Source organism: Mus caroli, unplaced genomic scaffold, assembly GCF_978045245.1.
Source record: "Mus caroli unplaced genomic scaffold, Mus_caroli_1 scaffold_7, whole genome shotgun sequence".
Lineage (NCBI taxonomy): Eukaryota > Metazoa > Chordata > Mammalia > Rodentia > Muridae > Mus > Mus caroli.
Window position 1 is genome coordinate 78,332,572 of NW_028227262.1, and position 135,217 is coordinate 78,467,788.

At 44.1% G+C, this 135,217-nt stretch overlaps 2 protein-coding genes and 1 non-coding gene across 4 annotated transcripts; 1 reads left to right on the plus strand and 2 right to left on the minus strand.

The window, feature by feature from the left end:
• Positions 1 to 20,871: 20,871 nt before the first annotated feature.
• Spmip9 (sperm microtubule inner protein 9) lies at positions 20,872 to 26,892 on the plus strand. Its single transcript, XM_021165649.2, has 4 exons — positions 20,872 to 20,957; positions 22,086 to 22,122; positions 23,994 to 24,086; positions 26,273 to 26,892. The coding sequence occupies exons 2-4, from the start codon at positions 22,096 to 22,098 to the stop codon at positions 26,693 to 26,695; spliced, it is 543 nt and encodes a 180-aa protein (XP_021021308.1). The 5' UTR covers positions 20,872 to 20,957; positions 22,086 to 22,095; the 3' UTR covers positions 26,696 to 26,892.
• Positions 26,893 to 34,888: 7,996 nt separating this feature from the next.
• On the minus strand, positions 34,889 to 94,471 carry Eif2ak3 (eukaryotic translation initiation factor 2 alpha kinase 3). 2 transcript variants are annotated; one of them, XM_021164678.3, is made up of 17 exons: positions 93,969 to 94,471; positions 80,119 to 80,248; positions 61,917 to 62,111; positions 59,819 to 59,952; positions 57,182 to 57,416; positions 56,419 to 56,581; positions 55,227 to 55,367; positions 54,105 to 54,227; positions 53,586 to 53,806; positions 51,013 to 51,122; positions 49,388 to 49,510; positions 48,780 to 48,929; positions 46,600 to 47,383; positions 42,117 to 42,284; positions 39,055 to 39,156; positions 37,901 to 37,963; positions 34,889 to 36,034 (listed from the first exon to the last, which is right to left on the minus strand). In XM_021164678.3, the coding sequence occupies exons 1-17, from the start codon at positions 94,262 to 94,264 to the stop codon at positions 35,834 to 35,836; spliced, it is 3,339 nt and encodes a 1,112-aa protein (XP_021020337.2). In that variant the 5' UTR covers positions 94,265 to 94,471; the 3' UTR covers positions 34,889 to 35,833. The 2 variants fall into 2 exon arrangements, with proteins under 2 accessions (XP_021020337.2, XP_021020336.1); XM_021164677.3 differs by having other exon boundaries at positions 51,013 to 51,125.
• LOC115031372 (small nucleolar RNA SNORA5) lies at positions 82,906 to 83,041 on the minus strand. The gene has a single exon (XR_003837013.1). It is a non-coding gene; the product is annotated as a small nucleolar RNA SNORA5 (small nucleolar RNA).
• Positions 94,472 to 135,217: the final 40,746 nt, after the last annotated feature.

Genomic DNA, 135,217 nt, shown 5'->3' on the forward strand with positions numbered 1-135,217 from the left:
CAAGCCAGTAAGCATTATCTCTTCTTGGCCTCTGTGTCAGCTCCTGCCTCCAGGTTCCTGCCCTGGTTGAGTTCCTGTCCTGACTTCCTTTGATGATGAACTGTGATATGGAAGCATAAGCCAAATAAACCCTCTACTCCCCAAATTGCTTTGGTCATGGTTATGTCAGAGCTGCCATCTGCTTTGCCCAAGGTCACTGAATGAGCGGGCAGCTTGTCAGTAATCCTTCAGATGAGAAAACTGAGATCAGAGAACTAAGAATTCCACATGTTCAGTGTGTGTGTGTGTCTGTTTCTGTGTGTGTGTGTCTGTGTGTCTGTGTATCTGTCCTGGAACTCACTCTTTAGACCAGGCTGTCCTTAAAGTCACAGAGATTCTGCCTCCCGAGTGCCTTTGCCATCACACTCAGGTGAGCTTGACATTTTCAACATTGTCCTATAATTGGTGTTAATATAGTATTTGACAATTGAAATATATTACACACACACACACACACAGAGAATTGAAGAGATGGCACTGCAGGAAAAAGACTTTTGCCTCACAAGCCTAAGGACCTGAGTTTGATTCCTGGGATCCACACAGAGGTAGAAGGAGAGCGAGAACTCACCAGGGAAAAGTTGTCCTCTGCCCTCCACCTGCATGCCATGGCATATGCATTCACCCCTTCCCATACACTGTACGTGTAGATACACATATAATAATAAGTAAATAATTTAAAATAAAATGAATTTTTAAAAATTAATTTTGAAACAAGAGCTAAGCATGCATCAGGAAACTGCAGGCTTGGAAGGGAGACAAGGGGTCTGAAACAAGTTTGGGGCTGGCCTGGTATACACAGTGAGTTCAAGGCAACAGGGCTTCATAGAGAGATCCTATGCAAAATCCAAACAAAACAACAGAAGCACCTTCACTATTCAGTTAACATGAGATTCTAATGTGAAAAATATTAGATCCACCCACCTACACTTGTTCTTATTAAGAATCATTTCAGCTTTCAATAATTCACTCTGACTTTTCTCCATCAACCTTTTTGTGCTTTTAGGTAACACAAAGCCACCCAGAAAACTAAAAGCCACAGCTCTGAACAGCTGCCTGCTTAAACTGTCACACCAGCAGGGTAAGGGTCCGCTTTTTCCCTAGAGAGATAATTAAACAACTGGGCTGTTTCGGTTTGTGTCAAAAGTCACCTGTCCCCCTTGATCTGTACTTCAGCTAAGGTGCATGGTGGACCTCAGAGGTCATGGGAGAAGAGGGCCAGGGCAAGGGAGAAATTTCAGTCCACCTTGAAGTGCAAAGTGTTTGTTTTCCCCCAGTGCCTCATCTCACTTCCTCTCCAGTGAAAATCTACCCTCCGTATTCCTTCATGAAAGTACCTCGGGCATTCTTCAGCTGCCTGTCCCCAAACTTCAAGGACGAAGGTGCAGGACCATTGCTTTCCAAAAGCTTTTGGAGGTAAATATCCTGAAGTCTCTTGAGTTCTGAAACACAATGTAGAGGATTTTGTTGTTGTTTTGTTTTCCCCCTCAAGACTCCTGTTGTCTTATTGTTTCAATGTGGCAACATGTATTTTCTACCAAGGGGCAGGATCTTAATATGTTTTACCTTCACGGGGGAATCCTACCCCTGTGCTTCATCCCCAGAGCTGACACCCTGTTCTAAATACAGCATCTTTACAAGATGAGGACATTATCATCATAATCACACTCACTAAAAGTCAGAGGGTTTCTTTAACCCTTCAGCCACAACTTCCCTTTTTTGTTCCTCACCCTGTGGATAACATCAGGGATGGAAGATCTAGAAGATTCCGTGAATGCACCAGAGGCCTTTATCTGATTTAGAAGGCCTGTAGAAATTCCTATTAGTTTTAAATCCTCCCTCTCGTTTTTTAGTTTTGCTCCCCTCCATACCATTGGAAATGCAGTAAAATCAGAAATTCTCTTCATGCAGCTTTGGTGCCCCATCTAAAGGCCACAATATGATTGGACTAGAGATAAGCCTCAGGGAGCAAAGACACTGTCTTAAGAATTCTAACCGTATACTTATTGATATACATCAAAAGATTTCTATCCTGATTAATAAGTCAGAAATCCTGGAAATTGGCAAGGCTTTCCATACAAAAGAGCTGTAGATGCTTTGTTGATCCTATGGGACTCTAGGCTTCTGTTCCTCGGCTAGCATAACTGTGGACCAAATAAAACAGCTGCCTTTGCTATTTTATATTTTGTTTTATTCCTGTTATTGCTAGAGACAGGGTTTCTCTGTGTATCCCTGGCTATCCTGGATCTCACTCTGTAGACCAAGCTGACTTTGAACTCAGAGATCCTGCCTCTGCCCCAAATGCTCAGATTAAAAGCATCACTTGCTGTTACAATTTGATGATGGTACTGAGGCAAGCAGGAAGCTATTCTAGTTAGACCTCGCCGACTGAAACAAGGAGGCACAGCATTTGATTCACAGATGCACCGGCTCAGGCATGGAAGGTGGACTTCTCAAGCCCTGCAGATGGTAAAATAGCTCTTTCCACAGAGTTGAGGGCAGAAGAGATGCTTCACCCTGGCCTCCACAGACTCTGGCCAGTGCCGACAGCAAAAGCCTCCAGGCTTCTGTGGACTCCACTGGTTGTCAGTTTATGAAGACAGTTCAATCTCTTTCAGCGTAGCTATAGAATAATAGATTGAGTAGAGATGGTGGGCTGGTGAGATGGCTCAATGGTTAGAGCACTTGTCACAGAGGCATGAAGACTGGAGTTCTGGTCCCCAGAACACATTCATCAAGTAAATGCCAGTTGGGCGTGGCCATCTGCCTGAAATTCTAGCTTTATAAGGCAGAGACAGGATTTCCAGCACTAGCTAGCTAGCTAGACTAGTCATATTGGGGAGCTCTGGTTGAGAGACCCTGCCTTCAATGAGTAAAGTGGAGGAACAAGAGGGGATGCCGTTCTCACATCAGCCTTAGGCCTACATATGCCCATACACATATATGTGCATCATATGCATATATGCCTGCACATATGTAAACCACATGTAAATGGAAAAAAGAAAAAAATAGAAGATGGGTTTGGTCTCATTCAAGGTCTCATTTTCTCAGAGGCAACTCATGTCTTGAGTGTTAATAAAGGATCTTTCCAGCCAGGCATGGTGGCACCTGCCTTTAATCCTAGAACTCAGGAGGCAGGGGCAGGTGGGTCTCTATGAGTCTGAAGGCAGCCTGGTCTACTATATAAAGAGTTCCAGACCAGCCAGAGCAACCAACTAAGAGCCTGTCTCAAATTTTAATGATGATGATGAGGAGGAGGAGGAAGAGGAAGGAGAAGGGGGAGGAGGAAGAAGAAAAAGAAGAAGAATCGACCTTCCCAACTTCACTCTCAACTCTAGTACCAGAAGATCTAACCCAGGTCCTGACCAAAGAGAACTTTTTCTCTAGACTGAAGAGAAGGGTTGGGAGATTGAATCAACACAGGAGGAAAAACTAATAAATGTCTCCTGAGCAGCATATATATTGATTAAAAGAGAACAACTAAGAGGCATGTGTTTAAAGAGATCACAGCGAAGGTAAAGTGGGACCTCACTGCCCTGCAGCTTCTGCTGCATCCCTCCTGGTGTAGGGATGATCATGACCAAGAGTTGAAATAGGCCAAATCACAGGGCTCTTGGGTGCTCATGCTGTCACACGGCAGTGAGACCCATGGACTAGGAGAAGCTGGGCAGTGTGGATGTGAACCCTTAGGCAGCGTGTGCTCTCTGATGCATTTCTCTATTGCTCTGGCACTTTCTTTCTTTCGTTCTTTCTTTCTTTCTTTCTTTCTTTCTTTCTTTCTTTCTTTCTTTTTCTTTTTGGAACGGAGGATCTTTTCCTGGACTTGTTACAAGTAATTTATAAAGACTCTGTGGTTGAATGTCTAGAAATGACTGCGTTGTGCTTTGATTTGACCTGAACAAGCTTCAGTATGTCTCCAGTACTCCCATGCTTTGGAAGACTCGAGTGTGAGCAAGGCTGTGGAGAGACTCAGTTAGTGTGAACGACGATACATTAGGATGTCTGGTTTTCTTTTTCTTCTTAAATTTTTTGTTTATTTGGTCTTTTTGGCTGTTCTGGAACTCTTTCTGTAGACCAGGCTGGCCTCAAACTCAGAGATCCTCCTTCCTCTGCCTCCTGAGAGCTGAGATTAAAGGTATGTGCCACCACTGCACCGGACTTCTTAAAAATTGTTTTTACATGTTTTTCATTTTATTTTTTCCAAGTGTGTGTGTGTGTGTGCATGTGTGTGTGCGAGCATGAGTGCACGTGTGTGCCACCATGTGCTAGAGGGAGTCAGAATACAGCTTCTGAGAGAGCAGTTCTTTCCTGCCACTGGGTGGGTTGCAGGGACAGAACTCAGACCAGTTTGGCAGCAAGTATCTTTTTCAGACATCTTGCCAGCTCAGATTTTCTGGTTTTTCAAAAATCTGCAATGAAAGGAAATCTTGATGTGTTATTTCATTATTTCATTTTTAGTAGTAAATAAGTATATATAGGAGAAGAGAGAGAGAGAGAGAGAGAGAGAGAGAGAGCGCCTCTGTCTTTCTCTTTCATTACACCTACATTCATTATCCTTTCTTGTTTCCCTTAGTAGGGATCTTAATATTTTTATTTCCATGTTAACTTTCTTTCCTTAGGATCTATTATGGTCAGACTTAGAAAATAACATCAAAGAAAGGGACAAAGTCTCCTTGTCCTTTAGAATTTTGTGTCATAAAGGAACTAGGGCCCAGCTATTTATGAGTGCCAGTGCACCCACACACCCTGTTTCTTCCTACTGCATGATTAAAGGAACTGCCCCCAAGAGACACAGTTACTTAGTTGCAAGCAGGCGGGGCCAAGAAAGGAGTGCCCAGCTAAGGGCAGACTGGCCCTCCTGCCAAAGCCACCCTCCTAGATAATCAGGTTCTGGAATCCAGCCCAGAAGACCCCACAACCTTTGCTTATCAGTTAAAACCTGGTCCAATTGAATATCAAAGGCAGCCTTCGGGGGGAAGGGAGTGATTCAGCAGAAAGGCCTGCCTGCTGGGAAGAGGCCCCTCTCTACAGCAGCGCCCTGGATTTCCCCAGGCAGGTATCCACCCTTCAACCTTTCACTCACCTCACTACACCCTGCCTCCCTCCAAACCCTGCTTCGGTGTGAGTTCCTTTTCTGGGTGAGCCCCACACTCAGCCTCATTGCTCTGTACTGCTAGTACTTATTTCACTTTGGTTAAATTGTTATTTTTTTAGGCAGGGTCTCGTGTAGCACAGGGTACAGGAACACAGTGCTTCTCTTTTAGTAAAGCGCTTTCTATCATGGCTAGTGTTCTGCTAGCTTCCCCCTTACACACATACCAACAGCCCTATTTTCAAATCTCACTGCACCAGCCTTGAACTTGCTATGTCGAATTGAGGTGATCTTGAATTCTGAATCCTGCCTCCTCTTCTCCAGTGCTGGGGTCACAGGCCTGCAGCACCATGCAGGAACCATTGTTCTCTGATGCTACCCAGTGCTGCTTTCCTAGGTGGCTTCAGGAAGCACCTGGGACTGAATCATGTTTAGTCCAGCAGAGCTTGGTGGGCAGGGAGTATTTAGTGAAATTGCCCAGGGTAACAGGGCTATGTTTTCAGCAAGATCCCCATTTTAAGGAGGTGTGGTAGTATAAGCCACCCTGCCCCCATTCCAGCTCTTTAAGAGTAACTTTCTCTGGAAATGGGGCTTTTACAGAGCTATTTAGGTGAGAATCAAGCTGAGGTCGTACAAGCTGAGGGTAGGCCATAAATAAAACTGGAACATGATCACAAGAGGTGGGAAAGAACACAGGGACACACAGAGAGAACAGCCCTGTGAAGGCAGCTAGGTGGGCAGAGAAGGCAGCTCTGCCCTTACACACCAAGGAACACTTGAGGACACAAGACACCAGATGAGGCAAGTGGAGAAGAGGCTTGCTGCCACCTTGGATTTAGACTTCTGGACTGCAGGATTGTGACTGACTATATTTGCTGTGGTTTTAAACTACATGGATAGTAATAAGTCCTCGCAGCCCTAGACTGTGCTCTCTCAACCAGAGCAAAGCACACAAAGGGGAGGGTAGAAAGATGTGCTACTCTACATGAATGTGTGTGTGTGTGTGTGTGTGTGTTGCTGAGGGTTGAACCCAGAGTTGCAAACATGTTAGGCATCCTGCTTTACCAATTAATTTTATTTATTTAATTTAATTTAATTTATTTATAGAGACAGGGTTTCAATATGTAGACCAGGGTGTCCTCAGACTCAAGATCTACTGGCTTCAGCCTCCTGAGTGCTGGGGTTTGGCCCCTTTTACACCTTTTATTTTGATACAGGGTATGTCTAAGCTGTCCCTGCCTTTCTTGAATTCACTCGGGAGTCAAATGGGACTCAGATTTGTGATCTTCCTGCTTCGGTTTCTCAAGAACCTCATATTAAAGTCACATATTATCAAATCCATGTTTTGTTTTGTTTTCTTTCTTTTTTTTTTTTTTTTTTTTTTTTTTTTTTTTTTGAGACAGGGTTTCTCTGTGTAGCCCTGGCTGTCCTGGAACTCACTCTGTAGACCAGGCTGGCCTCGAACTCAGAAATCCACCTGCCTCTGCCTCCCAAGTGCTGGGATTAAAGGCATGAGCCACCACGCCCGGCCCATGTTTTGTTTTCTAATTTATGAAACAAGGCCTCCCTACTTAGCTCTGAATTCTTGACCTCCTCCCTCCTGGATCCACCTTGGGAATCACAGGTGTGCCCTGAGGGGCTTTTACTCCTGGAACCATTGCAAGTATACATGCATACATAGGCAGCTGGTTTTGGTAGAAGAAATAAACTTGATGGCTCTGAGAATCAAGTCCCCAGGGTAGCTGAGCGACATAGTACAGAGAATACACACAACTCACTGATTAATAGTGAAGCAGGCAGCCTCATTTTGTAAAGTGAAATGTTCAAGGAAGATCAGATGATCAAGATTCATTAGTACCCAGGTGTGGCGGCTTATGCCTGTAATCCTAACTTTGCAGAGTCTAAACAGGGGGAGATTACTTTCAAACTGGAGACCAGCCTGGTCTACATATTGAAATCCTGCTTCAAACTCAATTCATGAATGAATGAATTGAATAATCAATTCATAACTAGAAGAAAATCTACAGCAGTTGTGAGCTAGTAACCTAAGATGGCCACTGGCGGGTTAAACCAAGTTGGGCTCATTTCAGCCTAGAACACTAGGAAGCAGAAAGGGACCAGGCAAGAAGCAGATTTATCCAGATGCCCATGCCTGTGATGTCAGCATTTCACAGGCATAGGCAAGGGTAACTGCTATGAGTTCAAAGACAGTCATAGTGAGTCCGAGGTCAGCTGGGGGTACATATTGATAGACTGTGTCTTAAAAAAACAAACAAACAAAAACCCAAAACCAACCAACCAAACAAACAAACAAATCATGAGCCTGTTGCTGGTGGTACATGCTTTGAATTCATTTGGGAGGTAGAGGCAGGCAGATCTCTAAGTTTAAGGCCAGCCTGGTCTACAAGGGGAGTTCCAGGACAGTCAGGGCTACACAGAGAGACCCTGACTTGAAAAGCAAAAACCAAAAACAAAGAAAAAAGGAAAGAAAGAAAGTTGGAGAGATGCTCATGGGTTCAGGGCTCCTGTGCTTCCTGCTCTTCCAGAAGAGGGCAGTTGCCAGCTCCTGTGTTAGCAGTTCACAACTGCCTATAACTCCAGCTCCAGGGGCTTCACTGCCCTCTTCTGGTCTCCTGGGGCACACTCATGGCAGACACTCATGAAGATACACATATATACATAAACCAAAACCAAATAGAAGCAGGCCCAGGCTTGCTCTGAGCCTGGCTGAGGCAATCACTGGATCCTGTGAGAAGAAAGTAAGCAGGCATCCTTGCACCAATCGATGGGTATGTACTGAATATCCACTTTGTGGCATCCTCAGAGGCAGTGTGGAATATTGATGGCAAATGTGGCTCTTACTCTCTTAGGCATTTTTTGGTAGCAGGTAACAGAAGACTCAGCCTAAACTAACTTAACACATTAAAGGGAATGTACCCCAGTATCTAGCCAGGGAATTGGATCTCCCAGCACCTCCAGCCAGGACTGTATTCTTTGTAGTTCTCTTGGGCCTTTCTCCTTCCATGTATCCATTCTGGCTTAGGAAAGACTGATTTCTTTTTTGTTCGTGCTGCTGCTGGCTGCTAAGAAAATCTACAGCTGCTGGTCTAACGCATCGTCCTTCAGTTGTGGCGTTGTGTACCCACTCCTTACTTAGCATAAAGCAGAAGATGTAGATACCCCGTTTGCTGTGGACTAGCTCAGCACTGAGTGTAGGTGCAAGCAGCTGTTGCCAGAGCAGCCTCACTTGGGACTTGGCTAGAAGTCCACAGGATTGGTCCCTGAGCCCTCAGCTGAGGGGAGAGCATAGCAAACCATTCAACAGCCAGCTGGTGAGGCACAGTCATTTACTCTCAGATCAACTAACTCCCATCTGGTATGGAGACAGGGTGGTGGTGTTACCTGCACTACCTAAGTATAGAAACACTGTGCCATGGTGGAAAGATGGAGTGAATAGCTGGGCGTGGTGGCGCACTCAGGAGGCAGAGGCAGGCAGATTTCTGAGTTTGAGGCCAGCCTGGCCTACAAAGTGAGTTCCAGGACAGCCAGGGCTATACAGAGAAACCCTGTCTCAAAAAAAAGGAGTGAATAGTGAATAGTGAGAGATGACCATGGTGGACATTGCCCGTAGTGATTGGGATGGTTACCATCCCTGGAGAGATGGATGGATGGATGGATGGATGGATGGATGGATGGCTCAGTATTTAAAAGCACTAGATGATCTTGTAGAGGAGCTGGTTCAGATCCTAGCACCCATATGGTGGTTCATAACCATTTCTAATTCTAGTTCCAGGGGATCTGACACTCTCTTCAGACCTCTGTTGGCATGCACGTGGTATATGGGCACAGATACATCTGTGCAAGGCAAACACACACACACACAAAATAAATCTAAAAATAATTGTTTAAAGATGGCTACCATAATTGTGGGGGGGGGGCTGTTTTTCCTTAAATGTAGCAAGGAACATTTATTCAATGGAAAACAAAGTAGAAAAGGTAAAACAGATTTTCAAGAGTAATAGCCTAGGCCTTACTCCCAGCACTTGGGAGGCAGAGACATTCATGCCTTTGTGAGTTCAAGGCCAGCCTAGTCTACATACTGAGAACTTATCTTTAACTTTTTTATTTGCAGCCGGGCGTGGTGGCGCACGCCTTTAATCCCAGCACTCGGGAGGCAGAGGCAGGCGGATTTCTGAGTTCGAGGCCAGCCTGGTCTACAAAGTGAGTTCCAGGACAGCCAAGGCTACACAGAGAAACCCTGTCTCGAAAAACCAAAAAAAAAAAAAAAAAAAAAAAAAAAAACTTTTTTATTTGCTTTTATTTTTGTGTATGTGTGCACATGTATCATGTGTTCAGGTATTCATGGAAGCCAGAAAAGGGCATATGATGATTCAGAGCTGGAGTTACAGCTGTTTGTGAACCAGCCAGTGTGGGTGTTGGCAATGAATTTGGGTCCCCTGGAAGAGCAGCAAGTACTCTTAACCACTGACTTGTACCACTGGGCCACCTTTTTCTTTCTCTCTGTCTCTCTGTCTTTGTCTTTGTCTCTGTCTCTCTCTTTCTTTCTCTCTCTCTTTCTTCTTTAGCAGTTGAAGAAAGACATTTATTGAGGGTGAATAAACACACATACAGCAGACTCACAGAGAATAAAACCCTTGGCAAACTAGAGGTGGGACCACCTTTTCTAAGGATACCCATCATTGGATTCTGTGTTCACCCTGTAAAAGTGACAAATAGTGTCACTTTGAGATCCTTACCTCAATAATAGCTGCAAGGGCAATACTTTGAAATAAGTTGAGCAGAGGGCAGAGATGGCTCAATGGGTAAAGCAGGATGATGCAAATCATGGGCCCATGTTAAAGAGAAAAGAAAGAACTAAGCCTACAAGGCTTTCTTTTTCCTCTGGCTTTCACAAGTGTGTTGGGGCATGCTTGTCATCTCTCTTTCTCTCTTTCTCTCTCTCTTACACACACACACACACACACACCACCACCACCACCACCACCACCACCACCACCGTCATCCTCATTCTTCTCACAATACGTTATGACTGTGAAGGGGCTTTGTACAGGGAGTCTTTTCCTGAGCAGGCTGTTTGTTTCCGTGTCCATCTAGAGGTCCATTTGTACCAGTTATCTGTGTGCAAAAACTTTCCCCCAAACAATCATATATCATATAATAAACCATGAGCTTGTTTATTGTGTTTTAAATAATTTATTTTTTTAAAGAATTATTGATTTTATGTATATGAGTACACTGACACTGTCTTCAGACACACCAGAAGAGGGCATCAGATCCCATTCTAGAGGGTTGTGAGCCACCATGTGGTTGCTGGGAATTGAACTCAGGATCTCTGGAAGAGCAGTCAGTGCTCTTAGCCACCGAGCCATCTCTCCAGTCCTATATAATTTATTTTTATTTTATGTTTATTTGTGTTTTGCCTGCATTTATAACTGTGTGAGGGTATCAGAAGCCCTGGAACTGAAGTTACATAGGTGTAAGCTGTCTTGTGGGTGCCGGGAACTGAACCTGGGTCCACTGGAAGAACAGCCAGTGCTCCCAACCACTGGGCCATCTTTCCTGCCCGTTTATTGTTTTTGGTTTTAGTTTTTTGTTTGTTTTTTTTTTGTTGTTTTTTTGTTTGTTTGTTTCGTTTTTGAGACAAGGAATCTATGATGTAGTCCTGGATATCCTGAATCTCACTTTGTAGAACAGGCTGGCCTCAAACTCACAGATATCCTCCTGTCCCTCTACCTTTTGAGTACTGGGATTAAAGGTGTACATCACCAATGCTCAGCTAACTAGGTGTTTAAAGATAGCAAGGTTCAGACAGGAGTCAGGCCTAGAGGAATCTCGTATATTAGCTGATAAGGAGGTATCAGCTAATTTTAATTTCTCTCACTTTTACATGAGTCCATGATTTGCATTACCATCCAAGGGCAATAGGGACAATTGGCTAGTTCTAACCGTGGACCTGGGAGAGAGGGAGAATCAATCTTTCCTTTCTTTTTTTTCCTTTCTTTTCTTTTTTGGGAGGCTGTAGAGCCACTGGTAGGGTCACCCGTGCTCTAGTGGATGGCCCTACAGCCATCCATAAATAGTACTACAGGGACTTAATGTGGTTTTTGTTTGTTTGTTTGTTTTTAAGAAAAAAAGACATGAAGCTGGGAGGTAAGTACGCTGTGGGGGATGTGAGGGGAGTTTGAGAAGGAAAATAGGGGTTAGATATAATCATATTTCATTGTTTACCTGCATAAAATTCTCAAGAATAGAGAAAATTAAAAGGAGATCCTGGTGCTGAAGGCAAAGCTCAGTTAGTAGTGTGTTTGCTTAGCATACATGACACCTTGGATTCAATGGTCAGCATGATCTATATCAGGCATGGTGGTCTATGCCTCTCCCAGAACTCAAGAGGTGGAGGTAGGGGGATCAGGAATTCAAGACTATGCTTGGCCACCTAGCAGGTTGAGTATAGTCTGAGATACAGGAGACCTTGTCTCAAAATCAATCAATCAATCAATCAGTCAATCAATCAGTCAATCAATCAATCTGTTGGCAGCATAGAGAATTGAGAAGGCAGAGAAGTTCATTCAAAGCTCACAGCAGGGTCTGTCTCTTGGGAAAGGGACTGGGGAATGGCCTACATACCCAAGAGCATAGCTGACGGTCTTGAGGTTAATCACAGGGCTCTTGATTTTCTGCCTAGATTGTTTTTCAAACAAGAGGGAGAATAAGTTTCAGGGTAGAAGAGCTCAGTTTTTTTTAACTGATTGATTTAGAATTGGGTGAACTATATATGTGATTTTACACATATATGCACATGGCTTTGGATTTTGAGAGGGTAGACCTCTGTGTCTGTTCAATGTCAGACTTGGAGTCCTGTATGGATTTCTTCTTAGTCACGGACCTACCCATGAGACATTTGAATTTGCCTTTTCTTTTTCTGAAACTTTAACTATATTTATTTATTTAGCATGTGTTAGGGAGGATGTCACAGGGTGTGAAGGTCAGAGGGATACTTACTTTTACCATGTGGGACATGGGAATTGAACTCAGGTCATCAGGCTTTGCAACAAGTGCATTTACCCTTTGAGCTGGCTTACCCAACCTCCTTTAATTTTAAAGACAAGGTCTCTGTATGAAGCCCTGGCTACCCCAGAGCATGCTAGGTAGACCAGGCTGGCCTTCTAAATGCTGGGTCTCAAGGTGTGAGTCACCACCCCTTCTCCCAAAGCCTTTATTTGATTTTCCTGTAAGAAGACCGAAAACTAAAGGAGCCACCAAGAATCATATAAATAAGTATAAAAAACAATGAGCACTGTAAACCCAAGTCCAAAATCCCTGCATGAAATCAGGTTGCTCTCCCAAGCCACAACTTTTTATTCTGCTATATCTGTGTGACATACATATTACATATATGTATCCGATTATATACCTGTGTCTATATATCTATAGCTATATATTCCAAGAACACCAAGTTAACGCCTTATTTTTGTTCACTTATATTTCCTCAATGGCTAATGTATATATATATATACAGTCTTACTAGACACTGCAATGAAGGGAGGGAGGGAGTGATGCAAGGAAGGAGAGAGGAGGGAAAGAGGAGGGAGGGGATGGTGAAATCTTATATACGTAGGTAATTGACTTTAGCCAATGACACAATGGCTCTCAAGATTTTACTGAGAAGGGAAAACCCAAGTTTTACCTGTTTATTTGACAGGTTATAAATGAACACAAATAGAGAAGGAATCTCTGAGAGTGAATGACCAAATTTACACACATACATATATGATACATATATGTGCACACATATTTAAAATCTGAGGCACACAGTGGTGTTTGCTAATGAAGTGAATAAGTAAAGGACATGTGTGTGTTTCTGTGTTTTCTCTCTTCCTTCCTTCCTTCCTTCCTTCCTTCCTTCCTTCCTTCCTTCCTTCCTTCCTTCCTTCCTCTCTCTCTCTCTCTCTCTCTCTCTCTCTCTGTCTCTGTCTCTCTTTCCCCTTCTTTCTCTTCTTCTTCTTTCTCATCCTCCTCCTTCTTTGTTTGTTTTTTTGAAACAGGGGGTTTTTCTGTGTAGCCCTGGCCATCCTAGAACTTGTTCTGTAGCTCAGGCTGGCCTCCTCCATCCTCCATCCTCCTGCCTCCACCTCCCAAGTGATGAGATTAAAGGTGAGCCCCACCATACCCAGCTTATTTTCTTAATATTATTGTCACTTCTTTGACATTAGGTTTGATATTGGTGAAATAGAGAGAGGACACCATTTAAGGCCAACTTCAAACTATTTCCTACTCTCGTTCTTCCTCATCCTTGTTTATTTGTTTGTTTGGTTGGTTTTGGGATTTTTTGGTTTTGTTTGTTTGTTTGTTTGTTTGTTTTGTTTTTTTGTTTTGTAAGCCAGACTGTCCTAGAGTTTCCAAAGTGGCCCAGGATAGTCTTGAACTCATGGCAATCCCCCTACCTCTGATTCCCAAGCACTGGCATTATAGGTGTGTGTTAACACTCCTAGCTTAACACCCCTTGTCTTGATATAGTAGAGAGACCTAGAATTTCTTGGCTGCTTGTCCAATTACTTCATACAAAGATGTAATAAGACACAATGATATTCTGAAAGACAGAACCATGGCAGATACCACCCAAGTTGCTTTCTGCTGTATATAGACTTCGGTGTACAGAAGCATTCCTACAAAATCTCATTTAAAATGTTGATTCACCACAGAGCATGCTGATGCATGCCTTTAATCTCAGCACTTAGGAGACAGAGGCAGGCATATCTCTTAAGTTTGAGGCCAGCCTGGCCTGCAGGAGGAATTCCAGTACAGGGCTACACACAAAACCTCTTTCTCTGGGGAAAAAAAAATTAATATTCATGCTTTTCCCCAGCCTTCCCCATCAAATTTTGGTTTGGAGTATCTGGGATGGGGCAAGGCAGTCTCTATTCATCGTCACCACTTGAGGAGTACTGGCCACATGTTAAGATCCTCACTGCCAACATTTCTGTGACTTTTCCTCAGCCTCCCCTTGCCTGCTCTATGTTCTGAGGTGCGAGCAGGCTGAGCAGGCCGGCTGACCCTAAAGTGACTTGCTGGTCTGTCAACACCATTCCCAGGGAATGTGCTCTTCTCTCTACTTTATTCCAATGTGATGGCATAAAGGGAGATGCTCTCTTGAGATTACACATCCACAGCCAGGTCGAGCACGAAGAGAATGAAGGTGTGACTTACTGACCACCTTACCCTTTCAACATCTAAATGGCCTGACCCAGCACTGACCCTGGACACATGGCCCAAAAAGCATTTGAAAGAATTTAGGAAAGTTGACAGAGGAACCAGGAGGCAAAATAAGCTCAGGTAATATGCTGCAGTGATGGTTGGGCTAAATAGATTTCTCAGAAGCAGTGTGCTTTCAGCTCTTTGAGGCATCAACTCCTTTCCATTATCTCTGCCATCAGGAGTAGCAATGGGACCTTACTGACCACCCTCAGGACACTTATTATGGGGTAGAGATGCTGACAGCTGTCATTTCCATTTCGTTTCCAAGCTTTTTATTTTATTTATTTATTTGTTTGTTTTTTGTTTGTTTATTGTTTCTTATTACGGATGGTTGTGAGCCACCATATGGTTGCTAGGATTTGAACTTATGACCTCCAGAAGAGCAGTCAGTGCTCTTAACCACTGAGCCATCTCTCCAGCCCTCGTTTCCAAGATTTTAGGCAGGAAGACCTTATCTATTTATCCTCAAGGATATAAAGATTATATTTTACTATCTTCACGAAATGTTTTTTCTTCTTCTCATGGTCCTGGGCATCTTTCCATAGCAATCCTTCTCTGATGAATTATTTTATTTTCTTTAAATATCACTAATGTTTTATAATTTGCATGCATCTAAATTAGTGTTAGTTTCTGTAAAAGTAGATTTAGGTACATACAGATTTTTGTGATTTTGAGTCATAATGAACCATATCACGCCTCTCTTGGCATAGGGGATCAATTGTTGCTGTAAGACGACATATAGAGAGGCAAGTGCTAGATCAAAGACTAGAGCCTTGGCCTTTTGAGCAGATATCGCCAATCACCTTCAAAGGTTATGTCAGTCAAGACACCTAATAATATTGTATGAAGAAGCAACATGCAATTCTTCATTTCAATTCATTTCAGTACAGGAAACTATACATCAGGAAGCAGGTGTAACTCAGATTGGATCCTTTTTTTTAAAATAAATAAATAAATTTCATCTAGCTCAGATAGCTGACCTGGAACTCACTTTATAGCTGAGAATGTCATTGAACTCCTGATCCTCCTGCCTCTACCTCCCAAGTGCTGGTGTTGCAAGCATGCACTACCATACCTAGCTTCTATGATTGGATAAGTTTTAAATTTTTTATTTTATTAAGTAGAATATTGTTTCATATATTGATGTGTGTGTGTGTGTTGTTGAGTATTCATTCACATGTGTGGTCAGAGAACAACTTTCACAAGTCAGTTCTCCTATCATAGGAGTTCTGGGTATCAAACTCCGGTTGTCAGGCTTGGCAGCAAGCCTTGGCCAGAGATCTCACTGGCCCTGTAACTGGATATCTTAATAACGTAACTGTTAGGCAGGAGAAATAAGTTAAACCTAAAGACACAGCAGTCTCCGATAGTAGACTAGGAAGATAGTTGGTTCACTTGTGTGTCTTTCTTAAACAACGTCCGTGTTGGGTTAGGGAGATGGCTCAGTGGTTAGAGTGTTAGTTACACTTGCAAAGGACCCAGGCTTGAGTCACAGCACCCCACTTGGTGGCTCAAAACCATCTTTAACACTAGTTAAAGGGGAACCTCACACCCTTTTCTGGATTCTTCAGGTACCAGGCACATGATGCAATACACATATGTACACGCAGGCAAGATGCTCATACACATAAAATAAAATAAATGCATCGTTAAAAACTTTTAATGCTCGAAGGCTTTAGAAATGGCCCAGTGGTTAAGAGCACCAACTGCTCCTCTAGAGGACCCGGGTTCAATTCCCAGCATCCATGTGGCAGCTCACAGCTATCTGTAACTCCAGTTGCAGGGAATCCATGGCACTAGGCATGCACATGGTGCACATATATAAGCATGCAGGCAAATACTCATGCACATAAAATAAAATAAATTTATCTTTAAAAAAAAATTAAGGATCAGCCGGGTGGTGGTGGCACACGCCTTTAATCCCAGCACTTGGGAGGCAGAGGCAGGCAGATTTCTGAGTTCGAGGCCAGTCTGGTCTACAGAGTGAGTTCCAAGATAGCCAGAGCTAAAAAAATAAATAAATAAAATAAATTAATGATCATGTTCTCTCTATGTTGAGGCGTACTAGGGATGGAGTAGCTTTATTACTTTGCAATACTGAATATTGAATTGAAGGCCTCATGCACGCTAAGCAAGAACTCTACCACTGAATTATACCGCCAGCACTCTTTTCTTGTTATCTTTGCTTTTTCTTTTAAGACAGACTTGTCCTCATTATGTGGCCCAAACTGTCCTTGAACCTATGCTCCTCCTACCTCAGCCTCTAGTAGGCCTACCTTACCAGATGTGGTTCTGATACACATATTCTGTGAGGTTATTCTCAAGAAGAAAATACGTAGCTCAACTGTAGTTGTCAAGTGACCCTGAACTAGCCATCTATGGTAAATCCCATCTAACGAGGCTGAGGGATGACGCCCAGCTAGCTGGTAATACATCATTTGGGAGGTTGTCTCTGAACATGTACCAGATAGAGTAGCATTTCAGACTACAGTGAGACTACATTACTTCCCAGTGGGGGTAGCACCGTCCAATCCACTTAAGGGTCCACACAGAGCAAAAAAGAGAAAAGGCTGTCAGATCTCTTGAGTTTTTGTTTCTGTTTTGCCACAGTGTCTCACATAGACCAAGGTGGTTTCTAACTCACTATATAACTAAAGATGAACTTAAATTCCTCCTGCTTCCACCTCCTCTTTTTGTGCTAGGACAAAAAGCCAGTGTCACCATCCTGGACTGTATGGAAGAAAGTTCCCATAACAGAGTTTTGAGGCCAGTGAGGTGGCTTGGCCTTAACTGGCTGAGCTATCTTGCTATCTACCTATCTGTCTGTCTGTATCTATCATCTATCTATCATCTATCTATCTATCTATCTATCTATCTATCTATCTATCTATCGATCGATCGATCTATCTATCGAGACAGAGTCTCTCTACATAGCCCTGGCTGTCCTGGACTCACTATGTCACAGAGACCTGCTTCTCTCTGTGTGCCTCTTCAATGCCAGGGATAAAAGGCATGTACTAGCCACGCTTGGCTCCGTTTGTGAGCCTTAAATAAACTTTATTATAGTCAATTATTCTCACATTTCTATTTAATTGTGCTGTCTCTAACAATGCATGGTGCCTAACTTATAGATGACACTTTTGTCATAGTTCTGTCCACGTAAAAGGGGAACTGTATCTAGGGTGTGTTGCTCAGCAGTTCAGGGCTCCTTTGGGATGTACCTGCTAGATATTTTATTGAGCAACGAAGTGAGAGGCCTCAAGTTCTTAGGCCTCTTTAATAATTGCAGGGACTCTTGACAGTATTTTCTCCTACACAATGAGCCCCCACCTGCCTTGCGTTGTCCAAGCACCTGGAAAAACTCTGGACCACTGCTTTCTCCTATATGAACAGCAGGGGGCGACATTAACGACGCGGTTTCCCGTTTCAGTCCTAAGAATCCCGAGTTGCTAGAGTGGCTTCAGTGTAGATTACTCTAGGGTTGGCGACAAAGAAAGGAGAAGGCAGATAGCAGGCCAATAATCATGAATCCCAGGCAACTGAAACCCAGGCCACTCGGCTGCTCCTGGAGAAACCCAGACCTTCGGGGACCCTCAGGGCTGCATCAGGACTGGGAAAGGACAGAGCCTGTGTGCTCCCTGTGCAAACAGCATCGCATGTGCACAGATGCTCTGTCACTTGCACAGCAGTGTCCTTGAAAGCTAACGATCCACTGCTGTGAGAGAGTGCAGCATCCTCACTAGATAGCGCATCCTAAAGACATGGCAATCCCACCTGGATCTTAACCAGACCTCTTCCTCTTGCCCTGCTGTGCCCTGTATCTGCCTTACCTGGTTGTTTGTTCTTGAAGTGAAGGGGGCTTAATTTGTGCGGAGAGCCTGGGGACAAGGCCCTACTTTGGGAAATGCCTGTTTGGTACCACGCCCTCCAGGATCTAGGAGAGGGCATTGTGCTTTGTAATGTGGCCTGGTTGTTTGTGTTTCGGGCGCTTGGGGAAAGACTGTTCCTAATTAAAGGCATAAATGCTTTAATCTCTGGCCTGGAGGCTTCCCGTGGCGCATTAGCCCTTCTAGGGAGGAAGTGGATTGTAATCCCTTTAATAGAAGCCTGGAGGAACTAGGGCTTCTGAGTTGGAAGAATTTCCTCCTGACCTAATGATATTAACAGGCTGAATTTGCATAAACAGAAATTTGGGGACCTGACTCTCCCTCTGAGGTACAGGGGTTGAAGTGGGATTCACACTAAGAAAAGCGTTGGGGGCATTCTGCAGCTCCTACAACTTACTAGAGTCGGGAGTCAAGTAGTTAAACGCAGAGAACTTCTTTTGCTTGTCACAGCCAAATCCGTGAGTGTGCTTGGGCAAGTGTTTTTATCAATTTGGAGGTGACTATTCTCCCTGGGGGAAAGGGGAAGGGACGAGACTGAAGAACAAATGATGTTCTTGAGATCCTTGGTTGTTCCTGCTATCTGGGTCATTGGAGCCTGTCCACAAAGGCCACTCTTCAACCTTTTAAGTTTCCATTATGTTTTCAACCTTTCAAGTGTTGTTTAATTTAGCACAACCACGTTTCTACAGTCCTTTTGGTTACTACATGTTTACTTCATATGTCTTACCCTACACTACACAATGGGCCACACGTACACACCCAGGATGGAGTTTCTGGAAGCTGAGATGGAAAGACCCTTGAAGTGAGGATCAGCTTGCACAATGCAGGGAAAGCGATACAAAATGAACGAGACAAATTTTGCTTCCTGGAGTATTTTCCATCCCTTGCAAATGCGAATGTAGAAAACACACATTTGCATGTCAATAAAGTATATGATAATAAGCATTATGGGAAAAAACATGTTTCATACTTTTGTTCTTGAGAGGCATATAATCCTGGACAGTTGTACTACAGCCCTTTAATCCCAGCACTTGGGAGGCAGGGGCAGGTGGATTTCTGTGAGTTGGAGACCAGCCTGGTCTACAGAGTGAGTTCCATGACAGCCAAGGCTACCAAGAGAAACCTTGTTCAAAAACTTGAAAAAGAAACCAAGGGGGTTGGGGGAACTCAGTTAGGGGATACAGTGATTACCACACTAGCATGAGGGCCTGAGTTCAGATCCCCAACTCGGACATAAAAAAAAGCCTGGGCACGGCGGAACACATCTGTGCTCTCAATGCTGTGGATGCAGAGAGGCAGATCCCTCCAGCTCACTGGCTAACTGGCCTACCCAAATTACATTCAGTGAGAGATCCTGTCTCCAAAGCTATGGTGGGGAGTGGTGCTGACCTCTGGCTTCCACATGCATATAAGCATGCTCGTGCACGCACACAAATATATACCACATATACATGAGGGGCGTGCTGTATTGCATTGCTAAATTTAGTAGAGTGTGATCATTTGTGTTTTTGTCTGTGGTAAGAAAGACTGAAGAACACAGGATTTCAGTCCGCAGTGAAGGACTCTCTGGAATGAAGTAACCTGCCCAGGCTTCATGAACAGTACCCAGTTACTCGTGCAGGCTGCTCTCCTGTGCCAAATAAAAACCAATCATTTCTCACTCTGCCTCTGCATTTGGCAATCTCGTTTGTCTTTTTGTGACTAGTTTTTGAGCTCAGCGTGTTTTCAAGTTTCATTCCCTCTGTAGCACGGGTCAGAACTTTGTTCCTTGGTGGCACTGAGTGACACGCCATTCATTCCGTATGCTTGGACCATTTGGGTGACCCCTTCAGCGACTACTGGCCAATTAGGCACCGTGAATTCTGCTGCTATGCACAGTAGCACCCAGTACCTCTGCGCCTCTGCTTTTAATTCCTCATACTATAGGACTATAAGTGCATTTTCCAGACCACATGGCTCTTTTCCATGTGTTTTCAAAACAATTATTTATATCTGTATTTTCATGTGGAGGTCAGAGGGCAACTTTCAAGAGCTGGCTCTCTCCTTCCACCATGTAAATCCCAGGTTCAAACACAGGTAGGACCATTTAGGGGCAAGCATCTTGTGTGCCCCTGTGCTTATCTTTGAAGATACTATCCCCAACAGTGTATGAGATTCTCAACAACACTTGCTATTTTCTGCTTTGGGTTTTTTGTTTGTTTGTTTTTAAATAGCTTTGCTAATACAAGTAAAAGAGAAAAAGCTTTTGACAAATAGGTTGAGCCAGGTTCTAAGATGATGGAAACCTGCCAGGGCATGGGTTTGGTTAAACCTAATCTGACGTCATCAACCAAATGCCTCTCCTGGCAAAAGCCTGATGTGTAGAGTGTTGAAAGCATCTCCCCTCTGGTGTCATATAGTCAGCCAGGTTTATTTTGATCCAGTTGGTCCAGATGTCCTGACTCCCGGAGGGGTAAGACAGGGATAGGGCAACTGACATGAGGAGAGCTGACTAGCTACCAACATCACAATGACCAGACAAGATGAACAAAGCAGTTTCAATTGTGTAGGTCAGGGCTGGTCTCAGGGGGTGATAAGTCATCAAGGCAGTGCCAACAGGACTCTCCATATAGCTGGGACACCTGGGGTTGAAAGGGCAGGAACATCGTGTCTTGCCAAAAGAAAAGGTAGGTTTGGAACTAAAGTGAAATCCTGTCTGTATTCAGAAGAGGAAACATGGGATATCAGTTGAGGTCTGGCCGGTACCACAGCCAGCTGACCAGCATGGACCTCCAGACAGAGTAGTCCTGGGAATGAAATGAGGGAGCGATTGCTGGGGATATGGCTTAGTTGGTGGGATGCTTGCCTAGTATATGAGGCTCTGAATTAAATCCCTAGCTCAGCATAACCCAGACATGGTGGTGCAAGCTTACATTTTGGTTACATTTGTTTTTGTCTTTGAGACAAGGTCTCTCTATGTAGACCTGGCTAGCCTAGAACTCACTATGTAGACCAGGCCAGCATTGAACTTGCAGAGAGCCTCTGCCTCATATGGGCTGAGACTAAAGCTGTGTGGTACACGTTTCTAATCTTAGCACTCAGGAGGTTGAGATAGGAAAATCAGAAGTTTGAGGTAATTCTCAGCTACTTAGCAGCTTTGAAACCCGCCTGGGCTGTATGAAAACCTATCAGAGAGGAAAGGAGGGTAGGGGAGACAGACAGACAGACAGACAGATACCCACAACATGGTTTCCCTGAAGATTTCAGGGTTGATCATGAGAGACAGGATTGGCTCTTCATGTTTAACCTTATTTGAGAATGTGGCACAACGTTCTTTATCTTGGACATCCTGTTCTGAACTGTTGGAGCTCCAGATCTGGGCCTGCCTCCTCTAGACAGTGTGAGCCCTGATTCCCACTGGCTGAGAAGATCCCACTGTATGCACATCTCTGCAGCTCAGCATCAGCAAGCTTGAAATGGCTGTGCTGGGGATTTACACCACAGGGATTGGTGGATGCTGTAATGTCATGGCTTCTGTTCCTTGGTTGTTACACTTGCTTTGCTATTTGATGTAGCTTTTGAAGAAATGGATCTGATATTTTGAGTTCTGTTCTAGACCCTTTGTCTTAGGACCCCACACACATCCCAGTGCCTCCACTGGCCCCAGGGAATATGTAAGGTAGAGTCTTAGGGAAGGCGGAGAGGGCATGGACTAAGGGGACCAGAACTGCCCTGCTTGCTTTGCATAACTGTGCAAACAGTGGGATTTTGCCCCTGCTGGAGGCAGAGCAGGGCTAACTGACATGTCTTTCCAGGTCCTTGGCCATGGCACGTGTGGTGAGACCCCAAAAGGTGAGTGATGTAGGTTTCTGTCCCCCCTAGGTATCAGTGTTAGGTAAGTTTTCACTGAGCCGGGGATTTATTTATTCATTATGAATTTATTAGGCACCCATGGTGTAGTGTACAAAGCATTGGCACTGGACTTCTGAGACAAAGCTAAAACAAGTCTACTTCATTAAGTTTGTTGTTACAGTGGCTGCTTTTGTTTTTTAAAGTTTTTTGTTTTTGTTTTTGTTTAGATTTTTAGTTTTTTGAGACAGAGTCTCACTGTGCAGCCCTGAATGGCCTGGAACTTGCTATGTCTTGTAGCAGTAATTTTTTGCTACACCACATTTTGCTCCCAGTGGGTCACTCTTCCAGCCACCCACCCAGGGAATCTTTGTTTGGGTCCTCAAATGAAAGATACACACACATTAGCTTATTTTTATATGCCATCTAGCTCAGTGGCTGGGAACTTCTAATCCTCTGCCTGCTACCCTAGCCCAATCGGGGAAGTGGCCAATGGCCACTTACCCTAAATCTCACATGGCTGGTTGGCTTATCTCCTGAAGCTCCTATGTCCATCTGTATCCGTACCCTTCCCTTCATCACAATTTTCCTTCACCTCCTCCCTGTGTCCTAGCTTGCAAAACTCTAAGGTCCCACCTTGTCTCCCTTTGCCCAATCATTGGCCACTGTCATCTTTAGTAATCTATCAAAAACCAACTGGGGACAAGGACCTTTAGCATTTGGACACACAGATTCCCATATGGATCAAAGCATTAGAACCAATCTCCAACAATGTCTTGCTATGTAGACCAGACTGGTCTCAGCAGATCTTCCTGACTCTGTCTCCTCAGTACTGGAATTAAAGGTATAAACCACCATACCTGGCTAAATTATTTTTTTTTTGCTTTTTTTTTTTGAGATTGGCTTATTTTTAGTGTGTGTGTGTGTGTGTGTGTGTGTGTGTGTGTGTGTGAGTGTTTTGCCTGTACGCATGTGTGTATGTATGCCTGGTGCTCACGGAAGCCAGATGAGGGCATTGGATACCCTTAAAATGGAGTTATGGATAGCTGTGAGCCTCTATATGTGCTAAGAACTGAACCCAGGTCCTCTACAAGAGTAACGAGGGCTCTTAACTGCTGAGCCATCATCTTTCCTTCCCAGCTTGCTTCTTCTTTGATGATTTTTGTTCATTTGTCCTTTGGAGTCAGTATCATTTTGGACAAGGTATCTCTCCATAGACCTAGTTGTCCTGAAACTCACTATGTAGACCAGATCTACCTGCCTCTGTTCCCCAAGTACTGGGAATAAAAAGGAGAACCACCAGGTCTGACTAGGAGCCAGTGTCCACCTTGTGCACCACTACACACAGCTACTTAATTGAATTCCTTTGTAAAGATTTACTATTTTAAGGGTGTGTGTGTGTGTGTGCCCTTAGAGGTCAGAGGCTAGAGGTTAGATCTCCCTAGAACTACAGGTAATTCCAAGCTGCCTTATGTGGGTTCTGGGAATGGAACTGTGGTCTCTTGGAAGAACATATGCAAAGTGTATTACTGAAGCAGAGGGGAAAGGGAGAAGGTCTTCATTCCTGAAAGCTGGGGCATAAAGAGGTAGGAGACTGATTGGGGAAAGTGACATTCGACAGGGGTCTTAGAAGATGCATTGGAGTTTTTTGGTTGGCAAGGAGAAGTTTTGTTTTCATCAGGCAGTAGGCACATGTGCCAGGCTCCTGTGATGGTGGGAGGGTAAATGGGGCACAGAAGAATCGGGGAGGGTGGTAAGGGACAGAAGCCAGGTCCTACAAGCAAAGTCCTGGTGTCATAAGAAGTCCCGCAGCAGCTGCAACTGGAACAATGACAGGAACAGGCTCTTGTATTTTTTTCTCACTTGTCTTCTAGAACCACGTGGACCTAGATATATACCAAAGCTCATACATGGTGGACTATAAGCCCTTTGGGAAGTACAAATATTCTAGAGTCACGCCACAAGAGGTAGGTGTTATGGAGAATAATGCAGTGAGTGGGGGTACCTTTGGCAGGCCCATGCCAAGGTGTACCCTTAGGAATTACTCCATGCAGCAGATCTGGTGTAAAAGCTGTTTACTGGGGAGGGGAGAGGAGTGACAGCCCAGAGAAAGGATAGAGACAGACAAATGGGCATGTAGATAGACAGATAGACAGGGAAGAGAGAGAAAACCATGAGAGCAAGAGAGATGAGGCAGAGAGGTGGTACACACAGAGAATGAAGAGAGGGAACACACAGAGAGAGAGAGAGAGAGAGAGAGAGAGAGAGAGAGAGAGAGAGAGCACACACACACACACACACACACACAGAGAGAGAGAGAGAGAGAGAGAGAGAGAGAGAGAGAGAGTGAGATCGTGAGATCGAGAAGAGCGAACTGGGGTGGCAGGGGGTGCTATTATCTGTAGCATACTTCTGGTGCACCTGGAGGCAGTGTTAGGTGATGGCAGCAGGTGATGTAAGCTGTTGCATCCCTAAGAGCAAACCAGTGGGATTGCCTGTACATTAACAGGAAGAACACTTATAGGCCTGTTATCCATGCAACGATTCCCTGGAACCATCTTTATTTTAGACTATTTTATTTTATGTGTGTTTTGCCTGCATGTATGTTTGTGTACTATATACATGCAGGCCCACAGAAGTCACAAGAAGGTGTGGAATCCACTGGAACTTGAGTTACAGATGGTTGTGAGCCACCATGCAATTGCTGGTGACTGAACCTCAGTCCTTGGCAAGTACAGTGAATGATCTTAACCACTGAACCATCTCCCTAGCCCCATGATTTTTGTTTTAATTCAGATATTGTGGCTTTAAAGGTTTTGCATGTTTGTGTATGTGTGTGCACATGCACGCATGTGAGTGTTTGTGTGTGTACATGCATGCTTGTGATATGCCAAAATATACAGCACATTTAAAATTGTAAGTCATGTACACTTAAAATTTAAATAATACTAATACGGGTCATTGAGATGGCTCAGCAGGTAGAGTGGTTGTCACCATGACACACATGATAAAGAGAGTAAATTAACTCCCATAGTTGTTTTCTGATTTCCACATGTGTCATGTTAAGTCTGTGTGTATCTCCACATGTAACATGGTATATACACATTCATGCACAACAAATAATTAAGTGTAAGAAAACTTTAAGTCACACTGATAAAACCAACACTAATGTACCCATTATTAACTGGCTATGGCACTGCATGTGTGTTCCTTCTCTTACTCCCATATTCTGAAGGTTAGCTTAATGATTCCCATGTGTTTGTAGAATTCTATTAATTTTGTTGTTGTTTAAAGATAAGGGCTCACGTGGTCCAGCCTTAAGCTTGCTATATAGCCAAGAATGTCCTTGAACTTAAATTTCAGATACTCCTGCTTCCACTTCTTGAGTACTGGGAAGATAGGCTTGTGCAGCAGGCCCAGTTTATGTGGTGCTGGGGATTAAACTCAGAACTTGGCAAGCACTCTGTCTATTGGCTATATGCCCATACTGAGCCCTCCTCCTCCTCCTCTTCCTCCTCTCCCTCCTCCCCTCCTCCTCCTCTTCCTCTTCCTCCTCCTCCTCTTCCTCTTCCTCCTCCTCCTCTTCTCTTCTTCTTCTTCTTCTTCTTCTTCTTCTTCTTCTTCTTCTTCTTCTTCTTCTTCTTCTTCTTCTCTCTCTCTCTCTCTCTCAAAATAGAATCACTTGATCTGAGGAGATAATTCATTTAATAAAGTCATTGCATACACAAGCATGAGGACCTGAGTTTGATCCCTAAAACCCACAGGCACAGTAGCATGTCTCATCATTCCGGTGCTAGGGAGACAGACAGGCAGACCCCTGGAACTTATTGGCTATGCAGTCTAGCCTGATGGGCACCAATGAGAGCCTCTGTCTCCAAAGATAAGGTGAATGGTTCCTTAATAATGTATGAAGTTGATCCCTGGCATCCACATGTACAGATGTGCACAGGACCATCCTCTCCCAGCACACGCACAAACAAAATAAAAATGTTTTGGGTGTTGGGTCCCCTGTAGAAGCAGCCAGTGCTCTCGATCTTCAAGTCATCTCTCCAGCCCTGAACTTAACATTCTTAACAGTAGCGTGGATTTTGTCCTGAATGCGTTGAGGGACCCTGCCTCAGCGACCTTTTCAGTCTTCTCTTTGTTTCTCCAGCAGGCCAAGCTTGACGCTCAGCTCCAGAGCAAAGAGTTTTACCAGCCCAAGCCCAACCCTAACCCCAAGCTGGAGGATGGCTATCCTGCTTTCAAAAGACCCTACATGACTGCCCTAGACTTGGGAGTCCCTGGCTTCTTCCCGCCACAAGAACGGGTAACTGCTAGGAAGGATGACGGCAGGTTTACCACCACCTGCCATTATGCTTACCCAGCATCCCTGGCGCTGTACCTGGCCCAGCACGACCCCTACTGGCTTCACCAGAGGGCCGACTTCCCGTGCCTCATGGAAACAGAGCGGCAGCCTGCTCCAGAAGTGGGCAAAGGCTACCTTCTACTCCCTGGCTGTCTCTGTGACCATCACCAGAGAGTCAAGGTCCCCATCTTGAATAGGTGGGGCCCCATGATGCCATTTTACCAGTAGACGTGCGAGAATACCCGCTGTTTCAACGTATGAAGGAATTCCATGCCAATGCTCACAGAGAAAGCACAAAAAAAAAAAAAAAAAACAAAAAAAAAACAAAAACTGGGAAAGATGTTCCTTATGCTAAGGGGTATTGTTTCATAGTCCCGTCCTCATCTCGAAGGGAAGGAAGGAGGGAAAATCGGTGCATGTGCTGAACTGAAATTGGTGTCATTTTTATTTTTTCTACCTTTTGGGGTGTGTATAGAATGTATGGAGATGTGTATGTGTGTGAGTGGTGTATGTTCACATGTGGAAGTCAGAGGACAATCTCAGTCCTCTTTTGTTTTGTTTTGTTTTTCAAGACAGGGTTTCTCTGTATAGCCCTGGCTGTCCTGGAACTCACTTTGTAGACCAGGCTGGCCTCGAACTCAGAAATCCGCCTGCCTCTGCCTCCCGAGTGCTGGGATTAAAGGCATGCGCCACCACGCCCGACTTTCCTCCTTCTTTTTAAAGATGTATTTATTTAGTATGCATACAGTGTTGTGCCTGCATTTATGTTAGGGCAGAAGCTCTCACTCATTTAGAGGGCACAAGATCTCATTAGAGACAGATGGTTATGAGCTACCATGTGGTTTGAATTGAACTGGGGTCCTCTAGAAGAGCAGTTTGTGCCCTTAATCTCTGAGCCATCTCTCCAACGCTCCTTGTTGTCTGAAGTATACTGGTTGCGGGCACATTCTTAGCCATGATAAACCTCTGAGTGCTGCTCTATAACAGGAACCGCAGTAGCCCCTGAGGTTGTCAAGGAGACTAGAAGTGGATTTCACAAACGTTACCTATGTATCATCTATTTGTCTCTTTCTGTCTGGTTCGTCCATGCATCTGTCCGTCTGTTCCATCCATTCTATCCTAGTACCCTAGGATGGGATTTGCTATGTAGGACGCACATCAGAAAGCAAGCCAAGTCTTCCAGGAGCCCCGCCCACTGGCAGCTCAGCAGGTATGCGTCAGGGAGGTAATTAGTGGAACGGGCTGACATGCTCCACTCACGCACCTGCCACCAGGTCCCTCTGCCAGACTCTCCTCACAGTATTCAAGCCCAGCCTCACAGTATTCAAGCCCAGCCTCACAGTATTCAAGCCCAGCCTCCCACATCTGTTTCTTCAATGATTGGGTTCTTGTACATATTTGCCTGGATGAGTTTCCTCATCCCGTAGGTGCAGTAACTGGCATTGTCCTAGCCTTTTCCTCTAAGTCTGTCATCCCCAGGTAGCCAGTCTCCGTTTTTTAGTTCCCTTCACCAGCTCTTTACACCAACAATTCCTGGCGCCACTCCTCGCTGGGCTGGAGCCAGATTCCTGACATAACTAGTAAAGTCGATATAGCATTCCTTTTTTTTTAGGTCTTTGCAAACTCAGAGGCCACGCTGTGCCCTGACTCCAGGCAGACTCAGATGGGGATGGGTGGGTTGGTTGTGACTGACTCACAAATTTGCTATGCCCCGCCTCTGGGGGTGCTCCGCAGTCTAAGGTCAAAATCCTGGAAGGAAGGAGATAATCCCAGCCCTTTTCCCACAACACTATCCCAACCCAAACCCTCATCTAATAGGAACTGAAGGGAAGTTTCTATCCCTGTTTCTGTCCTCCTCCATGTCTCCCCTCGTTTCTTCAAGGACAGTTCTTGGCTACTTCAATCACAACCGTATGCATAATAGGTTGGCGGCATCTAATCCTGGATGCTAGTGCCTGCTTGGCAGTGCATACTGATGGTGCATACCATCTCACCTGGCGTTCTTTGTAGCAGGTTTTAATAGGCTGGGTTTAATTTGTTTGTTGAGACAGGGTTTCACTAACAGCTCTTGCTGGCTGGGAACTCACTATATAGACCAGACTGGTCTAGAATTGATAAAGATTGGCTGGAAACTACTTCCTGAGCATTGTGATTAAAGAAGTGTCCCACAATCGTCCCACCAAAGTCACCTGGTCTTTGCAAGTCTGTGTTCTTTCTCTTTTCTGCCTCTTCCGTTTTCACCCATGTGGAAACCTGAGACTCATCAAAGGGAGCAGTTCTCTTTCTACCTTTCTATCCAACCAGAGGGAAGGATGCTCAGAGTTCTGCAGATGTGCTTGCGGGTTTCTTGGGGGTGGGGCGAGGTGGGATGGGTATGGCTCTTTAATCTACAGTTTAGCCATCAGATCTCCTCGTGAATCCGGGGAGAATGTACTCACATTCGAGCTGAGGGAAGTAAACCCCGACTTCATTCCGAGTCTCTGTTGAACTCCAGGTTTGTATGAGATCCTGCAACACAAGTCACATCTCTTATTTAAGTCTTCACACTATGTTATCTGCAGTAGTGGATATAGATTAGAGAGCTGAAAGACAGTTGTAAACAAGAAACCAGAAGCTGCGATACCAGAAGACACTGTCCTGTCACCAGTCACTCCTGGGGGTGGGGTGGGGATTTTGAGAAGCAAGATAGGGACTTGTTATGCAAATATGGGTGGCCTGAGAGGCAGGTGGGTTATTATTAAAAGCTACTGCAGTTCTGTTAGCTATGTGATCTTGTCCCCTGGCATGTAAAACAGCAACTGAAAATAATTGTTTTTACCAAGGACCTACTAAAATTAAAGGTCATGTCAAATTCTATAAAAGAGTACAAATCTGAGATCACTTAAGATATTGTAAATATTTCCTTTCTTTGTGTGTGTGTGTTGTGTTTTTTGAGACAGACAGGCTCTAGCTGACCTCAGAAATTTTTATGGAACCAAAACTGGCTTTACATTTCTGAACCTTCTTTCAATGGCATGTGGATTCAATCCCAGCAGAAGCAGGTGAGGTTGAGGCCAGCGTGGTCTTCATACTGAGTTCCAGGTCAGCCAACCAGACATACATAGTAAGACTCCTTTTCTGTTAGTAAGTTAGTAAGTAAGTAAGTAAATAAATAAATAAATAAATTAAATAATAAGATTCCGACCTCCTGCCTCCACCTCCCAAATGCTTGAATTCAAGGTGTGAAAACACCCAGTCCTAGTTTTGTCCTTTTGTTCTGTTGCCACGATTGGCAGGTGGTAGAACACAAAGTGGTCTGAAAACTATTATATTTTTGAAAAGCAGTTCACCCCAAGGCGACGTTTAGGAATGGCTTGTATAGACACTCTATAGCCATGACAACAATTTCATCTGCAGGAAACTGTTTTGATTTGTTGCTATCACAACCTTCCACCTCCCGGAAACTTGTATTTGCCTTTATCTTCCTAAAGTACCATTTAAAAATTCCATGTCTGCTTCTTGATTCCTTAGACACACTACCCACAGTGTGAATGTCCCCCTTTATCCAGCTATTGAGTAATTCTTTAGACGATCCTTGAAGAGATGAATCCCTCTTGTCCTTAGTTACGTCTCGGTGTCACCCCTTCCCCTTAGCTTCCAATTCTGAGTAGCTGAACACTGTCAGGTTCCTGCTGGGAGGCCCCAGAGCCCTGGGCTTGCTACACCTTGCAACTCTGGTTTCTCTCTATGCCCCTGGGACTGACAAGAAGGATATTTTGACCAAAGTTGCAGTCATCTCTCAGGATAGTGTCTCTTGGCACAATTTTTTTTAAGATGTATTTATTTATTATATGTAAGTACACTGTAGCTGTCCTCAGATACTCCAGAAGAGAGCATCAGATTTCATGGTTGTGAGCCACCACCATGTGGTTGCTGGGATTTGAACTCGGGACCTTCGGAAGAGCAGTCAGCACTCTTAACCACTGAGCCATCTCGCCAGCCCCCCTCTTGGCACAATTTTAAAGCTAACTTCAGGCAGACCTTGGAGCCCACGATGAGATAGATAGCCAAGCAAGAGAACCGCACAAGCCACACATCCATTTGCATCCACACATAAACATATGCACATGGAAAATTTATTTTTAAAAATTGCATTTATTGCTGGGAAATGGTGGCACACTTAAGCTCAACACTTGGCTGGCAGAAGCCTGGTCTACAGACCAAGTTCTAGGACAGCCAGAGCTACACATAGAAACTGTGTCCATAAAACAGAATAAAAGAAAACAATATATTTATTGTGGGGGTGAAGGGTGGGCACATGCCACACAGTGTGTGTGTATGGAGGTCAGGAGATAACTTGGTGGAGTTGGAGTTTTCCTGCTAATACTTGTAACCCAGAGATCAAACTCTGGGCAGCAGGTGCCTTTTCCCACTGAGCCATCTTGCCAGCCCAAACAATAGAAATAAATAAATAAAAGATAAAATCACTTAAGAAAGGCAGTGAGTACTTCCAAAATGATACACCCCTCCTGCAACCACCACCCCACCCCATGAAGTCCCTCCTAACTGAACATGAAGAGCAGTGGTAGCAGAGCCCTCTGCCTTGGAGTGCTGGGGCCTTTACTCCCTTAGCTACTGGACAGAGATCTCTCAGCTCCTGCTCCCTGGCTTAGGCTCTCTGGCCTTTTCCTGAGTAGGTTAAGGTAGTGGCCTCCTGCTGGCTTCCTATCTGGAACTCTCTCTCCCTCTGATCAACCCACTTCTTTTTTTTCCTTTTTTTTTTTTTTTTTTTTTTTTCAAGACAGGGTTTCTCTGTATAGCCCTGGCTGTCCTGGAACTCACTTTGTAGACCAGGCTGGCCCTGAACTCAGAAATCTGCCTGCCTCTGCCTCCCCAGTGCTGGGATTAAAGGCGTGCACCACCACGCCCTTAACCCACTTCTTTATTCACCATGGTGACCTTAAAATTGCTCCTCGTAGAAACTTCAGTCTCCAGCGTAGAAACTTCTGACAGCTTCCCATCTGCTAGCCAAATCCCATTCCCCACCCCCAAGAACTGTGAGACTGTCTTTTACTAAGGGAATACTTGACCAGACATAACAGTGCATACCTGTAATTCTGGTATTCAATAAGCAGAGAGAAGATTGAAAGTTGGAGCTAGCCTGGGCTATAGAGCAAGACTCTACCTCTCTCTTAAAGAGGACACTTACCATTCTTTGTGTCTCCAAACCATCATAGGTATTCTTAGTATAGAAGTCTGGCCTTGGGCAGTCTTAAGTGGGTAGGCTAGACTACAGGTTCCAATTAGAGTTGAGTAATGGATAGTGTAAAATAGATCTAAAGTAGGTAAAGATGTTTGCCACCAAGCCTGATGACCTGAATTTGATTCGGGGAACCCACATGGTAGAAAGAGAAAACTGATTCCCGTCAGCTGTCCTCCAGCCTCTGTATGTGTACATGAGCGCATCCCTGCTCCAATAGTAAAATGCGAAAACAAGTTAAAAAAAGGATTAATAATGTGAAGTAGAGAGAGCAAGGAGATTTATTCAGTGTGGTGACATTGGGAGGAGGCCACCATCCAGTGACCCCTCAAGTCCGGGAGGTTTATGGGTTAGATAATGCCTCAGGTGTGACGAGCAGTGGAGGATCTGTCCTTGCAGCTGCTGCTCTTTCTAGAATTCAAGGTGACCTAATGGCGGGGCTAAGGATGATGACTTCCCTCTATGCCTTCAGCTTTCAGGGGTTTTAGCAGAAGCAGCTTCTGGTGTCTGTTTCCAAATGGCATCCTCCTATGGAAGAGTTACTCTAGAAACGCAGGCATCATGCCCTCCTCACCACTAATGTCCAGACCTCAGTGGTAACTCTTCCTGGGGTAGCAGGGGAAGGTTTAGGAGTGCCCAACCTTTGAGGTAGCCAAGGCATTTTAAAATTAACTGGCGTGTGTGTGTGTGTCCGCCATTCTCAAATCCAGATAGCTCCTGTGTGTGAGTGCAACCCACTGGGAGTCAAAGCAGTATAGCTAAAACTTCACACTACAATCTTTACTATGTATGCAGCCAAGACTACTCCATGCAGTACTGCAGGGTGGTGGTAAGGAAGGCCTTCCCTTTGGAGACCTCAGTGACTAACAGAGATAGCTGACCCGTGATAGTTAATCTGCAGACTGACTTAAGCCTAGTCATTAGTGCAAAGAGCTAAATTGCTTGTTCTCTCTGTCCCCCTCTCTCTCTGTCTCTCTCTCTGTATTCCCATGTGTATGTCTGGGTGTCTACCTCTGTCTGGAAAGCAATTGTGCTTTAAGTGAGAGAGAATCTGGAGTCAGAGGGCTCCACCTCTAGACTACTTCTGGCCACCATTGTGAACCCACTAAGTGTTGCTGGTCTGTTTCCTCAACTGTCCCACTCTTGGACTCCGAAGGTGTTCAGCAAAGGCATACCAGGATTAAAATGACACAAGGCCTGATTATAACAGGTGAGAATTTGTAACCACAGACAATTTAGAACAAGAGAGTGGACAAATTGCTGACTGGAAATCAGAATGTCTGGGTTTTGATCCGGGCCTGCCCTGGTTTTATGATCTTGGGTAAATCATGAGACCTTTCTGCATGGGAGTTTGGCCATGAGTAGGATGGTGGTCACTGTGCTTTTGATAACTAGTTCCCAGTTGTTGTGAGGATCAAGGACATGCGTGGAGTAGACCGGGAAGAAACAAACTAGGTCCCTGACTCGCATGAAAACAGAATAGGAAGCAACAGCTGGGTCAGGCTTCCCAGGAGCCAGGGGAACCTTGAGCAGGCCTGCCTGCCGTTAGGTGTGAGTCTAATATGATCCGGACACCTTGCAAGCATTTTCTCATGTCGCAAGCTGCTCCTGACTGTGTGGAGACTGAACTGTTTGTAAGATGGGAAGCACAGCCTTTTTTTCATTGTGACAAAGTACCTGAGAAACATAAAAGGGGCGCGATTTGCCTCATGATGTTGGTCTGTAGTCACTTAGTCCCATTGCTGTGGATAGAACACCATGGCAGAGAGTGTGATCAAGCATAACTTCTCACTTCATGGTGGGCATAACAGAGGCAAGCTGGGCCCCAGCACCCATGTATCCCTCTCTGCTTTCTGATGTGGACGTGATGGGACCAGCTATCGCACACTCCCGATGACTTGATTTCACCACTATGGTGGATTGCTCCTTGGGACTGTGAGCCAGTTTCTCCTTACTTCTTGGAGTTTGCTTTAGTCTTGAGTATTTCAAGAAGTATATATCTCAGCAACAGGAAAAGGAAAAGTAAGACAGGCATAGTTGAGAATTAGGCCCCTTAGGGCTACGCTGATGGACCTAACTAGCAATATCATCTTTCGTTTTTCTGTGATCTTTCACTTTGGGGCATGGTCCTCTGTATTCCCAGTCCTTGGCATGGGGTGGGGCCCAGAAGCTATCACTGATTGTGAATCTTGTGAACTTGCCTTGGATAAGTTTACGAGTAAGTTTTCATGGAGCTGGAAAGAGAGCTCTGTAGTGGCTGGTGTTCTCTTACTAGTTTTGTTACCCAAGAGGCCCGTTTGCAGTGCCCCCCACAAGTAGGCAAAAGGAAGTCTGCCCCCAGCTGGCTCTGATTGGTAATAAGGAATTGCTTAATAGCCAATGGCTGGGCAGAGGGAGATGGGGCCGGGACCTTTAGATTTGCACAGGCTAGGAACTGGAAAAAAGGAGACAGAGAAGTGCCGTGATTCAGATGTAGATGGATCAGATTTTGATCTGGAGAAGGAAAATCATCCGAAATGTAGGTGAGAAGGAATGTGGCCCCCGGAAGGGCTGCTCAGAAGCATCTTGGGCAGCAAAGACTAGAGAACTACCCAGAAGGAGCAAGGGCAACAAAGATAAAATATATAATCAGAGGGCATCTGTGTCTTCCATTAGCGAATCCAGATATCTCCTGGAGTCAAAGCGGTGTAGGATACAGAGCTCAGCAGTTAAGAGCATTTGCTGCTCTTTCAAAGGACCCGAGTTTGGTTCCCAGCACCCACATCAGCTGTTTACAACCAGCTCCAGGGGACCTGATGTCCTCTCCTCTAGCCACCGCTGGTACCTACCTGTGCACATATGGCAGATAAACACACAGACACATATGTAAAAATAAAAAACATAAAAAAACAAGGAATACCTTGACTTGAGAGTAAGGGGTATAGCCTTTTCAGAGTTCTATGACCCCATTTTGTAAGTTAGAAGACCATCCTTTAAAAACTTTCTAAAGTCAGGCCATGCTGGTACACACCTTTCATCACAACACTAGGGAGGCAAATGCAGGCAGATCCTTCAGTCTGAGGCAGTCTGGTAAATGAGGCGGAGTGCCAGGATGACAAAACAAACAAACCTCCCCCAAAGAAAAAAACTTTCTAAAATAAGAGTCAACTATTTAGTATAATTTAAAATTTTTTTATTAAATCATTTAGACTTGAAAGAAGTCATAATAGTCATCACACTTACGTGCGTTCTGTACACCACCAACCCAAATGGATTGATTTCAGAATTTTTATAAATAAAAAATAAACGTATTTACAGGAAAAATGAAAACATGTTAGCAAGTTGAGATGATTAAACTTATCTATAATCAGTTTGGGGGAATGTACCCACTTGTAGTATTACATTTAAGATAGGGTTCTACTAGGATAAAAATTCCATAATTGAAGAAGTTAGTTGTAATAGATAATCCATTTCCTACTGCACTTTTTTAAAAAAAAAAAACACCAAAACTCTCAAATCAGATCTTTTGACCAATACCTAAAAGCTCCATTTTCCCATTATTGGAGGTAAAAAGTACAAAAAAGCTCTTTGCTCTCCCTAGACCACCTGAAGAATGATGCTATTCACTGCTGCAGACTATGACACTACCGACATAAATGGCGACCCAGCTTGTGCTATGTGCCTTGCAAAATAGTGCAGATGGGTCAATGCTCACCAGGGACAAAAATGAAGTCAGCCTTATAACAACCACTTCCAAAGTCACCCTTGTATCTCTAGAAAGCTCGTTTCTAGAACATATGGTTCCCATGTGAGAGGGTCTTTTACACTTTTGTGCTTTAAAGACATTGCCAGTTCAGACCATTTGAGGATCTCTTCTACCTCCTGGTGAAAAGTGAAGGTTCTAAACTGACCAGCTTGTCTTGGGACACCGACAAGCAACAAGTCCATATGTCTTTTACATAGATAGCCCTTTCCTTGATGTTCAGTTAAGATCAAACTGGGTTAGGCCCGTGATCCAGTCTGACTTAGAAAAATTGGTCCCGAGTCAAACTGATCAAAGCATAAAATCTGAGTCCACCGCTGTGGAGAGCCACGTTCCTCAAGGTGCCTGCTCTGCCACCTTCAAGGGTTGCTGGCCTAGCTGAGGGCTAGTTGCCAGGCAGTGGGCTGTACGAGCAGCTGGGCTGTCTGGAATGTTTTGTTCCGGGTGAACTCATGGAGCGGGACCGCTGTCTCAGAACCGTTTTCCCGGGAAACTCCAAGTTCTCAAATATAGCATTTTCAATGATGTCTGTGGCTTCAGGCCGCTCCGTGGGGGACGGAGAGAGCATGTCTTGAACCATCATATGCTGAAACATAAAAATGGTTTTGTGTTAAAAGCTCTAGATTTAGATTGTTAAGCAGTCCTTTAAGTCTTGGAAAATAATAGATGTATATGCATACACACACTCATTTGGGCACATGTATTCACTGAGTACATGTGTGCACATGAATACACACATATATATTCTCTCTCTCTCTGCCCTCCCACCTCCTCAGTAAAGGAGCTGGAACACAGGGCTCTCTTCACGTGGTAGGTAGGTATAAACGGTCTTTATTTACACCCTCAGTTGCAGCCAAACTTCTGCGTAACTGTTTTAGTGTGTGAAGCACATCTGATTAAACAGCTTTCACAGAAGGCCCACAGCAGCCATAGAGAATGGCAGGAAAGAGCATGGCTGAGCTCTATTATCATGTGTGTGTGTGTGTGTGTGTGTGCACGCAAGCATGTGCATGTATAGGTGGTATACGCATGTGTGCCTGTGAGGCCCTGCAGAGACCGGGGGAGGAGCAGGTGCCCTGCTGTCTCTCCACCTTATTCCTAATTCTCTCTCTGAACCTGGAACTCAGCTCGCAGCCAACAAGTCCTAGTGGTCCTCCTGTCTCTGCCTTCTACACTGCTAAATAATCTGTGTGCAGGCATGACCACCTTTGTGTGTGTGTGTTAGGGATGCAAACTTGGGTCCTCAACAAGCGTTCTTACCCACTGAGCCACTTCCATGGTCCTTGCTGCCAGCTTGATGACCTGAGTCGGCATCTTAGGCCCCATATGATAGAGAGAACTATACCCCTTAAACTTCCATATATGTACCATGGTGCACACTTACATACATACACACACATGCCCCCTATAATCAATAAATTAATAAATAAATTAATTTACAAATAGGCAGCAGGCTGAATTTAGCCTGTTAGCTTTGCTGCAAATGTACAGAGGCTATCTGGGTGTAAAAAGCCTTTTATAATGAAAGGTTTTAGAATCACATCCCCGAGGCATAGATGTCACCTGATTTTAAATGTAGATTCATTTTACAAATACACATGAAATAATCTCAATAAAGCATTTTTAAAGCCAAGATTTATCAATGTGTAAACATTAAAGTGATAAGCTTGTGGACCCACACACACTATAGGAAATAAGTTACAAAGAGAAATGATGTTACAATGTATTTTTAACCTGATGTTACAATGTATTTTTAACCTGAGGACCAGCTTAATCTTCTACTAATCTCCTACACCACTTCCTGTGTGGCCTGAAGAGCAACTGGAGCCTCCCTCTGTTTAAGAATAAGCCATTTTTAGAGCTCTCAGACCAAATCCCAGCACGGAGTTAACATAGACTGCTCCTGTGAGGGGCTGTATGAAGTCAGCCTCAGGGAAGGTGGCAGTGCAGCCTGACCTCTGCAGGCCACTGGGTTCAGGGCAGTCCTAACAACCTGGTCTCCTAGATCAGTGCTCTCAGCCTTCTTGTGGCAACCCCCATCCATAAAGTCATTTTGTTGCTACTTTATAACTTTAATTATGCTACAGTTATGAATCATAATATAAATACCTGTGTTTTCTAATGATCTTAGTCAACCCCTGTGAAACTGTTTAGGTCTAAAGGGGTTGCCAGCCATTGATCTAGAATGTTGGGTGTCTCACCTGAAAAGGCGAAGCTGATCAATTGACTGCTAAGGACCCTTTGTGTTTCAGGGTGTCTTAAGAACAATTTAAGCTTGGGAGGCAGAGGCAGGAGGATTTCTGAGTTCGAGGCCAGCCTGGTCTACAAAGTGAGTTCCAGGACAGCCAGGGCTATACAGAGAAACCCTGTCTCGAAAAACCAAAAAAAAAAAAAGAACAATTTAAGCACTTACTATGATGATTTTAGAGAAAGAGCTAAAAATTATCCATACCTCTTGGGGATATTTCTGAGTGAACAGTAGCGGAAACTTGAGATTTCTGACATCAGTTAAAATCTAGAAAGAAAGGAAGACAGAAAGTTAATCTTTTCACTTTATTTTGTCGTATGTCCACGTCTCACACGTGCTAGACAAGCACACTGACAACACTGCAGCCTGTCTTTTCCCTTTCCTTATTTTTATTAATGTGCCTATGTGCATTGTATGTGTGCTCGTGCCTGTGTGTGTATGCATGTGCACCCAGGCAGCTCAGGTATTAGTCCCTGGAGTACAAGCAACTGTGAACTGCTTGCCATATGTAGGTGTTGGGAACTGAACTCCTGTCCTCTGAAAGAACAGCAAGGGCTTTCAAGCACTGTGCCTTCTCTCTAGCCCCAGACTTTTCACTTTCTTCCCAGTGTCTTTGATGAACTGATTAATTTAATTCTTGATTCTTTACTTGAGTGGATGGATCTCTTATTTTGTTTAGACAGAGCTCACTTGGTAGCTGGTAGCCTTGACTGGCTTGGAACTTGCTCTGTTTACCAAGCCAGCCTCCAACACACAGAGATCTGCCCTGTCTTCGCCTCCCAAGTGCTGGCATTAAAGGTTGCACTACCATACCCAACTAGTACTGTCTGAAAACTTACGGTCATGATGTTTGGAAAACCTAGCCGTGTGCCATCTGCCAGCATCTGTCTGTGACTGCATGACCACTTGTCCTCCACAGGGTTTCCTCCATCCAACTGGCACTATTTCCTGCCCTCACTCACGTTACTCTCCCAGCTCCCTCTGGCTTTGCCGTGGTCACAAAGTTGCCAAATGCAAACTACTGTTAAGGTGATGATGAACTGATGCCAACAGAACATCTAGAATAACCCTGTTGCTCACTGGGTCCCTTTTGCTCCTAGTTTAACTGTCTAATGGCATCAAGAATAAACTTAATGGCACTGGAGAGTTCAGCTGTGTAGCTTAGAACTGCATGCAAGTCCACTCCAGGGGCATCTGAAGCCTCCAACATCAGGGGATACCTGCACTCTCACACAACCGCATGCACACACATGCGTAGTTAAAAGTTTAAAAAAGAAGAACTGTAGCCACCTAAAAACTCTTGTAAATTGTAAGTAATCCCCTCCGCCCGTCCTCTTGGGTGCCTGAGATGCACTTACCCGGACTCGTTCCATCTGGGTGCTGAATGGATAAAGGAGTTCAAACAGAATCAAGCCTAAAGAGAAGATGTCCACTTTATGGGAGTAGTTGTTTCCATGAATCTGAAATAACATAAAGATATGTAAAAAAAAAAAAAAATTGCCCCAGAGGGAGCATATCATTACAGCATTCACACAGAGATGGCTCAGTTCCTACGCAGCATCACTGGCCCTGAGCTGATTCAGTTACCTCTGGGTATGAGCAAAGAGTTAATCTCTAAGTCCCTCTCCTGCCCTCTTTCGCTGTGGGCAGGTGTAATTACAGCACTCAGCATCACAGAGGGAAAGCCCAGGTAAGGCTCCAGAGAGATATGCATCAGCACCAACGGCAGAAACTCGGAGCCTGGTGCTCTGGAGTCTGTAAGGGCCGCTCAGGCCCCCTGAGGTGAAGCTTTTCAAAGCGACACTATCTGAAGCCAATCTCATTTCTAATCACCGGAGTCCTGAAGTCGGTCATTACTGCAAGCCGCTAATCAACCGGGAAACCTTCATTACGCACTTAATTGCAGACTGCTCTGCATGCACAGCCCTATTTTTCATGTGCATATTTTTTGTGCCTTCCCAGTCCTGGCAGGGAAGAGACCTGCTGCTTTTGTGTTCCTTTCCCATCATTCAGCACTGGGCTAAGTACAGAGCAGGCCCTCAATAAATACCTGATACCACTGGGCAAAGAATCACATCTGGTCTGCTCTATTAAGGAAAGCCCCATTCAAATGCAAAGCGAACTCCTGGAGCCCTGGGAGAGCCCTTTTATTTATGAACATTTCCTTAGGCCAGTTACTTGACTACAGGTAAACAGCCCTGGAACCGGCTCACCTCAGAACTGCTGTACCAGGGAGAGGGGAGGGGGAGGGGAAACAGGTACTAGGCGGTAGAGCAGCGGTCAGGACAGAGGCCATCACCCCCCTCTCCTCCACACCATTCTAGCTATCTGCCTCTTTGGTTCCTTCTATGCAGGCTGGCTTCTGCTCACAAAATAGCAGGTGCAAAGTTCCACTGACTGTATCAGCTCTGCACCCACCATGCTATGATCTAAAGTGATCATTGCAACCTATAGCACTGTCCCTTGCCTGCCACCCCTCCCCTCCCTCTGTGGCTTGGGAAGCCTTCAAAGAAAATGTCCAAGGACATTGGCAACAGAGGTACAGGGGAAAAAAGATACCCTCATACAATATTTGGGGAATGTAAACTGACTCATTCACAGTTGAATTAATGGAATCATGTCCATGGCAGAGTCAATGAAGATGTAACAGAGATGCTGGGCCAATTATCCAAGTGACTGGCCTCCCAGCAAAACTGACATTAACTTTAGTGTTCAAAACAAACATTGAGCAATCTGAACTGCATGTATGTTTCACATCTGTCTGAGGATGTCCAAGAACTCATGCATGGTCATATGTGAATACTGATCGAAAACTATGAAACAAAATTCCAACTTTAGTTTCCAACAATTTATATATAATATTAAAAGATATATTTACATATAAGATATGTGTGCATGCATGTACACAGCTGGAAATTTTATACTTATTTTTGGTAAATGCCTTTTTCTTTATTATATATTCCTATATTTTCACATTCCTTTTAAAGAGGAAAGATTAATATATAAGGAGAAAGAATTATTAACATGTTACTGGATTGTAAAAATTGAGACTTGAAAGTTTTTGGATTTTTATTTTATGTTCATTGGTGTTTTGCCTGCATGTGTGTCTGTGTCAGATACCCTGGAATTGGAGTTATAGCTGTAAGCTGCCATGGCGATGCTGGGAATTGAACCGGGGTCCTTTGGAAGAGTAGCCAGTGCTCTCAATGGCTAAGCCATCTCTCCAACCCCCACATATTTATTTTGATTGTGTGAATTTGTGGAGACTGAGCTACTTGAAGATGCCTTTTATTGAGCTTTGAAGAGAGTTCATTGCGTATCCCACCAGAGGGCCGCAGGGCGGGCAGTAGCTAGAGTATGCCTGGCACCAATTACACCTGAAGGCCCAAAAAAGGTGAACTTTGTTAAAAGTGAAAGCAAGCGCTAGCACACACCTTTAATCCCAGCACTCAGGAGGCAGAGGCAGCTAGATATCTGTGAGTTCGAGGCCAGCCTGGTCTACAAAGAGAGTTCCAGGACGGCCAGGGCTACACAGAGTAACCCTGTCTTGGAAAAAAAAAAAAAAAAGAGTTGAGACTGCAGATCCTTGGTTTGAGATGGGGTTGGGAAAATGGTAATTCTAGTTGTATTTTAATCACTATGCACTGCATAATGTAGTTAGAAGTAGTTTTCAAGGAAAATAATGGTTTGAATCAATTTTTTTTCCCCGAGACAGGGCTTCTCTGTGTAGCCCTGGCCATCCTGGAACTCACTTTGTAGACCAGGCTGGCCTCGAACTCAGAAATCCGCCTGCCTCTGCCTCCCGAGTGCTGGGATTAAAGGCGTGCGCCAACACGCCCGGCCCACAACCATTCTCATGCAGAGCAGTCTCATGTAACAAACAAAGGTACGAAACAGAAGCAGAGGGTGGAGGGTTCAAGGGCCAAGCTACATGAGACCCTGCCTCAGAACCAGAACAAACAGAAACACATTTCAGTCCAAATAGAAATTTGGAAACTTCTAAAAATTTCAGTGTTTTTCATTTCTTTATTAACACACTGTCGATGTGTTGACGTGATCTGTGTGTTTCCATCCCCACATCCCATCATTTTTTCTCTTTGGGTTTTTGAGACAGGCCTCATTTTGTAACCTAGGCTAGATCTGAACTCATGGCAATCCTCCTGCTCCAGCCTTCCGACTCCTTGGATTACTGCCATGAGCCACAATGTGTGGCTCTCAAAGTCTCTTTTCAGGTCTGGTTCAGAGGTGACAGCATGTTTCATGGTTGTATTTTCTCACTCTAACCCCAGGGTGGGGTTGTGCTTCCTGGGGCAGAACTGCTTTCATAACTTTCAGGCTATGTATGGCTGGACACTGTACCAAGACCATGGGAAAAGCCTCATTAGGCACTGCCTAACTATCTAAAGTCGGAAAGACTCACCTGCTCTGGGCTCATGTAGAGCTTGGTCCCTACTTGTCCCGTGTGCGTAGCATAGGCTGGCATTGGAGTCAGTACAGTCTGCTCTTCTTCATCTTGGTCCATAGCAGTCACCAGTCCAAAGTCCCCAACCTTGACCACATCATCCATGTTGAAGAATATGTTGGAAGGCTGGGAAAATAATAATAATAAAAAAAAGCACAGTGAGTATATACAGAGAAGGGGAAAAAAGCCAAAAGAATTATATGATTTTTAGAAAAGAAATAAAGAGGATATGACTCTCTAAAAGGTGCTGCTGTCCCGTGAAGAGGAATAGCTGGTCAGCACTAATTGGATTCCATACTTTTCTGTGTTTTGTTTTGTTACTGAGAGAAAGAACATAAAGCGGTGTGGGTAGGGAGGTGGAGGCGGCTCTGGGAGGAGCTGGGGGAGGGAGCATAGAGTGCTTGTCTTGCAGGCAGGAAGCCATGTGTGATTTAAAGTCATCTTCAGCTACATAGTGAGGTTGAGATCCGCCTGGACTACTTGAGACTCAAGAGAACAGAGACAGAGTTCCAACGCAAATACCGCTTTGTGTAGCTCTTACATGTAGGCATAAGGCCTTGGGTTGGATCTGTGGCCTGACTGTGGGAAGGAGGGGAGAGAGAGAGAGAGAGAGAGAGAGAGAGAGAGAGAAAGAGAGAGAGAGAGATGACCAAACTATATTTTAAAGAGAGGAAGAAAAAACTGTGCTTGTCTAAGCAGCTTACTACTTACTATTAACTCATGTTCTACACGTCTTTGAAAATCACTGTTGGTCCCCCACTTTCTAGATATGGAAACTTAAGCCCTAGTAGTTAAGCAAATTGCTTGAGGTTAGGCAGCCAGCAAGTGGTAGAGCCAGGAACTGAACTCAGGCAGCCTGACTCTGCCTCTGCTGCCATGGGAGGTGATCTGACCACCTGGCCATCTAAAGAATGTAACACGCCCACCATCCGGTCTGTGTCCGAGGGTGGGGGCAACTTATCGGGGGAATCAGAACTCATGACTGGTGTTCTCTTGCTTCTAAATCCCTCAGCTCCCAATGCTAAGAGTTAGACCTAGCCTCTGGCTCGAGTTCTAAATCCCCACTTGAACTCACATATTAGATGTAGCTAACCAAATGTCATGTGCACTCCTCTGACTTCAGGTCCCATATAGGAAATCTGTCACTTTCCCTCATCACTGAAAGAAAAGCCATTTAGCTCACAAGATCAAACCTCATCCTGCTTCCAACACTGCCAGAATAAATAACACTTTGATTCCTAAGATCCTGGGAGTGCTAGGATGCCTGTGGGCTGGAGAGTCCTCTGGAGACCATGGGACTGCCCCAACACTTTCATCCCTAAGATGCCATCATACAATTCTGACTTTGAAGCAATAAGGCAACTAAAATCTGTGGTAATAATCTAGAACTTTCTCAGCGATGGCCCCGTAATCAGAGACAATAAATGACAGTACCTTTCTCTCTCTCCTCCTTCCCACTGTAAGAGCTACACAAAGCGGTATTTGCGTTGGAACTCTGTCTCTGTTCTCTTGAGTCTCAAGTAGTCCAGGCGGATCTCAACCCCACTATGTAGCTGAAGATGACTTTAAATCACACATGGCTTCCTGCCTGCAAGACAAGCACTCTACCAACCAAGCTGCATCCCTAGTGTCCCCTCCCATTTTCCAATGGCAATTACAGAACTCTTAAAAGACAGTATTTGTCTCTTTAGCATCTATTTCCGGTGCTTCTTTTAGAAGCATTCAGACTTTGTGAATTCCCTTGGGTCTCAGTATGGAGCAATTCCACCCTTGCCTGATCCCTTTCCTTCCAAGGAGTCCAGTGGAGGGATGGTCTAGGGACCTTGGTTTATTAAAAACAAGTCTTAGGATTTCTGGCCACCTCAGGGAAAAGAAAAAACGTTTTTTACCATGTACTACCAAAAGCCTTACAGAAAGCTTAAAAGACAACATGTCCGGGAACCATTAGCTGCCACCTTGAGTCTGTAACAGGAGAACCTGGTTGGTTATAAGTGCAAAGAATAAACAGGAAGAAGAGAACACAATCTTCACCAAGTTGTCTGATTCTAGCTGATGCTGTACTGAATGCCTGATTGTTTTGTCACATGGTGGACAGAGCTTCTGCAGACTTTGTCAGTACTAATGCTCGTGGTTGCAAGCAAAAGAAAATCCAAACTAAAATGAGCCAAAGGTCCAGAACATGCCTGGAACTGCTCTGAGGCTGGGATCGGGAACAGGGTGGGTGGGCATGGTTTGGACCACCACAGAAACCAGAGGATAAATGACCTATGTGTGCTGAGAATCGGGTTCTTTGAGAAAAGACCAAAGGAAAACAGAATTCCTGGAGAGGCGGCATGAGTGGTGCTGATGACAGACATGTGACCAAGCTTTATAAGGAGGAAAGCCGACAAGGTTTAACATGGAGTCCTGGGTCAGAACATGTCAAGATACAGGCTTTTCAGGGAGGGGAAAGATTCGTGGTGGTGTTTTTGTTAGCATACTAAATATTTTGAAATGGCTGCCTTTTCAAAGGAATAAACCTCTTTATATTTTTAGGAAAACTAAAGGGAAAATTAACTTTCTTTTGGGAATTCTTCTGGTGCACATACAAATAGGAAAAGTTCTTTACACAACGGAGTAATGTGGAGCAAACCTTTGCCAACATCTTGCTCACATTATAAAACCAGCATATTACGACTGTTAATGAAGTCATTGGCCTGGAATTTCATGCTGCTGCTTCTGCAGGACAGGGAGTAGGCCATGGGGAACTTGTACATGCGTGAGGAAGTTGACCGTATTCACACCTCAGCAGCTCGGATCACCAATCTGAACCTGAAGGTCTCTGCTGTAAGTCACCTTCTCCAGCCCAACCAAAGGACACACCTCTCAACTTCCACTGTGTGTGGATCCGCCCACGGCACCCAGCTTGGACCCACATCAAACTTACCGAAGCACAACGACTGCTTATAACAGGTGGTGGGTGTGTAGGAGCACAGGGGTTCTCCCTGACTCTTAGTCCCATTTTCTCCCCAAATTCTTAAAACACATTCAAAACTTTAAAAATATTTTGTTGATGATTTTAGAAGAAAGCAACTTTTTGTTTGTTTTGAAGATAGATAATGGTCTCATGTAGCCAGGCTAGCTGGAAACTTGCTACGTGGCCAGAGACCGACTGTGGGGCTCAATCTCGGGGCCTCACTGCATGCTAGGCAAGCACTCTACCACTGGAGAGACACTCTCAACCCAGAAAACAACTCCCGTTACAGCTACTTAAGTATTGGAAGCAAGTTTGTTATTACATAAAAATAAAATTTAAAATACTTAACGCAAGGTCAAATATGCCAAGTGTTTAAGTCACTACCCTCAGGAAATATTTATGGGTTCCATACACACCTACTGAGGGCTACCAGGTGCATGTGGGTCATGACAAGAAACAGTCAAATAAAAGTTTAATAGAACCAACAAACTAGCTATAGTTCTGCACATTTTAGAAATATATACTATGGAAACATTGTGTATATATTTATTTATTACTGGAACAGGCTGGCCTTGAACTCACAGCAATCCTCCTGTCTCAGCCTCTTTACTGCTTTGATTGCAGGAGTGTAGTAGCCTGAGTTAGAACTGTATGCAATTTAGCACACTGTATTGCTGCTCTGTTTGAGTACTGCACACTCTGAGATCGGGGTTTAATTTGCACAGCTCTGGCCACTTAATTAAGCATTTGCCACTTTTCTCTAATCGGCTTCTCCAAGCCCACACAGTCAGCAATGGGGAAAAACCACGGGCTCTGCTGCTCCAAATCGGAGCTGGCTAGTGAGAAGACTCGTCTCCCCTTCCACTCAGACCCCTCTCATTATGCGATGCAGAGACCCTGGTCAAGGTTATTCAAAGACAAAAAAAGTAAGAGCTCCAAGATGGCTTAGTGGATAAAGGTGCTTGCTGCCAAGCCTGACAACCCGAGTTCAATCCCTGGGACCAACATGGTGAAAGGGAAAAGGCACTTAAAAGTTATCCTTTGACCTACACACACACACACACACACACACACACACACACACACACACACGCATGCACGCGCACACACACATTTTTGAGACAGGGTTTCTCTGTGCAACTCTGGCTGGCCTCAAACTCAAGTGATCCACTTGCCCCTACCTCCGGTGTGCTGGGATTAAAGGCATGGGCCACGACTGCCCAGCGATGTAAATTTATTTTTAAAGCATAGGAATTATGTGGTGTATCTGCTCGTGATGGAATTTAGATATGAGATCTTCCCCCCATCAGGACTGCTGGAAACAGTGTTTACAGTAAAACAAAAATAAACAGGCCATAAAGGAAGATGCACGGTCTGCCTGAGCCTTTCACATGAGACTTCTTCCTTCCCTGCTTCCTTCCCTGACCTCTGCTCTGAACCCCACGGCACACCCAAAGCCCGGCGTGGCCACCTCTGGCTACAGACCTTGAGGTCCCTGTGCATGAGTCCCTTGCTGTGCAGGAACTCCACTGCCTCTGCAATCTGCAGGAAGATGTGCAGGCACACGCCGTGCTCCCGGTCCTCCATGCTGCAGCGCCGGTTCATCCAGTCTTTGAGGTTCTCCTTCCTGCACAGCTGCATCTGAATGTACAGATACACCTTGGGGGAGCTGGGCTGGAGCTGGCCCACAGTGTTCTTGGTGAAATCCAAGCTTAGAGTGGTTGGCCTGGTAGGGGAGGTAGACAACGTGGCTTCTGAGGAAGACCTGCTGCTGGAGCACTTGAAATCAGTTAGCTTATTAACATAATGGTTGCCATCATGCAGCCGGTTCCCTCTGGGGTCCTCCTTACTGGACGCGTTGCCGCAGCCAGAGTCCTCAAACACTATGGAGGAGGACGTTCCTTCCCTTGACCGGGTATAGGGAGAAGCTTCGGAAGGACAAAGTTCAAAGGAGTGTCCCTCGTCATTGCCGTCCACGGTACCATCTTCCACGTCCTCGCAGTCTGTCAGGCAACTGTCTTGGAGGTTGTAGGCTGCGTCCGCTGAGTCACTGTTGTCTCCGCAGTCTGTCCCTGAGAACTCCAGGGGAGAGAACTGGCTCTCGGATGAGCTTGTCTGGCCACAGGAAATGCCCACTGAGAAAGACCGGCTTCTTTCAGGAGAAGGAGCTATGACTTCGATCTGTTCTTTTGTAGAGAAAGGATCCATCCTTCGGATCTTAACAGATGGGGCATCCATTGGGCTAGGGGAGCTGAGCGGCCAGTCTGTGCTAAAAGGGAGAGAGATGAAAAGAGCTGAGTGAATATACGTCAGTCATGTGACCTGCAGACAAAGAACATCTCATCCTATCTATTCCTTTTCAAAATTTTTATTTGAAAGCTTAATTTTGTTTCAAATTTGTGTATATAAGTGCATGCCTTCTTGTCTGCATGTGCACCTCATGTGTGCAGCGACTGTAGAAGCTAGGAAGTGGGTATTGGAGTCCCTGGTACTGGAGTTACAGGCAGTTGTGAGCCTCCTGACATGGATGCCAGGAAACGAACCCAAGTCCTCTGTAAGAGCAACAAGTACTGTTAAGCACTGAGCCCCCTCTCCAGCCCCGGGAGCTTAATTATATACCTGAAATATGTACACAGTCATCCGTGTAGCCTTTTGTACAAAATGTAAATCAGGAAAGCGATACTAATGACAGGGCTTCTGGACAGCCACAGTTCTGAAACAAATTAACGTAGCTCACAGGCCTTGATGCGAGAGGCCACTCCCCTTTGTCCTGGCGTCTGTAATAGGTGTTCCTTAGCAAGACACCTCCAGGCCTGAACGCGCTGCAGGCATGTTGCTTCACTACTCTTCATGGTGGTTTCTGAGGGGCTTCTCTCCGATAGCTATCGCGCACAGGGAACACCGCAGGGGTGCTAGGTTGGGGATATCTGCAGGTTACCTAAGTATATATACTTTTTTTTTTTAAGATTTATTATTATATGTAAGTACACTGTAGCTGTCTTCAGACACACCAGAAGAGAGCGTCAGACCCCATTACAGATGGTTGTGAGCCACTATGTGGTTGCTGGGACCTGAGCTCAGGACCTTCGGAAGAGCAGTCAGTGCTCTTAACCACTAATCCATCTCTCCAGCCCCCAGTATATATACTTTTAAAAACTGAAATAGACAGCCAGGCAGTGGTGGTGCACACCTTTAATCCCACCAGAGACAGAGGCAGGTGGATCTGAGTTTGAGGTCAGCCTGGCCTACAGAGCGAATTCTAGGACAGCCAAGGCTATACAGGAAAAACTATCTCAAAAAACACACAAACAAACAAATGAGCTTGAAATAGCCTAGAAAACATTTACAACACAGTTATAAATTATTAACTGCCAAGAGAAAAACCCATAAAAAAGAAAAAAGAACAGATACAGTATTACAGAAACACATCACCCTGAGAAAAGCCAGTGTGGATCTCCTGAGTATTGTTCATATGAAGATAAAGCATGCAGAGAAAGCATGCTTTACACCAAATCTGAAGTCCTTCTCCAGGTGTCTGAGGATAACAACAAGATACAGAAGCTTCGCTTTCCTTCTCAGGTCAGGCCCTGACCCGGCACCACGTTCACAGCACAGTGCTAGCCTAGGAGGAGACACTCATCTGTGAGTCTGCCTGACAGAGTTACCTTTCGTCTTTCAGCCAGATCTCATCCATCTCTTCTTGCCACTTCTCTGGTGGGGTTTCCAGCCAGGCGTTGAAATACCTCACAATGCCTGGGTGTTCCAGCTTAGCCAAGGCTTTAACTTCCCGCATTACCTTCTCCCGTGCCAATTCCCTGAAGTATAAATTATAGAAAATAAGATTAAGTATTTGGTGCCCACTGGTGAAAAAAAGAAGAGTGCATTAGAAGTCTCTTTGAAAATAAAATTAAGAACTATGAGTTAGCCTCAGGTATATATATAGTAGTACTGAATTCTTTTCAAAAAGTGTATTTTAGATTTTTTTCCCCCTCAGTTCTGGAACACACACACACACACACACACACGTGTGTGTGTGTAGGATGCCTAGATTTTTATTTGGGTGGTGGCATCTGAAGTCACACTTGTGCAACAAGTGCATTTAACCTCCAAGCCACCTATCTTGCCAGTCTCAAAGACCATACTTTAAAGCAGTCTCCAGCTCGCTTAGAACCAAAGAGTTGGAAGTAGAAACCACATTGTGACTACGGAGCACAGGGTGGGCACTGTGCGTAATGAAATGCCTCCCAAGTTTACTAAAAGCATTGCCCATTACCTGTTGGGGAGCCGGATCCTCTTGATAGCGTAATTGCAGTCATCTACTTTGTTTTTAGCTTCAAAGACAACGCCAAAGCCACCACGACCCATGCACTGAATTGGCTCAAAATCTGTTAGATATCTTAAAAAATACATACGAAGTTTTAAAGTCTGAAATGCTACAATAACATTTCGATATTGAACAAAAACAGTCCAATACTACATCACCACACACAAAAGCATATACTCTACAACTATCAGAACGTATCACATAGAAAGCACAGCGAGAACTCGGCTAGCAGTATTCTGAGGTCACCTGTGTGCATAAACAAGCAAATACATAAGTTATAAACGTCAACAGTAACTGTAACTAATGACCTGTTCTACCCCAAACTTTGTCAGCTACCACAATACCATCTTCTCTGCTCTCTAAGTTCTGCTTTCTTTGGCTTTTCTGTTAAAAATGTTCCTTAGCTGTATTGCATTGCTTTGAAAATTTCCCTAAACAAAGACAATCAATCTTATTCCACTTAAGTCCGCTCACAGCTGGAACTCTCAGCAGGAACCAAAGCTGACACAGGTAGGGTTGTTTGAGAGTCAGTGCGCCCGCCAGGGAAGATGCTCAGCCAAGCTTAGTCACCCGCAGCCTGTCACCCGTGGTGCCTCATGGCAGTCCTGCTCTTGGCCCCCAACAGCTTGGATTACTGTCACGAGCCACCATGCTTTTTTCTCTTGTCAGGTTCAGAGGGGAAGGCATGTCTCACGACTGCCCCAGTTCAGGGTTGCAGTTTGCGTTCCACATGGCAGAGCTGATTTCCTAATTTTCTGACTAGGTATACTGAATACTGTAATGAGAGCATGGGGGAAGACAGGGGTTTGACCTACGCTGTGCATCCTATTCTCTCTTGAGTTCAGGGCTCTGGCTCCTGCCCTGCGCTCTCCTGGGATAGGTGCTTTGCCTTTAATGAAATCCAACCTTCCTTCATTCTGCTGATCACACACGCCTTAATGTTCCCACAGCACTGTCCACACAACGGATGGAAAGCCTGTTTGTTTGTTTGTTTGCAGTTACAATAAAGCTCATATGTCTCAGCACCACTGCACCTCAGGGACCATAAATGTGGGCAAAATATTTTTGTTCCTCTTCACAGTTCTAGAATTTGGACACTACTTGGCAAATCAAAGGTCTGTTGAGTACCTGTGAGAATGAATGCATGCGTGCTGGAGACTCGGCTGCTCTGCGGGGTCACTCTTATGAAGTAAGCTCTGACTGTACACTCACGCTAATTTAGTAGTTGCCTCAGCTGGTCAGAGAACAGTTAAGGTGGAGACATAATTGATGCCAACCCTCCCTGGGCCAATTACATTCACAGAGAGGGAAGAGCGATCATCTGAATTCCTAAAAATAGCTAGACAAGGGCCTCAGAACGAATCCACCTCCCCAAATGCAAAAGCCCTCAATAGTTCAAGGGCCAACTGCACTCCGTCCAATCTTCTAAGAGGAGCGACAGTCACACATGATTAGACATTTTGCTAATATCTCAGTTGGTGGATGACGAATTGGATGTGAGTTCACAGCGGAATTCACTGACTTCACAGCCTGAAGCTGTCTGTGCATCGACAGTAGCTCGCCAAGACTCTTACCGGGATACGTATCCTGAGTACTTCATGTCATTCCAGCTGTTGTCACTGACATCGGCACTCACGGAGTCGTATTTACTTTCAGTCTGGCACTGAGTTTCAGACTCCTTCCGCTGCTGAGAAGGCAGAAAGCAGTTACTGTTAAGGACGGAGGCGAACAGAAGTCAGCTCATCATCTTAGCTCAAGAGATAACATTGAACAGCAAATGGCACTGAAAGAAAAGCACAAACACAAAGCAGCGACCCCCCTCTTCTAGACTTCAACAGGTTTGCATCCCATTGCCCATTGCCTTCCTCTTGTCGGCAAATGGATTTTGTTTTCTTTCTCTTTTTAAAAAGATTTTTTTTTACTTTACGTGCATGTATGCCTTCTTGTACATGTATGCACCATATGTATATGTGTGTGAAGGTGCCCGCCCTGGCCAGAGAGCGTGTCTGATTCCTTAGAAACACAGTGACAGATGGTTGTGAGATGTCCTGTGGTACTGGGAACTGAACTGTGGTACTTCTTCTGTAAGAGAAGTATTCTTAACCTCTAAGCCATCCCTCCAGGCCTTGAAGACGCTTTTATAAGTGTTCTGCCAGCATGCAATGAAACCTGGCAATGTCTCTTTACTAACAGCTAAAAGGTTTTCTAGAGCAGCTGTTCTCACTGGTGGATTGCAACCTCTTTGTGGAGTCCAAAAACCTTTCACAGGAGTCACATACCAGATATCCTTCATATCAGATATTTACATTATGATTCATAAGAGTAGTAAAATCATACGTATGAAGTAGCAATGAAAATAATTTTATGGTTGGGGGGTCGCAACTATATGAGGAACTGTATTGAAGGGTCACAGCAGTAGGAAGGTTGAGACTAAAAATTAGCATGGTGAAGGGCGGAGGTAATCAAGGCTCGTCCACTCATTAACTGATTCTTGTCCTGCGAGATTCTCTGTAAAGGACTGGAGAGCTGGACAAGTAGCTAGCTGGTTCCAGAATGTCGTCACAGGCAGAGAGAAATGAGTCCTTCCCTATTAACTACACTAGCAAGGGAAGAAGCTGTGTTTGACAGGGGCAGAGGACCTAACTCCAGGATCTAAGGCATGGGGAAGATGAGAACAGAGCAGTCAGGGCATGGATCACTCAGAACCCTTGCATAGCTGAAGAAAGCTAAACTTAATTCTAACAAGAATGTCAAGTCAGTTATTAGGGTTTACAGGTGGAGTGGGGATGAGAATGGCTTGCGGACAGGAGAGGACATGAACCCAATTACAGGATGTTCCACCAATCAGATGACAGGTGTGTGTATAAAGAAGGAAATGAGAACTGCAGATAATTAGAAAGAAGACCTTGGCAGATGGTGACTGGTGAGGGAGAGAACAGCTTTGGCTGTGGTAAGAGAGCAGGGTACTGCAGTCTGAGACACAAATGCCTGTGGGACCGGCTGGGGATGGATGGGATGAATGGGCGCAGTCTGAGATATGACTTATTTGAGCCATTTGTATAGTTCTAACTAGAAAGCTGCTCCAGAAAAAGGATTTAGATCTGGGATCAAACCTTGAATCCCAGCACCCAAGACCCTGAGGCAGGCAGTCTGCCATCAGTTCTGGTCAACCTGGGTTACAGGGTAAGACCCTGGTCTTAAAAAAAGGAGGGAGGTGGAATTTGGAAATCTCTCTGTAAGACTCTGAAGAGAACAGAGCATGTGAGGGGACTCAGTGGAGGCCAGAGGCTGAGGAAGGTGAAGTCCTGAAGGATCCACTCAACCTCCAAGGAGACTGGGAGGGCCTGGGTCAAGGAAGGCAGATAGGAAAGTCAAGGAGAAGCAAATGACACTGTCGTCCCAGAGCCGGGGACAGGAAGATGTCCACTCCATTTAACCAAAGGTCACCTAAAGCTCCTGTCAAGGTCACTTTTGTGAGCTGTGAGGAGTGAAAGCCGGAGTGCAATGGACCGAGGCCTACATGAAGACAAGAAGGTAGAAATGGCATGCAGCCATGCCTTGCATCATGGCCGTTCAAGCATCTACAGCACGCGTCCACAACAGTGGGCTCATAAACGTATTACTATTATAATTTAAAAAGATATTTTATTTTTTACTTATGTGTATGACCCTATGCCAAAAACATGTGGATACCTATGGAGGCCAGAAGAGGGTGTCAGATCCCCAGTAGTTGGAGTTACAGGCAGGTAAGGGCTGTCTGATGTGGGTGCTGCAAAATGAACTCAGGTCCTCTAACCACTGAGCCATCTCTCCAACCCACCCATAACATTGTAATAAAGTTGAAAACAATTGTGGCTACTATTTTTTTTTTAAGTGTGCCTCATCTATTTCAGATACACAGATACTAAATACTGTGTTGTAGTCACACACTGTATGAGACTGCAACCTGGCAGCAGTAGGCTATGTCATACTGGCTGTTCAGGTTTGTGGAGGTAGGACCCTTTGCACAGTGACTTTGTGGCTAAATGAAAGAGACAGTACAAGCACAGATGATTCTATGGTAAGTCTGAGTACACGAACTCTCCCTCCCAGAAGCTTTCTACACAGCAAGCACTTGGAAGCACATTAGGTTGACAGAGCAGCTTACCCTGTGGGGCTGAGGATGGAAAAGCCTGCGCACGATGAAGGTCGTGGCTATGATGCAAAGCAGGATTGTTCCGAATATTTCCTTCCACCAGTGCAGCAGGAGGATGGGGTCCTTCTTGCGGATGTTCTTGCTGTAGTGGGGGCTGTCCAGGAACCTGACTGTGATCTGCGTGCTCCGCTTATTCCTTTCTCTCTTGTAGTATGGCAGATAGTAACCGTTATCTGAGAAAACAAACATCACCAGGGGTTCTCTGTTAAGACAACTGCAACAGTTCTGTTCACCACGCTCTAAGACAGGGTTTCTCTGGGTAGCTCTGGCTGTCCTAGAACTCACTCTGTAGACCAGGCTAGCCTTAAACTCTGAGATCCACCTGCCTCTGCCTCCCGAGTGCTGGGATTAAAGGTATGTCTGCCACCACCCAGCCAATTTAACTTCGTCTTAATTCTATTAATTAATTTCAAATAACTGCATGAGACAAATGAAACTGAGTAGTTTCCACTTAGGAGTAATAACACTCACCGTATGGATACTGTAGGATTGACAGTGCACCATTACTGTATTCTTCGTGGGAATACTTATCATTACTTAGACATTTGTCAAATTCATCAGACCCAACCAAGACAGGAGTCCTAGAAGGAGAATCTAAAGAGAACGTACACTATTAACCATGTGACTTCAATGAAAGGCATAGGCTCATTCATTCACTTAGCTGACATTTACCCACAAGAACACAGGTCAAAGAGCCTTGCTACTGAGACATCCTTGCTACTGAGACGCAATCAGGCCCTACACTAGGAAGATGACCCACACCTGTGTGAAGGAGACAATTTGAGCCTAGGAGTTGGGAGATGAGTATGGGCAACATAGTCAGACCGTATCTCAAAACAACAGATGCAGAAAGGGCCATTCATTCAAAGAAATCTTAAGGGTCAGCACGTTGGGTCACTGGGTAAAGGCATCTAACATCGAAGCTTCAAACTCGAGTTTGATCGCTCTAACCCACATAAATAAAATTAAACTAAAACAAAATTTTAAAAGAAGCCCTTCAAGCATAACATTTACAGTAAAAACACGCAAAAGGTATAGAAAGACAACTAAAGGATTTGGTCTAGTACTTCAATTTGTTTATTTGTCTCAAAAATATGTGATTACCAGGTAACTTGTTTACCTACTACATACATGTATTTTTCTGTTTTTTGAGATAGGGTTTCTCTGTGTAGCCCTGGCTGTCCTGGAACATGCTCTGTAGACCAGGCTGGCCTCGAACTCGGAGATCTGCCTGCCTCTGCACCACCATGGCCTGGCATATTCTTTTTTAAATGCTTTGTCTGTTAGTTGGTTTTGGAGATGTGGTCTTACTGTGCCCTGGTTGGCTGGAACTCATTGTGCAGACTAGGCTGACCGTGAACTAACAGAGATCTCACTGTTTCTGCCTCCCAAGTGCTTGGAATAAAGGTGCTGGGTTTGTTTGTTTGTTTTGAGATAGGGTCTCCTGTCACCCAGACTGACTTCAAACTTACTATGTCGCTGAACCTCCTGCTTCCACATTCCAAGTGCTAGGAAGTTGCAGGCCCACACTACCACACCTGACTTACCTAGCAGGCACTTCAGTAGTATTTGTAAAGCCTCTAAGTGACTTACGGATTAAGGGCTTCCATTTGATCGTCGGCAGGGGAATAATTGCATTTTCGCCATTTACAGACTCCAAGGCCTTTGGGCTTGTAGGGAACTTTTCTGAGACCCTGACGGATGACTGCAGGTACAGCTGGCCTCTGTACATCCCTGGGTCAACCACACAAACATGTCAGTCACATGATGGAGCTCGTAAAAGTTTGCTCTGATATAATGCACTTAGACAAATGTTACTCCTTTGCTACATAGCTCTTTCCAGGGAAGATGCTCAAAGCACTCACATTTGACTCCACAAAACCGAAGAACATATATAAAGCCTCTACAATGTTCCGAACTGAATAACAGCGCCTTTTCAGTAACACAAAACCATTCCCACCGAAACATCAGAAAATAAGACTTTCTGTGCTTCCAACAGCTTGTAAAGGAAGTTTATCTAAACAACTCTAATTCCAGGGCCGTAATAGCAGTGTGGCCAATGCTACAACTCATGCTCATGTTTTACTTTATTTTACAAAAAGGAGGGCGCTCGTTATTTCCATGACTTGATTATTTAGTGATATATTTGACCTGTTCATGTTGTCAAAGACATTCGTTCCTTCAGATCATGGCATTTCATGGAGACTGGGTTGAAGTATGGGTGGCATATAGTTTACATAATTTTGTGATGATAACCCAAGCTAATCTAAGCAGATACAAACATTTCAAAATGTATTTATGTGATATGCTCAGTTGTACAGAATCACAGGAGAGCTTTGTTTTTTTTTTCAGTTTAGCTGTAAAGATGCCATGAAATAAACAAACTGTGGCTTGTAGGAAGAAAGCAAACAGCTCAGATGTGACGAGGTTTTTAATCTCTAGAGCAGTGCTTCTCAACCTGGGGGTCTCAACCCTGGGGGTCCAACAATCCTTCCACAGGGGTTGCCACAACGATCAGAAAACACAGATATTTACATTACAATTTATAACAGTAGCAAAATTACCATTATGAAGTAGCAACAACAACAAATTTATAGTTAGGGATTGCCACAGGAGGAACACGAAGGTCACAGCATTAGGAAGGCTGAGAACCACGGCTCTACAGAATGAGGGCATAGACGTTAAGGGAAACTAAGGCAAAGAAAGTACTCGGAAACTAAGTAGAAAGGACCGCCAGTGAAGCACGCTGGGCGTCCGTGGACCTTTCCTGGCTAACGCTACCCACCTAAGTACACGCTGTTCTCTGTGGCTCCCCGAGCAGCCTCTACAATGTCTTCTTCGTCTCCCAAAGCTTCTTCGTTGGCTGTGTAACTTGTATCATCAAATAGACTGATGGGGATGACCTTGCCATCCCTCACCAGCCAGGCGGACGCGATGGGAGTACAAAACTAGACAAAGGAGAGAAGCGTTCAGCAACGAAAGCGGTATTTTCAGATTTCAGCTTGTAAGTGCCTTCTCTCTCCCTCCCTCCCCTTCCCTCCCTCTCCCTCCTTTCTGTGAGTGTCTGTGTTCTCTGCAAGAGCAGCAGCTCCTCTTAGCCACTGAGCCATTTATCTCTCTAGCTCCTCCATCTTATTTTTTTTGATTCAGGTTCTCTTACAGGAATTACAGGATTACGGGAATCCACTGGTCAGGCGGGGCCGACCAGCATGGACCTGCCTTTCTATGCCTTCCCTGGGCTGGGAACAGACGTGGAACCCCAGGCCTCGCTTTTCATGTGGTGATGGGGATCTGAACGCAGGTCCTCAGGCTTGCACAGCAAATACTCACTGACTGAACCGTCTTGCCAGCTCCACAAAATGTCTCTTAAAGTCACAGGTTTAAAGCAGAGAAAAATACCTGAGATTCCAAAATGGCATTACCTCCCTCTAGTAATGTGTATGGTCAAACAAAACCTGGGGACAGAGCTACTGAGTCAGCGGTCTCAGATACCTGGGACTCCCACTCTGGGAAAGGGACAGAGCTACTGAGTCTGTGGTCTCAGATACCTGGTACTCCCATTCCAGGCGGCCTCCCTTCCTACTAAACGCCATGACCTTCCAATCAGCAACGGAAACTTTTATCACTGTGTCCAGCATGGTGGCTTCTTGTTCTTCCACATCTGAAATAATTTTAGAGTCTTCTTTGTTTCCACCCGGTTTAAAGGTGCTTTCAATGAATCCGGCTCTAGTTTCCATGTCTGGAATATACCGAAGTTCAAAGTGGCCAACACTGAAATTCCACCTTAAATTTATAAAGGTGTGTTTTAGAATCTTATGTTTAAATGAAGGGACCAAACAATACAGCACTCAAGTAACACAGCACTGCTTTTAGACTGAAGAAGAAAATAGAACACTTTTATGAGAAGACATCATCATAGCTTTTTTGTTTTGTTTTGTTTTTTTGTTTTTTTCGAGACAGGGTTTCTCGTGTAGCCCTGGCTGTCCTGGAACTCACTCTGTAGACCAGGCTGGCCTCAAACTCAGAAATCCGTCTGCCTCTGCCTCCCAAGGGCTGGGATTAAAGGGGTGCGCTCCCCACGCCCAGCCCATCTTAACTTTTTGAAATGGAATGCAATGCTGATTTACACCGCAAGAGGGCCTCAGAGAGCCGTGGCTGATCCTTTGCAAGCAGCCATTCTGAGGCCGTAGACAGTAAACACCTAAGGCCAGACGTTCTATCAAAAATTAACATGTACTTCATAAAACACAACAAAATCACATTAAAATGAGGTGACTTGCAGCCGGCCTTAATTTCTTAATTACCTTAGCACTTGTCATTCAAGTGCAGCAAAGTACACCCCAACAAACCAGTGTAAAAGGCAAGCTGTATACATCACTTTTAGATTCCAATGGAACTTCTTCAATCACCTAAGCAAAACTTATTGTTGCTCTCTATTGACCAAGATATGACAGATGATTCCCTCTGTCCTAGATGTCTGTCTTATCCAGCAATGTTTTCTCTATAGTTAGGGAGCCGGAAACGCATACACATAATTAACTATAATGACAGTCACTAAGATTATAAAATGGTCTAGCTATGAATTTGGAAATGTTGATATATATATACATCTATATTTATTTATGTTTAAGGAATATGGAGATTAGATTTCTCTCTCTCTCAATACAGAATTAGCCCCACGCTTGCTCTTTGGGTTCTGGTAACTCACAAATCTACTAAACTCCCACAGAGCTCTCAGATTTAACAGTCCCAGTAGGATAAACGCTGGCAGGCAAATACAAATCTCTATTCACAGGCCAGCAAAAACAGAAAAAAGAAATACTTTCTTAATTAGGTTTGAAAGCAAATTTCAGGACAATTCTATTTCATCAGATGACAAAAGTGTCTAAGTGGTTAAGTTTCAAAAGATCAAGATGGGATCTAAAGGGATTTTTTTTTTTTTAACTACACAGGTGACTCAGAGCTTAGTATATCAAGCTGAGAAAGTCTGGACATGACAGAGGACCAGCGTATCTAACAGCTGAATCATATATTAAGTGGTAAATTACATAAGGGGGCTCATTATTTGTTAGGTCAAAAGAATGGCTGGTACTTTTAAAGATAGCAGAGTAAGTGATTACTCTGAAGCTGGGAGCTGGGACGGCAGATCAGTGATGGAACATTGCCTAGCGCGTGGGGAGAGCTGGGCTTGATCCTCAACACTGCAAAAATGAAAAGGTAAATAAAATAAAATAGGGCTAGTGAGACAAACGACCAAGGCATCCACTAGACACTCAAGTGTCCTGCCATTAAGTAACTTCTATCAGTCATGTTACTAGGCCAAATGTCACTGACCAAGGACTAAGCTAAAAATACATTCACTCCATGGGACTCCTGGTTACCACACCTTGCAGCACACGAAGTGATGCTGTTTGGCCCATTTTAGGTTTGAAAACCATCTTATCTTAAAGACTAACTAGGTTCATTCCTATTTATGATTAAATCTCTGCTTTGCAAGAATTGGGCTATGCCCCACCTGTAACCTTAATTACTAATAGTTTTGTTCTGCCTGTTCCAGGAATGGCAATCTTGTCTCTGTTTCAAAAGTTGTTATAACCATCTTGCAACCCTACTCTTTTTTTTGTTTTTTCAAAAGCACTGTTTCAAAGGCTACCTTGTTACTACTGTTAGGACCACCATCTTGCAATCAGGTCTTTGTTTCAGGTCATTATGACTAACTTGTTATGTTTAAATCCTGTTCCTATAACCCTGCCAATTTTGCCTGTCAAATTCCCCATTTGTGGAAACCCCTTCTCCAGAACTATAAAAACCTTGTCTCCCTCATGTCCAATGTTGACCTCTTGAGCCCTGCCTTTATGGGTAGACAACGTGTATATGAATAAAAAAAAAAAAGCTAGCGGTAACTAATGCAGCCATGATGATTTGGGTCTGTGGGCTTTCTCCTCACATCTTTGAGATTAACATAGGCATTCATTTCTCTTAAAAGTACATTGTGCTTTTAGATTCACAGAATCTGTACAAAGGAAAGTCTTTAAGAAATCCTAGGTTTAAAGGAGTCCCACCCCCTTTTTATCTGCCCACAGAACTCAGAGATCCACCTGCCTCTGTTGGGACTAAAGGTGTGCACCCCATGACCAGCTTTTGGAATTTCTAAACAATGCCATTCCTGATGTTCGGATACCCACTTCTCACTGCCGCTACGAGGCCCGACAGCTCGCACAGTCTTCTGCGTACGTTGCAGAAGCAAGATGTCTTCCTCTTCTTCCATTTCATCACTATCCCATCGGCGACATCCCAAGGCAGAACAGATATACCTCAGCTGAAAAGACAGACAAAAAATAAGTCAAGGAAGCAAGACAGACAGCAGACAGATAGGCATAGACAGGCAGGCAGGCAGACATCCCACCCACCCACACCCTATCTCTATGAAGCCCTGGCTGGCATGGAACTTACTTTTGTAGTGAAAGCTGGTCTTGAACTCAAAAAGATCCACCTGCCTCTGCCTCCCAGGTGCTAGGATTGAAATGTGTGCCAATATGTCCAGCACACGATCTCTATAATTTGTTTTTTCTTGAGACAGGGTTTCTCCGTGTAGCCCTGGCTGTCCTGAAACTCCCTTTGTAGATCAGGCTGGCCTCAAACTCAAGAGATTTGCCTGTCTCTGTCTCTAGTGTTGGGATTAAAGGTACACACCATGCCAGGCTCACAATTTTTAAAAAGTAAAATGAAATTAAAGAATACCTAAGCTATGAGCATCGTTAGATTCCTAAACCAGAAAATGAGTTATTTAGAACCATGAAAGTTCCAACAATGTTTATTTCAGGGAGTGGATGATTTTAAGGACTTACATAATTTGAGCCCTATTTTGGGGAATTCCATGGGGAATTCCAAAGAAGAAATGAGTAGCCAATTGTATCTCTGCAGACATGTCATTACTAAAACTCCAGATGAGGCGAAAGAATACTTATACTCAGCCTCACAATTTCCACCTAGTGTTATGTATACACTTTTAAAATTCTGAACCCTAATATCTTCTGACTGAAGAAAAACAGAGGTTCCTTAGTTGGATCCAAACTAAAATCCTCAGAAAAGACAGAAACTGCTGGGATCCCAGAACATCCAGGCAGAGAACCGCGTGACTGGTCAGCCCTGCTGTTTTACAGAGGAGAATACTAACATAAAGGGAGACTGACAGCTCAATTTAAAACAAAACAAAGCACCGATGGCCATCCTGGATAGCATGGGATCCTTAATCCCCAGGCTGCGGAGAGCCTGGCTCCTGGAAGAGGGCCACTGAACTAGGAACCTTTAGGTTAAGAAGTCCTGCTCCCAGCCTTCCCTTTCTTTTTCTTTTAAATAATTTTTTTAAAGATTTATTTATTTTATGTATGTGAGTACACCATAGCTGTCTACCCCAGAAGAGAGCATCAGATCCCATTACAGATGGCTGTGAGCCACCATGTGGTTGCTGGGACTTGAACTCAGGACCTCTGGAAGAGCAGTCAATGCTCTTAACCGCTGAGCCATCTCTCCAGCCCCCAGCCTTCCCTTTCATAGTGTAAATCTATGCAGAAAACGTCTATACATCCAGGGACTAAGCCTCTGGACTGTATCCCGGGAGTCTTGCTGGAGAGAATCTAGGTCATCAATGACTTTACCATCAGCCTGATCTGAGGCAAATCTGACCTTGGAGTTTCTGAATCCCTTAAGGTCTCCATTTCCTTATCTGTTTAGTGAGCGGCACTCTCTCCTTGGGCAATTTTATAGCCAAGCCAGATAAACAAGCATCAATTATTCCTATCATCAGGATTATTACTAGTCTTTGAAGGGTTCTTTGCCTGTAAAAAAATGTGTATAAAATACATCATCCTTAGGAATATATGAAGACTTCAAAATAACACACTACAAAAGCACCTACCTAGCACACTAGACCATATTTATAAATTCTCTCTCCTCCTGTTGTCCTGACTCTGATGCTTCCTCCTGTATTTTTGGTCGTGAGCCTCCGACGGCTCAGCCATCGCTCTAGCCCTCTGATGACTACTTTCACCGTAAATAAACTCAGTTTCCCATTACTCCCTCACCATTGATTTATTAAAACAAAGTCTGTTCTCAGGGGATAATTACAAAGGAACAACTGCATACAGGTAGGTGGAGCTCAGTGAGTTTGAGGCCAGCCTGGTCGACACACTCCAGGCTAGCCCGTTACACAGAGAGACCCTGACTAAACGTGCTGCTCCTTCTATCCGACTGCTCCCCACCCCCTAATGCACCGTCACTCACCTTTCCACTGTAAGCACTGAGTCCGTATGTAGTCAGAGATTTCCCTCCAACCAGAACAACATCATCTCCAAACTTGTATGAAGATTCGAGCAGGGACTCCACCGTGAAGGGGACGGCCTCCATGCTCTCTCGGTCCCGGTCCCACTGGAAGAGGTCTCCATCCAGGGAGGGAATTATCATCTTGTTCCCAAACACCTAAAACAGAAGCCACTTTTTAAAAGCCTCATACTCTGAAGAGTGGTAGTAAGATCTGGGGGGTTTTGAACAATATATAAATCAATGTGGCTATCCACCAGAGGTGACTTATGGGTCCACAGTCCCCTGGCCTGGCCGTCCAATATGGTTTTTCTCAAACTCTGCTATAGGTCAAGAAGGTCTCATATTGATGAGTAAGTTGCCAAAAGAGAGCCTGGGGATCCAGTCAAGTAAAAAATACATAAAGAAATAGAAATAAAAAATAAATAAAAACTATAAATAATAAATAAGGCCACTGGAGCTTTCATAGCCGTTAACATGCTAAGGATCATGATATTCTCGTAAATGGGTAACATGGATTACTTTCGAGGCTTACATCAATCTGCCAGTTACATCATAGACTCAGACTGAAGGAGCACAGACAGGGTGAGGAATGCGAATCCAACCACTGTCCCTTTTCTTCGTTTACTTTCTCAAGTCTGCGGTGAGTTAGACAGCTGACAACGAAGCCTCCCAAGTGTCTTATGGGAGAGTCATCCTTCTTCTTTTTATTTATTTAATTATTTACTTATTTACTGAATGTATTGTGAGTACACCATAGCTGTCTTCAGACACAACAGACAAGGGCATTGGATCCAATTACAGATGGTTGTGAGCCACCATATGGTTGCTGGGAATTGAACTTAGGACCTCTGGAAGAGCAGTCAGTGCTCTTAACCGCTGAGCCATCTCTCCAGCCCTCATCCTTTCTTCTTTTAAACAAAATTAAAAAAATTTTTTTTAATTTGGTTTTTCAAAACAGGGTTTCTCCTTATAGTCCTGGCTGGCTTGGAACTCAATCTGTAGACCAGGCTGACCTAGATCCGCCTGCCTCTGCCTCCCGAGTGCTAGGACTAAAGATATACACCACTATGGCCAGCTGAACAAAATCTTGACGGATGGCTCAAGAGAGGGAAGCAGATAAACAAAACCAGTATCCTATGGAGCTTGAACTCTGGTGTCTGGAGACAATCATAAATAAATGCTATATGTCATATTAGTGAAAGAGATCATCATAAGGGGGAAGGAGAATTGAAGATAAAGGGGCAGAGAAGCATGCAGGTTGAGTGGTCAATGGAGAACCCATGGTAGATCCTGCTGAGAAAGTTAATAACAGCCAGGCAAAGCTCTCAACATGAAACAGTACATCATGTTGACATTTGGGGAACAAGCTTGCAAAGGCTTCTGGGTAAACTGAGGCACCATGAGAAAGTGCATAGGCTGAGGAGAGACAGTGGAGGCATGGGCAGCAAGCAGAAGACAAAGACTGGTTAACAGTGAAGGAAGTGAGGACGTGTCATGTCAGAGCTGTGTTATAACAGGGAAGTTTCAATGGTGGCTTCTCAGGGCAGCATGGGCAAAGACAGGAAAGAGCTTCATGGCATTGGCTTCTGCTGGCATTAAAAGTAAAATTTTAACTCCAATTAACAACACAACTTCTGTCTTGATCTATAAAGCTTAAAACTTTGGGAAGAGAGAATATGAAAGAGTTAAAGATAAAACAAACCACGCATGCAAAACAAACTTTTTAAAACAAACATCAGCCTTACTGGTTTAACACAGAACCCCAGATGGATGCCTTGGGTTGCTGGAGCAGCAGGCTTTCTTTAGCTCTAAGCTGGGAGTCAACGCACACTCTCTGCTTCCTGACCTCTGCCTTAAACTCCGGGTCTGGAAGACAGGTGAAGACCACTGTCCTAACTCCATTCATATTCTAGGTCAGATCCTTATTATGTCTGACCCGAGCTCTTATCAGAACCTCCTCACAGATCTCCACTGCAAATTCCCCCAGTTTAAGCTGATGTATCTCTTAGATTAATCCCTCTGGGCCAGTTAAGCTTGTTACGACAATATTGAAAAATCTTCAATGGCTCTTTATTAGCTTCTAACCAAAGACCCCAAATCCTAAGGACTCGAAATCCTGTGGCGGATGTCCAGAGTCCTGTAAGTGTGACCTCCAACAACCTTCCTGTCACATGTCCTTCCTTTTCCCTGTGTGACAGCAATCTGGCATGGTTACATAACCACACAGCACCATTCCTGGTACCACTCATTTTTCACTGGCAATGTGTTTCTTCTCCCTGGCACACCTTCTGATACAACTGCCCACTAAAATCCTATTGGCCCTCAACCTGGTATCACTTATCTGTTTCAAAATCCGAGCAAATACTGGTAGTATACATTAAGAATTGAACCAAAGGTCTCAGGTTCCCAGGTAAGGGGCTGATGCTCTACTTCTCAGCCTCTCTGCTTTTACATCTCTATTTTCTTAAGATGTATTTATTTTTATGTGTTTTGCCTGTATTTGTTTGTGTACTGTGTATGCAGTTCCCATGGAGGCCAGAGAGGGCGCTGGACCCCTTGGAGCAGGTGTCAGATGGTTGTGAGTTGTCATGTAGGTGATGGGAAGTGAACCTGGGTCCTTTGTAAGAGCAGCCCGTGCTCTTACCCACTGAGCCACCTCTCCAGACCACTCTGTATCTAATTTTCCTAGGATAGGGATGGAACCTAGGGCTTCAGGCCCTGGTGAGTGAATTAACATACTGACAGTGAAATAATGCGTACTATTAGTCGAGTTCTCCCACTGATCTGTAACATACTTAGCCCTCTCCTTCACTTTCTGTGGCAACCGAAGCTGAGACTCTATTATAGTCTCAAACTGTTAGGATCTCAAAATTATAGGAATATTTACCAGACACAGAAATGCTGATAATTTGTTTGTATCCAGTGACTGTTAATTAACTCCACAGTAAAAATCTAGATTTTGATTTTCTACCAAAAGAAAATGGGAGTCCAGAACCGAGGTGGAGTGGATACAAGATGAGCCATTACCATCTCATTATAACAAAAGACAAGTATGGACGCATGGTGCTAGACAAAGGAAGCACTAGTCAAAGAAAAGAGAGAAATTCCTAAGTTCAGACTAATGAAAAAAAAATAAGTACCAATAAAAAATTTTTTTAAAGGGAAGACTGAGAAAATTGCATTTTGTAACCATGACAGTAAAATTTAGATCAGGCAACAATTATTAATGTTAATTCTAGGCAAAATTTTTGATAACAAATAGGTTATTTACATGGCCTTTCTATTGCAGTTTTGAGGCAGATTTCATATTGTAGCCCAGGTTGCCCTAGAACTCACTATGTAGTACCGGGCATGTGCCATCGAGTCTCGCTAGTATCTGCTGTTTTCTTAAGTTCTCCAAAGACATCGAATGTATGTCACCTGATATTACTTAGTTTAAAATTTCTATTTATTTGTTTCCTTGTATCTCTGTCCCTCTTAAGCCTTATTTATGCATGGGTTACAGGCAGTTGTGAGCTGCTATGTGGGCACTGGGAAATGAGCCCAGGTCCTCTGGTAGAGCACTTAAGTGTTCTTAACAACTGAGCCATTTCTCCAGCCCTCCTTCCTTATATTTCTTGATAACAGCGCACTATACTTAACACAATTAACTTTGTATTTGAAGACTATCTGATTTAAAGTTGCCATTAAGACAAATGTGTGTTGTGATACAGATACAATATGCAGATGATATACCATTTCAAGGTACAAATGAAAGAAATCAAGTATTTACTCTTGTCTGTTTTCTATCATCTGTTAGGAATCTGACACTCTACACAACAGAATGACAGATTCGGATTACAGTGAATCCAAAGGGTGTAAGGAACACTGTCACCAAAACGAAGGGAGGCTTAGTGGGTCTGCCACCATCGGTGAGCACCTCCTGTGACATGTGTCCTCTTTCTAGCAACTCTTCCCCTAGAGTAGCAGCTGGTTCCAAGGGAATGCAGGTCCCATCTGCAGAAAGCAGCACTGAACGACCTATGCTCCTCCAAAGTAACAGAAAATTTATTGCCAATTTAAAAAAAAAAATGCTTTAATCAACCAAGAAGGATTGTGATGCCTGACCAACTGAAAATGGCTTTATATTTAGAGGTTAATCCTTCAATGGTGGTAACTTCAGTAAGTGCAAAGCATACAATATAAGAAATGTGATTCAGTATTGATTCATCCTGTCATGCGTTTGGATTATGATTTTAGAAGTTTACTTTTTCAACAGCTGCTCTTCGCTGATTGGCTGCCTATGAGTCATACTTGAGGCTGGCGACCTTTGCACCAATCTCTGCAAAGCCTTTCAGGCTGTGGATATCAAAGCAGATGGTGCTTTTCCTGGAGAGCCTGAGCAGTGATCTATATGCATGCAGTTCAGGTAGCGATGACATCACCCCTCACAATAGCATTACCTCATCCTCTAAGCAAAGGAATGAGTCACTCCGATAGTCAGCTTTGAGTCTCTTGATAGAAAAAAAAATGTAGGTTGCAGTGACGGGTGATGCATAACCATATTCCACCCATCTGTCCCTGGGAGCAGCTATTCGTTCTGATCCGCTGCTCTGCATTTCAAGCTAATTATGGGACCTGGGTTTCCCTTTGGTCATTTAACAAAGTATCAATTCTTGCTATTTTGAATTTATTTCTTCTATTTGTCTCCCCCCCACCCCCGTCATAATTTTAAAACAAAGGATCTGCCACACCGGCTAGCAAACTCAATACCAAAGATCTAGAGCACTTTTCTGTGCAATTACAAAGCGCTAACAGCTGGGTGAAGTAATTTGACTTCTGTTCCTGAATAGGACTCTAAGTGACACACATGTACACACGTAATCAGAACAGTCTGAAAGACTAGAGTGGGAATAAGAACTCTGATTTCCACGGGAAAAAGGAACGGCAAAGGAAGAACAGGAAAAGAAACATGAAAATGAACAAACACTATTAGAGAAAAACAAATCCTCCGGCAGCATGAACGGTTTCCATTCACTTCTTCTTTCCTACGTCCCCCAGAGACAGGGCTTCTCTGTGCAGTCCTGGCTGTTGTCTTCACTTCCTGTGCGCCCATATACTCAACTTTAACTTACTGTGAAGTATTCTGAACGTCTGAAATGTAATGAGGCCAGTGCGGCAGCCCTCGTGTATTGATTTCCAATAACTACTGACACTTGGCCAGATGGTTCATAAGAACGCAAGAGTTCACATCTCAGGTAGTCCCAAAGATTAACTTTATAAAGGGAGTCCATATACATACATTCTATCTGATTCCTCACACCACAGAAGGGGCTTCTTTCAGATCCCTTTTCTTAAATTAAAAGTTTATATATTTATTGTTTTACTTTACATGTATGGGCCCTTTACCTGAGCTTATGTCTGTGTACAATATGTATGCCTGGCGGTCATGGAGGCCAGAAGATGGTAGTGGAACCTCTGGAACTTGAGTTATAGACAGCTTTGAGCCATCATCTGTGTGCTGGGAATTGAACTGGGGTCCTCTGCAAGAGCAGCCACTGAGCCATCTCTCTAGAGAGAATCACTCCTTTTTGGAGAGGATTCAATGTCCTACAGACTTCACACATTCCTTAACAACTTCTTTTAACCCATGCATGTCCTGGGCTGTGTGCCTCAGAACTGGTACTACTTCCTATTGTGTTAGGAGACTGTGAACTGCACAGGCGAAATTTTGCCCGATCAGTTTCATTAAGAGAAGTATTATAATGCATTCACACATCCTATCATTTGCATATATCCATGAGCACTTCTGAGCAGCAACTGCAGAGCTCACTATAACTGCAACCATTGTTATAACAGCAACAGAGACCATGTATCCCTCGATGCCCAAGGTATTTACTACCTGAGCCTCTACATAAGATGCGTGCAGAGCCCTGTGTTATGTCCTAAGGTGCAGATTATTTGTCTGCCCCACTTTTGATAATGTGGCTACCAAACAGTGAGTTCTAGGGAGTCAGCTCAATTTTGCCACTTAAAAAGTTCCCCATCAATTTTTCATTGTAGTGTCAGTTGATGATCCTATTATTCACCTAAACAGTTTGTAATCTGTATTTGCTTCTTCTACACTTATTATATTTTTCTAATTTTTTTCTCAGTCTGCTTTGAAAGCCAGATGCATATACACAACTGTTTTGTCTATTGTCTCAGACATTAACCATTATCAAATCCCCAAAGCTGTATCCACTAATAATTCACGCACAGTGTGACCGAAGCATGAAAATGGCTCCCGTGACCTAGAGATGCCAGTCTGCTCTGTAAAACAGCAACGGGAAGAGCTAGAGACTTAAGTTCCGGCTGTAGCGTGGGTGAGAAAGAATGACATGGGAAGGTGAAGAGAAAGTGGGGCAAGGATGAGAACCTTCCCAGCAGTGACAGAGAGAACAGTGAAAACAGTTCCCCTGGAGCACTAACGACAGGGGAACGCTCCCCTGCCCTCCTCCATCACAGTAGGGGCACCTGTAGCACAGCACAGCAACAACAAAGATGCCAGGAACCAAGACTGAAACTCACTGATCCTAGGGAGGGGCAACATAGGTGGACAGTGTTCATCAGAAGCAGGAAGCTGGGCACTGCCCGCCCACAACAGCGGCCTTACTAGCCACACCGCTTGCTGCATCTGAAGCCAAGGCACATGACAGACTGCTCTGCCCCTCACCCGGCTCCACTCCTCAGGTCCCTCATGCCACTACATACTTGCTGGGAGACCTGTCTTTCTTACATTTCTTACACTGACATATTTCTGCCGATTTTCATAATTATTCCACAACTATTTCATCTATCTTTCTATGTCTGTCTGTCTGTCTGTCTGTCCATCCGTCTGTGTAAAAGAGCAATGTTTACTGTAGTGAAGAGGCATACATGAATGAGGTTGGAAGACAACCTTCAGGAAGCAGTTCTCTTCTTTCACCCTGTGGGTTCTAGGAACTGAGCTCAGCTGTCAGCCTTGGTGGCAGGTATCTTTACCACCTGAGCCATCCTGCCAGCCCTTCCATAACTATTTTTTTTAAATGTTTTTCTCCCCCTCTTCCGTAACTATTTTTAAAGGTTCACCTCTTCTAGTCTCTAAGCTCTTTTGTTATAAACAGGCTTACACATCTCTCCTTCACCTCCTTTTTAGGCTTCCCCAATCCCTCTATAAACAAAATGGAAAGGATTTTGACATTCTCTTTGCTATAAGAATTGTAAAGAGACTCTAAGAAATCAAGGGGGTTGTCTACAAGAGACACATTTGCCAAATAGGCCAGGTATCTCTAACTGTGAAACATCTATATTTTAAAATAGTTAAGGTAGAGGCTGTGGATGTAATTCAGTTGGTAGAATGCTTGCCTAGTGTGGGCTCCATCCCCAGGACTGCAGAAAACTGGTATGGTAGTGCATGCCTGTAATACCACAGTTAGGAGGCGGAGGTCAGAGGCTTAGGTGTTACGGCCATCCTCAACAGCACAGTGAGTTCACGTTCCCAAGCCTGGGACACATGAGACCCGGTCAAAAAATAAATAAAAATAAAGTAAAAAAAAAAAAAAAAGTAGTATGCATTAACACCAAGCAGCAGTTAAAGACATTGAAAGGAATGCAGAAAAACCATAAAACCAGCCCCATCTCTGAATACTGTTTTTTCTGCCTGTCCCAGTCTCAATGTTAAGAAACTGTATTCTAAAAGTCTAATCTTCAGCTGTCTCTTGCTCTACTCTCAAGGTGACCAAGTTCTTGGTTCCTAGGACACTAACACTGTTCTGTGTGCAGCTCAGATCTCTCCTCTGGAAACACAAGGTCCAAACAGTCAAATACTTCCTTAGCATCCTGTAAGGAGAGAGGTCTTAATGTCTTGGGAACTCAAGGGTTTGAAATGTATGGAGTGTTGAGAAGAAGGGATTGTAGGGAGCCCTTAGGTTCTGCGGGATGCTCTGCCTAAAGCTCTAAACTTCACTGAGTTACAGGCAGCTAAGATGTCAGAGCTGGGACTCAAACCCAGGTCCCCTGGAAGAGAAGCCCGCTGAGCCACATCTCTATAGAGCCAAGACATTATATTTTTAATATTTCAGTTTTTAAAAGATGATGTACTCTGTGTAGGACATAAAATGGGAACTTTTTAAAAAGTTGAAAGTGTCTCGTGTAGTCCAGGCTGGCCTTGAATCCTCTACATGTGTAATATAAGATGATGCTAAACTTTGATTCTCCTCCTTCACACTCCTGGTATTACAAGCCTGTGCTACCACGCCAGTTTTATGTGGGGGTGGTGACTGAACCCAGGGAATTGTGCACTCTACCAAATGAGCTATATCCTCAGCCAAAAATGTCAATTTCTAACTAAAATAAACCACTGACTCCACTACCAGATGAACAAGTGACTGCACCCTTTATTATTTGTGACTTAACAAAAAGAAGCCCCAACATTGTTGTATATAGAAACAGTCTGTATTTCCCCTTAAATGCCAAAATTACTGATGGGGGAAATACGAATAAGGTTACTAAGGAATCCCTAAGGACAGTGCCTCACAGATGACGAGGGGCTTCACAGCTAACAGGAGCTGAAGTTCCTGCAAGAGGGGCTTGAGAGCTTCTGACGCATCCAGTTACTAGGACACACCCAAAGTGACATGCTCAAAAGAAAATGAAGAGGTCAGAGAAAGGACCCAAGGAACTGAAGGGGTTTGCAGCCCCATAGGAGGAACAACAATATGAACTAGCCAGTACCCCACCCCCACCCCCCCACCGAGCTCCCATGGACTAAATCACCAACCAAGGAGTACACAAGGAGGGACTCAAGGCTCCAGCCGCATATGTAGCACAGGATGGCCTTGTCGGACATCAATGGGAGGAGAGGCCCTTGGACCTGTGAAGGCTCAATGCCCCAGTGTAGGGAAATGCCAGGACAGGGAGGCGGGAGTAGGTGGGTTAGTGAACAGGAGGAAGGGGAATGAGATAGGGGGGGTTTTGGAAGGGAAATGAGGAAAGGGGATAAAATTTGAAATGTAAATAAAGAAAATATCTAATAAAAATAAAAATTAAAAAAGAAAACAAAACAAAGAAAATGAAGAGAAGGGGCCCAGGGACAGCTCAGTGGGCAAGACCCTGCCTGCCTGATACCCAGAGGTCAAGCCTGGAGCCTATATCAAGTGAAAGGAGAGAACTGACTACACAGAGCTGTCCCTGACCTCCACAAGAGTGTTGTGGCAAGTGAAACCTCCCTTCCCCACATCACAAACACACACACACACACACACACACACACACGCACTAAAATACACATATACACACTCTCTCTCTCTCTCTCACACATGCACACACACACACACACATACACACACAACTAGTCAACACATAAAATAGAAAAACCATGCACACGGAGAACCCCGTTTCCTAAACAGCAGCTGTGGAGTAATCTCAATTTCTCATTTGGCAGCACTCGTGCTAGAATAAATTAGTTTAGTTCATAGATTGCTTTCGGCCACACTAAGAAATTAATAAAAATTAAATCAAACCAGTTTCATTTCTATAATGAAAAGCAATTAAGCAATCATTTAGATACTGGCTTGCTGCAAAATTGACAGTTACTCTTCAGAACGGACTTCACAGCTGATGACTTAGCTGATTCAAAAAGCACCTTTTAATGTTCAAACCAAAAGAAATGTGCGCCAGGCACACTGGTGCATGCCTGTAACCCCGGCATTTGGAAGACTGAGAAAGGAGGGTGAAGAGGTGGAGGCCAGCCAGGAATACATGTGTTCCAGGCTGAGAGCCCCCAGCCCCATCTCTCTCTGTCTTTCTCTGTGTCTCATCCACACACATACACAATTAATTTAAATGACTTGGGCATCTTTTAGTATAAATTAGATAATCTTTAAAGATTTATTTATTTTTATGTGTTTGAGTATTTGCATGTATGTATATGCACCATATGTGTGCCCAGTGCCCATGGATGCCAGAAGATATCCTGTAACTAGAGTTAAAGGCTAGAAACCAAACCTGGGTCCCTCTACAAGAGCAGCCAGTGATCTTATCTAGTGAGGTTTCTCTTTAGCCCTGAATTAGACAACATTTCAGAGATTGCAAAGGACACAGTAGCATAGGCCTTCCCTGTTCATAAAGTCTGTCTAAGTTACTTTTTTCTTGCTGTGAGGAATCACCATTATCAAAAGCAATTTGGAGAAGTTTATTTCAGGTCATACTCCATCACTGGTGGAACACAGAGGCAGGACTGAAGCAGAGGACATGAGGAATGCTATTTACTGGCTTGCTCAGCCTGCTTTTATTATATATGCCTGGACCACTGCTTAGAGGCAGCACCACCCCAATGGACAGAGCCCTCTCATATCAATCACTAGGAAAACGACTCCCATCTCTGCCTCCAGAACAATCTCAGAGAGGCATTTTCATCACTGTGGTTCCCTCTTCTCAGCCTAAGTTCAGTTTCTAGCAGAAAAGAGAGAAAGACTGCAGCTTGCTTTCTTTTTCTGAGGAGAGAGGGGTTAGGGTCTCACTGTGTAGTCCAGGTTGACCTTGAATCAAATTCTGAGATTATAGCTATGCCCCACCCATGCCCAACTGAGTTCTAATAAAGCAACACAATTTCTATGAATGTCATGTTTGTGAACAAATCAGAGTTAGTAACTATGAATGGCACACTATACATGTGGGTGTGCACACACTATACATGTGGGTGTGCACACACTATACATGTGGGTGTGCACACACTATACATGTGGGTGTGCACACAGTATACATGTATGTGGGTGTGCACACACTATACATGTGGGTGTGCACACACACCCGCTTTCCTGTGTTGGGTGATAGGATCTCATTCATGCAACCTACGCTGGCTTCAAACTAACAATCCAACTGTCTCAGCTTCTCAAGTGCTAGGATTATAGGTGTGTGCCACCATGGCCAGCTCTAGGTCCTTCTGTTCAAAGGTGTTTCAGCAGACCAGTGTGGTGGTGCATGCCGGTAATCCTGCTACTGTACGGCTGAGGCAGGAAGCCCCTGTGCTGACCAGGGTGAAGGAGGGCTGGGAACACACTTTTCTCCACCAATAGCAGCATTTCATTGCTGTCTGCTGTTTATGCACCTGTCTGTGTATGCACCTGTTTGAAACAGAAATGCTCGTCTCCTGGGGATAACCATGCTTAAAATAAAATAAAACTCTTAAGTTCAAAGTAAGTATAGACTAACAATAGAGTTGTTTGCTCTTTTTAGGGGGAAAAGGGAGGCAGACATAGTGCAAAACCAGAAAGTAGCATGCTGTGTTTAAAGTCCAAGATGAAAGCAGCCATCTAAGTACAAGTTAGCTGCAGACAAGTACACGCTTGAAATGGTCTTCATAAAGGCATCCTAACTAAAAGTCAGATTGCCTGCATGCAAATAAATAAATAAATGCGTGCCCCAAGACACAGAGAAATAAGAGTCAAAAACATTTAGTCTATTGAAACTTAGTTATTGACTGATTGATGGAGATAGGGTCTCACTATTTAGCCCTGGCTTGCCTAGATATCATTATGTAGACCAGGCTAGCCTTGAACCCACAGATATCTTGTTTGCCTCTGTTTCCTGAGTGCTAGGATTGAAAAGTGTGCCACCATGCCCAGCCCATCAACCAAGATTTCGTTTTAAAATTACATTTATTTATTTTGTGTGTGTGCGAGAGAGCATGAATGCTCATGCATGCATGTGCCATGACACGGTGGTGGTCAGAGGACAATTTGAGGTTCTCTCCTGTCACCATATTGGTTTGGATCAAACTTAAGTTTCTCAGGTTTAGCAGCAAGTGCCTTTACCCAATATCTACCGTGACAGCTTTATTCTATTTAGATGTAAGTGTGGTCCAAAGGCTGCCCAGAGACCTCCAAAGAAAAAACACACTACAGAATGAATTGTTATTTATTAAAGTAAAATTTTAAGACAGTCATTAAGGAGCCATAGCCAAATCTCCATACCTTTTCAAGGTTGAAACTATATTTCAATTACCAAAGAAAAAGCAAATCAGATTTCACCTCAGGAGGTCCTTCTGAAAATTTTAAAACACAAGTCTTAGCTACTGATTGTCCAAAAATAGTGGTTCATTTCCTAGGGAGCATAATCTATCAAAGTTCCCAGAGTGAACCTGGTTCCCCAGTCATCCCAACACACGCTCAGACGCACAGCTGTAGGTTGGTTTCGGATCAACATTCTTTTGAGGAAGTTTTGTGGGTGCCCTGTCAACAGGAAGGAGTGGCAAATGAGATGTGTCCCAAGGCACCTGAGCCTTCCTGCCACATGCAATTCTAAATATAATTCACACTATTCGTTCCTCATGGAGCTGTCACTCTCCCTTGTGCACCAGGAAGTTTCACTGACACAGCCAAAACACAACTAAAGCAACACGACACACACTGGTTTATAGACCCCTTCAGATCAGAAAAAGTTCACGACATCAGAACAATCCAGGATGCAATGGGATCTGAACCTACATACTGTGATGTATAATGTTTAATGAGTTTGTACTTTTAATAAAAACATAGTGCTTGTACATACGGGCTACGTGCATATGTGTGCTTGAGGGGTGGGAAGGAGTATACACATGTGTGCATGCGAAGGTCAGAGGTCAATGCTGAGTATGTCCTTCAATCACTCTGGACCTCCTGTTCGAGACAGTTCACTGATCAAGCAAGAGTAGCTGACCAGCAAGTCTTGATGTCCTCCAGACTACACTTTCTCAGCACCGAGATTCCAGGATTAAGCCATGAAACCAGCTTTCACCCCGTGCCAGGAGATCCCAATGCAAATCCTCGTATTCATACAGCAAATACATTTACTTTGCCGGCTTTTTGTGTGAGTGTTGTTTTTCTGTTTGTTTGTTTGTTTTTTCTGTTTGTTTTGCTTACTTTTTTAAAGCAGGGTTTCATGTAACCCAAGCTGGTTTGGAAGTCACCTGGATGCAGCCAACAACGATCTTGAACTCTTAGATTTACGTCTCCCAAACTCTGCCCCAAGTGCAGGGGTCTGGCTTTGTTTGTGTTTTCTTAAGAGAGTCTCACTGTATGACCCAGGCTGGTCTAGAATCATTATTCTCCTGAGTCCACCTTTGGAATTCAGAGATTACAGGCATGCACCACTGTTTCTGGGCTCATACACGTTCTTGTCAGAGGCAGGTGTGTATTTCTGAATTCAGGGCCAGCCCTGTCTCATAATAAGACCCTGTTTCAAAAACAAACAAACAAACAACAAGAAGCAGTTCTTGATGATCCTGGGGATGAAGCCCAGGGGTAGAGCACAGGCCTAGCATGTATAAGACCTCACATTTAATTCTTAGCACTAAAGAGCTTGCCAGGCACTGTGGCAAACACCTGTAACACTAACACTCTGGAGGCTGAAACAGGAGGATTGTAACTTCTAGAAGAGAGTGGACTCCACAGCAAGACTCTCCTGAAGAAGGAAGGGCAGGGAGGAAAGAGAATGAGAATAAGGAAAGATGGAGAGAGGGATGGAGGGAGGGAGGGAGAGAGACACACACAGAGAAACAGAGACAAAGAGAAACAGACGGAGAAGTAAAAATATTTGAAGCAACAACCACGATAAATGTTATTAGCCCTTGGCCCTCAGTACCACCTTCTTCCTGCTCTTGTGACTAACCAGGGCGTGCGTGTGCTGAGCACTTGTGTGCATCTGAGGCAGCTCAGGAGCAGCACTTGTGTGGACTGAATTGTCTGCTCTGTTTAGCAGCTTCACTCTGTTCATCAACTGAAACCAGCGACGGAGATGAGGCTCGGGAAACACCAGACAATTCCTCAGTAAGAACAAAGTAGGCTTTTCACATCAAAGAAAAAAGCCGACAGTACTCGTGATAAAATCTGAGTTTTCAAGTGAAAATTAGAAAAGAAGGTCGGCTGTGTCTGTAGGAGTAAACCTGCAGTTTCCTAGTACTTAGAAGGAGGTCTAAAGGCTAGGTAGGTAGCACAGTAGCAACCTAGCATAGGATACAGGAAAGCCCTCAATCCCAACACCAAAACCCCAACCCAACCCACCCCAACCCAACCCAACCCACCCCAACCCAACCCAACCCACCCCAACCCAACCCAACCCACCCCAACCCAACCCAACCCACCCCAACCCAACCCAACCCAGCAGTTTCTAATTAGATCAGTGATGGTAGTGACAAACTGAATCTTTTTCCAATGTACTATGTATTAATAACTTATAGTCTATATTTCCTACGGAAGTCAGAAAACCATGGATGTTTTTATAAAAGGCAAGATGGGCTAGTGGATGTTACTGCACTAGAGTATAACATTTTCACTGCCAGAGCTGGTGAGACGGCTCAGCAGTTAAGAGAACTTGCTGTTCTTGCAGAAGACTGGGGTTTAGTTCCCAGTATTCATACTGGACGGCTCACAAGCACCTCAGATTCCAGTCCAAAGGATCCAACACTCTCTTCTGGCCTCTCTGAGCACTGCACAAATGAGGAACACAAGAGCGCGCGCACACACACACAAATAAAAATAAGGTCAGAGTGGTGCATGCCTTTAAACCTAGCACTCCAGAGGCAAAGGCAAGCAGATCTCTGTGAGTTTGAGGTCAGCAGGTATACACAGCAAGTTTCAAGGCAGCTAGGGCCACATGCTGAGACCCTGACACAAACAAAATAAAAACCCAACAACACATAAAAAAATATTCTTTAAAATATTAATTGCTTTAGATTCAGACCTTCAGATACTTGTTCTGGGGCAGTATCAAACCAAAGCAAAAGGCCACTAAAATATTCCTCCCTTCTCCAAATGACCAATGTATGTGGTCGAATTTTCTTCATATAATTGAAACAAAAGTACAATATACTTTTAGTTTGTTCTCTTTTTTTTTGAGACAGGTCTCATATTTCAGGCTGGCCTTAAGTCATGATATAGCCAAGGCTGGCCTCTATTTCCTCATGCAGGGACTATGGGCATTTGCCATCATACCTGGCAACAATGCAATATATTTAATAAAGCAACTATAAAAATCTAGTTGTCACCAAGCAGTGGTGGCGTGCACTCCTTTAATCCTAGCACTTAAGAGGCAGAGACAGGCAGATCTTTTTAAGTTCAAGGCCAGTCAGAGATACACAAAGAAACCCTGCCTTGAAAAACCCAAAAGGGAAGTGGGGGGAGGGAGAGATTTGCAAATATGTAAAAAGAGTGCCTCTTTCATACTGATAGCATGTTGTGCTATCATGCATTGGGCTTATTATTAACTAGGAAACCTTCTGGAAAGTCTCTCTCCTCCCCCCTCCCTTTCCCCCTTCTCACTCTTGTTTTACTTCCCATATAGAGTCTTACTGTATAGCTCCAGCTGGCCTAAAAACTCATGTAGACCAGGTTGGCCTTGGAACTCATAGAGATCCATCTACCTGTGCAATTTGTTTTAATTTTAATATTATAGAAAGAGATATATAGCTGGGTGTGATGCTATATGCCTATAAACCCAACACTCAGAAGGCTGAGGCAGAAGATATGAATACAAGGCTATCCTAGGATACCAATACAAGGCTATCCTGGGATACCTAGTAAGATAAGACTGTTTCAGAACACACAGAAAAGGCTCCAGGACAGACACACACATTGCATCCAGGCGAGTCTTTATCATACTGCAAGTAACTCACAGCCGAGGTTCAATTTTCAACATCTTCAATGGGATAGACTTGCCAACATTGGAAGGACAACGATAAGGAACATCAAGTATATATTATAACACTGAGAACAATGTCATTAACATATCTATGTATAACGATATATAAGCTATCATCATAAATGATCAAAAACTAGATAATGTATAGCAATCCCCCCCACCCCTCTCTCTCTCTCTTTCTCTCTTTTAATTTTTGGAGGTCTAGAGAGATGGCTCAGCAATTAAAAGAACTTCTTGTTCTTACCAAGGATGAGTTCAGATCCTAAGCACCCACACAGAGTGAGTGACTCACAACCTCTTGCCACTCCAGCTCCAGGAGATACAACACCCTCTTCTGGCTTCTGGATATGCATATAAATGTGCACATGTGTGCTCGAGTGCATGCACAGAGACACAAAACGTAAAAAAATTTTTATATTTATTAATTGACTTATTTGTGCATGTGGGTGGATGAGTTACAGCCATAGGGTGCATGTGCAGGTCAAAGGACAATGTTTGGGAGTCCATTTTTTTTTCATCATGTGGACCCTGGGTTTGAACTCAGGCTGTCAGACTTGGATCCTAGCAGCTTTACCCACTGAGCCATCCCACTGGCCCATGGATATTTTGGTTAACCTTAAACCTGCTATGCAGCTGAAGATGACCCTAAGCGCTTGCTCATGGCTGGCAGGACTTGTTAGTACAGCTGTTTGTTCTCCACTTGGCCACGCCACGCAGCTCACCCAATTTTATGTGTGGATTTTCTGTTTACAAATCCACACATGCTTTGAATCACACAACACACTAAAATTACCTCAGATGTAAGGGGTTTATGATCTCAATTTGCTGATCGTCTTTCACAGCAAGTTTAAAAATAAGGAGGATTCTAGAAGAGCACAAATAAACATGTTTAATGAGAGTAACGCTAATCATGTGAATACCTTTCCTTTTGTTTTTGGCTTTTGAGACAGGGTTTCTCTGTGTAGCCCTGGCTGTCCTGGAACATGCTCTGTAGACCAGACTAGTCTCAAACTGCCTGTCTCTGCCTCCTGAGTGATGAGATTAAAGGTGCACATCACCACCACCAGGCCTGAATACCGTTCTTACATGTTTGGTTGTAAGTCTAGTCTTTAATGGCTGAGCCATCTCTCCAGCCCTTGAATACCATTCTTAAAACTTGATTTCAGTTTAAAGACAGTCAACTTGTTCTTAGTGTTAGTGTTCTTAACCACAGAATCTCACTAGTCTCAAAACACACTTCAGCGTATCATGTGACAAAAAACGGAGCATAACAAACACTGCTCGCTGCTCCAGGTCTAGCGCTGGAATGTGTGGAGATTGCAGGATGTTGCAGGCTGTGCTTGCTGGAGGACACAGGAAGTGTGGTTACAGAAGGGAGGCTGGGAACGGTGTAACTAGTGCCCACGTCCACAGCGTTAATATGTTGTTCTTAAACCCCTCATGTCCGAGTTTGTCTCTTCCCAGCTTGACAATGGCTAGTGAGCTTTGTAAGAGACGACTACTGTGAGAGTGTCCACACTCAGGGAGGACTGATGTGGGAGGAGACAGGTGACTGACTGCAAGTCAGCTGCCGCAACTCTAGAGACAGATTTACTTACAGATTAAAGCTCAGAAGGAGGAGGCGCCCCAGAGGCAAATTAAATACTGAAAAATAGGCTTGTTTCCTCAAGGCCCCTCTTGTATCCTCTCTCCATCCCATCGCACTGGGGTGGGCCATTCCTCACTGAGGAAGAACTCACTGCTAAGGGACAGAGACGGAGTAGTTTTAGAAGCATGGTCTGAATCTGCTGCTCTCCATATTCTAGAGCTCATAACGAGGAAGGACACGTGTTCTACAATTAATAAAGTGTACTGAAATGTGGTGCCTTTAGGGCTGCTGAGATGATTCAGCGGGTAAAAGTGCTTGCCACACAGGCCTGATCTGGTGACTGGACTTCAGTCCCGAGAACCCATGGTGGAAGGAGAGAACTGACTCCACAAGGCTGACCTACAACCTCCACATGTGCAACCTGGCACATGTGTGCCTATGTGCCTGGGTCCTCTCCCCTCCATCTCCTCCACTCCAATTACACACACACACACACACACCCATTTTTAAGTGACTTGGTTTGGACCATATAAAAAAGAAAATTAGGATGTACAAGACTTAAAAAAATGTAGAGAATAAGAAAGCATAGAATTCTGCAACATGGATTTCTAACTAGAAATTTTCAATAATTGTTACTCCTTGGAGATCCTATGATGATCATAAGAAAAGATGATCAAGTTATCCATCAGATAATGTGCTATACAATACAGCGGACACAGTTCCTCAGTTACTGATATGATTAACACATTTAATGCCTACAGCGATCCTAAGAAGTGGGTGCTGTCATCCACCCCATTTTACAGACAGGTGAAGTGACTGTTCGAAGTCTCTACGTGAGGCGCTACGCTCGAGCCTCACAAGACACAGCAGCGATTCTCACTACAACTTGACTATCCTTACCTCTGGCTTGCTGAGGCTAGATGAAACCAAGGAACCAGACCCCACGTCCAAATCCCACTGCTTCTTCCCATCATTCTCGGCATCCAGTGCAGCGATTCGTCCATCTAAAGTGCTAATGATTACCAAGGACCTGTAGATGAAAAATGAACCAAGTTAGAAAGCCATCCAAGACACCTTGCACTTATGTCACCACTGAAAGAAACTTGGTTCTATCAGTAAGAAAGTGGGGAGTCCACTGCCCCTCAACATTTACGGTTTTGCCACCCATCTCTCTCTAGAGCAGGACAATTAACTTCATTACGCCCTTTATCTGCTCAAGTCTCTGATAAAAAGCTCCCAACTCCTAGGTCTCCCTTCCTTCCACATCCTCACCACCATGAAGATGGGAACATCTCCGCTGAATCCTCTCCTCTTCCCATTCCCCACCTCCTGAGATCCATCCCTCCTTCCCCCGAACTTTCTTGTATGTGCACATATGTACATCTGTGTGGAGGCCTGAGCCACAGGGCTCTCCCTGACTCTGCCTCCCCGGGGTCTTGGATTACAGTAGTAGTGCATGACCACACCAGGTTTTTACCTGGGTCCTCATGCTTATACAGTAAACCTTTATTGGCTGAGCCCTGGCCCCTCCCTAAACATTCACTCTGATGCTTGCTTTCCCGGAACTTACTCTAAGAATACTGCTTCCCTATGGAAGAAAGGACATTCCGCTACCATTACTCTTTGACTACCAGGTTTTTATCTCTTTACTACTTCTGGCTCATTTTCTTCCACTTCTCCCTCAAAATTATTAGGACCAGACTGTCCCATCCATCACCGCTCCTAGTGGTCCTGTGCTGACCCTCACAAAGGAAACTAGCTTATTCCTGGAAGAGTTTAGCTGCTGGTGACCTTACATACTTCGCCTCAGTTCTCTGAGTTTTACTGTGTCTACCTTGCACCAGCCCCTCCTGTCAGACCCCTGACTCTATCAGGGCCACATTCAAGCATGTCACAACCACCAGCCCTTCTCCCTCCTGCTCGCTTCCTCTTCTTTGACCCCCCCAACAAACAAACCTAGGATTCAATCTGCTGTAATTCCCTCCAACTTAAAATCAGAATGAGCTAGGCCTGGTGGATAAGTCTATATTCCCAGCATCAAGAAGGCAGGGGCAGAATTCAGAGCTTAAGATCAACTTGGGCTGCACAGAAAGTCTCTGTTTCATAGCCCCCTCTCAAAGAACCCTGAAAGTCCCAATACTAAGTTAAGCAAAAACAATCAAGCAAACCAACTACTCTCTTATACCTACCCTCCAATCCCTTACTTACTTCTTGGTTTGGTTACAACCAAACTCCCACAGTACTAAGGCAGTTCTTACTGGATTCGCTACTGACTTCACAAGGACACTCAGGGCCAGTCCTATACTTTTAGAAACATACTTTTTTTTCTTTTTAACTTTTATTCTTTACGTATCCATCCCAACAACACTTTCCCCTACCCCGACTCTTGAAACATATTCTGTATGTGGTTCCTAAGATAGCATATTTCCTAATTTGTTTGTTTGTTTGCTTATGGAGGCAGGGTCTCTCTAAGTGGCCATAGAGCCCTGGTTGTCCAGGAACTGGTTACATAGACTTGGACAGTCTCAAACTCAGAGACCCACCTGCTTCTCTTTCCTGAATACTGGGACTAAAAGTATGTGTCACCACACCAGGTTATTTTCCTAATTTTTTTTTCTTTTTCTCAAGACGGGGTTTCTTTGTGTAGCCCTGGATGTCCTGAAACTCAATTTGTAGACCAGAATGGCTTTGAACTCAGAGATCCAACTGGGATTAAAAGCCTGTGCCACCACAGCCTGCCTACCCCCACCCAACAGGCAGAGACCATTGCAGAAAACCACAACCAATTAAAATGCAGAGGACAGGAGATCATGGGACCATGTGGTACCTAGTTCTAAGCACTACATCTATACTGTAACTCCTAAGGCTCAGGAATTATTTCAGAAGAAGTGGCAAGTTGCCGGGAGGTGGTGGCGCATGCCTTTAATCCTAGCACATGGGAGGCAGAGGCAGGCGGATTTCTGAGTTCAAGGCCAGCCTGGTCTACAAAGTGAGTTTCAGGACAGCCAAGGCTATACAGAGGAACCTTGTCTCAAAAAACAAAAACAAACAAACAAAAAGAAGTGGCAAGTTTGTAAGAATCTGAGGAACAGGAAGTGTGTTGTGAAATTGTGTCTCTAGAAATATCAGAGAAGCTACACCCCTGAAGTCTCATCAACAGGGCTGCCTAAACAAGACCTGCACAGGATGACAACAGTGGATATGACACACGGAAGGGGGAGAGCTCTAACGATTTCAACCCTAAAGAAAAAGCCACTAGCAACTGGGGACTGCTGAAGAGTGGGAAGAGCTCTCTCACCCCTGCATGTGACTATCCAATACGAAGGTGGTCAGCCCTGACACCCAGAACGAACTTTATATGAACTGGACAGGCTGTATTTACATATTTGGGTTGTATGTTTGTGTGTGTGTGTGGGGGGGGGGAAGTGCAGAACTGGAGGGAGAAAAGGGAACAGGGGGATGTAGTTATAAAAATTTTGAAAATGAAGAAAAATATTTCTTCACTCGTCTATGATCCTCTTTCTCAGTACCATTTTCTGGTTCCTCTTTATCTTTCCAGTCACTTAAATGGCCTCTCCCTAGGCTTAACTACTTTGGTGATCCCAGCCAGTCTCATAGCTTCAAACACACATCTGTGTTGGCAATTCCCTTTTCTTTTCTTTCTTTCTTTTTTTTTTTTTTTTCATGCAATGTCTGCAACCAAACTTATCCCTAGGTCCCAGGGCTGGGGACACAGGGCCCATGAGCAGCAGAACTTGCTGTGGCAGCCATTTGGGCCAGCTCCCATCATGAGAGGATAGGAACTGAATTTGACTTGACTGCAGAAATTCCCAATTTTTTATCTCTGGCTTTAGGCCTCTCCCCTCGACACACATGTCTGTCTTATAATGAAGTTATCTAACAGGCTTCTTGGCTAATCAAAGTTGATACATCCAAAGTCAAGACGACTCTCTGAGTCTGCCACATGTTCAAACAGAATGATGTTTCTCACTGTTAGTGTCTCTTTTGCATGGGTCATACATCCGAGATACACAGCAGAATCTATAAATTGTACACTGGATGAAAGAGTTAAACACTGGTTTCAGCTCAACTGTTCTCAATTCCTGGTTGAACACCAGGAATTCCCTGGGCTTATCTGCCAGCTTTAAAACCCTTGCACGGGGCTCCCAATGGAGGAGCTAGAGAAAGTACCCAAGGAGCTAAAGGGATCTGCAACCCTATAGGTGCAACAACATTATGAACTAACCAGTACCCCAGAGCTCTTGACTCTAGCTGCATATGTATCAAAAGATGGCCTAGTCGGCCATCACTGGAAAGAGAGGCCCATTGGACTTGCAAACTTTATATGCCCCAATACAGGGGAACGCCAGGGCAAAAAAAATGGGAATGGGTGCGTAGGGAAGTGGTGGGGAGGGTATGGGGGACTTTTGGGATAGCATTGGAAGTGGTGGGGAGGGTATGGGGGACTTTTGGGATAGCATTGGAAATGTAATTGAGGAAAATACGTAATAAAAATATTAAAAATTGGGGGCTGGAGAGATGGCTCAGCGGTTAAGAGCACTGGCTGCTCTTCCAGAGGTCCTGAGTTCAATTCCCAGCAACCACATGATGGCTGACAACCATCTGTAATGGGATCTGACACCCTCTTCTGGTGTCTCTGAAGTCAGTAACAGTATACTTAGATAAAAAACAGCAACAACAACAACAAAAAATATTAAAAATTAAAAAAAAAACAATAGGATTACAATAAAACAGAGCTATATGATTTCTGGACATATACCCTGAGAGTGAAACTACCATAGAGAAAACTGAACATGCACATTAAGTTCTCCATAATTTACAACAGCAAAGAAATTATGTTCATTACCAGATAATAAAAGTATGGTATCAATACACAGCAAAAAAAAAAAAAAAAAAAAAAAAAAAAAAACCTTGCATGGGTGTGGTGGGCTCAGCTGTAAAGATGCTTATGATCTGCCCAACACCCTGAGTTTGATTTTATGGTTATGGGGAGAGTTAACTCCTGAAGGTTGCCACTGATCTTCAAACGTGGGTGCTCAAGCACACAGTGCAGAAGCACATACACACAAAACAAACAAACAAACAAACAAACAGATAAAAGCTTTAAATCTTTTAAAAAGGCCATGCCAATTCCAAATATATGTAACTACGTTCCTGGTTTGTGTGGTTTGTGCATTTGTATTGATATACAATATGCACAAAGCAAAGCTATGAGTTGGTCAGGGGACTAAGTTAACATAACCCTATCTGAAGTCTCTCGCAGTACAATCTGTAAGGTATCTTGGCACACCCATGGTCCCAGCACTCAGAAGACAGAGCGATCTCCAGAAAACCAGCCTGGGCAACATACCAAGTTTTAAGGCCAGCCTGGGCTACATAGTAAAAATCCTGTCTTTAAAAACCCAAAAATACATAAGATAAGTGTAATTGCCAAATTATGTGTTAATTTTCTTATTTTAAACTTTGAAGTCCTAAGTCTTTAATTTGTGAAAATAAAGATCTTGCCACATAACTTCAGATGACAACCCACAGAAAAGGACCAGTCTAGTTCCTTTTAAACTTTCTACCTATTGTCCAAGCTGGTCTAGAACTACTAAGGTCAAGAGAGCCTCACCCCAGCCTCATGGGTGCTCTGTGAGTGTTACAAAACCAAGCCAAACCAAACCGTATCAAACGTTCTGTGTTATAGGCTGGGGTGTGTGACAAGGTGGCTGTCACATACTAGGAGTGCTCACTTTGGCTCCTTCCTCATGCTACAGCTGGAATTAAGATGCATCACTGGGACAGTGTAGACATGAGGGTCTGTAGATCACCCAATTATAGTCACGAGATGCATGCTCGCTGCCCCTGACTGTGAAAGCAGCAAGCAAGCAGCCAGACTCTGCTACAAGCCAAGTGCAGGGATAACAAGGGGACAGAGGTGACACAGGCATGGGACAGAGGGAGGAAAAGAGGGAGAAGAGAAAGGCATTTATCTTCCCATGAATGCACTACTTCAAACATGATGAAAACCCTTAACTTATTCAAGAATGAAAGAATTCGCAGGTAGCGCCTGGGAGTCAGACCCAGTACAGATCTCCATGGCTCTGCCTTTATTCTCCTCAGTTTCACCCAGCTTGAGCTTTTATAATTTTTATTTATATATTTATTTTGCATGTATATGTGTCCCCTGTGCACGTCTGAAGGTGACATCTGGTGTCTTCCTTGGTTGCTCTCCATTTTATTTAAAAACTTTTTTTGAAAAAAAAAAAAAACCAAAAAAACAAAATTTATTTTTAGCTGGGCTTAGTGGTGCATGCCTTTAATCCTAGCACTTGGGAAGCAGGCAGACCTCGGTTGAGTTTGAGGCCAGCCAAGGCTACAGAGAGACCCAGATTCCTGCTCCCTACCCTTTGTCCCACAAAAAGACTTATTTTTATTTATGTGTAGTATGTGTGTCTGTTTGTTTTGTATGTGTAGGTTATATGTTTGTGGCGCTTGTGGAGGCCAGGAGAAGTTGGTGTAACCCCTGGACCTGAAGTTAACAGGCAATTGTGAGCTGCCTGTTATTTCATCCAGATCAATATAACCCAAACTGACCACTAAGCTCAGATGTGCCAAATGGCTTGCAACAGAGGCGGCAAAGAAATCATGACTCCTTAGAACATGATCTGGATCCACTTCTGAAAGCGCTGCTGCTGCTGCTTCTTCTTCTTCCTTTTTTTTTTTTTTTTTTTTTTTTTTGGTTTTTCAAGACAGGGCTTCTCTGTGTAGCCCTGGCTGTTCTGGAACTCACTCTGTAGACCAGGCTGGCCTTCAACTCAGAAATTCGCCCGCCTCTGTCTCCCAAGTGCTGGGACTAAAGGCATGCGCCACCACCACCTGCTTTGCAACTTCTTCAGTATAGCAGAGCATGTTTGGGATTCCCAGTGAGCACTGTCCCAGATCTCCCCAGCTACCTCCAGGAAGGGTTTCACAGTGTTCCATCCCCCTTATCAAGGGTCCCACAGAGGTCCCTGCTTCCTGGAGAACCAGTTTTGTACACTCTCATCTGTCATTCCCACAGCCTTCATCTCTTCCTAGCAAGTACTTTCTGTTTGTACTGCATGCTCTTCCTGGAAAACCAAAGCCTACAGTTTTCTCTCCAAACAAACCTTCATGGTACCTATGGTTTGCCATCCCTTTTACCATAGCTCAGCAGTAGGTTCCACCCCTTATCAGGCATTCAGAAAGCCAAACCTCTTCTTACCCAATGTCTTCCTCCCACTTCTCTCCTCACAATGAAACACTTTGCAATCATACATGTAACGCAGATATCACCACCTGCTTTCTCACCCTCTTGAGACATTAAAATCACAGCTATGAACTCTTTTTTTTATTTTTTTAATATTTATTTATTATTATATATAAATACACTGTAGCTGACTTCAGACACGCTAGAAGAGGGCATCAGATCTCATTATGGGTGGTTGTGAGCCACCATGTGGTTGCTGGGATTTGAACTCAGGACCTTCAGAAGATCAGTCAGTGCTCTTACCTGCTGAGCCATCTCGCCAGCCCTGCTATGAACTCTTGATTCTATTTCCGAAGCTGCCTTTACATTTGTTTCTGCCCTGGCCCTAGAACAGACTCGTTGTTCATCAAAACATCTCAAAAGCCTCTCTTGAGGTATCTTCTGGCCCTGGACCATTTCTTTGCTTTTCTGAGGAGCTTGCTTCCTGACGAGAGCTCTGATGAACTTCTCTGCTGTGCCAACTGCTTTGCAGTTTGGCTCCTGTGTACTTTCTTCTGCCAAGCTTGAATCCCCTCTCCTCACACCTCTCCCAATCCATGACAACAGGCACACCCCCCCCCAGGGGTTTCCAGCCTTTCAACAAGGTTCCTTTGTTCATTCAATTTTCACTCTGTCTGCAAATATTTCATTTGCTAAGTGCTTAAGACTATTTTTTTTTTTAATATTTATTTTGTTTGGGCCTATGTGTGCCAAGATCTTAACTGTAGAGGTCAGAAGTTAATTTACACAAGTTGGTTCTCTCCTTTCACCAAGTGGGTTCTAGGAATAGAGATCATGTAGTCAGGGTTGGTGGCAAGCCCCTTCACTGCTGACCCATCTTGGTAGCCTGCATTGTTCCCAGCTTTAAGAAAATAATTAAAGGGCTGGAGAGATGGCTCAGTGGTTAAGAGCACTGACTGCTCTTCTGAAGGCCCTAAGTTCAAATCCCGGCAACCACAGAGTGGGTTCACAACCATCGGTAATGAGATCTGATGGCCTCTTCCAGGGTGTGTGAAAACAGTTTCAGTGTACTACATATGATAAATAAATAGATAAATCTTAAAAAAAAAAAAAGAAAGAAAATAATTAAAACTAATCTAAATATTAAGGGTTTCTAGAAAGCAATAACTATAGTTACTTTCTAAGCTTTGACATAATTTGAGTTCAAAGCAAAGAAATTCACCCTTTTGTGTCTATCTTGTCTGTTTTATAGCCTCTGTATATGGCAGAGGATGGCCCTAAATGCCTGGTCCTTCTGCCTCTGAGTGCTGGGATTATAGGTACATATACTATATCTGGCTTGGCTTCTTAATTAGTGTTTTATTAAATGTCTCATTCCATTACATTATTTAAAAATTCTATAGCCCATAGATTCCCACCAGATCTCAAAGATCACTATGCAGATCCATAGTGATCTGGGAGCTCAGGCTTAGAAATCTTGTTAAATTCACTGTAAACCCACACTGTGCCCTTGCTTGTGTGATTCTGTTGCCTATTGTGCCCGAGAGAACTGCTTTTTTAAATTAAAATTTTTATTAATGTGTGTGTGTGTGTGTGTGTGTGTGAGAGAGAGAGAGAGAGAGAGAGAGAGAGAGAGAGAGAGAGAGGATACACATGCATGTGCATATGGCTATCACAAGACAACTTTGGGAATCAGCTCTTTCCTTCCACCTTATTTTTGGGACAGGATCTCCCTTGTTTCTTCAAGACACTGCATTCCAGGCTAGCTGACCTACAAGTATCTGGGTAACTCTCCTGTCTCCCATCCCATCTCGATGTAAGAATGCAAGGATTTCATATGTGCCACCTCATCTGGATTCCAGAGATCAAGTATAATCGTCAGGCTCTGTGGCAAGGCATCTTACCTACTGAACCATTTCTCTGGCCTTTGACATTTCTTTGACAGAAATATTCTATTTTATTCTGCCTGCATGAATGTGTGTGCACCACATAAACATGCCTGGTGCCCCTGGAGGTCAGAAGAGGGCTTCAGATCACCTGGAACTAGAGCTATGGATGGTTGTGAGCCACCATTTAGGTGCTGGGAACCAAACCTGGGAGTTCTGCAAGAACAGCAAGTGTTCTCAACCACTGAGACTCTTACCCTGACACTTATTTAATTTAAGGACTTAATTATATGACAGTGACACTCTCAATCTCTTTGCCTTCATGCCATTATAAGGATGCCTGACTATCTCCATAATCTAGTTAATTCAAGTAAACAGAGTTTTTTTCTGCTAGACCCTGAGCTTCTCTCTACTCTCAGTACCTAGCCTTGTAAAATAAAGAAATGTTTATTACACAAAGTAAATACATGATGTAAAGGCATTGTCCACATCATACAGGCAGGGAGGCTGAGGAAGATGCAAAGAAATGGAACTTGTCTCGGTAAGCACAGGGCAGGCTTCTCAACCCTATTAGTCTATCAACTCTAAATCTGCCTATTATTCTACTATAATATGCAGCCTTTTTTCTTCCAGAAATGTCATCAAGGTGTCATTTATCTTGTAACCACTTTGATTACGCCCTCAATTTAACAGAAATGACCCGAGGCCAAATGAATGCACAGATTGCCTCGGCTCTGATTGAATTTTAAAGAAGCCCTGGCTCTGATTAAGTTGCTCAGAATATCTACCCACAGACCGTTAGGTTTGCTGGATTCTGGTAGATGCTAAACTCCTTCAAAGGAGTCTTATCTCCTGTGAACAGTCTAACAGGTGACGGAGGGCATTATCTGGATTGAATAATTACAGATTAACAACTGCTTAGTTTAATATTTTCTATTTATTTCCTTCTAGTAAGCATACTTCACAAACATGAGAATGTGATTTGATATATATGTTTTGGGGCCAAGAATTTTCTACCAAAACACACTTTCAATAGAGGAAGTGTGTGTTCTCATAAACAAACAAACAAACAAACAAACAACTAGTGCTGTCTGGCTTTGACTTCCTGGTCCTCATCTACTAAAGAAGCTATCTATCCAAGCTTCCTGTATTTAAGCATATCCTAAGAACAGCCAGGCCTCAAATGAAAACAAATGTAATGCCTAACGCTGTCAACTTCACTCAATTGCTTGGGGATATCAGCTAGACCTTGAAGAAGCTTAAGCAAATTTACAGGAAACAAGAGTAACAGAGAGTCCTTTTAAAGATGGACACATTTTCCAAACAATGGTGGCAGATGCCTATAATCCTGCCAATAGGGAATCTGGAGGCTCAAGAGCAAAAGGCCCAGTATTAGATGGTGGAAGCCAGAAGATCATGAGTTCATGGCCAACCTGGGCTACTTGAAGAAAATAAAAAGATATTTCCATATTATACAATAAAACAATTTACTCAAAAGTTTTACTCACAAATAGAACAGGATAGTTTAAAACTACATATTTACTCCTGTAACTTACAAGTTCTCTACCATTTGTTACTGTAGTCTTCTGTAGGTTTTCTTTCTTTGTTTGCTTGGTGTTTTGGATTCACCTTTGGGCCTCTTTTACGCTACCAATGGTCCCCCAAAACGTTTTAAAACAATTTGTATAGATAGGTTCATATAATATATATGTATACCGCTTTCATTAAAAAAAAGAAAGAAAGGAAAAGATAAAAACAGGTGGAGATGCCAGGTATCGAGGAGCCATGTTCTAATGACTGCTCACAGCAACTGACAGACAGGTCCCTTTGGTAAAACGAACACACAGAGCTGAGGTCAGATAAAGGACAGCCTAGTCACTGTCACAGATATTCAGTCTAGGCATCAGTCAAGTCGAAGGAAACTACAGAGAGGAAAGACAGTCCATTTACTGGCCCCAAGTAAGTTTAGCTTGGCAGTAACTTGTTTGCAAAGTTACATTTAAGTTCTTCTTTAAATCACGTTTTTGGTTAACCTCCAGGGTCCACAGTGGGAAGAGTGAACCCTGACAGGCCTGCATGGCTAACAATGCTCTCTTTCAACACAGTATTTGGAGATGCTATATTATATAAAGGCCCAGTGGGGTTTAAGACAACAAACAAAAGATTATGAATTTGAACATCTGAGGAAACCAGCTTTCTGCACCTTTGGTTCCTATCAGCTCAGTCTGGGAAAAGACAAATGAAAGAGAAATAAAGAGGAATTAAATCATCTTATATTTGCAAAAAAATGTTTAATGTTATTTCAAGCCAAAAACTTCTGTCAGCAGGTGCACAGTGTATCAAGATACCAGGAAATGTCAACTTTAGTAATTCTTTTGTTAGGAAGTATAGAGACCGAGCAAGGAAAAAGGAAATACACTTTGCAATGAGTGTGACAAGCAAGACTAAATTAGTTCTTTATAACTTCAACATGTCTTCAGTGTGAAGATAAACGATCCACTGCAGAAACCCCAGGTAACACTTCCCTGGGCCCAACCCACTTCAGGAAGCAAACAACATTTTGCAGGCCAAACTCACTGCAGGAAGCAAGTAACAGCATTGCAGGCCTAACCTACTGCAGGAACCCTGAGTAACACTTGGCAATTTGTTAACAGGTGTTGGAAGTAGAGTTGGTAACACAACAGTATCCATTTTAGTTAAGTGTGTGACTGAGGCTTTCTTCCTAATTTTCTCAGTGGGGGGTGGGGTGGGGAAATACCATTTACCAGTCTAAAGTTTAGAAGAAAACTTTCTGAGACTGCTACTAGGAAAACAAGTTTACATTTTTGGAAAAGGGGTGTTTATCCAGCCAGTCACATGCCTGAGACACAGTGAACATGCAGGCACCAGGTAAGGTGGATGAAAGCCAATCACAAGAGAGAATTGAATCTCCTATCTTGCTAAGGCTAAGCATCAAAAGACTTGGCACAAAAATGCAGCCACCCCTCACCCCCTTCTGCAAGCTTCATAGTTCTTCACAGCTGTTTGTAATCAACGCTTGGTTAACTCAGCTCTGCCCCTCTAGCCCTCCCCTTGAAACAAACAGGATATTGTTCTATTATTATGGAACTAATATTTTCAGATTTTTGGCTTGTGAAGAGCACTCGGGTAAAACGCTGACTACTTAGCTCCTGTGGATCCGCTTCCCCATGGCTTCTCACTCATTCACAGTCTACGGACTCCACACTACAGGGATCACACACTCTCTCCTCCCAACACACCTCCTCTATTTTCACTTGTGTCTGAGCAGGAGGAAAGTGGTCCTCCTGATTGACAAGCAGATCCTTTGCTGCCCTTTGTAACTCAGATCTCACAGCAAGCCTCCTACCTCCCAGAGCTTCTCTGTGTGTATCTTATCCTTCCTTCCTTTCATTTCCAACCTGTCCATACAGGCTCCCTCCTGGTAAACTACCAGAGAGGAAAGACTGGAGTGATCCTCAGAAAGACGGTAATCCTTACCCTTTGCAACTTACTTCCTTGGTTCAATGAAACTGTTAACTGTGCTCATCACCAAAAATTTCCAGACTCTGCCCTGTACTCCAACCTAGTCAGCTATGTTGCTGCTTTCTGTAAGATTTCCTGGGGCTTTCTTGTGGCCACCTTCTCTGCTTTATAACTGTAGCTATCTGTCTGCCTTCCCTTTAGCTGAAGTCTTTCATGTCCATCTTCCTGGCAAGCATCAATCTGGATGAGCTACACTTATGAGGCATCAGGACCAACATCCCTTACCTTTTCTTCCCAGATTCTCTAAACCTCTTGATGTTCCTGTTTGCTATCATTTTCTGGCCACCAACTCTTGATCTTTATACAGCTGTATCAAGAGATGAGAACTTGCTAGGAACTAAGATTTTGCTTCAACTATCTCTCATATTAGTCCCATTAATGGAATATACTACTAGTATCTTTACCTTGTTTCAGTAAACCTTGTAGCTAGAGAAATAGACCTGACCATTCAAGGTTAAGAATTCTCAGACTAATGTGTATATAAATCGCACAGTGATCTATTACAAGGCAGGTGCTTGGTAGGTTGGGAGGTACTTGACTCTGGAGGTCTAACGTGCTTCCAAGTGATAATGCTGTTAGGCTAGGAATACACACACACACACACACACACACACACGCACCCCAAAATGGTCTCAATATAATTGCTAACCCTCATTCTTCTTGCTGTCTTAAGTCCACCATCTATCAGAATTCTACCCATTTTTAAGAACCAAATCATTCTGTCACAGCCATTTCTTATCTATAAACCTACCTCATCCCTTGCCTTACACAGCATACACCAGCAAACTGTGCATCACCCACGACAGTTCCTTTGTACTGCTTTCTACTGTTCATTTGAACCGCCCTACAGTTAGGACCTTCTGCTTCATCCTGATTGCTGGACTGCGTATTCCTTCCAAGAGCAGAGGCTTCCTGCTCTACCTCCATAACCCCAGGGATAACCCCAGTGAACCTTGGGTTCTGCTCAGCTTTAGAAAGTCCCTGCTGCTGAAGGTGTGTGTTCTAAGGAAAACAGAATAGTTCTCTCTACTTCGTGTAATTTACTCTACACAGCTGTTTCACTCATCTAGGAAGAGTTCATACATTTGCAAATAGATGAAATCATATTCTTTATTACTTAAACATTCTTAAATATAACTATTCAAATGGTGTATGGAGAATTTTATGGCTTGCCCTGTTTAATTCTGGTAATCACTGGGTACCTAGATCAAGGTTCTGATACTTTTTATAATCTATAACTACTATGGTACAAACTTAGAAATGTTCTAATTTAGATGCAGCTCTTAATTTACCTAATGCTCTTTTAGCATTCTTTCTATTAAATAGTGCCACTTTCTCCTCACATGCTATCTGAAAAATACTTTATTAAAGTATTTTACATTCCGTGCAGACTTTGAAAATTGCTTTAAAACTCCTCTTGAATTTGTATGTTTATAAGGCTAAGAAATCCAACTGAAATAAACTATGCTAACCCCCTTTAAATATCACAAAGCTGCTAGGATAAAAGAACCCAACCACACTCCTTAAACTTTAAACTCTAAGTATGTTCGGAAGCTCTCGAGAGTGCTTGTTCAACACGCAGATTCCAGGTTCTTACCCAGAAAAGGTCTGGTTTAGTAAAACCGGGGCGGAGCCTAGAAAACTGTCCATTTAACCAGCATCCCCCTGGTAATTCTGATGCAGGTGTTCCCGCAGATCTCAATTAGAGAAACAGAAAATCAAAACCCTCGACCAGGAGCCACAACAGACTTGTATTTGAAGGATAAATGTAGGCATCTCTTTTGAAAGTCGTTTTACCTGTCGCAACAGAATCAGGACAGAACGAGTCAAGTATTTGGGAGTGGGAGTGTAAAGTGCATATGGTTAAAGCCCGAAAACAATGAAAGCGGGGAAGTGACTTTCTTCCCTAAGCCGGGTGTTGCATTCTCCAGGCATCCCTCATCCTCCTTTGAAGATGCTGTTGCCCTCCCACAGCCAGGACCAGGCAGGCGCTCAGAGTGGGGCAGGAAGGTGTCGCGGCTCTCTGCTTTGTCCGCAGTCACTCGCATCCCTGAGAGGTGCCCCGACCCTAGTTCCCAACCTCTCACCTGCCGCGAGGCCGCAGTTCCACGTCGTCATCGGGCTCCGTCGCGCGTGACTCCTGTTCGCCAGCGGCAGCCGGCAATGCCTCGGCGTCCTCCACGGTCACTTCGGCCGTTGCCACCGCAGGCACCCGCGCGGCCGAAGTCGGGGCGGCCGCTGCCCCTAAGCCAAACACTGTATCCGACGCGGGAGCAAGCAAACTGCGGGCGGGCGCGACCGCCGAGATCTCCGCCGCGCAGCCCAGCAGCAGGAACAGAAGCAGCAGCGGCGCGCGCGGCCCGGGCCGGGTGGCGCGCTCCATCAGCGGCCCGCCCCACACGCAGGCATGGAGACCCTGCCGTCGGCGCCCGCCCGTCTCGCCGCTCGGAGCCTCGGAGCACTGCGAGCGCGCGCCGCGGACCCCGCCGCCTCTCGACTTCGCGCCGCAGCAGCAGAGCTGCCCGGCCACGTCTCAGCCACTGCCACCTGAGTGACAGCCTTGTGCAGACATCGCCCATTGAGCGAGAGTTCCGTGCGTCTGCTCTGCGATTGGTTGCGCGCCTTGCCACTCCGAGCCAGGCAGACGCGTTCCTTGTTGTCAACATTATACCTACCAATCAAATTGTAGTTTTCCCTGTGGCAGTCCGGCCCTTTTCCGGGAACGACAGCCAATGAGAAATGCCCCTCCCCAGAGTCTTCTTAGGCGATTGGTGAATCATTCCAGTTCCCTAATGCCATCTCTGGAACGGATTGGTCCATTCCCCGATTGGCTTCGCCCCTCAAAGTGAGGCGCTGGGAAAAGCTTGGAGATTATTGGTGGAAGTGGATGCTCCTCAAAGGCCTGAGCTAACTGTTTCTTGATTGGTTGGAAGCGGCACTTAGTACGTGGCCGATTCTGAGTGTGAAGAGGACCGTCCCCTGTGAAAGGAAGAAGAGTGGAAAGGAGTCCCGGGTGGCCGGGAGGTGGCTGATCTTAAAGGGATAGATGCTTTTGCTATTCCCAAGCCGAATTTATTTGGAAAGAAGGGATGAGGGTTGGGGGAAAGTGACTGCACAGGTCATGTGTCCTTAGAAGTTCATGAGTTGCCCAATTTGTGGCTAGGAAGGTATTAAGAATTACAATTACAGCTTTGATAGAGATGACAGTGATCTGTAGAACAGATAACCTAGAGCGCCCGGAACGCCTCTTAGCCTGTTTATAAAGGAGGATCCCAGGCCTGGCGCACTTAAAGTAATCTGCACAAGGTCACACAGTCACAAAAATGTATTAAGTCTCCCGGTTGGTTTGGCATGCTTTACACTGCCCTCAGGAGAAATAGAACGTCAAACGGTCAAAGTGGAGAAGGTTCAAATGTTTGACCAAAGCGTTTAAAATTCTCTTAAAGTAGTTGCGAATACCCTGAAGATTTCAGAGCTGGTGTGTGGAAGAGTAAGTAGTCGCATCCTTCAGCAGTGTACTCAGAACACCAACCAAGCACTGGGAAGGTCTTTAATGATGTTGGCAGTGTGTGTACGCTGGTCTCCATCTGCATGAAGCACACTTAATTTCCACTCAGCCCCAATCCCTATAAACCCATTTCTCCCTTTAGTTCTCACCACATTCCTTCTCTCTTCTGTACAACAAATCTCTAAAGCGCCTTGTCTTCCTGTCCTCTCTCATCTCACACACACTGCACAGGCATTAGTACTCCTCAGCTCCATCCAGATTGCTCTGATACGCTCAAATGGTTTTGATAAATTCGAAGAGGAGTCCCGATTTCCTCCCAAGTGTCCTCCACTGTGGAACTCAGCCTTGCCTCTATGAGACATTTTGTCCCTTGTTTTCCTGCTTCCCTACAGGGCAGGATATGACCTTCAAGTTACCCTGTGTTGCTTAGGATGAAAGCCAAGGACCGGAAGTTCTTGCCCCGTATATTAATTCTCTAGGGTTGTCATAGCAAATTCCCTCTAGCATATGTGTTCTAGAGGCTAGAATTCCTCCATCAGGAGCCACCAGACTCGAGTTCTTCTGAGGCCCCTCTTGGTTTGTTAGGTCGCTACTTTATTGCTTCTTCATGTGAACTTTCCTCTGCTCATATGGTCCCTTTCTCTTTTTATTTATTTTTAAAGATTCTATTTTAAGCTCGTATGCATACTGGTACTGTTGTGTCTGGAAGAAACTCTTCCCTTGGAGATATCTGCTACCTATGGCTCTGACAATCTTCCCACCTTTTCTGTGCAAAACACTGAGCCTTGTGGGGAGAGGTTTAATACAGATATCCCATTTAGGACTGAGAGCTCCAGAGTACCCAACTTTCTGTATATTGTTCAGTTGGGGATCTCTTTGTTAATTACTGTCTTTATTGCAAGAAGCAGCTTCTCTGATGAGGGTGAACGATGCTCTACTGACGGTATAGCAATATGTCATCAGTGGTCGCTTTATTGCTATGTCCTTATAACAATAACAATAGATTTGCCCCTAAGTATGTGACTGTCTAGTTTCAGGTTTTCACTACAGTGTCAGCATCAGCTTTGGGTTCTACCTTATGGAGTGGGCCTTAAATCCAATCAAAAAGTGACTGGCCACTCCCAGAACATCGGTGCCACTAATGCGTACATGGACTCAACAGAAACTGACCGCATACAAAAGATCTGCACAGGCTGGAACCAGACCAAATCCCAGCACTGACAATGGGCGGTGGATACAAAGTCCCGCCCCTAAGCAAGACACTATTTGCAAGATAACTGCTGGGAAAGGGAAAATTAGTTTTCCCCAGTGGAGTTTCACTGGGTATATCAGCCACACTCCAGGGCGGGCCTAGGAGTACCTACCTGGTTAAGACAAAGCATATGCTAATTTTTTTGTGCTTTTTGCTTTGCTTTAGAGGTTTTTGTCTTAATTTTTTTTTTCAGTTTGCTTGTCTGATTTGCTTTAATTTTTGGTGGTTTTTGTTTTTATTTTAGAAAGAAAACCTGAAATTGGGTGAGTAGAAGGTGAGGAGGAATTGGAGGGGGGAGAATGCCATTTTATTTATTTATGTGTGTGTGTGTGTGTGTGTGTATAAATTTTAATGTGAATGTTTTCACTTTAATTATTTTTAAAATGTGTGTATGCGGGTCTCTGTATAGGTTTGTATGTGTGAATGCATGCAGTGCCTGTGGAGGTCAGAAGAAGGCATATGATCCCCTGGAGCTGAAGTTACAGGTGGTTCTGAGCTGCTTGATGTGAATGCTGGGAACTAAAGTATTGTCCTGTGCAAGAGCAATGCACACTTTTAAACACTTAGCAATTTCTCCTTCCTTTCTTTTTATTCTTGGTAAGACATTAGCTATACTGGATTAGAGCCTACACTGGGGTTTCAGGTTAACTTAATCATCTCCTGGAAGGTCTTACATCCAAATTGTGTTCTGAGATACTAGGGGTTAGGATTTCAGCATACAGATGTAGTGGGGAGGGACAGAGTTCAATATAAAACATCTGGACACCCACAAGATGTGTTTTCATGTTATTCAAAGTTATTACCTTCCCAACGAGGCACCTCCTGTCCACCTTATTTAAACTGAAATCCTTACAGCCTCATTCCCTATGTTCTTTCTGCTTTATTTCTCTCAGACTTAAATGCTGCGTGTACTATTTTTTATGTCTATTGCCCGCATAACTCTATTTGCTTGTAAGGTTTCTGATCATTTGCTCACCAATGCAGCTTTAAGTTCAAGTAGTTCAACTAAGCATTTAACAAATATTTATCGGATGAATCAAAAAATACTCCAGGGTGAAAAGGAAATAAACAAGTGGAAAGAAAGGATAGAGGGGGTTGTGGAAGCAATATCCTAGACTGTCTGAGGACACACAAACAGCTCGACTTTCCACTCTGAATGCAGAGACTAGGAGGCATCCATGGAGAAAAATTATTTTGAAACATAAAGTAGATTTAAAAAAAAAAAACTCAAACCAGTTAGTTGACTAATTGCTCACTCAAAAATTATGTGATAGATTATAACAAATGACATGAGGAAGTTGCCAGAAAATTAGCGTCAGTTGAAAAACGATTCTTAAACAGCTTATAACAGCCCACTTAAAATGAGCTGGTGTCTCTATGTTAGTGGAGACTGTCTTCCTGGTTTTGTAAATTTTTCACAAAGTGATCAGGATATGAAGAAGGCTATTAATGAAAGCTAATGAACTGGGAGCCCGCTCGCTATCTGTAAATGATGTAAATGGTCTGTTGTTGTTCATACATTTATTTCATTAGAAGTTAGGGAGTATCTCGTGGCACCTAATTAATGCATTAATTAATAAGAATGTGACCAAAACAGTTCTAGTCCTTGTTCTCCTGAAGCTAGGCAGACATTCGTGCTTAGGCATATGCTTAATTTATTTATAAAAATAAAGATAAGTGCTCTGATGGTTGAAGTGCCATAAGAGAACAGTGACTCGGCTAACAGGGACCATTTCCTTGGTACTCGGGAAAATGGCAAGGAAATCTTTCCATTTTGGAAAAAAGAAAGCAGTCATGACTCAGAAGCAGCTGACTGGGGTAATAACGTGAAAGGCAGAAAAGGAAGCCTTCCAGCTTTAGGTCAGCCTAGCACACCATGGCGATAGGTGGAGGCTCTGAACCTGGATCTGGCTGCGTGTTTGGGGGTCATGGAAGGAAGTAGGCACTAGACAGAACAGCCCGGCAGTGAGTCCAGGCTGGGAAAAGAAAGCTCTGAAGTGTCCTGAGCCAGGGCTTCTCTGAACAATTAAGATCTGAAACAAGCTTGGTTTAAAAGGTCTGTGAGATGGATTTGGGACTTACAAACTGCAAACTCATCCCATTAAAAGAGAGAGAGTCCGAGTCTTTGACATTATGTCTGAGTGTAAATAACAAGAGCCTTTTGGGCCGTGACTAAGGAGTTTATTTTTCTCCACAGCACGACAGCCCCCACAGTGATGTAGACTTGTGCTCTTTCTTTCCCTCCTTCCTGAGTGACATTCTGCTTGTCACCTTACAGTCTCGGGAGAGCAACTTCAGCACCAGTCCTTTACTTTCTGGGGAAAGGTCAAGAGCACGTGGCTACCTGAATTCACCCTTGGCCAAGAATAGAAGTCCAACAAGGGAATTCATATTTGCACAGCATAGGTCAGACCATTTCCAACAGCCACGCTTAGCTACAGGGGAAGTATTACTGTCACTCCAAGTAAAAGCAGGGCTCTTCTACTGAAAGAGGAGGGGACAGTTGTTATGGGTGTTACTAAAGTAAATACAGTACATTGTATCATAACTGTTGGGAATAAACACAAGTGAATCTCAATAGAAATACAAACTGCAGTCAAGATACAGAGAATCTGGGGCTGATTGAGATGGCTCAGCAGGTAAAGGTACTTGTTGCCTCCTGACCTGTTTACCTGAGTGTGATCCCGGGACCCACATGGCAGAAAGAGAACAGAATCCTGCGAATTTTTCTTTGACCTCCACATGAATGTTTCAACACTAGGGTGTGTGTGTGTGTGTTTGTATGCACTCGCGCACACACACTAAATACATTTTAAAATGTAAAAAACCATTTTTAAAAGATAGACAGCAATTTCAAGCATGTCTTCAGGTGCCCTCTGGACAACCATATTTTTTGAGACGAAGTCTTTACTATGTAGCCCAGCAGGGTGGCCTTAAACTCAGAGGTTCACTTGCCTCTGCCTCCCTGTACTGGGGTTGAAAGTGAGCACCACTGAGTCTAGTCCTTGGTCAATTTTTCCTTCTACCTTCCTTTCAGATAATCAGTGACTTATTTCCTGTTACAACTGACTAATGAAAACTTTCTGGAATATTTAATAAATCACTCACAGAGCATATACTTTTCTGAGTAGCTTTTTTTGCTCAATTCTTTTGAACCCTTGCGTGTTGTATGTAGTGATACTTCATTCTTCCTACTCTTTGGTGGTATTTCATTACATACGTGACAGATTTATTTTTCAATTCACTTATTGATCCATGTTTGTGATGTAATATTATAAGTATCCATGTACAAGTAGTTTTACAAAAATACATTTGTGTTTCTCTTCATTAAGTACCCTGATAGAGAATTACTGGCTCACAAGTAGATGTATGCTTAAGTTTATGATAATCTGGCAATCGTTTTTCTAAAGGGGTTGTACTAGGCATGGAACATGCCCCTAGTGGTGTGTGGCTATTCTGGTAGCTCTTATCCTTGCCAGCATCTGCTCAGTGCTCAGCTTTTTGAGACATTCGAGTGTGTGTGTCACATTATCTCACTATGTTTTTCTCTTTGAAAACCAGTTAACCTTGACAAACACTCTTTCTATGGGAACCCAGTGGCCACACTGGGCAGGGACTCAGAAGCCTTACCTACAAGGCAACCCACACCCAACACGCATTCCTAAGATCCGGAGACAGGAACAGAACACGCACCCAACAAAACCAACACCAGATATCAGCACCTAGAATCATCTCAATCATCCAGAAAACGTGCAATAATTAACAGCCAAGGCAATCTGCATTCACCAGAACCCAGTAACCCTTCCACAGTAGACCCTGAGAAATGCAATACAGCTGAAACACAGGACAAGAGCTTCGAGAACACAAGTATGAATACGTTCCAGGACCTTCAACAGGATATGAATAAATCCCTTCGTGACGTCCGTGAAAACACAAACAGTGCAATGAAACAATGAAAACCAGCGCAAGATATGAAAGCAGAAATAGAATCATTAAAGACAACTTACATTGAGATAAAACTGGAAATGAAAAAGTTATGAGGGCTGGTGAGATGGCTCAGTGGGTAAGAGCACCCAACTGCTCTTCCAAAGGTCCGGAGTTCAAATCCCAGCAACCACATGGTGGCTCACAACCATCCGTAACGAGATCTGACTCATCCGTAACGAGATCTGACTCCTTCTTCTGGAGTGTCTGAAGACAACTACAGTGTACTTACATATAATAAATAAATAAATCTTTAAAAAAAAAAGAAAAAGTTATGAAGTCAAACATAAACCTCAGAGGTAAGTCTCACCAACAGAACACAAACCATGGAATAGAGACTCTCAGACATTCAAGACGATGTAGAAGAAAAGAATACCTCAGTCAAAGAAAATGTTGAATCTAAAAAAAGAAAAAAACAAACCCATCCAAGGTAATATGGGGCATTATTAAAAGACCAAATTTACAAATAATAGTTATAGAGAAAGGAGAAGAAACACAGGCCAAAGGCATAAAATATTTTTACTAAAATCATAGAACATTTCCCTAACCTACAGAAGGAGGTGCCTATCGGGGTTCAAGAAGCACAGAGAACATCAACCAAACAGCCTGGACCAGAGAAGAAACTCCTAAAACACATAACAATCAAAACACAAAATGCACAGAACAAAGAAAGACATATAAAGGCAGAACCACTAGAATGACATCTGACTTCTCAGTGGAGATTCTAAAAGCAAGCTGATGTTTGTAGAACATCTGTCCCCAGATAGATGTTCTACAAACTCTACGAGACTGCAGATATCAGCCCAGACTAGTTTACCCATAACAACTTTCTTTTATTTTTTTAGATTTATTTATTACTATAAATAAGTACACTGTAGCTGTTTTCAGACACACCAGAAGAAGATCTCATTATGGGTGGTTGTGAGCCACCATGTTGTTGCTGGGATTTGAACTCAGGACCTCCAGAAGAGCAATCAGTGCTCTTACCCGCTAAGCCATCTCATCAGCCCCCCATAACAACTTTCAGTCTCAGTAGATGGACAAAACCAGATTTAAGAAGCATCTTTCTACCAATCTAGCTCTACAGAAGCGATAGAAGGAACCATACCCAAGAAAACATAAGGAATAAATAATACTAGCCCAGCAAATCAAAAGATGGGGGTGGGGGCGGCGAGGGAACCACAGAATAATAACAGAAAAATGACAGCAATCAACAAAACCTGCTGATTAATCACTCTCAATATTAATGGCCTCAATTCCCCAATAAAAAGACTGACTAACAGATTGGATTATAAAACAAGCTCTAGCCGGGCGTGGTGGCGCACACCTTTAATCCCAGCACTTAGGAGGCAGAGGCAGGTGAATTTCTGAGTTCGAGGCCAGCCTGGTCTACAGAGTGAGTTCCAGGACAGCCAGGGCTACACAGAGAAACCCTGTCTCAAAAAAAAAAAAAAAAAAAAAAAAACCAAAAACAAACAAACAAAAAAAACCAACCCTCCCCCCCAAAATAAAACAAGCTCTATCCTTCTGCTATATTTAAGAATAGACATTTCCTCAAGGTAAAAGAAGAAAAAGATATTCCAAGCAAGTAAACTCAAGAAATAAGCCAGTGTGGTCATCTTATTATCTGACAAATACACTTTAAGCCAAAACTAATCAGAAGAGATAGTGAAGGACACTGGATACTTATCAGAGAGAAAAAATCCACCAACAGGATATTATAACTTTTAACATTTATGCATCAAGTACAATTTCATCTTCAAAAACAAAACACTACTACAGCTAAAATCACATACAGATTTCCACACAGTGAGAGTGAGTGACTTCAGTACCCCACTCTTGTTAATGTACAAACTATCCATACAAAAACTGAACAGAGAAATACTGGAGTTAAGTAACATCATAAGTCAAATGGACCTAGCAGATATGTATAGAACATTTTACCCACATATAAAGGAATATACCTTCTTCTCAGCAGCTCATGGGACTTTCTCCAGAACTGACCACACACTTGGACACAAAGCAAGTCTCAATAGATATAAGAAAGTTGAGATAACGTGCTGCATTTTAGCTGACTACCATGCATTAAAATTATTTTATGATTTGTTTATTTGTTTGTTTTATTTACCTGCTTGTATTCTAAAGAGGGAGAAAGATGGCATGGAGCAGAAAGGCTGGGGATCTGGAAGGAGAAAAGGAAAGGGAAATCATGATTAGAATATATCCTATTAAAAAAAGATTTATTTTCAAATAAAAAATCAACCAACCTTAATTTTTAGAATTTTATTTATTTTTACGCAAATGAGTTTTTGCCTGAGTGTGTTTCTGTGCATCATGTGTGTGCCTGGTACCCTTGGAGGCCAGAAGTGGACATAGGAACCCTGAGATTGGAATTACAGACAGTTGTGAACCACCATATAGTCGTTGAGAATTGAACCTGGGTCCTCTGGAAGAGCAATGAGCCATCTCTCCAGACTATCACTGCGGTTTTGATTTGCATTTCTCCAGTGACTAATGGTCTTGAGTACCTGTTAGTATACTTCCTGTACATTGTATATCTTTCATAAAATGATTCTTCAAAGTGCTCATCGAGGAGACATTTTTAAAACTCTTTATTGATTCTTTGTGAATTTCACATCCTGCTCCCCTCCCACTCATCTCCCAGACTCTCCACATCTGCCCTTCAATCTTGCAATGCTTTTTTTTTTTTTTTTTTTTTTTCCCCAAATGTTCATTGCTATGAGCCAGTGGCTCTAGGTCTTTGGCTTTTGCTACACTATCAGTACTGGATTCTCACTGAGACTCCTCTCATATAACCTGTTGTTGCTGTAAATTGTGGAGATCCTGCAGCTTGGTTCTGGAGGACCAGCAGCTCATAGATGGGTAGATACTGAGATGGGCAACTCAAACCCCGGGATCTGTGGGTGGGTGTTAGCTGAGTTGGTCAGCGGGACAGCTATCCTTATCCCACATCCAAGACACCTAGGCTAGCTCTCTAGCGCTGTTCAGGAGAGGGGCGGAGCCAGTTCACCTGAGTGCCACAGCTGGTAAGGGGCAAGACCAGCTCACCTGAGTGTCACAGCTGGTAAGGGGCAGAGCCCGCTCACCTGAGTGTCACAGCTGGTAAGGGGCGGGGCCAGCTCACCTGAGTGTCACAGCTGGTAAGGGGCAGAGCCCGCTCACCTGAGTGTCACAGCTGTTAAGGGGCGGGGCCAGTTCACCTGAGTGTCACAGCTGGTAAGGGGCAGGGCCAGCTGACCTGAGTGTCACAGCTGGTAAGGGGTGGGGCCAGCTGACCTGAGTGCCACAGCTGGTAAGGGGCAGGGCCAGCTGACCTGAGTGCCACAGCTGGTAAGGGGCGGGGCCAGCTTCCCCACCCCCACCCCCTCACTGCCTGGGTTAGGCTCACTTGAAAAGCATGCATCCAGGGCCAGCTCTACTGTGCTTCCTGGGGGAGGTGCTCATGTTAGTGGTGCCTCTGAATGTCTTCCAAGTGCCTCTGGACAGGGTCATCTAGGTAGGAGACAAAAAAAAAAAAATATATATATATATATATATATATATATATATATATATATATATATATATATATATATTTTTTTTTTTTTTAAATTTTTGAGACAGATTCTCTATGCATAGCCTTGACAATACTGGAACTCACTATATAGACTAAGCTGACCTCGAACTCACAGAGATCCTTATGCCTCTGCCTCTGCCTCTGCCTCTGCCTCTGCCTCTGCCTCTGCCTCTGCCTCTGCCTCTGCCTCTGCCTCTGCCTCTGCCTGAGTGCTGAGATTACAAGCATATGCCACCACACTTGCTTTTTCTTCTCTTCTCTTCTCTTCTCTTCTCTTCTCTTCTCTTCTCTTCTCTTCTCTTCTCTTTTTTCTTTTGTGAGAAATCTTATAGGTGGTGGACTAGGATGGATTCTTTAGAAGCAATACACACAGCTTGGCATGGGGTGCTTAACTTTAAGGCAGATCTGAAAGTTTGTGGCCAGCCTGGTCTACATAGTGAGTTCCAGGATAGCCAGTTACACAGTGAGACCCCAGGTCAAAGAAGAACAAGGGAGAGGAGGAGGAGGAGGAGGAGGAAGAGGAGAAAAACAAACACAATGAGATCACATTCCACATTTGTGTGGATAGCTACTTAAAAAAATGAGAAAATGGGGCTGGAGAGATGGCTCAGTGGTTAAGAGCACTGACTGCTCTTCTCAAGGTCCTGAGTTCAAATCCCAGCAACCACATGGTGACTCACAACCATCTGTAATGAGATCTGATGCCCTGTTCTGGTGTGTCTGAAGACAGCTACAGTGTACTTAGATATCATAATAAAGAAATCTTTTTTGAAAATGAGAAAATGCTGTATCGGGTGAAAAGGGGAGGGAAATGGGGATGTGGAACGTGCTCAAAGTGCATCACATGCTTGCATAAAAGTGCCTTTAGGTAATAAAAGAAGAAGATACAGTATCAAATGCTGGTGAGGTGTGGAGCAACTAGAACCCTGCTGCAGTGCCAGTGTGAGGTGCTAAGTGGTGTGAGGACAGTCTGGAAACAGGTGGATGATTTCTATGACAGTTAAACAGACACAACGTGGTCCAACCTTACTCCTAAGTCTTTAAGAGGGTTTGTTTATTTATTTACGTGTATGTGTAAGTGCCTGCATAAGTTTATGTGCACCACATGCATGCAGGAGTCTGTAGGGGCCAGAAGAGGGCATTGGATCCCAGGAGCTGATTTAGGTGACAGTAGTAGGTTTAGCCCTCCCTTGGGAGCTTGGACATCTCCTTCCAGTGCTATGTAAGTAGTGTTCAGGGAGGAGGCTTGGGGTCAGGTTTGTCTTGAACCCTCTTAGTCCTGTGTCTGAAGTCCACGGGGTCTTCAGTAGGTGCACCTCTCTTAAGCATAGGTCATTTGGATGGTGAGGATGCAAGGGGAAATTCCGAAGGTTCACATTCGGTAAAACCTGTTTTGGGGTGTGGAGGGGAGCTGTTTCAACTCTCAAAAGAATATTGGGGGCTGCGTGTGGTAGTCTCTTGTAACCTAGCACTTGAGAGGCTGAGGTAAGATGATTTCAAGTTCAAAACCAGTCTCTGAAAAAGGGTCTCCCTCTTCCTCCTTTTCTCTTCTCTTCTCTTCTCTTCTCTTCTCTTCTCTTCTCTTCTCTTCTCTTCTCTTCTCTTCTCTTCTCTTCTCTTCTCTTCTCTTCTCCTCTCTCCCCTCTCCTCTTCTCTTCTCTCCTCTTCTCTTCCCCTTCTCTTCTCTTCTCCCCTCCTCTCCCCTACCCCTCTCCCCCTTCTCCTCCCCCATACCCTCTCCCCTCTCCCCTCTTCCCCCTCCCTTCTCCCCCCCCTCTATCAATAGAAGCCAGTGGAGGGTGTCAGAGCCTCTGGAACTAGAGTTAGAGACAGTTAAAGAAGCCATGTGGGTGCTGGAAACCAAAGCCAGGTCCTTTGCAAAAGCAGAGGCTGCTTTTAACCCTGAACCATACCTCTAGCCCATAGTCTCTGAGGTTTTTCATGGTCTAAATTCTTCCACAGAAAGAGACTTATTTCCCTACCTGATTTATAAATTGTATAACATCCTATCTCATGGTGCCAAAGCTTCACATTGTGCTGAGAGATGAGTTTTGTTTGTTCAACTGTCCTTGTCATCAAACCGGAGTGGTTATAAAATGACTTAAACTGCAGCCCAGACAGCACTAGTCAGATTCAGTGCGGTGGGTGGGGGGTCACACTCAGTGCGGTGGGTGGGTGGGTGGGTGGGTGGGTGGGGGGTTATGAGTTTAGGAGGGAGGCATGGAGGTGTGTGATTATAATCAAAATTCATTATATAAGCACATAAAACTTGAAAGAATAAATAATAATCTAAGAAACACACACACACAGGCACTAGGCCTCTAGACCTTGAAACAATACAAATATTAAATCTGCACAGCTCTGAGGAGTCAAGTGACTTGCTGCAAGCTCAGGGACCATCTGCCTCTTCTCTTGGGCCCTCACAGTGTATTGCTGGTGTCTTACTAGGCACACTCTTTGAGGCCTTTTATAAGGATTTTGAAAGTTCACTTATACCAGGTATACCCTGAGGTCACTTCTTCCAGGCTGTCTCAGTGGTCACTTGTATCAAGATACTGTCCTATTCCATACTTCAGGGATTCTCCCCTGTTCCATATTTCTATGTATTACTCCTCTTCTCTTTATAGAGGAGGTTACACAATTTGTTTTGTCTTTTGTTTTTCAATCAGGGTTTTTCTGCATAGCTCTGGCTGTCCTGGAACTCATTCTGTAGAGGCTACCCTTGAAACTCAGAGATCCACCTGCCTCTGCCTCCCAAGTGCTGGGATTAAAGAGGTTTGCCACCATTGCCTGGCTCACAATTTTATTATCAGAAAAATCAGAACAACTAAGTAGTAATAAGTAATATGAAGGCTCAGCCATTTAGAGTGCTTGCTGCTCTTGTAGAGGACCAGGGTTCAGTGCTTAGCGTTGTACATGCACCTTTAACTCCAACTGCAGTGCCTCCTTCTGTCCCATGGGCACCTGGACACATGTGGCACACAGACACAGGTATAATTTTTTTTTTTTAGTTCTAAGAAAGATAAGTAACGTAAATGCTAAGTCTCACTATATAGATGCGATATTTCTCTTACAGAGACCATCAGTACAAACAGTGTTGTTGTTGTGTAAAGGTGGAGTGAGATGATAGGGACTATGATGTTTTCATTTACATGATAACTTTCTGATGTAGCCTTAACTCTTTCTTGACATCTGAGGGTTCAGCCTGTGTTTTGTGTCTATCAGACCAACCATGAAGCAATGCTGTTTGAATTGTTAGAAGCAACAGAGGAAAAAGAGACCTATGCTCTTACCCTCAAAGATTTTTTTATTCCTTCTAAGTAAGTACCAAAATTCTGGCAACCTGTAAGAGCAAGCACTCTGCAGTGGTTCAAAACACAACAGTGACAGTGAGAGAATCAAGTCCTCGCCCAAAACGGGGCTCTGTAAGTGAAGCAGCCTACATTGACAGCCCTGTGTGTGCTCGCAGCATGGCGCTGGAGTTTCATTGAATTGTCATCCGTGGGTGGGCATCGGCTTCTAGCTCCAACAGAGTAGCCGGCTTTAGAGAAAATCTCTTCCTTACTCTGACCATATGATTATATTGAAACAGCAGCAGCAACTCTTTGAAGGCATCAGGCAAGAACCAAAGCATCCAGGACTTGAGGGGTTAAAAATCAAGAAGAAAGAGACAGCCATGACATAGAGGTAACCATTTCCACTACATTCCTCTTCAGGACACTTGCTGAATGACAAGGAAGACTCTCAAGACCATAGAGGAAAGTGTAGCTCAGAGAGAGTTTTAGAGCCTCAAGAGGCAACGGAAACAGAATGTAGAGTTGAGGGCTAGCCTGGGAACCAGGACTGGAGAGCCAGAAGAAGAACAAAATGACAGGCACTGAGAATTGGGGCTGATGTACCCTACTACCCTGCCAACGCCTTTGCTGAGAAGTAGAAACTGCAGGTTAAGTCTAGGATTATAGCTCCGGTGAGTATCTCCAGGCTTTTGCTGAGACCCATGATGGAATAAATTGGCCTCAGAAAGGCGAACAGTCTCAGAGTACTGAATTCCCTAACTGGATCAGGGAACAAACAAACAAACAAAACTAAACATCTCTAAGAAAAAGAAACATCACATAGAATGTTCACAATTTACGTAAACTGTTGACAGAATGTGAACTAATATCAAGTCATATTGGTACACAGAATCAGAAACAGAAAATCAAAAGAAAAAAAAACAGACAGAAATAGAATAAACTCATCTTCCTTATAAACAGCTGAGCATGGAAAACTGTGCAGATACTTTGGAAAAGACTTTGATCATTTCTCCAAAATGTTAAATATAAAGTAACCACATGATGCTGTACATACCCAAAATATATAAATATTTACCTGCAAAAATGGTCACAGGAATATTATTTTGATTTTCCATGGTTTCTCTTGCTGTTGATTTATAGTTTCATTTCATAATACAGATAGAAGACATTAAGTTATTTAAATGTTCTTATATTCATTACATCTTGTTTTGTGTCTTAAAATGTGGTCTATTTTAGAGAAACCTATTGGCTACTGAGGATGTATGTTATGTTGAACAGATTTAATCTATAATGTAACCTAATCTTAATACTTCTTTGTTGATTTTGTCTGAATGACTCCTCTATTGCTTAGGCTACTTCCATTCTTTCTAAGACTATGCACATCTCTGATATTGATGTGGATTTTGCAGGTAATAAAAACATTGCTCTGTTTTAAATCCAGTCGCTATGATTTTTTATTGGAGGATTGAGACCATTCATGTTCAGAGTTGTTACTGGAACATGTCCATTAGTTCCAGCGTTTGGCTGTTCCTGTAATGTTGCTGCTTTTCTTGTCCCCATTGGCTCACTGTTCTGGTGAGCTCATTCTTTCCCGTGGCATTGTGGATGTGTAGGATTCTTTCAAGTACCTTCCCTAGAGCTGGCTTAGTGGTCACAAAGTCCGATAGTTTGAGTTTGTCATGGGAAGACTTTATTTATCTCTCCTTCAATTTTAAGGGTATTTTTCTGGATATAGTAATCTGGGTTGGCAGTTATTGTCTTTCAAAGATTTAAATAGACCAGTCTTACCATTCCTTGCCCTCCTGGATTGTAGTGTGTGTGTGTGTGTGTGTGTGTGTGTGTGTGTTTTAGAAATCTGCTATTTTCCTCTGGGTTTGCCTTTATATGCATCCTAGTGCACTCTTACAGCTTTCAGCATTATTGAATATGTGTTAATATTATGACTATTGTATGAGATGAGGGATATTCTGGTTTGTCTATTTTATATTCTAAATTCCTTCTATATTTGGATAGCCATCTCTTTCTTTAGATTCCGAAATTTTTGTTGAAGTTATTTTCTATGCCTTTAGCTTATATTTCTTATTCTCCTATGCCATGGTTCATAAAATGGGTCACATAAATAATATAAGTTCTGTTCATATTTTCTTTTAAAGATTTATTTGACTTTAAGCTACAGCTGTGTGTGTGTGTGTGTGTCTGTGTGAACAGAAATTACAGGTGGCTGTGAGCTACCTGACATGAATGTTGGGTATTAAACCCTGGTCTTCTGGAAGAGCAGCAAGAACTCTTCCCTAGAGCCACCTCTCCAGTCACTATTCATGCTCTCATTACTTTGCATTGTCATTGTCTGAACTCCTCTGCCTTGTCTTCAAGGCTTGGTATCCTGGTTTTTTTGTTTGTTTGTTTGGTTTGGTTTGGTTTGGTTTGGTTTGGTTTGGTTTGGTTTGATTTGGTTTGGTTTTTCGAGACAGGGTTTCTCTGTGTAGCCCTGGCTGTCCTGGAATTCACTCTGTAGACCAGGCTGGACTTGAACTCAGAAATCCGCCTGCCTCTGCCTCCCAAGTGCTGGGATTAAAAGCGTGCACCACCACTGCCCGGCGATATCCTGTATTTTTGAGCCTTGCTATTGGTAAGGTTTTCCACCAAGTTTAGCTTATTTTAACTTTTTAATGTGACTTATTGAGGCTTTTGTTTTAAAATCTTATTGATTTACTTTATCATTTGTAATTTATTACAGAATTTCTATATCATACCTTGAGGTGGTTTCCTTATTTCACTTAGCTTTTTATTTATAATTCCTTTGAATTCATTCAGGATAATTTGTCCTCCTTCTCTTCCTCCTCTTCCTCCTCTTCCCCTCCCCCTCCCTTCCTCCTCCTCCTCCTCCTCTTCCTCTTGCCCCCACAGGGTTTTTCTGCATAGTCCTGGATGTCCTGAAATTTGCTCTGCAGACCAGGCTGGCCTTGATGTCTCTGCCTCTGCCTCTGAGTGCAGGGATTAAAGGCATGCGCCACCACTGCCTGACTAGTTTATTTCTCTATTATGTTGAAAATTGCTTATAATCATTCTTTTTCAATCTTTGGGATATTTATCTATTTCATTCTCATTGCTATGGAACTGGTAATTTTTGGAGGAATTGTGTTACCTTAAATTTCAGTTTTCTTGCATTTTCTGCAATGACACAGACACATTTGGCTGTGTGATTTAGGTTGAAATTTTTTGATCATCTGCATTCTTTCAGTTGAAGTACTTGCACTGTTCAAGTGGGACTAGGCTGTGGTAGGATTGAAGGATAAATCTTCCTTATGGGCTGAGGATGCAGCTCAGCAGCCAAGCCCATGGAGCTTGTGCTCAGACACCGGTCACACTCCTGCACCACTCCAAGAATAGAAGACCCTAACATTAAAGGCAACCATAGCTAATGAAAATACAGTAACAGAGATGGGCAGGGTGTCTCCACACTTTTAATAGCAGCACTCGGGGAGGCAGAGGAAGGTGGGGTTTGTGAGTTCAAGGTCAACCTGGTCTACATAGTGAATCCCAGGACAGGCAGAACTATGAAGTGAGACTATCTCAAAAATGAAAAAGAAAGAAAGAGGAGAGAAAAAGAGAAAAACAGTAATAGTTACTTGAAAACAGTCACCTCTTTGAGTCCAATAACGTTATTTTTATTATTTTGTTTTAAATGTATGGCTATTTTGCCTACACACACACACACACACACATATATACATACATATGATACATACATTTGCATGTGTGCCCGGTACTTGTGGAAGCCAGAAAAGGGCATCATCTGATCCCCTAGAATTGGAGTCACAAAGGTTGTGAGCCACTATGTAGTTACTAGGAAGAGCGGCCAGTGCTCTTAACCATGGGGTCATTTCTTTAGACTGCATTAACTTCCGGAGAAGAAAAGAACCAGAATAGTACTAAGATATTTGTTACTTGCAGGGCATGGTGGTGCATGACTTTAATGCCAGCACTTGAGAGGCAGAGGAAGGAGCATCTCAGAAATCAGAAAAAAATTCTGAGTAAGACTAGCCATTAGTATTAGATCAGCAGAAAGAAAAACAGAAAGGGAAAATGGAAACAGAAAAGAAGGGGTAATAAAGACCAGAGGAGACAAGGCCGTTCCAGTCGAAACGAAAGAAGAAAAGGCATGTAATCACCTAACCTAGGACAAACCTAATACTCAAGAGGCCACTGGGGGATTCCTAACCCCAGGTCCAACCTTTAGGACAGGTGTGGGGGGCCGGGCGGCTCAGGACTAAGTGGGCTAGAACATCTCCATTGGACTCTGAATGCCTGTCGCTAAGAGGCACTCACCTGACGCAGGTGCAGACCCTGTCTCTCTCACCACCTGGCTGGCTTTTCCTTCTTTTGCGGTTTGAGCCTGTGGCTTCTGACCAGCGCAAACCCTTTGCGATATTTCATTTCCCGTGTCGACCTTTACTTTGTTTGCACAGCAACCAAAGGGTAATCCTTGTGTCCTGAGCCCTAGGTATCATAGCCAGAGGGGTCTTTAAGTCTCTGGGTACTCGGAAGGGCTGCCAGGAAGCTCTCCACTGACCTGCCCTGGACCCCAGCATCTTCAAACACTTGGTACCCTCTCCTCTTTCAGGAAACTTGCAAATCTAAATCTAGTCTATAGCTCAGCCAGGTGCGCTGTGGGCCAGCACTCTGTGAACGGTCCCTGGACAAATGCCCGGCGTTCACAGTGTAGTGATAGGAGGCACCTTGGCCTCCAGAGCCACCTAACCAATTACTCAGCAACGGTCTTTTAAGATAGCTTCTGAAGGTTGCTCTGGTCAAAGGCGGGGAGGAGATCATTTCCTGATCTATGAGTGGTGTGTGGACCCAAAGACTATTGTCTAGATAAACCGCAAACCTACTCAGTGGTACATGTAGTGTGGGGTGTGCATGTTCAACCTCTGCCAGCATATGCAACTACCATGGACTTTTCTGAGTCTGTCTGTCCTTCCCTCCCTGCCTCCCTCTCCCTCCCCCTCCCCCCTCTTTCTCTGCTCGGTAAGTCTGGTACTGAAAGTAGTGTGCAAACGCTCAAGCTTTCTATCTTAAGCTCGCATTCACTCGGCATGGGGAACTGGGCCCTCTCTGAAGGACTCTGGACTGCTTCTGTCTACTTTCTAAAGTCTCTCTTTCTCTTTGCTTCCAACACCAGTGTCATCTGCCAGCCTCAGGTCTTTCTTTCCTGCGTGTGCACATGTGTATGCATGTGTGTGTGTGTGTGTGTTGCTAGAGATCAAAGTCAGAGCCTTGCTTTTGCTAGGCTGACAGGTTCTCTGCCACTGAGCTGCACCCCTAGTCTTTGTTCCCGACACTCATTCTGTAACAAATACTAACATGCGTACAGTGCAGCTGACCAGTTAGGAACTGGGATTTCCACTCACAAAAGATTCTCATCCTTGGGGGACATATCGTAGAGACGTTAGGACTTGAAGGAATACCCCTATATTTCCTTTAGTATTCTGTACCCCTCACACAATGTTTGTAGCTAGATGTGAAGAAGAAGAAAATAGGGTGCAAAGGCACACCCCCACAAGAGGATCTCATGTAACTTTCGTCAATAACCTGGGGGGTCGGGGGGAAGGCAGGGGTCAAAGCCAGCTCCTCTAAAGACCAGGGCCTTGGATCCTGGGATCTTTGCGGAGTGCTGACTTTAGCGTAGTAGCCTTTCAGTATTTTCAGTTCAGGTAAGTTCAGGATAACAACACTGGATACAAGGGAGTTATTACATGTTTGATCTCTTTCTTAACTCCCTCCAACTTGGCAAAAGGCAGAACGTTTTTGGTAGGTGTTTTTATTTACCTTCGGCATCCTTCCTTAATTCATTCGCTCTACACTGACCTCTAATTACCCTGTATTTTTAGGTTAAAAGTAAGGCAGAACCCTCATGGAACCTCTGCGGCATCTTCCTAGGAGAAGGCTTCCTTGCCTCTGGCCCCACTGTGCCAGTGGCAGCTCTTTTCTTGGCTTCCATACAACTCTGCTCACCTCTAGCAAGCACTTACCATAAGGCATTTGACTCATTGGCTTAATTACCTGCTTCCTCTAACACTATGATTTCCTTAAGGCAGGTGCTATGCCTGCATAACTGGGTCCCTGGGGGCCCCCTCACCACGCAGGAGGCCATGGAGCTTTGATCTTTTCATCTCACCCTGAGTTTTCTGCCTTTAGTACTCTTCCACTCTGTCAGCAGCTAGCCCTGTAACATTACATCTATTCTCAGAGAACCCAAAGAAGGCTCCCTCCCTGCAATCAACTGGCATGCCTTACTAAGCCCTGTTCACGTTCACGACTGTGCAACAACATGAGAAAATGGGGGCTCCCTCAGGACTGGCACAGCCATCTCAGGAACGCTGATGGACAGGGTGGCTGTTGAAATATTTTCTTCAGGCGAGTGCTGCAGTCCTCTGGAGTTACAAGTAAAGAGAGTGGGGAGAGATCAGAACTGGATGCAGGGCTTGAGAGTGAAGTGTAAACTGGAAGATGAAAATCAAGGCAGGAATCTGAGCTATGGGAGACAGGTTGTTGGAATGGAGACAAAGCATAGAACTTATAAACACAGCTGGATATATGTGCAGAAAGGAAGGAAAGGGGGAACTATGAAACTGGGCTGAAGAAAGTATATCTAAGAAAACAATCCAAACCTTTAGATTTTTATTAATGTACAGATGGGTCTACCAATGTGCCAATCAGTGTCAGCTGTGAAGGATTTGAGGAGGGACAAAGGACATTCTCTTTAACCTTTATGGGTGAGATTCAGTCTTGGCTGTACTTAGATTTCCAGTGAAGCTTTATAAAATCTCTGGACCCAACCCCTAGAGAGTCTGAAGTAGTTAATTTCTTGTGAATTCTCCCTAAGCCTCCTTACAAAAACTCAGCGAATGCAAGTAGTTATGATTTCCCCTCAGCTTTGTACAATGTTAAAATACCATTTTTTCACTGCTACCATCACCTTTCAAACAAATTAAGATTAAGTACATTTTTGTTGTTGTTGTTTTTCAAGACAGTTTCTCTGTGTAGCCCTGGCTGTCTAAGCCCTGGCTTAGTAAACCAAACTGGCCTCCAAACTCAGAGATCCGACCGCCTCAGCCTCCCAAGTGCTGGGATCAAAGGCGTGCACCAGCACTGCCTGAGTAAGATTAAGTGCTTTAGAACCTATGCTGTAAATGCTAACTACTAAGTTTGTATTAAAGAAACATTTCCTCGAGAAACTACTCATTCTAGAATTGAACAAAAAATACACAAGGGATCTTGGGATAACCTGCTTTAAGAGAAAAACAGAAAAACAAACTGTAAAGACCAGAAGAACCACACACATAGAACCTGGTTCTAGAACTGGAGAGAAGGTTCAACACTTAAGAGTGACTCCAGTTTGTGTTAAGTTGACCAACCAACCAACAAACAAACAAAGCAAAAACAAAAAAACTAACAAATATACTGATTAAGCAAAACCCAGGCTATAAGAAATAACAGAGGGTGAAAGGAAGGCAGTGTATTCATTTTTAAAAAAGCATTAACAGACCAGGCCTGATGCTGCTCCCTTGCAAATCTTATAATCTTATAAAATTGGTCCTTGGTTGATTTTAGGGACGTTCCCTCCATCCCCTAACTGATGAGAATAGCTCTTAGTGCTTTGGCTGTCGTATGATATGGTTTATGGCAAGGCATGCTTTCATTCTGGAGTCCTTAAATTACAGTATGTGTAGACACCGGGTACCTATAGCTGCCAATAAATACTTTGGACACTGAGTTTTTGATGAGCTTCCTGCATGACAAGAATCCACACTTTGGGGCTGGTGAGATGGCTCAGTGGGTAAGAGCACCCGACTGCTCTTCCGAAGGTCCAGAGTTCAAATCCCAGCAACCACATGGTGGCTCACAACCATCCGTAATGAGATCTGGCGCCCTCTTCTGGAGTCTGAAGACAGCTACAGTGTACTTACATATAATAAATAAATAAAGAATCCACACTTTGCCAAAGTTGGATGCTGGGGCCCTTAGTGTGTCCTGTGTGGTCGTATTGGGAAAAGGCTTTTGAAATGTACACCTGACTTACTCTGGATGTTACCTCCACATATGTATTGCCCTTGGCTATCTTTTCTTTCTGTCTTGTGGTGGTTTGAATGAGGGTGACTCCACAGACCTATACAGTTGAATGCCTGGTCCTCAGTTGGTGGAAGTGTTTGGAAAGGATTAGGAGGTGTGGCCTTGTTGGAGGATGTAAGTTACTGGGCACAGGCAATTAGGTTTCAAAAGCCCACACCATTCCTAATGTTTCTCTCTGCCTCTTCCTTGTAGGTCAAGATGTAAGCTCTCAGCTACTGCTCCAGTACTATGCCTGCTTGTCATTGCCTTGTTCCCTGACATGGTGGTAAGGCACTCTAACCCTCAGAAACTACAAGCCCCAAATAAAACTTTCTCCTATAAATTACCTTAGTGTTTTATCACAGCATAGAACAACAGCTAAGTCACAACTTTTTCTTTTATTAAGCCGGTGTATACACATGTGGGTGTGCAGAGGCCAGAGGACATCTGGTGTCTGCTCTACCACACTCCATCTTACTCCCTTGAGGCACACTTTCTCACTGAACCTGGAGCTAGGAGGGCAATCAGGAAGCCCCGGTGGTTCGCCTGTTTCTGCCCCCACCGTGCTGGGATTACAAGTGTGCAGATAGCTGCATTAGCTTTTCTTAATGTGGATTCTAGGATCCAAACTCTGGTTTTGTACTTGCCCAGTGACCGTTATTACCCACTGAGGCACCACTCCATTCCCCGATTTTTCTTGTCCCCCACTATGTGGGGGTGGATTTGCCTCCCTTTGCTTCCTTTAGAACTCCGTCCTAGGTCGTGTGTAACTCCAATTAGAAGTACTTCGCAGTTGAGCTCCCAGAAGGATGTCCCAGTATGCTAAAACACATACCAGCCTACTCAGAGGTGTGTGGGTCAATACAGCCCGGGCAGAAGTGCAAGGATTTCCAGAGGACATCCTACCTGAGGCAAACTGTGCTGGGCAAGCTATGCAGTAGAGACACTGTAACCACTGGAAACCTGGGGGTTGAGAGCTGCCCCGATGCTTCAGCCTGGAGCTGACTGAGCATAAGCAGACTAAAGTGTATTGGTCTGACATTACTGTGACCAAATGCCCAAGGGAAGTCTAGGAGAGGAAAGATGGAGGGATAGCAGAACAGAGCGCTTCCCAGTGGCAGGAAGCAGCTAGTGATGTCTACATCACTGGCTTTCTCCTTTCCTGTTTTTTGTTTTTTGTTTGTTTTTGTTTTTGTTTTTTGTTTTGTTTCGTTTTTTTAAGTTTTTCCTGTCTGGGAAGTTTATAGCATAGAACTACCCACATCCACAGAGAGGTTCCCCCCACCCCCTTGTTAATTCTCTCTGGAAATATCCTTCTAGATACAGCAGGATGTATACTCACTAATCTAGGTGCTTCCTAATGCTTTCAAGATAACACAAGCACTATCCTGTCAGAGTCCTCCATGTCTTGCAAACTGGAGGAGGTGACTACAATCAGAGGACAATAGAATTTTCTTTCAGTGGTGGTGGTGGTGGTGGGGGTGGTGGTGGTGGTGGGGGTGGTGGGGGTGGTGGCAGGGTCCTAGTTTTGTGGCTGGTAGTGGTTACACTATCCTGGGATAGTTTTCTGTAAGGCTTCAAGGAACATTAGTCAAAGCTCTTCTGTGACAAGCCATACAAACCAACTCTCACAACTTTTAGAGAAAAAAAAATTTAAAGACTATTGCAAGAATATAAGTACCTCACAGAATTAAAGGGAACACACCATGGTCTGGATATAAGGTACTTTCTTGAGGATTCCTAGGTTGGAAGTCTGACCCATCGTATACTGCTATTGAAATGGTGGGATTTTGAAGAGGTGGGCCTAGTAGGAGGTCTTCTAAAAATATGTATTTATTTATTTTTATTTTCTCTCTTTGTGTGTGTGCCCCAGTGCAGGTGTGTGTACTGTATGCATGCCGTGCCTGAAGAGGCCAGAAGCATCAGGTCCCCTGGAAATGGAGTTGTAGATAGTTGTGAGCCTTCATGTGGGGGCTGGGAATCAAACCCAGGTCTTCTCTCTCGAAGAGCAGCCAGGGCTCCGCTGCTCCAGCTCTCCAGCCCCGAGTCGTCATGGGCACCGCCCTCAGACAAGAATAAGAGCATTATCTCCCACAAGAGTGAACTGTTACAGAAGTCTCAGCCTGAACCCCTGAGTACCGTCTGGCCTTCTGGCTCTCCTCTGGCATTGTGATCTCACCCTCTTGCATGCTTTCCTACCAGCATAATAGCCTTTGGGGAACTGAACAGGCACTAATGTCACACCCGTGAACAGAAATTCCCAGAGAGGGGAATGGACCTAGCTTTTGGGTTATGGGTGTATTTTGAAGGGGGCAGGGCTTGGTCACAGTCCTCTCATGACCACATACAGAAGGTAGAAGAGGGGTGTCTTCCTATAGAGAAACAGTGGGAGGATGGCTATGTCAAATACCGGGGCTGAAGAAATGGCTCAGTGGTTAAGAGCACTGGCTGCTCTTCCAGGGAACCTGGGCTCAATTTATATATATAATGATATATATGGTATATATTATATGGTGTTTCTTTTAAAAGAAAATGACAGTCTCAACACACACACACACACACACACACTCATACCCAGGCTGACTATAGCTGTTGGTTTCCTTGAACTTTTGATCTTTATGCCTCCACCTCCTGAGAGCTGGGATTACAGCCTGCAACCATCACACCTGGTTTATGTGGTACGAGGGATCAAACCTCTCTTTGCGTCAGAGTTGTCTTGTGTCATAGCCCACATCCTGTTTCGGGAAGATGAACAGGTAGATGACATGGGGGCTCCAGGTCCTCATCTACCACCTGTCGCTTAGTATACACTCATTAAACATTTGATGCTGTAAATGACAGTTAAATAAATGCATGACTAGCATGAACGGTATTTGCCTGGACTTGTTCTGAAATGAGGATCCCGGGCCTCCACCCTTCTCTAACACTGAGTATAGAGTCTCCAGGAAAAAACAGAGTTCAGGATGGTCAGTCCCCACACTCAGCACCTCAGTGACAACCACGATCAGAGAGAAAACTGAACTGACGCAGACGACCTCTGTTCTGTGTAGAGAAACACAGGCCATACTTTGCACTGATCTTGTTCACATATCCCCACACCTTGCTGTGGTTAGCCATCTGCAGCTCCAGGGTTCCCGTTGCCGCTGCGAAGGCGACTTTCTGCTTGCTCAGAAGCAGGAACTGTGCGCTGCTCATCCCTTCTGATTGGCTGAGGAGCTGCGTTCTCGGCACGGTGACAGTCACCTGACCCTGAAGCTCCGCTTCTGTCCTCTTCATCTGACCTAGCCTGAGTTGTGTTTTTCTGGAATGCCTGAGGCGGGGCTGTGGCTGTTGTTCCTGGGTGGGGCTAGAGAACGCTGCATTATTTTCTAGTTTATCCAGAGGGGGACAAGCAGAGCTGGGAGAGTGAAATCCGAGAGGCTGAAGGTGGTATATGCCCCTCCCCCTGGCCACTTCCCTGATACCTCTCCTTGCTAGTTTGGAGGTTGGGAACCGCTGTTCAGTAGGAAAACTTTTCCTTTAGACCTGAAAAGATGGGTATTTTCATACACAACACTGGCCTCCCACATTCCCGACAACAGGGAATGCTTTCCTGGTACACGGGAGCTGCTCGGCCAGGCAGGCAGATGTCAAAGGAAGATGCCAAAGGCAGGTGAGGGTTCCTTGGTGGGAGAGAAAAATCTCTCTGGGACGTGGCCAGCGGAGGGCGTCTGCTGGTATTCACAGCCAGTAAAGCGCCTCACCAACCCTGCCCACTTCATTCTACGCAAGCTTTTGGCTGTTTCTCGCTGTGTGTTGAGGGTGTGGGACTCCCATTTTTCTGCTTTGGTCCTTTCCCATCTCCACCTCTCCAGTGCTAGAATTACAGGTGTGTGCCGCCATGCCTGGTTAATGGGGTACTGGGGATTGAACCCCAGGTTTCAGGCCTGCTAGGCAAGCACTCTGTCAACTGAGCTACATCCTTAGCCTCTTTTTTAGGTTGTTGCCGTTTGTTTTATATTTTTCTTTGGTGGCTGAAGGAGAACTCTATAACTGCTTTTCTGTATAATATATAATTAACCAAATTTGGCATATAATTAACCAAAACCAGAAGGAAACTTCAGGAAAAGTCCTTTAAATGTCTTAGTGTAAGATAAGCTTTTACCACTGTCAGACTCTCACTGAACTGAGCAGGTCTAATTATTTCATTTTAGCATTTTCTTTTAGAGATTTATTTGTTTATTATTATACAGAAGTACACTGTAGCTGTCCTCAGACACTCCAGAAGAGGGAATCAGATCTCATTAAGGGTGGTTTTGAGCCACCAGGTGGTTGCTGGGATTTGAACTCAGGACCTTCAGAAGAACAGTCAGTGTTCTTAACCGCTGAGCCATCTCACCAGCAAACCTCTTTTTTTTTTTTTTTTAACATTCTGACAGCACTTTGTCATACACACCAAAACAGGATGTCTGGACAGAAAGTGTTTAGTGCCACAGCAAAGCCACTAATGCGTTCTGTTAGTGAAAGACTGACCTGGGCTCCAGACCCAGCAAATTTGCTGCAACCAAACTGAGACTGTGGGAGATCTAGCTGGAGAGAGGGAAGGGTCACAGCGGGGACTCTCAGACCAAAGTCTTGTTCTCTAAGCAAAGGAAGCAGAAAGGATTAAACCTGGAGGATAATAGAAAATGACTATTTTAAAACATTAATTAATTTGTGAGTACATGTGTGTGTGGCTGTGCATGCCATAGCATGCATATGGAAATCAGAGGACAACTTATAAGAGTCAGCCCTCCTTCCACCAGGTAGGTCTCAGGGATCAAACTCAGACCAGAAGACTCAGTGGCAAGCACCCTCACCTACTGAGCCATCTTGCCAGCCCAGGAAAACTATATTTGAAAGACAATTGCTTTGCCATCAGTTCATGTGTTACATGAAATGTAAGTCCACAAAACTTATATACCTCCTATGGACAAATAAGCTTGAGAAACCCTGTCTATTCTGGTTGATGTTACAGGATATTTGGTTATTGTACATAGAAAACCAAATTGTTAGCAAAACATGAAAGCCTAGAAACACATTGCATTTATCAGGTGCAATTAGGTATGTCCTAAATTGTGCAGTTTGGGTGTGCCTCTAAAAGCCTACATAGATAAGAATTCTAAAAAATGGAAAATTCCTGCCTATTTTAAGGCTTGTTGCTAGGTGGAGGTCTTGTGGTCTTTGCTCTATGACCAGAGGCAAAGTCAGTTGGATGGCCTCAAGCTACCCCACTGTAAAGTTCTCTTTCAGCACTCTTTTGGCTTGGAAGAGCTTCATGGAAGGAGCTCTGGGTAAGAGAGAGATTTTCTCTTTGGGCTTGCAGGAACCACGGAGAAGCAGCTGGCAGGATGCAAACGAAAACAGTCGTCACGAAGGAGAGCAAAAGAGCTCTCTTGGGTTTCGAGGAGCCTATAGAAAGAGATTTCTAAAGAGCTAGCAGCTTAGTTGTTGAATCAGGCCTGAAAATAGATATTTTGTATATAGTTAAGAGACTAAAGTTACCTCTCTGAGCTAGCAGGTTTAATCTCAATTCCTGCCTCCTGTGTCGTTATTTGTCTACATATTAGTTAAATTTAAATAGTTAAGTTATGACATGTCTTGGAGTCTTCCTGGTAATCCACAAAACACATTTGTTTTTCAAGTCTCCGAGAAGTCACAAGAAAAATATTAGTTTGCTTCACCGAGGGAGTGTTGAGAACTTGATTTCAGATCTCTGGCCAGCCTCACAATGAATTAACTCCTGTTCTTCAACAATATAGGCAGCTCTGAGACGCACGTGTAGGTAGCTTGTCTTTCTGCCGCAGTGTGTCAGACAATAGGTTGAACAGCAGGCCAATCTTAATAGCATGTCCAAGTAGTACTAAAAAGTATTTTCAAAAGTTCCATAACGTAGCTGTTAGACACATGAACTCCCTGTCAGCGTGGCCATTTTGCACAAGGCTGATGGAGAAGCCTGCTACTACTAAGGTTTCAGGCCCCCACGACTGGATGGCTTTCTGAGCTCACTCCCTTTCTCTGTGGGGCTTCCCTGGCTCTGCCTAGCTTTCTCTGGAGAGTGTCCCTGAACCCAGGTGGCTGGCCTTATCTGGAAAGTGACCTTGTACAGAATTCTCTGTAAGGCTGCATAACCCAGCATACATGTCCTCTTCTGGCTTTATGACCACATGATAATTAGGTGCTGTATTATAACCAAGCAGCCCTTCCCACCTGCTTGATGCTATGACTAATTAGTCTTTTCTACCCACATCCCTAAGAAAGTCCTTATATACCCTGTCCCTGGAACAATAAAGTAGACTTGTCTTGCTGTCATATTCATAGCCGTCTGAATGTCACTTCTGCTCTCTTTGACCTTGAGGGCTGCTGGCCAACAGCCTCTGAGGAGAAGGAAGGACTTTCAAGCATGCAAGGGGAGAGATTCCCGAGGCCCTGCCCCTCACTGAGGAGCCAATAAGGTTGGGGAACACTGGCCATCGGTAGGTTCCTATGCCCCAGTAATGACCACACACGTGCCTGTGGACAGTACTGACTGGACCTAGTGGATTATAAAAAGGAGAGAAAGATGAAGTTGGGAGGGAGATGAGAGACACTTTAGAGGAGGTGGAAGGACTCAGAATGAGTGGATGAATATGACTGAGATACATTATACACATATAAGAATCACACAAGTGAAAACATCCACTAATAGAAATATCATGGGACTTAATATGCAGTGTGTTTAACAGTGTTGTGTTTCTAGAGGTTTCCCTCTGCAAATGTTCCTGTCACCTTACAGTAGAGCCAATGCCTGTTTGTGGCTCTAGATATTTTTTCCTTTGGTTTGGGGCACAAAGGCATTGAAAGAACAGTTGTCCCTGATGCCCCAGTTCACTTGGTCTGCCCAGCAAGGTTCTGCCATACCTCACTGCGTTCTCTCATTCATGGTTCCTTCCAGGTGACTGCACCAGGCTGTCTCCACTCTGGGCAGCAGGGAGAATCACTGCAGAAATACTGTGTCCAGGAGAGTAGTAGGGCATAGCATCAGGGTTTCCCTTTTTTTTTTTTTTTTCTTTTGGTTTTTCGAGACAGGGTTTCCCTGTGTAGCCCTGGCTGTCCTGGAACTCACTTTGTAGACCAGGATGGCCTTGAACTCAGAAATCCTCCTGCCTCTGCCTCCCAAGTGCTGGAATTAAAGGTGTGCTCCACCACCACCCGGCCAGGGGTTCCCTTCTTACAATATTCTTCCCTGTCTCAGAGCAGGAGGCTTTACACCAGCACATTGAATATGGGTGCTGGAAAGAGCTGGATTCCTGTGTGTGTGTGTGTGTGTGTGTGTGAGAGAGAGAGAGAGAGAGAGAGAGAGAGAGAGAGAGGTTTTAGAAAATTGTTTCCCATGATTATTCTTTTTAGTATTTATTTTTGATTATCATATAATGAGTTAGATGTCATTATGACATTTTTGAACAAAATTTTAGTGGTTCTCCTATCTTTTACCCCTCCCCACTCCCAATGGCCTCTTTTAGCTTCCTGTCTGTCTGTCTCTAGCCGCTTTTCCTCTTTTGTGTCTTAAGTGTTCTTTTGCTTTCCCCATCCTTTCTCGTCATCTGTCATTACTTACTCTTGGTTTCCTGTCTAGATTTCTAGGGTTCGTTTTACACTTATCTCTGTTTATATGTATACACTATATAGTAGGTTTTACATAGGAAAAAGAACACACTTTTTTCTGAGTTAGGATCACCTTGCTTAATAGTATACCTCCTAAGTCATCCATTTTCCTGAAAATTTTATTTTTCTTTCCAGCTGAATAACATTGCATTGTGATGTATGCCACATTTTTATTGTCCATTCCTCTGTTGATGGACATCTGGGTTGTTGGCTTTTTTGTTTGCTTGTTTGTTTGTTTGTTTTTAATGAGACAGGGTTTCTCTGTGTAGCCCTGGCTGTCCTGGAACTCCCTTTGTAGACCAGGCTGGCCTCAAACTCAGAAATCCGTCTGCCTCTGCCTCCCAAGTGCTGGGACTAAAGGTGTGCGTCACCACCGCCTGGCAGCTGTTGACTTTTTAATGTGTACATCTGTGCATGAGTGTAGACAGAGTCCCATGATATACTGTGGTCAGAGGGCAACTTTCAGGAGTGGGTTTTCACCCTCTACCTCATTGAGGCAGGGTCTCTCCTTGTTTCTTGTGATATACTTCATATTACAGAGTAGCTGGCCCATGAACTGGCTTACAAACTGCCGAGTGATTCTCTTGTCTCTGCCTCCCATATCTCCTTATGAGGGATAGGATTAGAGATGTGCTCCACCACATCTGTCTTTGTACATGGTTTCTGGGAGTGAGCTCATATTGTCAGGCTTTTGTGGCTAGCCTTTGCCTGTCAATCCCTGTCCCCAACCCCCACGATTAAGGCTAGTCAGTCAGCAATCTGCCGAATGAGAGAGAAACCCAGGGAAGATGTTAGTATCAAGTCAGAGTTTGGACACAGATTCCTCCTTTTCCTCTGGGAGCCTCGGTCCTTCAGTTTTGTTCACTGTACGAAGCCTACACACATTATAGCTAATCTGGTTTGCTTAACATCTACTGCCTTAAATATTAACCTCATTGAAGGTATCTTTTCACAGTGGCACTTAGATTAGTGTCTGACACCAAATGGCTATAATCGCCGTAGCTAACTTAACTGTCTTCTTAGTTATCTGTGGAGTTGGGCCCATCTCCTCAGACTTCTGGGTCTTGTGGAGTGACTTTCTTATTGGGGCACTGTCCCTCTCAGAAATCTGACTTTCATGGAGGTCACACCTTAACTAAACACTTACCTCTGGTCCAGCCAAGGTGATCTGTAAAGTGTAAAGGGTTAACAGTCCTTAACCCATCAAAGCAGCCTCAGTTTGCAGCAAACTTTGTTTTCCCTTCAGAAGTTCCATTCCCAGAGAGTTCCTTTATTAGTCAAATATCAGAGGCCTTAAGTTTAATTATTAAAAACTCATAGAAGGCCAACAGAGAAATGGAAGATTAGGAGCTGGCTACCAGTCAGTAGCAGGAAGGCAGCCAGACCAGCCACCATTCCATATATGGAAGAGAGAATGGAGCTAGGAAGGCACCATTGTATGCTGAGCATAAGGGTAGGACAGATGACTTGACCTCTGTGTCCAGGTAGGGCAGGGAATATGCCTTTAAAATCTTAAATGTCTTCATAGAGTTTGGGATATAGCTCAGTGGGTAAGATGCTTATCTAACATGGGCAGGCCCCTCAGTTTGGTTCCTAGCATCATATGAATTGGGCTTGTTGGTCCATGCCTATAACTGTACCACTTAGTAGAATCAGAAGTTCAAAGTCATTTCAGCTATGTAGCAAAATCAAAGCCAGCCAGGCATTAACAAGACCTTGAATTAAAAAAAAAAAAAAAAAGCCAAGGGGCATAGATATGATCAAGATACATTGTATGATATATGTATGAAATTAAAAGTAGAAGTTAAAAAGATAAATGTAATGAAAAAAGAAGTTATTGCCCCACCCCTATCCTTCTGTGCTTCCCCTACTCTGCCATGGCTCTGGTGTCCATGGTTTTATTCTGTCCCTCACGGGATTGGCATTTTCAATTTAAGGGTGAATTGATAGTGGCTGTCTTTCTGAGCTAGATTTATTTCACTTATAAGGTATTCTATCCCTGTTACTGCAGACCACAGGTTCACTCTTTTCCAGAGCTGAATAGCGTTCCATTATGTGTAAAGAGGCAAAGATTATTGTTTTTAAGAGATTTATTTATTTAGATCTTTTATGTGTATGGGTGCTTTGTCTGCATGTATGGCTGCATTCCAGAAGCAGGCCTGGGCATCGTATCCCAAGTGAGTGCTGAGACTTGAACTCAGACCTCTGAAAGGGCAGCCAGTGTCATCAACCGTTCAGCCATCTCTCCAGCCCCACAAAGAGTTTTCTTGGCCGTTGTGATTTGCTTAGACCTATATAAGCTCTCAACCACAGGTGAAGACCATCACCCCCCATTTCATCTACCAATTTCTTAAATTTCACTTCTTTCGTTTCTTTTTAAATCACTCTGAATTCTACCTTTTTTTAAAAATATGATTTATTTATTTATTATCTGTAAGTACACTGTAGCTGTCTTCAGACACACCAGAAGAGGGCAACAGATCTCATTACATATGGTTGTGAGCCACCATGTGGTTGCTGGGATTTGAACTCAGGACCCCTGGAAGAACAGTCAGTGCTCTTAACCACTGAGCCATCTCTCCAGCCCCAAGTTCTACCTCCCCCCCCCCCCCCCCGCAGTGTTTTCACATAAAAGATACCAATTCTAAAATCTTTTGGTGATTCTGACCCCAAATATTATTCAGCAAATCACTAAATAGAGCCTGGTGACACATCACTCAAACTGGTTTTGCTATTACTCGTTCATTCTACACAATAAACCGCGTGGGCATCTCAGTCCATTAGTAAAGTGTTCAGTTTTCCAATTCAGATTACAGATAATGTTTATAGAGAGGGACACGGACACTATGGGCTGCAGAAAGGCCATGTGATAGAAAGGCCAGACAGATAGAAAGACATGCACGTACATTTGAGGACATGGACAATACCATTTGCCTATGTGGATGTACTTCTCAGCCTTTCTAGATGGGATCTGATCAACGTGGAATGGAAAACCATTTGAACACAAAGCTAGCAATTATTTTCTAAGTCTGCTCCAGAAGAAAGACAGCACATGAATGTGCCTATCGTATCCATAACAGCACATATTTGGTTCAACGAATATTTCTTGGATGCTATTATGTCTAAAAAAAAAAATGTTATGTGTTTGTCTTGGAACTAAACCAAGGGTTTGCCTGCTTTAGAATATAACTCACCCCATGTTCACTGGGCCCCACCATTTGAGCCCAGAAGTATTAAGTCATAATTTTGTGGCATGTTCTTATGAATATGGCCAGCCTGAAAGCATTTGTACCAATTAAGACACATTATATGCTACAAATATCCAACTCATTTCTGAGGTATGCTAATGGACATAAGTAGTGTACAGGGTTATTGTGCCAAATGTCCATGCGTAAAACTCAGAGAAAGGGTACAGTCCATTTTGTAATCCCCTTGATTTGTTATTTTTTTTCTTACAGTAATTTGGATATTGTACCATTCTAATATTCATGGTCTGCCCACCCTATACCGCCTCCCCCTCCCCCCAGCAAATCCTTGGACTAGTATTATAACTGTGACTGCCTGAGGGCCTTAATCAGGCTAAAGGGGGAACTAGAGAGCTACCCCAGTAAGCTAGTGAGAGAGGGCTTGAGGTTTGTGAGTCCCAAGGCCAGACTACAAAGCCCCAAATCAGGGTTTCTTCTTTCCTGGAATGGCTGTTCTATGTTGCAGCATTTTAGACTATTAAAAGGACTGCACCCATAACATCAGTCTGGCCATTGCTTTTCCAGCTTGAGTAGTTATACAAGTTACCGGAGGAGCGTACTCAATGCAGATTCTGTGTAAGTGTGTGTGTGTGTGTGTGTGTGTGTGTGTGTGTGTGTCCAAGAACATGCGTTTCTAAGAGTGCTGTTGGCCCACGGCTATCGCTGGATTAGCAGAGTCCCAGAGTATCAGGTTAGGGAAGCAAGACCTTTAGTGGGTCGTACAATCAGGGCAGGACCTGGATGTTGTGGATTGGCTTCTTCCACATGTCTCCCAGCCTTGATTAGCATGCTTTCCCTGCGCTGTAGAGGCAAGAAACTCAACCTTGCATCTCGGGCTCTGAATCTGTTATTCTGCCAACCATAAGCACTCAGGTGACAGTTGAACTTGTGACTGGCTTAGATGGGGACGATGACAAGATAAGAGATGCCTGTCTTACTCTGTGGATTTTATTACAGGTGCTGGCGCTGGGGGCAGGGAGGAGCAGCATCTGCACACAGCAACGTCCTGAGGGCCAGGTTCTTTGGTGTATAGATCAGGTGTTCCTCCTGAATGTTCAGTCTAGACTCTGTGTCCTTATAGCATGCCAACAACGCTGAATACTTTAAATGACTCTGAATCAAGTACTTTCTTTGTGAGCTAATAAAGGTGAATTCTTCTTTCTTAAGCAAGGTATTCACTAATACACCAGATAAGAAATTGCTTTAGGCACTAGTCACAGTCCTGGGACACCTGCTGAAGCTTGGGGTTCTTGTGGCCCAGGACAAAGAATTGCACCAGGGATGCATCATCATCACCATTATTATTATTATTTGTTTTTTTGAGACAGGGTTTCTCTGTGTAGCCCTGGCTGTCCTGGAACTCACTCTGTAGACCAGGCTGGGGTGGGACTCAGAAATCCGCCTGCCTCTGCCTCCTGAGTGCTGGGATTAAAGGCGTGTGCCACCACACCCGGCTTTGGGATGCATCATTATCAGTAAACAGCGAGAGAATTTATTAAGATTTTTTTCCTAATCCACTGCTGGAAAGGGGGGTAGGCTAGTGAACTGAGAAAAGGCATAAACTCAAAATTCTTGGCCACCAGTCTCATGTTACAGTCAGTTACATAGCACTTGATCTTTTGGGCATTTGTATACTATGGGATTTTCTGGAGCATGCTCTCTGTGCTACATGCAGCCCAGGTTGAGAAGGGTTTTCGGATATCTTTGTCAACTGACTTTTAAAAACATGTTTGCCTTGACATCCCTTTCTTCATGGGCACATTACTAGCTCTTGTGTGAGACTCTGTTGCCAGGGAGATGTAAACAAATGTCTAATCACTCTATGTAGTGAATCAGTAACAGACCAAAATACTGATCAAAGTCCAACTCAGTGAACCCATGAATGTATTGGAGTTGCTCACAGGAATATGGATTAAGGGTTGCTCACCGTAGCCGCTCTGACTCAAAAATCCCACCCCAGTATGGGTGACTCCAGAAAGCGGGAGCCCTGGGGTTTTCTGTACGACTTCAAGTAGAGGCCGGAGGTTGACACTGTGTGTCCTTCTCTATGGGTTTCCACTGAAAGCTTGAGTCAATCTTCCACGGAGCCTGGTGCTCACTGATTGGCTAGCCTGGTGGGTGACTGAGCTCTGGCAAGCCACTTGCCTCCAGGTGCCCAGTGCTAGGATTCTAGATGTGCGCCATTGCATCCAGGCGTTGTGTTTGTCTGTGATTGCTGGAAATGCCAGCTCGGGTCTCCATGCTTGCACGGCAGGCACGTTCCCAGGTCAGCTTTATCTCAGGTTGACCAGAGCTGACAAGGTCAGGTTTGTTTTTCTAGACATCTGCGCCCCTAGCACCCAGGTATGTGATATGCGACTGTACCCCACTGAAGGAGGAAGTGAGAACGAGGCTGTGGTTAGCCCAGGCTGGGTCTAGGTTCTCCTGTGGATGTTTGGGTGGCAGCTCACCCCTGTTCCCAGCTGCTGCCCTTCTCAGGTGATGTCAGTGGCTGAACCATGAGTCACCGTCACGGGTTGTCTGTGTCTGTTCCCACTCTGTTCCTTGCCAGAGCAAACATACTGATACAGAGGCAGCTGGCCCCGGGTCCCAGAGCCGTGTTTACCTTGAAACGTGTGTAGTCTTTGCAGTGTGCCCATTATTGATTTACAGGTTGTCTGCTGACACACCTTGATGGGGCCCAGCTTCCTTCTCGCTTCACCGTCTCCCTGTGCTCCCGTGTCCAAGTTTTCTGAGAGAAAGTTTGTAGGGGACAGCCATCTGGGCCCAGGGTTTCTGCCTTTGCTGAATTCTCCTAACGTTGGTGGCTACTCTTAACATGCTAACTGTGTATTTCTCAAAGCGAGACTGACAGAGTGGGCTTTTTATTTTTTATTTTTATTTATTTATTTATTTATTTATTTATTTATTTATTTATTTTTTGTTTTGAGACAGGCTCTCACTATGTAGCGCTGGCTGTCTAGGAACTCATTATGGAGACCAGGCTGGCTTCAGACTCAGAGCTTTGTTGGCCTCTGCTTCCCAAGGGCTGGGATTAAAGGTGTGTGTCCCCCACATCTGGTCTTTATGGACTAACTGGCCACATCTTCTCAAATTGTCCTCCAAAGTTCATTTCCACATCTCTGCCTGCATCCTTACATCCAACCTAGATGTGCAAAGTAAGTTGAATGTCTCTAGGAGCTCATACACTGTTCTCCAGGCTCCCCAGCAATGCTGTACACCTGGGGTTGCCAGTGCCTCAGGCTCTGTGCTTCTCTAAAATGTGACCTTTTCAGGGCTGGAAACAAGTCTGAGTGTGTAGCCTTATTGTGTGGTTCCTGGCTGGCTGTGGCTCGACCTGTACAGCAGGCTGCCCTTGAACTACAGAAATCCACCTGTCTCCACCTTTTTTTGTTTTTGTTTTGTTGTTGTTTTTGTGGGGTTTCTGTTGTTATTGTTGTTGTTTTGTTTTTGCTTTGTCAAGACAGGGTTTCTCTGTTTGGAACTCACTGTGTAGACCAGGCTGTCCTTGAACTCAGAGGTTTGCTTGCCTCTGTCTTCTGTGTGTGTGGGGATTAAAGAAGTGTGTCCCCACACCTGACTTGTCTCACCCCCTACATGTCAGTCCCACCTCCCACCTGCCAGACTCCACTGCCCTGTTAGTCTCCTCTCCCACCTCCCTACCCACCACCCCCAGCATTTCTGGTTCTGAGGAAAACGTTACATTTCATTTGTCTCCTTCCTGCTGGCTGCTCTCTTTGCCCACAGTGTTTCCTCTCCATTTCTCTCAAGGATCAGCTGCAGTCCCTCCTCCCCTCTCACATTGGTGTTTCTTCAGGCTCTGGTGACTCAGACTTGCCTATGGATATTGTCCCAGCACTCAAAGGGCATCTTTAGGTCATCTGACAGCGCCACCCAGAACCCTGCTTGCTTGTTCTCATGACAGGGCAGGCCTAGCAGCCAGAAAGGAGAAAGTCATGCTGAAATCCACCCCCAAGCTTCTCACTGACGGGTCCTTAGACTAAGAGAGACACACCCCACGCCCATACTGTGGCCAACCAACTGTTCTTATTTTCTAGTTTTGTGAGATGTGAGTCTTTTAGATTCAAACTGAGAAGGTTTCAAGAAAACCTCATCAAGCTAGTTATTCTGTGATCAAAGATTTTTGAAGGAAGTTCAACAGTCAGTTTGGAATCCAAACTGAATTCCGGGTGTTCACAGTGTGTTTCGAAGCATTCCCCAAGTTGGAAAAGCTAAGGACCAAACCATGAATGTTTGTAGAAACTTCCTGCAGTACACACACACACACACACACACACCTTACACTCAAATGTGATGGACAGCTGGCATTTTATACAATCCAGGCCCCAAATCCTTGTAAGGTACTCATTGTGGGAACTTGGTAAATATTTGATAGACCATTGAACCAAGTTTAACTAAATGTCCTGTTGGATCGTTTTCAAAACCCTTGGGCCAGAAAATTTAAAGAAACTGCATTGCTCCAGAAAGTCTTCACAGCGGGGAAACAGAAGAAGCTCACAATTTAAAAATAACTAGTCACCATTTCCTGTGGACCAAATCAGCCAGTCAGCAGGGGTTGGTCTGCCACCTGGTGGCTGTCATAAGCATTGCGTTCTGATAAAGCCCAATTTGCATGTTGGTTAAGTCGTAGAGTGTATTATTTGGAAAACTTATCAGTCTCTGCACTATTTATTATATAATTAAAATAGAAAAAAAATCTGACAAAGAATATTTTTATAATACTTATGAATGTTTGCATATGAAGTTGTGATGAGGTAAAGAAAGAGACCCTACACTAAAATCTGCTGATGCTCTTATGAACTAAACATTCCATACATAAGGTCTCCCTCACAAGCTCTTGCCACTTCTAGATATTATTCCGCTTGGTGCTGGCACCACAGGAAGTGAGGCTTCAACTTCCTGTTCTTGCTGCCACGCCTTCACTCATGGAGTCCCTGGAACTGGAAGCACAAATAAAATTTTTTTAATAAGTTAATGTGTGTGTGTGTTTGAGAGAGAGGGAGGGAGAGAGAGAGAGGGAGGGGGAGAGGGAAACAGAGAGAGGGAGGGAAGGAAGGGGAAGGGAGAGAGAGAGAGAAAGGGAGGGAGGGAGGGAGGCAAAGGGGAGAGGGGGAGAGGGAGGGAGAGGAGGAGGAGGAGCGGCAGAGGAAGAGGGAGGGGAAGGGAGGGAGGGGAGGGGAGGGGAGGAGAGAGAGAGAGAGAGAGAAAGAGAGAGAATGTGTGTCCACAGAGACTAGAAAAGGGCCTCAGAGAACTTGGTCATGGTGTTTTATCACAGCAACAGAAAAGTAACTAGGATAATAGGTATGCAATAATGTTTTCTTTCTTTCTTTCTTTCTTTCTTTCTTTCTTTCTTTCTTTCTTTCTTTCTTTCTTTCTCTCTCTCCCTCTTTCTTTCTTTCTTTCTTTCTTTCTTTCTTTCTTTCTTTCTTTCTTTCTTTTTCTTTACTTTTCTTTTCCTGTTTTTTTTTCTTTTCTCACTGTGTAGTCCTGACTGGTCTGAAACTTGCTTTGTAGACCAGGCTGGCCTTGAACTGAGAGAAATCTGCCTATCTCTGCTTCCCAGGTGCTGAGATTAAACACACTCAGTGTGATATAATTTCTAATCGAGGTCTTCATATACATTTCCTAAGGCCTAGTAATGTTGACCATATTTTCACATGTTTTTTTGACACCACTATGTCCTCTTCTATGGAAGGCCATTTTTATGTTATACTGGTTAGTTGGTGGTGGTGGTGGATTTTAAAGAATTATTTTAATTTGTGTGTGTGTGTGTGCCCATAGAGACTAGAGGCCATCAGAACATCTGGAGCTGGAGTTATAGGCAATTGTGAGCTACCTAATGTGGGTTCTTAGAACTGAACTTGGGTCTTCTGTAAGAGCAAGATATGCTCTTAACTACTGAGCCAGCTTTCTAGTTGAAAATGTTTTGTTTTGTTTTAAGACAGGGTCTCTAAGTAGCCCTGGCTGTCTTGGAACTCTCTACATAGATCAGGCTGGCCTCAAACTCACAGAGATCTGACTCCTTTTGCCTCCCAAGTGCTAGGATTAAAGTCATATGCCACCTAGACAATCTGGGAAGAGACTATTTTTTTTTTTAAAGACTTATTTGCCAGGCGGTGGTGGCGCACGCCTTTAGTCCCAGCACTTGGGAGGCAGAGTCAGGTGGATTTCTGAGTTCGACCCCAGCCTGGTCTATAAAGTGAGTTCCAGGACAGTCAGGGCTATACAGAGAAACCCTGCCTTGAAAAAATGTTCGAAGCTATTAAGACAACACAATTGTCCTGATCTCTGAATTGGACCTCTCCCCCCTAGAAAAAAAGGGGGTCAAAAGAAGGCCACCGACGCACGGCTCCGAGAACAACCACAGATTGTTCCAGCCCTAAGTAAGCACCAGATGTCCTGACCTCAAGATGTACCCTGATACCGCCAAGTTCCTGCTTCCCCGTGTAGTCGCCAAAAGAAAAATTTCTGCCGCCCCATCCCTCCTGCTGAGGTGCATTTCTGCTGCCCCATTCCTCCTGCTGAGAAGTACTTCCCCTTTTGCTTGTGCATTTAAACCTTGGGCCTGGCTAATACAGTGAGACCTTGATGTTACTCAAGACTGTTCATTACACAAGGTTCTCTTCTCTCTCTACCCCCACATTTGGTTCTTAGGAGTAGGTCCCCTCAAGACCCTCGAATAACTGGACCTGCTGGACAGGTCAAAAAAACAAAACAAAACAAAAACAAAAAACCCAAACAAACAAAAAAAGACTTATTTATTTTATGTCGTAAAGTACACTGTCACTGTCTTCAGACACACCAGGAGAGAGCATCAGATCCCATTACAGATGGTTGTGAGCCATCATGTGGTTGCTAGGAATTGAACTCAGTACCTCTGGAAGAGTAGTCAGTGCTCTTAAACTCCAGCCTGGGAAGAGACTCTTAATTAGAAAGGTATTTGTCATAGCAACGTGAAACTAAGACATGTGTTCCCCCATTTTATAATTGACTTTTGTGTTGATTTTACTATTGAGCCCTAGTGATCACATATCCTTTAGATCCATATGGTTTATACTCCAGCTGTATTGCTATCTCTCTATCTCTATCTCTATCTCTATCTCTACATCTGTAGTTAGTTTCACACAACAAGGCACAAAGTCTTTTATGGAGCAAAAGTTTTAATTTTGGTGAAGTTCAATTTACCAGTCTTTCTTTTACAGATTATTTTTAGCGCCCACTTAAGAATCCTTCCCCAACCAGAACGGGGACCACGAAAAAGGAAGAAGAGATCTTAAAGGGACAGGAGAAGGATTAAAAAGAGCAAAAGAATTTCTGTGACACAAAGGAGGGTTACCTAATTTTATTCCACACTTCCTTCCTGCAGTTCATGGGCTCCCAAGGAGGAGAACTGTTCTGGCTGGAATGTGACGTGTCAGCCACAGGCTCGTATGTTTGGACACTTGGTGCCAGCTCATGGTGTTGTTTGGAGAGGACACATGTCCCTGGGGTGTGGGATTTACTGATGGAAGTACATGACTGGGAACTGGACTTTGGAGGTTCTATCTGCTTCTGGTTCTAGGGTAAGCAATCTCTGGTGCTCTCATGTGAACAAGCAGACCCCCCCCCCACAACCCCCAGCTCTTCCTCTCCCTTTGCCTCTGAGCCAAAACAACCATTCCTTTCCTCTAGCCCTTATGTCAGGTCTCAGTCACAACAAGAAAAGTAGCGAATGCAGTAACTCTAGCATAAGGATTTGGGTCTCAGACTGAAGAAAACCTGCCAACGCGAAATGATTCTCATCCACTGAAGATTCTGACTAGGTCTGGTTGGAAACCTAGGTAGGTGTCCAACGCCCGACCTGCACACACCCCAGCTACAGATGTGGACCAACACAGAACTGTGACCTTAGCTGAAATCTGACTTTTGTTTGTTTGTTTCTGTAGCTCCGTTGCATGATTCCCCAGCGTGGGCCTTGCAGATTACTGTTGTGTTGCAGTGACACAAAGGTATTGAAACTACCTCAACCCTGGGCTAGGAGTTGCAGGCCCACAGAGGGAAGCAGAGGCCTTTGCTTGGTGAGTGGGAGGCGTGGCAGACAGGGGCACAGAGGTAAAGTTCATCTGATGCTGGAGCTAGCCCAGAGGCAGAGTCGATGCTGAGCAAAAGCAGGTCTTTTGAAATCTATTCAAGCTGAGATGAAAACGATTTGGTTTGGGGAACCAAGCCATCCCTATGGCCACTTTGAGCCAGGTTTTGTTACCTAGAAATGAAGGATTTTCATATTGAAGACTTCCCTAGAAGGAGTACCTTACCCTGGGAAAGCCATAACCAGCGAGAATGAAGGGACAGGAGCCACAGATGTAGGCCCATCCCCTTTTAACTTTGGGGCAGGTGGGCAAGAGACCCAAGGGAATGGAAGACCTGACCGGACTCTGGCCAGCTCAAGCAGGCCGAGCATAGCTCTCACAGGCCTTGCCCTTCTCCCCATTCCCTTTGCATTACAAAAAAACAAAACCAACCAACCAACCAACCAACCAAACCAAACCAAACCAAACCAAACCAAACTAAACCAAAACAAAACTATTAAATTACAGACCTAAAGCTAGCCTCCAAGGTCTATTCCCTTATTTGGCCACTTCCTTCTCCTAAGGCTGATTACGTGGGTCTGGTTATAAAGTATTGAAGTCCAGC

Coding starts and splice junctions, on each gene's coding strand:
- Eif2ak3 (XM_021164677.3), bottom strand. CDS start 94,264: ATGGAGCGCGCCACCCGGCCCGGGCCGCGCGCGCCGCTGCTGCTTCTG. Junction 59,953..61,916: donor TCAGTGCTTACAGTGGAAAG/GTGAGTGACGGT, acceptor CTGTCTTTTCAG/CTGAGGTATATCTGTTCTGC. Junction 48,930..49,387: donor AGGATCCGGCTCCCCAACAG/GTAATGGGCAAT, acceptor TTTATACTTCAG/GGAATTGGCACGGGAGAAGG.
- Spmip9 (XM_021165649.2), top strand. CDS start 22,096: ATGGCACGTGTGGTGAGACCCCAAAAG. Junction 22,123..23,993: donor GTGTGGTGAGACCCCAAAAG/GTGAGTGATGTA, acceptor CTTGTCTTCTAG/AACCACGTGGACCTAGATAT. Junction 24,087..26,272: donor CTAGAGTCACGCCACAAGAG/GTAGGTGTTATG, acceptor TTGTTTCTCCAG/CAGGCCAAGCTTGACGCTCA.